The 144,179-nt window shown below is 40.5% G+C and overlaps 1 protein-coding gene across 1 annotated transcript; it reads right to left on the reverse strand.

Annotated features, from left to right (window-relative positions):
- Window positions 1–28,949: 28,949 nt before the first annotated feature.
- Window positions 28,950–109,745, reverse strand: LOC138851240 (tripartite motif-containing protein 59-like). The gene is made up of 4 exons (XM_070080133.1): window positions 109,613–109,745; window positions 99,342–99,726; window positions 39,514–40,218; window positions 28,950–29,105 (listed from the first exon to the last, which is right to left on the reverse strand). Exons 2-4 carry the CDS (start codon window positions 99,342–99,344, stop codon window positions 28,950–28,952), a joined length of 864 nt encoding a protein of 287 aa, XP_069936234.1. The 5' UTR covers window positions 99,345–99,726; window positions 109,613–109,745.
- Between the last annotated feature and the right edge of the window lie 34,434 nt (window positions 109,746–144,179).

Below are 144,179 nucleotides of genomic sequence, written 5' to 3' on the forward strand. Positions count from 1 at the left end.
AGAAGTGTAGGGGGAAGTTAGCGTAGGCCTAAGTGAAGTGTGGAGTGTGGGCAAGTCTGGCTCACACCCACCCTGCACCCACCACCCACCCTACACCACCACCCACCCTACACCCACCACCCACCCTGCACCACCACCCACCCTGCACCACCACCCACCCTACACCCACCACCCACCCTACACCCACCCTACACCACCACCCACATACTGCAAACTTGGTTCGTATAAATACATCTTGCATATTACTGGCACCAGCAAGAGAAAGGTAAAGTGGAAATCAGTTTTCTTCCGTGGCATACAGTGTAGTAGGATACAGACAGGATGTCAGCACAGCATATCTGTGGGACATGTAAAAAAATCCTTGGAAGGAAATCCAGAATCACATGCAACCTATGCTCTTCCAAACACCATATCTCTTGTACTAGACTAAATACAGCCTCAAAAAATGACCTCGAACTAGCAAGGTGCTTCTGGTTGTGCAATAAAGATGTAGAACTTTGGGCAGGTATCAGAAAGGTACTAAGGAGAGTAATAAATGATAAAAATAATCAAGAAAACAAGGATGACCTCTTGGATAGTCTACCAAAAATATATAAAACATGGGAGAAAGAGATAGTGTATCAAAAAATGCAGAATGTCCATACCACAACAGATGACTCGAAACTACCTAGTCACCCACATGGTGCTAAGCCAGACCCATCCCCCAGTCATAGCACTAATACCCACAGTGCTGGTGCTGGCCCAGGCTCCCCCAGGCATAGCACCAATACCCTCAGTGCTGGTGCTGGCCCAGACCCAGCCCCACCCCCCAGCCCCAGTGCTGACCCAGACCCAGCCCCCAGCCTTACTGCCAGCCCAGACTCTCCTAGGGACACTACCCAAACCACCACAAAAACAGTAAATATACAACCATCATTGCACAAGACCGTGGCCCACAGTACAGATGTTGGAGAGGAGTCTCCTCCTTCCTCTACTGGGGAAAGTAGATGGAATCCAGGACGGGGTGGCCCTGGCTTGGATACTGAGGATTATAGTGCAGTCCCAGAACCTGCAGAAATTGACAACACACCTCCCAACAATTCTCAACCAAAGGTGAATTTGTGCAAATATTATGCTTGGGGCATCTGTAAGCATGGAATAACAGGGGAAAAAAATGGGACATGCAACTTTGACCATCCCAAAAAATGTAGCGACCTCCTGTCTAAAGGAGTGTGTCGTTCTTCTTCCTGTACTTTCTTTCACCCAAAAATGTGCCACTCCTCGGTCCTCCAGAAGCAGTGTTACAACATCGAATGCCCTGCATACCATCTAAAAGGGACCAGGAGGCACAGACCCCACAAGACAAACAATAGTAGCTACGACAACCCAACTCCAGGTGATTTTTTAGTGGCAGGAAACGAAAAAAGAAAATGGAAGGAAATAACAAAAATAGTCCACCACCTTGGAGCCTTGTTGGACTGGAGGCGCAGCCAGTGGCCACCCATGGCCCTCCAGAATTATTACAACTACTGATGCCAATAACAAAATCCCCCCAACAAACACAGAATACAACCTCGTTCATATTTGCTAATATACAGGGCCTTAAGCCATCCACCAACAACAAAATACCTTTTATCAGTGGACTTCTAGTGGAGTCTAATGCAATGTTTGCAGCCTTCACAGAGACTCACACAAAAGATCACTTTGACAGTGAAATATGGATAAGTGGTTACAACCTTTTTAGATGCGACAGAAAAAACAGGCAACAAGGGGGGGTTGGCCTGTATGTCAAAGAGTCCCTTATCTGCACGGAGTTGCTGAACACCACAAATGAGGTAGTTGAAGTTCTATCAATAAAGATCGAGAACCAAAACCTAGTCATTGTGGTTGTATACAAGCCACCAGATGCAACCTCCCAACAGTTCAAGGAACAGCTACTGAAAATCGATTACTGTTTGGAAAACCTTCCAGCTCCATCCCCAAACATCTTACTGCTTGGTGATTTCAACCTAAGGCATACAAAATGGAAGAATGTAGCAAATAATGTTATAGCTGAAACAATCCCCGGAGGTAGCGCAGATGAAAGGTCACACACACATGAGCTACTAAGTCTCTGCGAAAAACACACCTTAAGCCAGCAGATAGTGGAGCCAACAAGACTAGAAAACACACTTGACCTTATCTTCACAAATAATGAGGACCTGATAAGAGACATAAGAATATCAAAAACAACTAATTCCGATCACAATCTAATCGAAGTCCAGACGTACATGCATAGGGGTCCTGAACAACAGAATGCATGTACCTGTGAAGGTGTCTTCACAAAATACAATTTCAACAACAAGAACATCAACTGGGACCAGGTAAACCATGTCCTAAACGAAACATGTTGGGAAGATGTCTTAAATGACATGGACCCAAACCAGTGCCTTGAAAGGATCAACTTCCTGGTAGCCGAAGCATGTTCTAGGCATATTCCCCTAAGAAAGAAGAAGAGCAGGAGTAAACTGGAGAGAAAAAGACGCTCCCTCTACAGAAGACGACGAAGAGTCACTGAGCTCCTCAGGAGTGCTAGAATATCTGATACACGAAGGGAGGCGCTGACCAGGGAAGTGGAAACTATCGAACTTAAGCTAAATGACTCTTACAGGAACCAGGAGAGGCAGGAGGAGCTTAAAGCTATTAGTGAAATTGAAAGAAATTCAAAATATTTCTTTTCATATGCCAAAAACAAGGCAAATACCACATCTAGTATCGGGCCCTTACTCAGACAGGATGGGACTTACACAGACGACAACAAGGAAATGAGTGAAATATTGAAATCCCAGTACGACTCTGTGTTTAGTGAACCACTAATCGGTCTGAGGATCGACGACCCAAATGATTTCTTCATGAATGAGCCTCAAAACTCCATAAATGTATGCCAGATTTCCGACATTACCCTAACTCCGATAGATTTCGAAAAAGCCATTGACAACATGCCTATGCACTCAGCCCCGGGCCCAGACTCGTGGAACTCTGTTTTCATTAAGAACTGCAAGAAACCCCTCTCGCGTGCCCTAAGTACACTATGGAGGAGGAGCTTGGACATGGGTGAAATTCCACAGTCACTTAAAACAACGGATATAGCCCCACTCCATAAAGGTGGCAGCAAAGCATTAGCTAAGAACTATAGACCAATAGCTCTGACATCCCACATCATAAAAATCTTTGAAAGAGTGCTAAGAAGCAGGATTGCAAATCACCTGGATTCCCAAAATCTGCACAATCCAGGGCAACATGGGTTCAGGGCAGGTCGCTCCTGCCTCTCACAACTACTGGATCACTATGACATGGCCTTGGATGCACTGGAAGAAAATCAGAATGCAGATGTAATATACACAGACTTTGCAAAAGCATTTGACAAATGCGATCATGGCGTAATAGCCCATAAAATACGTGCTAAAGGAATAACTGGGAAAGTGGGGAGATGGATCTTCAACTTCCTAACAAATCGAACACAAAGAGTAGTGGTCAACAGAGTTAAATCGGAGGCTGCCATAGTGAAGAGCTCTGTTCCACAAGGCACAGTACTCGCCCCCATCTTATTCCTTATCCTCATATCAGACATAAACAGAGATATACACCACAGCACCGTATCATCCTTTGCGGATGATACTAGGATCTGCATGAGGCTGTCATCTGCTGAGGACGCGGTTAACCTCCAAGAAGATATAAACAAAGTTTTCCAGTGGGCAACGGTAAACAATATGATGTTCAATGAGGACAAATTCCAACTACTCCGTTATGGAAAACTGGAGGAGATAATAACTAGAACAGAGTATACTACTGACTCCGGCCATACAATAGAGCGGAAAAATAATGTAAGGGACCTGGGAGTAGTAATGTCTGAGGATCTCACTTTCAAGGATCACAACAGTGCCACGATCGCACGTGCAAAGAAAATGATAGGATGGATAATGAGAACTTTCAAAACGAGAGATGCCAAGCCCATGATGATCCTTTTCAAATCACTTGTTCTCTCTAGGCTGGAATACTGCTGTACATTAACATCTCCATACAAAGCAGGTGAAATCGCAGATCTAGAGAGTGTACAGAGATCCTTTACTGCACGTATAAGTTCTGTCAAGCACCTTAACTACTGGGAACGCTTGGAAGCACTTGACTTGTACTCGTTGGAACGCAGGAGGGAGAGATATATCATAATCTACACTTGGAAAATCTTGGAAGGAATGGTCCCAAATCTGCACACAGAAATCACTCCCTACGAAAGTAAAAGACTGGGCAGGCGATGCAAAATGCCGCCAATAAAAAGTAGGGGCGCCATTGGTACACTAAGAGAAAACACCATAAGTGTCCGGGGCCCAAAACTGTTCAACAGCCTCCCATCAAGCATTAGGGGAATTGCCAATAAACCCCTGGCTGCCTTCAAGAGAGAGCTGGACAGATACCTAAAGTCAGTGCCGGATCAGCCGGGCTGTGGCTCGTACGTCGGACTGCGTGCGGCCAGCAGTAACAGCCTAGTTGATCAGGCCCTGATCCATCGGGAGGCCTGGTCATGGACCGGGCCGCGGGGGCGTTGATCCCCGGAATAACCTCCAGGTAACCATATAATTGTACTGGTAACAGCAACAGGCAACACAGTATAATTTTACTGGTAACAGCACCAGGCAGTAGCAGAATAGTTGAACTGGTAACATCACCAGGCAACACAGTATAACTGTACCGGTAACAGCACCAGGCAGCAGCAGTATAACTGTACTGGTAACAGCACCAAACAGCAGAAGCATAATTGTACTGGCAACAACACTAGACAGTAGTAGTATAATTGTACTGGTAACAGCACCGGGTAGTATAGTATAACTGCACTGGTAACACACAGACAGCAGCAGTATAATTGTACTGGTAACAGCACCAGGAAACACAGTATAATTGTAGTGGTAACAGCACCAGGCAACACAGAATAATTGTAATGGTAACAGCACCAAGCAACACAGGATAATTGTACTGGTAACAGCACCAGGCAGCAGATATATAATTGTACTGGTAACAGCACCATGTAACACAATATAACTGTACTGGTAACAGCACCAGGCAGCAGCAGCAGTATAATTGTAGTGGTAACAGCACCAGGTAACACAGTATAATTGTACTGGTAACAGCACCAGGCAACAGCAGTATAATTGTACTGATAACAGCACCAGGCAACACAGAATAATTGTACTAGTAACAGCACCAGGCAGCAGCAGTACAACTGCACTGCTAACAGCACTAGTATAATTGTACTGGTAAGAACACTAGACAGTAGTAGTATAATTGTACTGGTAAAAGCACCAGGCAACACAGGATGATTCTACTGGTAACAGCACCAGGCAGTATAGTATAATTGTACTAGTAACAGCACCAGGCAGCAGTTGCATGATTGTACTGGTAACAGTGCCAGGTGGCAGTAGTATAATTGTACTAGTAACAGCACCAGGCAGCAGTTGCATGATTGTACTGGTAACAGTGCCAGGTGGCAGTAATATATTTGTACTGGTAACAGCCCCAGGCAACAAGTTATAATTGTACTTGTAACAGCACCAGGCAGCAGATGTACAATTGTACTGGTAACAGCACCATGTAACACAATATAACTGTACTGGTAACAGCACCAGGCAGCAGCAGTATAATTGTAGTGGTAACAGCACCAGGTAACACAGTATAAGTGTACTGGTAGCAGCACCAGGCAGCAGTTGCATGATTGTACTGGTAACAGTGCCAGGTGGCAGTAGTATAATTGTAATGGTAACAGCACCAGGCAGCAGTTGGATGATTGTACTGGTAACAGCACCAGGCAGCAGCAGTATAACTGTACTGGTAACAGCGTCAGGCAACATAGTATAATTGTACTGGTAACAGCACCAGGCAGCAGCAGCATAACTGTACTGGTAACAGCACCAGGAAACATAATATAATTGCACCAGTAACAGCACCTGGCAGCAAAGTATATCTGTACTGGTAATAGCACTAGGCAACACAGAATAAATATACTGGTAACAGCACCAGGCAGCAGCAGTATAATTGTACTGGTAACAGCACCAGGCAGCAGCAGTATAATTGTACTGGTAGCAGCACCAGGCAGCAGCAGTATAATTGTACTGGTAACAGCACCAGGTAACACAGTATAATTGTACTGGTAGCAGCACCAGGCAGCAGCAGTATAATTGTACTGGTAACAGCACCAGGTAACACAGTATAATTGTACTGGTAACAGCACCAGGCAGCAGCAGTATAATTGTACTGGTAACAGCACCAGGCAGCAGCAGTATAATTGTACTGGTAACAACACCAGGCAGCACAGTATAATTGTACTGGTAACAACACCAGGTAACACAGTATAATTGTACTGGTAACAGCACCAGGCAGCAGCAGTATAATTGTACTGGTAACAACACCAGGCAGCACAGTATAATTGTACTGGTAACAGCGTAAGGCAACATAGTATAATTGTACTGGTAACAGCACCAGGCAGCAGCAGCATAACTGTACTGGTAACAGCACCAGGAAACATAATATAATTGTACCAGTAACAGCACCTGGCAGCAAAGTATATCTGTACTGGTAATAGCACTAGGCAACACAGAATAAATATACTGGTAACAGCATTAGGCAGCAGCAGCATAATTGTACTGGTAATGGCACCAGGCACCAGCAGTATAGTACTGGTAACAGCACCAGTCAGCAGCAGTATAATTGTATGGGTAACAGTACCAGTCAGCAGCAGTATAATTGTACTGGTAACAGCACCATGCAACGCAACATAATTATACTTGTAACACCACAAGGCTGCAGCAGTATATTTGTACTCGTAACAGCCCCAGGCAACAAGTTATAATTGTACTTGTAACAGCACCAGGCAGCAGATGTATAATTGTACTGGTAACAGCACCATGTAACACAGTATAATTGATATTCTAACAGCACCAGGCAACACAGTACAACTGTAAAGGTAACAGCACCAGGCAACACAGTATAATTCTACTGGTAACAGCACAATGCAGCAGCACTAAAATTGTACAGGTAACAGCATCAGGCAACACAGTATAATTGTATTGGTAACAGCACCAGGCACCAGCAGTATGCTTGTACTGGTAACAGCATCAAGCAGATGCAGTATAATTGTACTGGTAACAGCAGCATTATAAGTGTACTGGTAACAGCAGCAGTATAATTGTACTGCTAACAGTAACAGGCAGCAGCAGTATAATTGCACTGGTAATAGCACCAGGCAGCAGCAGTATAATTGCACTGGTAATAGCACCAGACAGCACCAGTAAAATTGTACTGGTAACAGTACCAGGCAGCACCAGTATAATTGTACTGGTAACAGCACCAGGCAGCAGCAGTATAATTGTACTGGTAACAGCACCAGGCAGCAGCAGTATAATTGTACTGGTAACAGCACCAGGCAGCAGCAGTATAATTGTACTGGTAACAGCACCAGGCAGCAGCAGTATAATTGTACTGGTAACAGCACCAGGTAACACAGTATAATTGTACTGGTAACAGCACCAGGCAGCAGCAGTATAATTGTACTGGTAACAGCACCAGGCAGCAGCAGTATAATTGTACTGGTAACAGCACCAGGCAGCAGCAGTATAATTGTACTGGTAACAGCACCAGGCAGCAGCAGTATAATTGTACTGGTAACAGCACCAGGCAGCAGCAGTATAATTGTACTGGTAACAGCACCAGGCAGCAGCAGTATAAATGTACTGGTAACAGCACCAGGCAACAGCAGTATAAATGTACTGGTAACAGCACCAGGCAACAGCAGTATAAATGTACTGGTAACAGCACCAGGCAACAGCAGTATAAATGTACTGGTAACAGCACCAGGCAACAGCAGTATAAATGTACTGGTAACAGCACCAGGCAACACAGTATAATTGTACTGGTAACAGCACCAGGCAGCAGCAGTAAAATTGTACTGGTAACAGCACCAGGCAGCAGCAGTATAATTGTACTGGTAACAGCACCAGGCAGCAGCAGTCTAATTCTACTGGTAACAGCAGCAGGCAACACAGTATAATTGAACTGGTAACAGCACCAGGCAGCAGCAGTCTAATTTTACTGGTAACAGCAGCAGGCAGCAACAGCATAATTTTACTGATAACAGCAACAGGCAGCAGCAGTATACTTGTGCTGGTAAAAGCAGCAGGCAACACAGTATAATTGTACTGGTAACAGCACCAGGTAAAACAGTATAATTGTACTGGTAACAGCACCAGGCAACAGCAGTATAAATGTACTGGTAACAGCACCAGACAACAGCAGTATAAATGTACTGGTAACAGCACCAGGCAGCAGCAGTATAAATGTACTGGTAACAGCACCAGGCAACAGCAGTATAAATGTACTGGTAACAGCACCAGGCAACAGCAGTATAAATGTACTGGTAACAGCACCAGGCAACAGCAGTATAAATGTACTGGTAACAGCACCAGGCAGCAGCAGTATAAATGTACTGGTAACAGCACCAGGCAGCAGCAGTATAAATGTACTGGTAACAGCACCAGGCAGCAGCAGTATAAATGTACTGGTAACAGCACCAGACAACAGCAGTATAAATGTACTGGTAACAGCACCAGGCAGCAGCAGTATAAATGTACTGGTAACAGCACCAGACAACAGCAGTATAAATGTACTGGTAACAGCACCAGGCAACAGCAGTATAATTATACTAATAACAGCACCAGGCAGCAGCAGCAAAATTGTACTGGTAACAGTGCCAGGCAGCAACAGTATAACTGTACTGGTAACAGCACCAGGTAGCAGCTGCATAATTGTACTGGTAACAGCACCAGGCAACACAGTATAATTGTACTGGTAACAGAACCAGGCAACAGAGCATAATTGTACGGGTAACAACACCAGGCAGCAGCAGCAAACTGCACTGCGAACAGCACCTGGCAACAGAGTATAATTGAAATTCTAACAGCACCAGGCAACACAGTACAACTGTAAAGGTAACAGCACCAGGCAACAGCAGTATAAATGTACTGGTAACAGCACCAGGCAACAGCAGTATAAATGTACTGGTAACAGCACCAGGCAGCAGCAGTATAAATGTACTGGTAACAGCACCAGGCAACAGCAGTATAAATGTACTGGTAACAGCACCAGGCAACAGCAGTATAAATGTACTGGTAACAGCACCAGGCAACAGCAGTATAAATGTACTGGTAACAGCACCAGGCAGCAGCAGTCTAATTTTACTGGTAACAGCACCAGGCACCAACGGCATAATTGTACTGGTAACAGCAACAGGCAGCAGCAGTATACTTGTACTGGTAACAGCACCAGGCAACACAGTATATTTGTACTGGTAAAAGCACCAGGCAGCAAGAGCATAATTGTACTGGTAACAGCACCTGCCAGCAGCAGTATAATTGTACTGGTAACAGCACCAGGCAACACAGTACAACTGTACTGGTAACAGCACCAGGCAACACAGTATAATTGTACTGGTAACAGCACCAGGCAACACAGTATAATTGTACTGGTAACAGCACCAGGCAACACAGTATATTTCTACTGGTAACAGTGCCAGGCAGCAGCAGTATAACTGTACTGCTAACAGCACCAGGCAACAGCAGTATAAATGTACTGGTAACAGCACCAGGCAACAGCAGTATAAATGTACTGGTAACAGCACCAGGCAACAGCAGTATAAATGTACTGGTAACAGCACCAGGCAGCAGCAGTATATATGTACTGGTAACAGCACCAGGCAGCAGCAGTATAAATGTACTGGTAACAGCACCAGGCAACAGCAGTATAAATGTACTGGTAACAGCACCAGGCAACAGCAGTATAAATGTACTGGTAACAGCACCAGGCAGCAGCAGTATAATTGTACTGGTAACAGCACCAGGCAGCAGCAGTATAATTGTACTGGTAACAGCACCAGGCAGCAGCAGTATAATTGTACTGGTAACAACACCAGGCAGCAGCAGTATAATTGTACTGGTAACAGCACCAGGCAGCAGCAGTATAATTGTACTGGTAACAGCACCAGGTAACACAGTATAATTGTACTGGTAGCAGCACCAGGCAGCAGCAGTATAATTGTACTGGTAACAACACCAGGCAGCAGCAGTATAATTGTACTGGTAACAGCACAGGCAGCAGCAGCATAATTTTACTGATAACAGCAACAGGCAACAGTATGATTGTACTGGTAACAGCACCAGGCAGCAGGAGTACAATTGTACTGCTAACAGCACCAGGCAGCAAAAGTATAATTGTACTAGTAACAGCACTAGGCAGCAGCAGTATGGCTGTACTGGTAACAGCACCAGGCAGCAGCAGTATAATTGTACTGGTAACAGCACCAGGCAGCAGCAGTATAATTGTACTGGTAACAGCACCAGGCAGCAGCAGTATAATTGTACTGGTAACAGCACCAGGCAGCAGCAGTATAATTGTACTGGTAACACTGGTAACACCAGGCAGCAGCAGTATAATTGTACTGGTAACACCAGGCAGCACCACTGGTAACAACACCAGGCAGCACAATATAACTGTACTGGTAACAGCACCAGGCAGCAGCAGTATAATTGTAGTGGTAACAGCACCAGGTAACACAGTATAATTGTACTGGTAACAGCACCAGGTAACACAGTATAATTGTACTGGTAACAGCACCAGGCAGCAGCAGTATAATTGTAGTGGTAACAGCACCAGGTAACACAGTATAATTGTACTGGTAACAGCACCAGGTAACACAGTATAATTGTACTGGTAACAACACCAGGCAGCAGCAGTATAATTGTACTGGTAACAGCACCAGGCAGCAGCAGTATAATTGTACTGGTAACAGCACCAGGCAGCAGCAGTATAATTGTACTGGTAACAGCACCAGGCAGCAGCAGTATAACTGTACTGGTAACAGCACCAGGCAACAGCAGTATAAATGTACAGGTAACAGCACCAGGCAGCAGCAGTATAATTGTACTGGTAACAGCACCAGGCAGCACAGTATAATTGTACTGGTAACAGCACCAGGCAGCAGCAGTATAATTGTACTGGTAACAGCACCAGGCAGCAGCAGTATAATTGTACTGGTAACAACACCAGGCAGCACAGTATAATTGTACTGGTAACAGCACCAGGTAACACAGTATAATTGTACTGGTAACAGCAGCAGGCAGCAGCTGTATAATTGTACTGGCAACAGAACTAGGCAGCAGCAGTCTAATTGTACTGGTAACAGCACCATGCACCAGCAGTCTAATTGTACTGGTAACAACACCAGGCAGCAGCAGTATAATTGTACTGGTAACAACACCAGGTAACACAGTATAATTGTACTGGTAACAACACCAGGCAGCACAGTATAATTGTACTGGTAACAGCACCAGGTAACACAGTATAATTGTACTGGTAACAGCACCAGGCAGCAGCAGTATAATTGTACTGGTAACAGCACCAGGCAGCAGCAGTATAATTGTACTGGTAACAGCACCAGGCAGCAGCAGTATAACTGTACTGGTAACAGCACCAGGCAGCAGCAGTATAATTGTACTGGTAACAACACCAGGTAACACAGTATAATTGTACTGGTAACAGCACCAGGCAGCAGCAGTATAATTGTACTGGTAACAACACCAGGCAGCACAGTATAATTGTACTGGTAACAACACCAGGTAACACAGTATAATTGTACTGGTAACAACACCAGGCAGCAGCAGTATAATTGTACTGGTAACAGCACCAGGTAACACAGTATAATTGTACTGGTAACAACACCAGGCAGCACAGTATAATTGTACTGGTAACAACACCAGGCAGCACAGTATAATTGTACTGGTAACAACACCAGGCAGCACAGTATAATTGTACTGGTAACAACACCAGGCAGCAGCAGTATAATTGTACTGGTAACAGCACCAGGTAACACAGTATAATTGTACTGGTAACAGCACCAGGCAGCAGCAGTATAATTGTACTGGTAACAGCACCAGGCAGCAGCAGTATAATTGTACTGGTAACAACACCAGTATAATTGTACTGGCAACAGAACTAGGCAGCAGCAGTATAATTGTACTGGTAACAGCACCAGGCAGCAGCAGTATAATTGTACTGGTAACAACACCAGGCAGCAGCAGTATAATTGTACTGGTAACAACACCAGGCAGCAGCAGTATAATTGTACTGGTAACAACACCAGGCAGCAGCAGTATAATTGTACTGGTAACAGCACCAGGCAGCAGCAGTATAATTGTACTGGTAACAGCACCAGGCAGCAGCAGTATAATTGTACTGGTAACAGCACCAGGCAGCAGCAGTATAATTGTACTGGTAACAGCACCAGGCAGCACAGTATAATTGTACTGGTAACAACACCAGGCAGCACAGTATAATTGTACTGGTAACAGCACCAGGCAGCAGCAGTATAATTGTACTGGTAACAACACCAGGCAGCACAGTATAATTGTACTGGTAACAGCACCAGGCAGCAGCAGTATAATTGTACTGGTAACAGCACCAGGCAGCAGCAGTATAATTGTACTGGTAACAGCACCAGGCAGCAGCAGTATAATTGTACTGGTAACAGCACCAGGCAGCACAGTACAGTAGGGTCGCGCTTCATGGCATTTAGGTTTACGATGTTCCACTAATACAGGTTCCTTCATCACAAATCTGACATCATTGGGACCTGTAGTGTGCTGGATTACTGAGTTTGTCGGATTACAGAGTGGTTAGGTTAGAATGCACTTAATAAAATTAACCAACTTGATTTATACAAAGTTCATTGAACATCGGCAAAAATCGAACATTTCTGCTACTTTGAGCTCAATTTCAAGGTACTTTTCTTCATGAAAACAATCAAAATCATGCCTATTTCTGTAATATATCTTCCATTCTATCAAATGAGACCAAAAAAACTGAGAATACAACCATAAAAACCATACGAAAATATACCGCAAAAAGGCCGCTAATGGCTGAGAAGTGAACTCCCTTATTTATCATCCATCTTTTTTTATTTTTGGTGTACATTAAGAAGCATCTTTCCATCATACATTGCCCAAGTTTCAATGAGATAGCCCAAAAAACAACTGAAAATTTTTTTTTACCAAAAATCACATACGGCATGCCCAAGCCAGGTACTGGAAGTAAGTCACTGACTTTTTTGGGTTATCCCAGGTTCTCTATACATATGATGCTATGTATGATACTCTATATAACTGTATTTGTGTATAGTACCTGAATAAATTTACTTTACTTCTAGTCTGTCGAATGAGTACAAGAAACCGCCCATTCACCTATTTCAATTACCCAAAAAAGTGGTCAGAAATTGGCAATTTGGCCAATTTCACACAAATTTCATCAGATGCCAATTTCAAAATAGGGTCCAGAATAGACAATGCAGACATTCCTGGCACTAAAATAACATTTATTCTGTTCATTAGTCACGGCTCCAGGCTCCTCTCCCCTAAAGGGAGGTTCCTTGATCCTGGTGAGGGGCTCTTGATTTAGGGAATTGGATCTGTGCTCCATTATCCTGAATTAAGCCTGAATACCTTCCACATCCCCCCATAGGTGCTGTATAATCCTACAGGTTTAGCGCTTCCCTTATGATTATAATAATAATAATCCAGGCCCCTCTTATATTACTCTTGCTTACCATTTGGAATTTTTATTCACACAAAAAATAGAAGCGTTACTGTTATGCAGACTACTGCATTATTGTAATAATTGTATAAATAATGTCAACCCATTCTTGACTGAGTATTGGAATTTGGACTGGCAGGCGGACAGGTATTGGACGGTGACATCATCTGTTTACTTTTGAGCATCGCTAAAGAATAGAACTTTTCCTCTACTTTGAGTGCAATTTCAAGGTACTTTTCATCATGAAAGCAATCAAAATTATATCTAGTTCTGTAATATATCTTCCATTCTATCAAATGAGACCGAGAAGACGAGAATATAACCATAAAAACCATACAAAAATATACCTGAAGATTGAGACACTTATGCAGCATATGGGAATCTTTATTCAGGAAACGTTTCGCCACACAGTGGCTTCATCAGTCCAATACAAAGAGGAAGGCGTAAGGAGAGGAGGAGAATGAGGTAATCAGTCCCTCAACCTGGAGTCGATGTGTTCAGTCCATCAATCTTGTAGAATGTACAGCATAGGGCCGTAGACGTGGCTTATATACTGTAGTGAGGTGACGTGAAGCAGGTGGAGGCGGGGTCATAGTGGTACCATCCACTAGTCGAAGTAGGTTACAAAGAATTCTTCAACACTTGTTCAACCTTTGGACGAAGACCTACTTCGACTAGTGGATGGTACCACTATGACCCCGCCTCCATCTGCTTCACGTCACCTCACTACAGTATATAAGCCACGTCTACGGCCCTATGCTGTACATTCTACAAGATTGATGGACTGAACACATCGACTCCAGGTTGAGGGACTGATTACCTCATTCTCCTCCTCTCCTTACGCCTTCCTCTTTGTATTGGACTGATGAAGCCACTGTGTGGCGAAACGTTTCCTGAATAAAGATTCCCATATGCTGCACAAGTGTCTCAATCTTCAACTTGTCGGTTTTTCAAACCATTCATCACAAAAATATACCTCTAAGCGGCCACTAATGGCTGAGAAGTGAACTCCACTATTTATGGTCTGATTTCTTTCATTTTTGGTGCAAGTAAGTAAGTAAGTTTATTCAGGTATACACAAATACAGTTTCATAGATTATCATACATAGCAGCATATGTGTAGAGAACCTGGGATAACCCAAGTTTCAGTAAGATAACCCAACAAACAATTGAGAAAATAACAACAACAACAACAATAATAATAATAATAATAATAATAATAATAATAATAATAATAATAATAATAATAATAATAATAATATCTTTATTTACTACATGTACATGGGATACAGACAAAGCTGACATCAGCGACATACTACTATAGAAAGCAGGTTGTTATGCAGAGTATTTCATGCAAATTAGGTCAGTGTCCCAGGATAACACCCACACCAGTCCACTAACACCCAGGTATCCATTTACTGATGGGATTATTTCCCAGTAAAAGTAGGCCTTAGACATGGATGTGTGATGTCACCGTGGTTGTTCAATATATTTATAGAAGGGTTGTAAGAGAAGTAAATGCGAGGGTCTTGGCAAGAGGTGTGGAGTTAAAAGATAAAGAATCACACACAAAGTGGGAGTTGTCACAGCTGCTCTTTGCTGATGACACTGTGCTCTTGGGTGATTCTGAAGAGAAGTTGTAGAGGTTGGTGGATGAATTTGACAGGGTATGTAAAAGAAGAAAATTGAAAGAGAATACAGCAAAGAGTAAGGTTATGAGGATAACAAAAAGATTAGGTGATGAAAGATTGGATATCAGATTGGAGGGAGAGAGTATGGAGGAGGTGAATGTATTCAGATATTTGGGAGTGGACGTGTCAGCGGATGGGTCTATGAAAGATGAGGTGAACCATAGAATTGATGAGGGGAAAAGGGTGAGTGGTGCACTTAGGAGTCTGTGGAGACAAAGAACTTTGTTCTTGGAAGCAAAAAGGGGAATGCATGAGTGTGTAGTTTTGCAAACACTCTTAAATGGGTGTGAAGCATGGGTGATGAATGTTACAGCGAGGAGAAGGCTGGAGGCAGTGGAGATGTCATGTCTGAGGGCTATGTGTGGTGTGAATATAATGCAGAGAATTCGTAGTTTGGAAGTTAGGATGAGGTGCGGGATTGCCGAAACTGTTGTCCAGAGGGCTGAGGAAGGGTTGTTGAGGTGGTTCGGACATGTAGAGAGAATGGAACAAAACAGAATTACTTCAAGAGTGTATCAATCTGTGGTGGAACGAAGGCAGGGTAGGGGTCGGCCTAGGAAAGGTTGAAGGAAGGGGGTAAAGGAGGTTTTGTGTGCGAGGGGCTTGGATTTCCAGCAAGCATGCGTGAGCGTGTTTGATAGGAGTGAATGGAGACAAATGGTTTTTAATACTTGACGTGCTGTTGGAGTGTGAGCAAAGTAACATTTATGAAGGGATTCATGGAAACCGGCAGGCCGGACTTGAGTCCTGGAGATGGGAAGTACAGTGCCTGCACTCTGAAGGAAGGAGGGGTGTTAATGTTGCAGTTTTATAAACTGTAGTGTAAAGCACCCCTCTGGGAAGACAGTAATGGAGTGAATGATGGTGAAAGTTTTTCTTTTTCGGGCCACCCTGCCTTGGTGGGAATCGGCCAGTGTGTTAATAAAATAAAAAAATATTATTTATTATGTTATATTAGATCAATTGTGGTAGGCAATAAGCTGTAGTGTTGATATTAGTGTAATAGCCCCAGCCAGAGTAGAAACATTGGGCGTGTTTCTTTCCACCTGTTGTCTATGTTCCCCATCAGTAAAATGGGTACCTGGATGTTAGTTGACTGGTGTGGGTCATATCCCTGGACACTGACCTAATTTGCCCAACATGTGGAGCATAAAAAGGGGCTTTCCATATAGAAGTATGTCATTATTGTCAGCTAGGCCTGTATACCATGTACATGTACTTGTAGTAAATGAAGATATTATTATTATTATTATTATTATTATTATTATTATTATTATTATTATTATTATTATTATTATAATAAAGCATATTCCCCTGCATCACGAGACTGAGCTCATAGCAACCAACAGTGGCTTCAAAGCCACCTTATCTTTAATGGATAATGTACTGTGTAGGTTCTTTACACAATGTAAAGCATTTCTTTTATTCATTGGAACCATGGCTAAGGCTAAAAGCAAGCAGGTTATAACAATAAATGGAGAAGAAGAAATTAGAATGACTTATGCAGCAAGTAGCACCACCAAACAGTACCAGCAGGTTGGTGTGGCGACCCTGGAAATTTGAAATTATGCTAGCCGAAATTAGTGCTGAATAACTATTTGTGATGGCAGACCTGTACGGACATTTCAAATTATGACCAAAATTTGCTATACGGCTCCCCCCCCCACCTGACTTTCTAATACAGTCACTTCCCCCCACCCAGTTTGTTTACATTCTCCATAAGCTCCGTGAGCCCTGGGTCTCTCCATTATGTCTGGAAACTTTCGAAAATTTCAAGTGTTTTTGAAAGTTATTTCATATTTTATACTCTGACAATTATACTTATGTATACCTGTACCTAAATATGCTTACACACTGTGCTGGCATGCAGGTACACATTAAAAGTCAGTAGGGGAGTCTTATGTCTCGACTCTCGAGATGCCATATTAGTAATGATAATAATAATACTAAATAATAATCACTGAGTCTCATTAAATATTTTATATTACGTTAACCCTTTCAGGGTTTTTGACGTACTAGCACGTCTTACACACCAGGGTTGGTGACATACTATTATTATTAACTATTATTAACACACTGGCCGATTCCCACCAAGGCAGTGTGGCCCGAAAAAGAAAAACTTTCACCATCATTCACTCCATCACTGTCTTGCCAGAAGGGTGCTTTACACTACAGTTTTTAAACTGCAACATTAACACCCCTAGTATGGTAACATACTAGTAAGCATAAATTCTAGCACCTTCAAATCGAGCAGGAAAGAGCTGGTAGGCCTACATTTGATAGAATGGGTCTGCATGGTAAGTGTGCACAGTAAGAAAAAAAATCTAGGCACCCACACTGCATTGTGGGAGAGATAATTCAGTGCACCTTCATCACCAAGGAAAGCAGTAAGGAATACCTCACTCTCTGGTGAATTGAGACTATTCCCTTCCCAAGTGATAGTACTAACACAGATTGATGTGTCATTGAAGATGAATCTAATGATGTTGAGGAGTTTGTGACAGAAAGTAATGACTAGTACACCAGTAATACTGATGAATACCCAGACCATTATCAACCTTCCACCACAAACAAATCAAAGTGACTTATTTGCATGTGAGGGTGGGGTCACATTCTGGGACAAAACTAACCTAATTTGCCAAGAATACTCTGCATAGCAAGCGGCTTTCTATGTAGTAGTGAATCACTGAAGTCAGCTAGGCCTGTGTGCCTTTTACACGTTCTTGTAGAAATAAAGGAAAGGTAGGGGCTGTGTGGACCAGGTGTTTACAGTGAAACATATAAGTGAACAGTATTTAGATAAGGCTAAAGAGGTTTTAGTGGCATTTATGGATTTGGAAAAGGCATATGACATGGTGGATAGGGGCGCAATGTGGCAGATGTTGGAGATGTATGGTATAGGAGGTAGGTTACTGAAAGCAGTGAAGAGTTTTTACGAGGATAGTGAGGCTCAAGTTAGAGTATGTAGGAAAGAGGGAGATTATTTCCCAGTAAAAGTAGGCCTTAGACAGGGATGTGTGATGTCACCGTGGTTGTTCAATATATTTATAGATGGGGTTGTAAGAGAAGTAAATGCAAGGGTCTTGGCAAGAGGTGTGGAGTTAAAAGATAAAGAATCACACATGAAGTGGGAGTCGTCACAGTTGCTCTTTGCTGATGACACTTTGCTCTTGGGTGATTCTGCAGAGAAGTTGCAGAGGTTGGTGGATGAATTTGACAGGGTATGTAAAAGAAGAAAATTGAAAGTGAATACAGGAAAGAGTAAGGTTATGAGGATAACAAAAAATTAGGTGATGAAAGATTGGATATCAGATTGGAGGGAGAGAGTATGGAGGAGGTAAATGTATTCAGATATTTGGGAGTGGACGTGTCGGCGGATGGGTCTATGAAAAATGAGGTGAATCATAGAATTGATGAGGGGAAAAGGGTGAGCAGTGCTCTTAGGAGTCTTTGGAGACAAAGAACTTTGTCCTTGGAAGCAAAGAGGGGAATGTATGAGAATATAGTTTTACCAACGCTCTTATATGGGTGTGAAGCATGGGTGATGAATGTTGCAGTGAGGAGAAGGCTGGAGGCAGTGGAGATGTCATGTCTGAGGGCAATATGTTGTGTGAATATAATGCAGAGAATTCGTAGTTTGGAAGTTAGGAGGAGGTGCGGGATTGCCAAAACTGTTGTCCAGAGGGCTGAGGAAGGGTTGTTGAGGTGGTTCGGACATGTAGAGAGAATGGAGCGAAACAGAATGACCTCAAGAGTGTATTAGTCTATAGTGGAAGGAAGGCGGGGTATGGGTAGGCCTAGGAAAGGTTGGAGGGAAGGGGTAAAGGAGGTTTTGTGTACGAGGGGCTTGGACTTCCAGCAAGCACGCGTGAGCATATTTGATAGGAGTGAATGGAGACAAATGGTTTTTAATACTTGACGTGCTGTTGGAGTGTGAGCAAAGTAACATTTATGAAGGGGTTCAGGGAAACCGGCAGGCCGGACTTGAGTCCTGGAGATGGGAAGTACAGTGCCTGCACTCTGAAGGAGGGGTGTTAATGTTGCAGTTTAAAAACTGTAGTGTAAAGCACCCTTCTGGCAAGACAGTGATGGAGTGAATGATGGTGAAAGTTTTTCTTTTTCGGGCCACCCTGCCTTGGTGGGAATTGGCCAGTGTGTTAATAAAAAAGAATATATTATTATTATTATTATTGTTATTATTATATGTAGGTCTGAGAAAACTATGAATATTACATTTCAATCTGAAAGCATTCCAAGGATGAAAGGTATTTTGTTGTTTGTTGCTGGCTATATACCTTGTATATTTGCTCTTTAATGATGAATGTTGTCATACTGATGGTATGTGAGGGGGGGTATTTTTTCCTGGCACTAATATCTGTTATTTTGGAGTGAAGGCCACTGAATATGATTCTACTCCAGAAGTGATTTGAGTTGGTGTACAATTTCTGTCATTACCTGCCATTTTTTTTCCTTCCTGGAGAAAAAAACCTCTGGAGTGGTTGTGGCTACACAGGTTTTGCTATGGTCTGGTTGTTGTGTATCTTCTTGTAGCCTTTAGGTGGTGTGCCTGGCAATATAAGTTATAGCACTGTCTTTCCTGAAAGGAAGAGTGACACATTTCATGGTGGAAAAGCTTACAGGAAGGAAGGTTGCATTCTCCTGTTGCCATATGGGCACGGCACTTTCTGGGGTGGTCAAAGTTGCACATCCCATCTGTTTTTTTGTTTTTCAAATATTCCATGCCTGCAGATACCTAAGGCATAGAATTTGCATTGGTTTGATTTCTGATTGCCTTGGTTTCTCATGGCTGCATTATTTTTCTGTCTCCTTACTATTTTCAGCACTTGTACTAACAATGGTGCCTTCACCAGTATTTTCTGGTATTTTATCTTCACTATTCCTTGTGGCAGCCCCTTGTTTACTATCTCCAATAGTATTTCTAGTTTGTAACTTTGGGGTTTGCATGTTCTTGTCTACACCTGTTTCCACAGCACCAGAGCTCCTGTCTCCCTCTGGGCCACCAACTTTCATTCTGCATTCTTACAGGTACTGTCTACTAGGACAGCATCTACAACAAGGGTGATAACACCATCTTGCCCAGGCCTTTTATTTTCCCATCTGTTATAGAATGCTGTCAGGTTTTCTATGAAGGCCGTTTTGATATTTCCATCTTTTAATACCGATGTGATTTTTTTCCAGTTTGTTCTCATTTGGGCATACCCAAAAACACTTCCCTGGTTTAATATCTCTTGTGCATGATTCCTGAATGTCTGCACAAGTTGCTGCTACATCTACCAACTACCTACATCTACCAACTACCTACATCTACCAACTACCTACATCTACCAACTACCTACACTTACTGGCTACCTACATCTACCAACTACCTACATCTACCAACTACCTACACTTACCAGCTACCTACATCTACCAACTACCTGCATCTACCAACTACCTACATGTACCATCTACCTACATCTACCAGCTACCTACATCTACCAACTACCTACATCTACCAACTACCTACACTTACTGGCTACCTACATCTACCAACTACCTACACTTACCAGCTACCTACATCTACCAACTACCTACATCTACCAAACTACCTACATCTACCAACTACCTACATCTACCAGCTACCTACATCTACCAACTACCTACATCTACCAACTACCTACATCTACCAACTACCTACATTTACCAACTACCTACATCTACCAACTACCTACATCTACCAACTACCTACACTTACCGGCTACCTACATCTACCAACTACCTACATCTACCAACTACCTACATCTACCAACTACCCTACCATCTACCAACTTACCTACCTACACTTACCGGCTACCTACCAACTACCTACATCTACCAACTACCTACATCTACCAACTACCTACATCTACCAACTACCTACATCTACCAACTACCTACATCTACCAACTACCTACATCTACCAACTACCTACATCTACCAGCTACCTACATCTACCAACTACCTACATCTACCAACTACCTACACTTACCAGCTACCTACATCTACCAACTACCTACATCTACCAACTACCTACTCCTACCAACTACCTACATCTACCAACTACCTACTCCTACCAACATCTACCAACTACCTACATCTACCAACTACCTACATCTACCAACTACCTACACTTACCAACTACTTAAACTTACTGGCTACCTACATCTACCAATTACCTACATCTACCAACTACTTACATCTACCAACTACCTACATCTACCAACTACCTACACTTACCGGCTACCTACATCTACCAACTACCTACACTTGCCACCTACCTACATCTACCAACTACCTACATCTACCAACTACCTACATCTACCAACTACCTACATCTACCAACTACCTACATCTACCAACTACCTACACTTACCAACTACCTACATCTGCCAACTACTTACACTTACTGGCTTCCTACACCTACCAACTACCTACACCAGAGTAGAAACATTGGACGTGTTTCTTTCCACCTGTTGTCTATGTTCCCCATCAGTAAAATGGGTACCTGGGTGTTAGTCGACTGGTGTGGGTCGCATCCTGGGACACTGACCTAAAGACTACCTACTACGTTGACCCCTGGAACTCTCTCCAGGTAAACTCCAGGTAAACACCTGACTTCCTACATATAAATACTACTCACCTCTCCCCCTACATTAAGACTACACATATTATAAGATAAATAATGAGTGTACTGAAAGTGTACTTTATTGCTCTGGGCCGCTTTAACCCATTAACTGTCCAAACGTACATTGTCACTGCTAGCGCTCCGAACATTTTGAAAAAAAAAATGAATAAAGAGGGCAGTTTTCTGTGTGTAATGAGACAAAAAAAAATGTGGGGGTCAGTACTTAGCGAGATATAAAGCAGTGAATTTGGCCCTGGATGCTAACCTGATGGCAACATGGAGTCCTGCCACTTGCAGAAATGTTGCCAATATACCTTTTTTTCTATTTTTTTTTCATTTTGTAACTTTGATGTTCTAATAATCATAATTTGTAATAGTTCTTGTGATTTCATAATAATAATAATAATAATAATAATAATAATAATAATAATAATAATAATAATAATAATCATAATAATGACAATAATAACCATTTTTATTTAACCCTTCGGGGGTCAGCAGGTCCTCTCGGAGATTTGTTCTCAGGGTCGGCCAAATTTAAAAAAAAAAGTGTTTTTTTTTCCTCATGAAAAGATAGAGAATCTTTTCCCGATCATAATGACACCAAAAGTATGAAATTTAATGGAAAACTTACGGAAATATGCTCTCGCAAAGTTAGCGGTCTCGACGATGTTTATGCATTGGTGATTTTGCCCACTTTGAGCCATATTTTCAGCCAATTCCAGTGTACTAATTGACAAAAATCATAACTATTTCTCTAGAACTCCATTTTTTCTATCGAATGAGTACAAGAAACCACCCATTTACCGATTTCAACTATCCAATACAGTGGTCAGTATTTAGCAATTTTGCTAATTTCACACAAATTTCAAGAGATGCCAATTCCCGAATAGAGTCCAGAATAAACAAGAAAGACATTCCTGGGACTAAAATAACATTTCCTCTGTTCATTAGTCATGTCCCCAGGCCTCTCTTATTTTTCTTTTTTGCTTTCAACTTTGAATTTTTATTCTCAAAAATAAATAGAAGATTTACTGTTATGCAGACTACTGCATTAGTGTAGAAATGGTATAAATAATATCATTGCACTTGTGAAAGAATATTAGACACACCAGTTGACGTGTATTGGGCGTGTGGCATGATTTGTTTACTTCTGAACTTTGGCAAAAATCGAACATTTCTGCTACTTTGAGCTCAATTTCAAGGTACTTTTCATTGTGAAACTAATCAAAATCATCTCTATTCCTGTGATATATCTTCCCTTCTATCAAGTGAGACCATGAAAACAAGAATACAACAATAAATACCATATGAAAATGCAGTGCAAAGTCTCTGTTTTAAACCAAAAACACAGTCAAAGTTTTTTTCTCATTACGCACTGTGAGCTGCAGGATTTTTTTTATACTATGCACACTGACCACATAGACCCATTCTTTCATGTGTAGGCCTGCCAGCTTTCTCTCACCAGATTTGAAGGCGCTAGAATTTATGTGTACTAGTATGGCACCGACCTTGGCATGCAAGCAGTTCTAGTACAGCACCAACCCTGAAAGGGTTAATGTGCCCAAGAGAGATTATTATTATGTAGTACATAATAATAGTGTATGCACCTGGAGAAGAGAGGAATGCAGAGGAGAGAGAGAGATTTTGGGAGATGTTAAGTGAATGTATAGGAGCCTCTGAACCAAGTGAGAGAGTAATTGTGGTAGGGGACCTGAATGCTAAAGTAGGAGAAACTTTTAGAGAGGGTGTGGTAGGTAAGTTTGGGGTGCCAGGTGCAAATGATAATGGGAGCCCTTTGATTGAACTTTGTATAGAAAGGGGTTTAGTTATAGGTAATAAATATTTTAAGAAAAGGAGGATAAATAAGTATACAAGATATGATGTTTGGCGAAATGACAGTAGTTTGTTGGATTATGTATTGGTAGATAAAAGACTGTTGAGTAGACTTCAGGATGTACATGTTTATAGAGGGGCCACAGATATATCAGATCACTTTCTAGTTGTAGCTACACTGAGAGTAAAAGGTAGATGGGATACAAGGAGAATAGAAGCATCAGGGAAGAGAGAGGTGAAGGTTTATAAACTAAAAGAGGAGGCAGTTAGGGTAAGATATAAACAGCTATTGGAGGATAGATGGGCTAATGAGAGCATAGGCAATGGGGTCGAAGAGGTATGGGGTAGGTTTAAAAATGTAGTGTTAGAGTGTTCAGCAGAAGTTTGTGGTTACAGGAAAGTGGGTGTGGGAGGGAAGAGGAGTGATTGGTGGAATGATGATGTGAAGAGAGTAGTAAGGGAGAAAAAGTTAGCATATGAGAAGTTTTTACAAAGTAGAAGTGATGCAAGGAGGGAAGAGTATATGGAGAAAAAGAGAGAGGCTAAGAGAGTGGTGAAGCAATGTAAAAAGAGAGCAAATGAGAGAGTGGGTGAGATGTTATCAACAAATTTTGTTGAAAATAAGAAAAAGTTTTGGAGTGAGATTAACAAGTTAAGAAAGCCTAGAGAACAAATGGATTTGTCAGTTAAAAATAGGAGAGGAGAGTTATTAAATGGAGAGTTAGAGGTATTGGGAAGATGGAGGGAATATTTTGAGGAATTGTTAAATGTTGATGAAGATAGGGAAGCTGTGATGTCGTGTATAGGGCAAGGAGGAACAACATCTTGTAGGAGTGAGGAAGAGCCAGTTGTGAGTGTGGGGGAAGTTCGTGAGGCAGTAGGTAAAATGAAAGGGGATAAGGCAGCCGGGATTGATGGGATAAAGATAGAAATGTTAAAAGCAGGTGGGGATATAGTTTTGGAGTGGTTGGTGCAATTATTTAATAAATGTATGGAAGAGGGTAAGGTACCTAGGGATTGGCAGAGAGCATGCATAGTTCCTTTGTATAAAGGCAAAGGGGATAAAAGAGAGTGCAAAAATTATAGGGGGATAAGTCTGTTGAGTATACCTGGCAAAGTGTATGGTAGAGTTATTATTGAAAGAATTAAGAGTAAGACGGAGAATAGGATAGCAGATGAACAAGGAGGCTTTAGGAAAGGTAGGGGGTGTGTGGACCAGGTGTTTACAGTGAAACATATAAGTGAACAGTATCTAGATAAGGCTAAAGAGGTCTTTGTGGCATTTATGGATTTGGAAAAGGCGTATGACAGGGTGGATAGGGGGGCAATGTGGCAGATGTTGCAGGTGTATGGTGTAGGAGGTAGGTTACTGAAAGCAGTGAAGAGTTTTTACGAGGATAGTGAGGCTCAAGTTAGAGTATGTAGGAAAGAGGGAAATTATTTCCCAGTAAAAGTAGGCCTTAGACAAGGATGTGTGATGTCACCGTGGTTGTTTAATATATTTATAGATGGGGTTGTAAGAGAAGTAAATGCGAGGGTCTTGACAAGAGGCGTGGAGTTAAAAGATAAAGAATCACACATAAAGTGGGAGTTGTCACAGTTGCTCTTTGCTGATGACACTGTGCTCTTGGGAGATTCTGAAGAGAAGTTGCAGAGATTGGTGGATGAATTTGGTAGGGTGTGCAAAAGAAGAAAATTGAAAGTGAATACAGGAAAGAGTAAGGTTATGAGGATAACAAAAAGATTAGGTGATGAAAGATTGGAACATATTAATATGGCATCATGAGAGATTCTTAGTAATTTTAATATGTACCTGCACACCAGCACAGTGTGTAAGTATATTTAGGTACAGGTACACATAAGCATAATTATCAGAGTACATATAAAATACGCAATAACTTTAAAACACTTGAAATTTTGGAGTTTCCAGACATAACAGATGTGCTCACGGTGAATGTAAACAAACCGGGTAGATTGTGCCATGTTTGAAAGACTTATTGCCATTTAGCAAATTTTGGTAATATGAAATTGCTGTATTAGCAGAACGCCGTAAGGCTAAATGCCGTAAAGCAGGGCCCTACTGCATTGATTATAATGATTTACCTATAGCCAATCTTTGTTCTGACACTAATATTTGGTGCTGAAATAGTAATCAAATAGCCACAAACACACTGACAGGTGAACATTTTCACCTTCCATGGTCACCTACTATTGTCTAGAAGTATATACAAAGTATTTATAGGTCCCAGCAATGTTTTAGACATGCTGGAGTATATATGAAACTCCTAGAAGTATGGTAAAAGACGAGTGTCACTCCACTGCTGGCGGTGCAGCAGTGGAGTGACACTTGACGGTCGTGCACTGCTCTAGAGAACCTTGGCTTTATTTGTTTTCACTGTTACACATAAACATGTAATATGCCAATCTGTCTGTCTGCCTGTCTATCTGTCTTTCTAGCTCTGTCTTTGTTTATCTCTGTCTCTACTTATCTCTCTGTCTGTCTGCCTGTGTGTCTTCCTGTCTCTGTGCTTGTATTTCTTTCTGTCTCAGAGAGAGCCGCTCATGAGCCAACAGGTATCAAACACAATGCAGAGTCATCACGTCTGATTTCTGAAAATGTGTATTACTTGCCAGTCATGCTTATTATGCTTTATATCTACAAGCATAGTATAGCACTTTGTCTGGATTTTTTGTGGGGTTATCCTGGAGATGTCACGTCTGAGGGCAATGTGTTGTGTGAATATAATGCAGAGAATTCATAGTTTGGAAGTCAGGAGGAGGTGCGGGATTACCAAAACTGTTGTCCAGAGGGCTGAGGAAGGGTTGTTGAGGTGGTTCAGACATGTAGAGAGAATGGAACGAAACAGAATGACTGTGAGAGTGTATAAATCTGTAGTGGAGGGAAGGCGGGGTAGGGGTCGGCCTAGGAAAGGTTGGAGGGAGGGGGTAAAGGAGGTTTTGTGTATGAGGGGCTTGGACTTCCAGCAAGCATGCGTGAGCATATTTGATTGGAGTGAATGGAGACAAATGGTTTTTAATACTTGATGTGATGTTGGAATGTGAGCAAAGTAACATTTATGAAGGGGTTCAGGGAAACCGGCAGACCGGACTTGGGCCTTGAAGATGGGAAATACAGTGCCTGCACTCTGAAGGAGGGGTGTTAATGTTGCAGTTTTATAAACTGTAGTGTAAAGTACCCCTCTGGCAAGACAGTGATGGAGTGAATGATGATGAAAGTTTTTCTTTGTCGGGCCACCCTGCCTTGGTGGGAATCGGCTGATGTGTTAATAAAAAATAATAATAAAAAATAACCGTCCTGGCAGTGACCCTCTTCAAAGACACCGCGAGACTCCAAGCAGACATCAACCAAATCTTTGAAAATGAAGTTCAATGAGGAGAAATTTCAACTGCTCTGATATGGGAAACTTGAAGAAATTAAAAATGCATCAGGGTATATGAAAAATTCTAACCATACAATAGAATGGAAAAGTAATGTGAAGGACCCAGGAATGATAATGTCAGAGGATCTTGCCTTCAAAGACCACAACAATGTATCTACCTCATCTGCTAGGAAAATGATAGGATGGATAATTAGAATCTTCAAAACTAGGGATGCCAAGCCAATGATGATTCTCTTCAAATTGCTTGTGCTCTCTAGGCTGGAATACTGCTGTACATTAACGGCACCTTTCAAGGCTGACGACATGGCAGACCTGGAGAGTGTACAAAGAATTTTCACAGCACACATAAGTATGATAAGGCACCTAAATTACTGGGAATGGTTGAAGGTCCTTTATCTGTATTCCCTGGAATGCAGGTGAGAGAGATACATGATAATATACTCTTGGAAGGCACTGGAGGGATTGGTACCAAACCTGCACATGAAAACCACTCCCTATAAAGCAAAAAAATCGGCAGGAGATGCAACATTCCCCCGATGAAAAGCAGGGGTGCCACGAATACATTGAGAGACAGCACAATAAGTATACCTCCCAGCATACATAAGGGGGATTACCAATAGACCATTGGCTGTCTTTAAAAAGGCACTGGACAGGCATCTAAAGTCAGTACCTGATCAACCGGGCTGAGGTTTGTATGTCAGCTTGTGTGCAGCCAGCAGTAACAGCCTGGTTGATCAGTCCCTGATTCACCATGGGGCCTGGTCTTAAACCAAGCTGTGGGGGCGTTGACCCCCAAAAACCTCTCCAGGTAAACTCCAGGTAAGTGTACCTGTGAGATAGAGACAGAGATACACAGAGACAGATACAGACAGGGATAGATACAGACAAATGGAGATAGAGACAATGAAAGTCAATCAACCACCCACCCACCCGGCCAGCCAGGCAGCCAAACACGTATTACACATGTTCCAGCATTGTTTCTCTTTACTTAGGGCAAAGGTTATGGACATTCTGGCAGGCTGACACTACCAGTGGTATCAAAATTGAAAGGATGTTGCACAGATGTTCTACATGGGTCATTAATGAGTTTTTTAATATTTCCTTGGCCACTTGTGGCCACATCCATTTCAAAGCCATTAAATTGAGGGACAGCTCCTCTTAAAAGGGAAGTGCTAATACGATATGACACGTTGTGCAAGAATGGTATATAATACCAACAAAATGAAATTAAGACACATGTGCAACATCTGGGTATCAGAATCTCCACGACTACGGTGCTCTTCGCACCTATTCCTTGGTTGAGGGACTGATTACCTCATCTTCTGTATATAGTCCTACTATCTTCAAACTATGTCCTAGAATTTGTATTGATAAAGCCACTGAATGGTGAAACGTCTACAATAAAGATACCCAGATGTTGCACATGTGTCTTAATTTCATCACGATATGACATCATTGAATCCCTGGTGTTTGTCATGCTCTTTGTTCTAGCTGGTGCTCAAATGAACTGGAGTTGCAGTTTTAAACCAAAAACACGGAGTTTTTTCCTCATTATGCACTGCATGCTGCAGGATTTTTTTTATACTACACACACTGACCACTCATACCCATTCTCTCATATGTAGGAATAAGAAAGTAGGTAATTTTAATAATGAAAATCTTGATGATCATGTTATCATGATTAATATTGTTTTACTTGACAAAGTAACAAAGACTTCAACTTACAGTTAATGTTCTCAAAGTGATTTCATGAGAAATTGTCTTAACTTTCTCCATGATGGTGGCAGTTGAGTCTCCCTGGAGAACGGTGGCAGCTGTGGCACCTGTCTCTGTGATGATGGTGTCCAGGGCCTTCTTAATGGTCTCCTGTACCTGTCATTGCCAACACAAATATTAATGCTGGATGTCAGCAACAAATTGTCTCCACTCTGACACTTACACAACTGTTGATTACTTAAGACTTATGTCTTAAAATATCACTCATACCCTCCCTTCAAACCTTCCTAATATTTCCTCTGTACCTCCTTTCAACCCTTCCCAAGATATCCCATGGTACCTTCCTTCAACCCTTCCTAATATTTCCCGTGTACCTCCCTTCAATCCTTCCCAAGATATCCCATGTACCTTCCTTCAACCCTTCGTAGGATATCACTTGCACCTTCTTTCAACCATCCTAGGATATCCTCTGTACCTTCCTTTAACCATCCTAGGATATCACCTGTACCTTCTTCCAGCCATCCTAGGATATCCCTTGTACTTTCCTTCAACCATCCTAGGATATCACCTGTACCTTCCTTCAACCATCCTAGGATATCCCCTGTACCTTCCTTCAACACTTCCAAGGATATCACCTGTACATTCCTTCAACCATCCTAGGATATCACATGTACCTTCCTTCAACCATCCTAGGATATCACCTGTACCTTCCTTCAACCATCCAAGGATATCACCTGTACATTCCTTCAACCATCCTAGGATTTCACCTGTACCTTCCTTCAACCATCCTAGGATATCCCCTCTACCTTCCTTCAACAATCCTAGGATACCACCTGTACTTTCCTTCAACCATCCTAGGATATCACCTGTACCTTCCTTCAACCATCCTAGGATATCACCTGTACCTTCCTTCAACTATCCTAGGATACCACCTGTACCTTCCTTCAGCCATCCTAGGATACCACCTGTACCTTCCTTCAACCATCCAAGGATATCACCTGTACCTTCCTTCAACCATCCTAGGATATCACCTGTGCCTTCCTTCAACCATCCTAGGATATCACCTGTACCTTCCTTCAACCATCCTAGGATATCACATGTACCTTCCTTCAACCATCCTAGGATATCACATGTACCTTCCTTCAACCATCCTAGGATATCACCTGTACCTTCCTTCAAGCATCCTAGGATATCACCTGTACCTTCCTTCAACCATCCTAGGATATCACCTGTACCTTCCTTCAACCATCCTAGGATACCACCTGTACCTTCCTTCAACCATCCTAGGATACCACCTGTACCTTCCTTCAACCATCCTAGGATATCACCTGTACCTTCCTTCAACCATCCTAGGATATCACCTGTACCTTCCTTCAACCATCCTAGGATATCACCTGTACCTTCCTTCAACCATCCTAGGATATCACCTGTACCTTCCTTCAACCATCCTAGGATATCACCTGTACCTTCCTTCAACCATCCTAGGATATCACCTGTACCTTCCTTCAACCATCCTAGGATATCACCTGTACCTTCCTTCAACCATCCTAGGATATCACCTGTACCTTCCTTCAACCATCCTAGGATATCACCTGTACCTTCCTTCAACCATCCTAGGATATCACCTGTACCTTCCTTCAACCATCCTAGGATATCACCTGTACCTTCCTTCAACCATCCTAGGATATCACCTGTACCTTCCTTCAACCATCCTAGGATATCACCTGTACCTTCCTTCAACCATCCTAGGATATCACCTGTACCTTCCTTCAACCATCCTAGGATATCACCTGTACCTTCCTTCAACCATCCTAGGATATCACCTGTACCTTCCTTCAACCATCCTAGGATACCACCTGTACCTTCCTTCAACCATCCTAGGATATCACCTGTACCTTCCTTCAACCATCCTAGGATATCACCTGTACCTTCCTTCAACCATCCTAGGATATCACCTGTACCTTCCTTCAACCATCCTAGGATATCACCTGTACCTTCCTTCAACCATCCTAGGATATCACCTGTACCTTCCTTCAACCATCCTAGGATATCACCTGTACCTTCCTTCAACCATCCTAGGATATCACCTGTACCTTCCTTCAACCATCCTAGGATATCACCTGTACCTTCCTTCAACCATCCTAGGATATCACCTGTACCTTCCTTCATCCATCCTAGGATATCACCTGAACCTTCCTTCAACATAGGATATCAACTGTACCTTCCTTGAACCATAATAGGATATCACTTGCACCTTCCTTCAACCATCCTAGGATTTCCCTTCTACCTTCCTTCAACAATCCTAGGATATCACCTGTACCTTCCTTCAACCATCCTAGGATATCACCTGTACCTTCCTTCAAAAATCCTAGGACCTGTACCTTCCTTCAACCATCCTGTACCTTCCTTCAACCATCCTAGGATATCACCTGTACCTTCCTTCAACCATCCTAGGATATCACCTGTACCTTCCTTCAACCATCCTAGGATATCACCTGTACCTTCCTTCAACCATCCTAGGATATCACCTGTACCTTCCTTCAACCATCCTAGGATATCACCTGTACCTTCCTTCAACCATCCTAGGATATCACCTGTACCTTCCTTCAACCATCCTAGGATATCACCTGTACCTTCCTTCAACCATCCTAGGATATCACCTGTACCTTCCTTCAACCATCCTAGGATATCACCTGTACCTTCCTTCAACCATCCTAGGATATCACATGTACCTTCCTTCAACCATCCTAGGATATCACCTGTACCTTCCTTCAACCATCCTAGGATATCACCTGTACCTTCCTTCAACCATCCTAGGATATCACCTGTACCTTCCTTCAACCATCCTAGGATATCACCTGTACCTTCCTTCAACCATCCTAGGATATCACCTGTACCTTCCTTCAACCATCCTAGGATATCACCTGTACCTTCCTTCAACCATCCTAGGATATCACCTGTACCTTCCTTCAACCATCCTAGGATATCACCTGTACCTTCCTTCAACCATCCTAGGATATCACCTGTACCTTCCTTCAACCATCCTAGGATATCACCTGTACCTTCCTTCAACCATCCTAGGATATCACCTGTACCTTCCTTCAACCATCCTAGGATATCACCTGTACCTTCCTTCAACCATCCTAGGATATCACCTGTACCTTCCTTCAACCATCCTAGGATATCACCTGTACCTTCCTTCAACCATCCTAGGATATCACCAGTACCTTCCTTCAACCATCCTAGGATATCACCTGTACCTTCCTTCAACCATCCTAGGATATCACCTGTACCTTCCTTCAACCATCCTAGGATATCACCTGTACCTTCCTTCAACCATCCTAGGATATCACCTGTACCTTCCTTCAACCATCCTAGGATATCACCTGTACCTTCCTTCAACCATCCTAGGATATCACCTGTACCTTCCTTCAACCATCCTAGGATATCACCTGTACCTTCCTTCAACCATCCTAGGATATCACCTGTACCTTCCTTCAACCATCCTAGGATATCACCTGTACCTTCCTTCAACCATCCTAGGATATCACCTGTACCTTCCTTCAACCATCCTAGGATATCACCTGTACCTTCCTTCAACCATCCTAGGATATCACCTGTACCTTCCTTCAACCATCCTAGGATATCACCTGTACCTTCCTTCAACCATCCCAGGATATCACCTGTACCTTCCTTCAACCATCCTAGGATATCACCTGTACCTTCCACTATACATTTTACTATCTTGCTCCATATTTTCTGAAATAACTAAACCTCAACAATTTTTTTCTTCACCCAAAATTATATTTTTTATATTACAAAATCTAATTATTATTCCAAAATTAAAATCAAGTTAAAATTTTGTATTTTACTAGCCATAATTCGTTAAGAACAGTCAACAGACCTGTATTTGCTGACCATAAATCATTCAAAAGGAATATAACCTAAATCCATAAATACAAAGCACCTATATGAAAAACAGTACAGAATGGGTTACATAACCAGAGACCAAACAAAACGTTACTCGTCAATCCTAAACCAGCCTGATAAGAAGGGCAAAAAAATTGTATTATGAGAACAGATTATACAACTTACGTGGTGATATAAAAATGACCTGGAAAACCCTATCAGAAATTCTAGGAACAAAAAAGATATCACGAAATAGCGAAATTAAATAAACAAAATCAGATGAACCCCAATTCCCACCAACTGAAACAGCAAACAGACTCAATGATTTCTTCTCCACTATAGGAAAAACCTTGCCAATAAAATCCCAAGCTCAGATACCCCACTCAGTGACTACCTTACTGGCAACTACTATAACACACTGTTCCTAGCTCCGACTAACCCAAATGAAGTCTCCCTTATTATCAACACACTAAAAAACAAGACAGGAGATTTAAATACCTTACCACCCTTTATATACAAAATAGCGTCAAAAGTGCTATCACCAGCCATTGCAACACTCTTTAACAAATCCATCGAAACCTCTACCTTCCCTCTAGTTCTCAAAATAGCAAGGGTCACCCTGATCCATAAAGGAGGAGACCAAACAGACTTGAATAACTATAGGCCAATATCCAACTTACACCCTCTCTCTAAAATCTTTGAAAAATTTATTCATAAGCGAATCTATTCCTACCTCATCTCCCATAACATACTCATCCCCTGTCAGTTTCGGTTCAGGGCTAATAAAAATACTAATGATGCTATTATACACATGCTAGAACGAATATACACTGCAATAGAGAAAAAATAAGTCCCACTGGGAATATTCATTGACTTACATAAAGCTTTTGATACAGTTGACCATGACTTGCTCCACATAAAATTGTCACACTATGGTGTTGCATCCCCTGAATGGGTTACAATGTATATGATGTATATTATGTATATCTATATAATGTATATTACCTTTTCATATAATTTTATATTGCTTATATTTGCGATAATAGCTAAATCGTAAATATATTGCTTTATATTATTGTTTGACTTAGTTACTATTGTTAGGTAGGATGTAACAGTCATATATTATGTGCTCAGTTCAAGTCTTGATTGTCTAACTACTGTAATTATCATTTGCGGCTCGTTTCCCTGCCGGCTTCTCAGAGTTGATGGGCAGCAACTGTCCACAGAGCTATCACGTGATAGAGGGTGGGGGAGGTGCTCACACCTCGCCTGAAGTATTCAGTCTGGTCTAGACTCGCTTGGTGGTTAGACGTATTCCTGACAAGTGCCTAAATCTCCCTTATTGGCCCTTGTTGGAAGATTGTCTCTGTCTCAATATTGTTGTAGGTTCTGTGGGACTCTGTTCACAGAACTTTGTATAGACTTAGTGATTTTCAATGTTGTACTGAGGTTGTGTGTCGCTTAGACACTCTGAGCAACTCAGGTCCTGACCTGTAGCTTCTGACCTAATTTGTACTGGCATCCGTGTACTGTCACAGTTGGGGATTTACTTATGCTGAACTTAGATTCAGTAGTATGTGAGTTTTGTGACTTTTGTGGAGGATCTGCAGATGGTCCCTACTAGCTGTCGTTATATTATCTCCTTGATCCTGATTGTGTCGCAGTTGCTTGTTATATTGCTATTGGGCTTAGCACTCTTTTTATTGTTCAAGCAGACTGTTCTGACTGCCAGTTGGTCAAGAAGTTAGTTTATGAGAGGAATTTTTCAGTCACTTGTTTAAGTCTAGTCGAGTCGTGAGACATAGCGAACTACTTTGAGCACTTACACACATACACACAAACTTATTTGTATATTGTATTATTAAATGTTAATGCACCAGACGGTACTTAAGGCATAAATATGTGATATGTGATTTCAGCACAATAATACTGTACACGAGAGAAGTGATTAATATTATTTTGATTACTCTGATTAATTTAATTTAATTTAATTTGATATACGCCTAGACAACTTAATTATTAATAAATTTATTAAATTTTAATTTCTCTAGTTTGTAGCCTACCAGTTGTAATCCTGAAGCACTACTGAATCATACTGAATTCTAATGGATAATTGGACAAGGATACTAATGCTACCAAAACCCAGTAACAGGCTGGATGCTAGAAGGGTAGTCCTTTCTAGTATTCACTGGAGATCTCTAAGCTTTTTAGAATCATGGTTTTTTAACATATGGTATAAGAGGGCACTCACTCAACTACCTCAAGTTATACCTCAGCAACAGAAGCCAATATGTGTACACAAATGGGGCAAACTCTTCTGCACAGCCAATTACAGTTGGTGTCCCACAGGGAAGTGTCCTTGGCCCTCTTCTCTTTCTCATATACATAAATGACCTACCGAATGCTTCACAACTACTCAAACCCACACTATTTGCAGATGACACTACATACGTCTTCTCTCACCCGAGCCCAGTCATGCTAGCCAATACTGTAAATACAGTATTACAGAAAATATCTACATGGATGAGGACTAACAAACTTACACTAAACATTGACAAAACCTACTTCATTCAGTTTGGTAACAGAGCTACAGATGTCCCTCTTAACATGATGATAAACGGATCACCTATCACAAAGCTCATAGAGGGAAAATTCTTAGGAATCCACCTTGATAATAGACTCAAATTTCAAACACATACAAAAATTTCCAAGACCGTAGGCATACTATCGAAGATACGGTACTATGTTCCACAGTCAGCCCTCCTGGCCCTATATCACTCACTTATTTACCCCTATCTCACCTATGGAATTTGTGCATGGGGCTCAACAACAATAAACCATCTCAGACCACTAATTACCCAACAAAAGGCTGCAGTCAGAATGATAACAAATTCCCACTAGAGGCAGCACACTCCACCAATATTCAAAACTCTTAACCTACTCACCATACAAAACATCCATACTTATTACTGCACCTACTACATACATAAAACACTTAACTCTGATATAAACCCTTCCCTCAAATGTCTCCTTACCAACCTCAACAGAACACATGACCATAACACAAGGCACAGATCACTATTTGATGTTCCTCGTGTCCATCTCACGCTATGCAAAAACTCAATGCACATAAAAGGCCCTAAAATCTGGAATTCATTACCTGTAAATATAAAAGAAATACTGTCTGTTTATAAATTTAAGTCTGTTCTCAAAAATCATTTACTCACCCACAACCAAATAAATATTGAATAATTGTATCTTATAAATTGTATATCTTAAATGTTTCTCATAATTGTATCACATAAATGTTTAACCTGTGACCTAATCAAACTTTGTTATTTTTTAATTACATTACCTAACAGAATACTCCATTCTACTGAATGCTCAGCAACACAGTAAATGACCATATGACCTGTCTTGGTAATACTCATTTGTGCTTAACTGTTACCTGTTTACAATGATGTTTTACCACTGAATACATCATTGCTTAGTTAATCTTAAGTTAATTTTAAGCCAGCCCATAATGCTCTGCATACAAGGGGCTTTGGCATGCTGCACTTAACTGTATTCTTTTGTACTTCTCTGTACCATGTTCAAAGTAATAAATAAATAAAATAAATAAATAAATGATTTCTGAGTGGTGTCCCTCACAACACATAAAAGGAGAGGGAGACTCTCATCCAAAGATCAATAAATTTTTGGTTTGTAATGACATAGTAATGGTTGTAAGCAGCTTCTTGTTGCCAGTATTTTAGTCTTCTTCTATGTGGAAACATTTATAATCTGCTGACCAAAGACAAAAACAAATACAAGTACACAAGGTGTTTACTGAATATATTAATATATTTCCTAGGTAGTAGGTTGGTAGACAGCAACCATCCAGGGAGGTACTACCATCCTGTGGTAGTAGGTTGGTAGACAGCAACCATCCAGGGAGGTACTACCATCCTGTGGTAGTAGGTTGGTAGACAGCAACCATCCAGGGAGGTACTACCATCCTGTGGTAGTAGGTTGGTAGACAGCAACCATCCAGGGAGGTACTACCATCCTGTGGTAGTAGGTTGGTAGACAGCAACCATCCAGGGAGGTACTACCATCCTGTGGTAGTAGGTTGGTAGACAGCAACCATCCAGGGAGGTACTACCATCCTGTGGTAGTAGGTTGGTAGACAGCAACCATCCAGGGAGGTACTACCATCCTGTGGTAGTAGGTTGGTAGACAGCAACCATCCAGGGAGGTACTACCATCCTGTGGTAGTAGGTTGGTAGACAGCAACCATCCAGGGAGGTACTACCATCCTGTGGTAGTAGGTTGGTAGACAGCAACCATCCAGGGAGGTACTACCATCCTGTGGTAGTAGGTTGGTAGACAGCAACCATCCAGGGAGGTACTACCATCCTGTGGTAGTAGGTTGGTAGACAGCAACCATCCAGGGAGGTACTACCATCCTGTGGTAGTAGGTTGGTAGACAGCAACCATCCAGGGAGGTACTACCATCCTGTGGTAGTAGGTTGGTAGACAGCAACCATCCAGGGAGGTACTACCATCCTGTGGTAGTAGGTTGGTAGACAGCAACCATCCAGGGAGGTACTACCATCCTGTGGTAGTAGGTTGGTAGACAGCAACCATCCAGGGAGGTACTACCATCCTGTGGTAGTAGGTTGGTAGACAGCAACAGCAACCATCCAGGGAGGTACTACCATCCAGGGAGGTACTACCATCCAAGTAGAGTGTAAAGTGGAAGCCTGTAGTATTGTTTACTACCACATGATGGTAGGTATTGCTTGTGACTTTTTACCATCCTGTCTCATAAACATGCATCCTGTGGTAGATTTCAGGTACATCTTACTACTTCTACTTACACTTAGGTCACACTAAACCATGCATGTTCAAGCATACTAGGGAGGTAAATACACACACTTGTGACTCTGGCAAGATTTTCTCTTCTCTTCTACTTACACTTACTAGTTCTTGTTCTCTTCTCTATTCTTACTCTTGCTCTTTTATTTCCACTTATCTCCATGGGGAAATGGAACAGAATTCTTCCTCCATAAACCATGTGTGTCGTAAGAGGTGACTAAAATACTGGGAGCATGGAGCTAGTAACCCCTTCTCCTGTATACATTACTAAATGTATAAAGAAACTTTTGTTTTTCTTTTTGGGTCACCCTCCTTCAGTGGGATATGGCTGGTGCATTTAACCCCTAAATGATCCAAACATATATACATATATATGTTCTCTCGCCCAGTGCCCCGAATATTTTGAAAAATAATTTTTTTTTTTACTGAAATAGAGAGAAATTTTTTCTAAGTGTCATAGGATTGAAATAAAAAAATTGGGTCAGTACATACTGAAATATGAGGCTGCAAATTTGGCACTTAATGCTCATCTGACACCGCGCCCCACCCAACATCGAGTCCATTTTGTCTGGAAACTCCAAAATTTCAAATGTTTGTATGTAAGTTTATTCAGGTATTTTTTTTCATACATCATTTTTATATTATTTTATATAATTTTTATGTTCTGATAATTACAATTTATAGTAGTTCTTGCCATTTCATAACCAATCTTTGTTCTGACACTAATATTAGGTACTGAAATTGTACTCAAATTGCCACAAACACATTGACAGGTGGACATTTACACCTGCCTTGGTCATTTACTATTGTCTAGGAATATATACAAAGTATTTATTGGCCCAAACAATGTTTTGGATACACTGGAGTATAGAAGATGAAGGAAGAAGAAAGGAGGAGGAGAAAGAGGAGGAAGAAAGAAGAAGAAGAAGAAGAAAGAAAAAGTTCCCTTGAACCATGTCAATGACAAGCATCTGGAGGGCAGTGATAAAATAAGGGAAGACATTTGATGGGCGCCTGTGAGGGTGCAGAGATAAGATGACATAAAGGATGACATTGGATGAGCATCAGCATCTCTGTCTCTGCTTATCTGTCTCAAAGTCTTGTCTCTCTGTCTGCTTGTCTCTCTTTCTGTCTCTCTGCTTGTCTCTCTGTCTCAGAGAGAGCCATTGTGAACCAACAGGTATTCTTATGCATTATATCTACAAGCACAGTATAGAACTCTGGATTGTTTTTAAGTTTTCCTAGGTAATTTACACTATGTATAATTGTATTTATGTGTACCTCTGAGACAGAGATAAGAGATAGGCAAAGACAGACAGAAACAGATAGACAGATCCTAAACTTAGGGTCAACATCACTTTCCTCTTAAAAGGGGAGTGTTAACATGACATTTCATCAGTGAATCCTTGGTGTTTGCCACTCTTTGCTCTAGCTGGCGCTTATTTTAACTGATGCTCACACGAGGTACTAAGTGGTCCCAGATTTTTTTAATATGGTGCACACCGAGTGTTAAGACCCATTCTATGCTGACCAGGCATCTCAGGCTAATTGCGCCAAATTTGGAGGCAGGAAAAATAAAACATATATATATATATATATATACGTTTGGGGCGCTAGCGGTAAGAACATATATATACGTTTGGACATTTACGGTTAAAGAAAAAAGGTTAATATATTTAATAATAGATAACTGAATATTGCTCTTGAAGTTGTATATATTTACAGAACAGAATCAGTATATAGAAATGAATTAAGAAATTGTTTAGAAAGCTCAATAATATTTGTGGCATCATACCTTTACTGAGGTGTAGACAGTGTTAACATCTGGGAAGAGTTCCTGACGCTTCTGGATCCAATCTTCAACCTCCACATTGTAGTGATCAGCTTCATCAATGGTTGTGACAACATTCTGTGCAGTGTTGACTGTGTTGAGGTTCTCCAGCATGGTCTGCAGCTGCTTCTTTCCTGCCCCTCCTTCTGTTGTCATAGTCAGCACACTGGTATCCTCCTGTTCCAGGAGCTCTATTGCTGCCTTGTTCTGCTCCAGCAGATCATAGAGTCTGTCCTGCAGTTGGTGATGCTGGGTCTTCCAGTCCCTCACCTGCCCCTGGTACTTGCCCAGCTGGGACAGTGCTTCTTCACACTCTCTTATAAGGTTACTTATACTGCTCTTGTGTTCCTGTACCAAAGACCGTAACTTCTTGCTGATGCCTCTTGTGCGGTCTTGACCACATTTTGTTGACACTGTTTCTACTGATGTAACCTGGATATTTCTGAGTTTCTTTATAAAAGCCTCCACAGTGTAGTTGATCGGGAACTGAGTAGCATCTTTGGCACTGTGCTCAGCACGACAGCTGGGGCAGGTGAGCTCAGCATTCTTAATTGTATCTTCAATACACTGTGAGCAGAATGTGTGACCACACGGCAGAGTGCGTGGTCGTCGTAGTTCTTCATCATAATTGTTAAAGGACACTTTACACTCCTCTGGTTTGTCGTTATCCTGTAGAAAATAAATACTAAGTTGGATTTTACACTAATAGGATTGAATTTAAACAGGTTAGAACTGAATTCTATTAAGTTACTCATCAATTAAGTGTTCATGTTGAATTTTATAAACAATCTTGAAAGGTAAAAGAATTCCCAAACTTCTTCATATTACTGCCATATACAACATACAGTGGAACCTCAAATTTTGAACTTAATCCATTCCAGGAGCTAGTTCTAAATTTGAAAAGTCTGAAATTCTAATATTTCCCATAAGAAATAATGGAAATACTATTAATTCGTTCCAGAAACCCAAAAATATTCACAAAAAAAAAAAAATTTTTAGAGATTAATTACAGTTTTACATACACACTACAAATGCTATAGTCTTTAATTATGTATAGTAATATAAAATAACATTTTTACTTACCTTTATTGAAGATTGGTGATGGCATCTGGAAGATAGGGAGGAGGAGAGAGGGAGTTGGGGTTATTGTTTGGAAGGAGAATCCCCCTCCATGAGGACTTCCGGTATCAAAGCTCTCTCTGGGGTTGCTTCCCTTCTCTGTATTTTAATGCCATTAGGACCAGCTTGAGAGTCATTGGAGCCCAGTCTCACAAAATAACTGTCTACAGTCCTCTGTTTCTGTCTCACAAAATAACTATCCACAGTCGCCTGTTTCTGTCTCACAAAATAACTGTCCACAATCGTCTGTTTGTCTCACAAAATAACTCCATAGTCGTCTGTTTCTGTCTTACAAAATAACTGTCCACAGTTGTCTGTTTCTGTATCACAAAATAACTGTCCACAATCGTCTGTTTGTCTCACAAAATAACTCCACAGCTGTCTGTTTTTGTCTCACAAAATAACTGTCCACAGTCGTCTGTTTCTGTCTCACAAAATAACTGTCCACAGTCCTCTGTACATCCTGGCAAGCTCAAAATGTCTCACTCAAATCTCATACTTCTGTATAATTTCCTTCTTCACATCTATGGTGTTTCTCACTTTCTTTACCACAGGGGTACCGCTAGCAAGTTTCTTTGGGCCCATGGCAGCTTATTTCACAGCCCCACAAGCACTAAACACAATTAAATAATCGTAAAATGTGTGAATGAGATCGCAGGTTAGTGTTCAGTCAAGCATAAACAAAGCTAGACTGCTCACGGCGCCTGCGCGGGGACGCAACAGACCGGGCCAGCGGACAGGTCCCATACCTGGTGGTCCGAAAATAGGGGCGATAATAGGGACACAGTTTGTCCGAAAAAATTGTCATATTTTCAAAACATTCGATATGTGATACGTTTGATTTTTGAGGTTCCACTGTACATACATTGAAGGTACATATTGTCAAACTTCTTCATATTAACCATCATATACAACATACTGGATGTATATATTGCTAAAACTTCATATTAACTACTACATTTAACATAAACACAACATAAAACCAGACTTGATGTGCTGTATTGGTTACATGACCAGACATAGAAAGGAGAAACTAATACAATCATGCTTTGAGATCTCTTTTCTTTTAACTTTAGAGAGTTTTACAAGGTTAGGTTAAGAGTTCCTAACTTTATTTACAAGTTAGGAGCTGTTACCTATATCAACTCATTTTAAACCCTTTTTATTGTTATGAAACACATACAGAACAGGATACAGTTGTAGTTAACTGTGGGTCAGTGATTTTATTTGGCCAACTGATTATTCTGTTGATGTCATAATGCTATACAAACATATTCTAGACTCAAGTAATCCTATGAATAAATTATCTCAGATGAAGTTATGTTCTGGAGAAAGCTACAGCATAATTACTCTTTGCTGACCATCTTGTTACGTAGAAGCTCATTTCCTGCTGTCTGCAGGTGTGGTATTTTGACAATATTAGCCTTGTACATAAGAGTAAGGCCACCTACATCTCTCTGGTATTGAAGACTCTACTGAAATGACAGATCTGTCCAAGAGAGAGATGAGTTCTTTTGCTCTGTTCTCCATTCTATTAAGATTTCTCAGATATGATGGGGAGCAGGAAATCCAAGAAAGTGGAGCATACTCAACATGTGAATATACTTATGCAACCTCTACTGTTGAGTAGATAAAAGATGCATCTAAGTAAGGTTCCCAACCACTTTGCAAGATCTACAATGTGGTTTCTTTCATAGTTTGGAGTCAAATTTCGCCCCAAGGATATCAAGTTCATCCCCAGGTACCAACACTCTCCCATTCATTCTTACCACAGCTTCAGCATTACCCTCATGGTGTTCTTTCTTTCTTTGTTGGGTTTATCAGGGCCACTGACAGCATATGCAGTATCGAGCCCGGTTTCTCGATGGTACGAGAAAAAATCGTTGCCAAAGGCTGGGCGATGAGAGAAAAAGGAACAAAAGTTCCTTTGTAAACAGTGATAGAAACTTAAAGTTTCCAATTAGATCCAGTGGACACCCTTGCCAAGCCCCAGCAGAGAGGGATGCCAACACTCCCACCTGAGTAGAGTAACCAGCTTCCCACCAAAGACCATTAAAGAATTTCCCACAGAGCGGAAAAAATGGAGCTGGCTAAAGTAAGCCAATGAACAGGTGCCCCTCCTGTAGAGTGCCTGGCGGGCTAAATAGATGAGGACAAGCATCCAAGTTAGAACAGGGGAAATTTGTCAATGATACTCAGGCGATAGAGATGATGTCCACACCCGATGAAGGCTGGCGCCGAAGTCTACCCTCATGGTGCCTAGAGAACATAATAATTTGTGATATCTCAGGAGCAAATGTGACGTGTCATCATTTTTCCTAGGTTGATGGTGTTCCATATCTTTATTGCTAGTGCACTCACCTCATATACTGAGGTCTGGAGGTCGTGTCAGAACAAAAATTGGCTATAAAATCACAAGAACTACTATAAATTGTAATTATCAGAACATGAAATTTACATAAATTAAAAAAAAGAGAAAAAAGGTATATCGGCAACATTTTTGCAAGTTGCTGTACTCCACATTGCCGTCAGGTGAGCATCCACTGCCAACTTCACTGCCTTATATCTTGGTAAGTCTTTCTTTCTTTCAACGCACCAGCCGTATCCCACTGAGGCGGGGTGGCCCAAAAAGAAAAACAAAAGTTTCGCCTCTTATGACACGCATAGCTTACGGAGGAAGAATTCTGTTCCACTTCCCCATGGAGAATCTTGGTAAGTATTGGCACTAATTTTTTTTTCTTATTACACACAGAAAATTGTCCTCATTGTTTCTAAAAAAAAAAATATTCAGAGAACTAGTAGTGAAAATGTAGATCTATGCTTAGACAGTTTAAGGGTTAAATATGGATGGAAAAGTTGAGGATTCTAGTGATTTGTTAATTAAACAAAGTTGCAATTGAGGGTAATGGCACATGAGCTGCTTTTTTGTGCATTAATGGTGGAAAGTTACTTAGGTTTCCTGTCTTTTTTTCAGATGACTTATTCCAAATTTATTACAATTTCATGATACTAACAGTGAAATTCACTCACAAATCACACTAAGTATATTTAACCCAGGAAAACTTAACCTCGGACTTACGATGGGCTCCCTGACCAGTATTTATACCTAAATAATGTATATTAGAGCTGATCTCCTCTATTCTGCTTATTTCAATGTACAATGATACCTCAGCATGTGAACATCTCCCAACTTGAACAAATATGTAAGTGTGTTTTTGTAAGTGCTTTTGAAACTATTTTTGGGGGTCTGAAACAGACTAATCTAATTTACTTTATTCCTTTCGGGAACAAATTATTTCGCTATCGGCGCTCAAACAGCCTTCTAGAATTAATTAATTTTGTAACCCGAGGTTCCACTGTAGAGTACACTACTGAATAAACATTTAAAAATATACCAGAAATGTTATAAATGGTGCAAAGGTGACATTAAAACAATATCAAAGACGGTTGACACAAACTCACTACCATTACAGTATGATCCTCACTAAGTCAGGAATTCATTTAATGACGCGGTCCTAGAAACGGAACTTCGTTGCTAAGTGGGGATGGGCTGTATACAGTAAATTTAGAGTTGATCATTGTTGCACTAAGTGTATCCTCATGTCTGAAGTGTTAAAACATCATTATACACATCTAATGTCATAAGTGTTAACATTAAAATTAATTAAAAAACTGAAAAACAATTACATCTTGACGTCAATAAATTCTAAAACATAAATATCACTGGTGCATTTATGCCACTGTTGCATATGAGTGGTCATTTTTTTTGAGCTAAATTCAATACACCATGCAATAATAAGGTCATATCAGATAGCATTCATTTTAGTCTTTTTTTTTTTTTTCAAAATCATACTACATACACTCAAACAAGATTTTCTTTTCTGCCCATCCTACAGTTTGATTGTTAAAAGAAAAGTTGTTTGGCTTTGTTTTTCTGTAATATAATTCACACAAAAGACAGTTGCCATTGTACATTTACAGTTGACCCTCGGTAATTGGCCGTAATCTGTTCCAGAATGTAGCCTAAATCTGAGAAGGCCAAAAACCGAAATATTTCTCATAAGAATTAATGTAAAGATGGGCTAGTGCAATTATGAGTAGTGGGGGGGTTGAAGAGGGTTGGAATAATTAAAAAAAAGCACTATTAGAATGTAGGGCAGAAGTTTGTGGCTATAGAAAGGTGGGTGCAGGAGGAAAGAGGAGTGATACAGATTTTTCCTTTCCCGTGTACTGCGAGCCTATGCACAGTGGCATGTACATTCACTACTTTTCATATCATGCTTCCCCTGTCAAGAAAAGTGTTCTTATCTCCCACTTTCTCTGTGCCCTCTGCATCTGTGATCCTCAGTTCCTTCCAGCAGAAATTTCCACTCTTCATAATTTGTTTTCCCGTATTATCTACCCTTCCCATTTCATAGACTCTGCCCTCTCAAGTGCTAAGCGTAATTTCTTCTCTCCCAAACTCTCTACTCCTGGGAACTCTTCTGTAGCTGAAGTCCTTATGGAATCCCCTTCCATAAGGACTTTAGCTACCAATTCCTTTTCTGGGGTTACTTCCCTACTTGTTTTAATGCCGCTGGGACCAACTTGAGAGTCACTGGACCTCTGTCACACCAAAACTCTATCCATAGAGCTGTGTACCTTGCATGCCTTTAAGATTTTCCTAAAATGGGCCACAACATTGTCATTGTAAAAGTCACCAGCACGGCTTGCAACAGCTGTGTCAGGGTGATTTTCATCCATAAAGGTTTGGATGTCAACCCACTTTGCACATATTTCCTTAATCTTTGTAGACGGCAACTTCCTCCATTTCTCTCTCCCCTCCACTGAAGCAATTTCCTCAATTGTGGCCTCTTGCTGTTGCAGATACTCTTGCAGCTCATCAGTGGTTAGTTCTTCATCATCGTCCTCCACCAACTCTTCCACATCTTCCCCACTAACCTCCAACCCCATGGACTTCCCCAATGCCACAGTAGATAACAAAAATGGCACAATACCGTGACTGGAACGATACACAAATAACCCGCACATAGAAGAGAGGAGCTTACAACGACGTTTCGTTCCGACTTGGACCATTTACAAAGTCACACTAACCAGAAGTGGAGCAGGATGGCTATATATAGGCAGGAAGAGGTAGTGGTGGTGGTGGTGGTAGTGGTAGTAGTAGTAGTAGTAGTAGTAGTAGTAGTAGTAGTAGTAGTAGTAGTAGTAGTAGTAGTAGTGGTGGTGGTGGTGGGGAATAAGGAGGAGGAGCCAGTCAAATACAAAGAAAGGGGAGCACTGCAAGGGAGCTAGGTGCCCACAGAGGGGGAGCAAGAACACAGAGGTGGGGGAAAGGGGAAGTGGTGAAATAAATAATGAAGGAACAGAAACACGAGACAGAAGAAACAGAAGAAAGACAACCCAGAGGAGAAAAAGGAAAGAGGAAAGGGGAAGAAGGAAAAGAAAAAGAAAAAATGAGGAATCAGGTTAAGTCACGGGTGTTCTGAAGTTTGGAGCATTTTACAATATAGTGGGAGAGGAAGGCATCTACAGAGATGAAGCCAGGACTAAGATTCATACAAGGAAAGTTGTGTATCAGAGACGATTCAACTAGATGGTGATTGTTAGAGTTAGAAGTAGGGAAGACAGTATTAGCCGATGACCAGTCAATAGGATGGCTATGATCTCTGACATGACAGAACAGAGCATTGTTAGTGTCGGCAAGCCTAACACTATTTTTGTGCTCCCTAAGTCTGTCAGAAAGAGAACGACCAGTTTCTCCAAAGTATTGAAGAGGAAAGGAGGAGCAAGAAATAGGCACATCTGTAGAGGGAGGAGAGGTATGAACGAGATTAGTGCAAAGAGTGTTAGTCTGGTGGAAAGTAAGCTTGATGTCTAAGGGACGGAGAGAATTGTTGAGATTAGAAAGACCGGAAATGTAGGGAAGGCAGAGGAAAGAAGAGTTCCCAGGAGTAGAGAGTTTGGGAGAGAAGAAATTACGTTTAGCACGTGAGAGGGCAGTCTATGAAATGGGAAGGGTAGCCAGGCTCATATTTTGTAGTAATGCTAGTAGGGATTGCAAAGTGAAGCCTTTATTCGTGTATCACTCTGAAACTCCCAGAGTGTTCAAGAAAAATAATGTCGTCAAGACTAAATTTTGTGTGATGTGGAGAGCGAACAGTAAGGCATGGGTCAATAGGGACATTTTTTTTGAATGGTTCTATGAAATGTTTTTTCCCGACTGTGAAAAGTACCTCCTGGAAAATAAATTGTCACTCAAGTGCCTCCTGGAAATGAACAATGCTCCTGCTCATCCTCACGACTTGCAAGAGCAAACTGCGGGAGAGTTGACCTTTATCAAAGAGAAGTTTTTGTCTCCTAGTACCACTCCTCTCCTCCAGCCCATGGACCAGCAGGTCATTTCAAACTTCAGAAAACTGTACAACAAAGCAGTGTTTCAAAGGTGCTTTGAAGTGACCTCAGACACTCAATTGACCCTAAGAGAGTCTGGAAAGTTCACTTCAGTATCCTCAGTTGCATAAACCTTACAGGTAAGGCTTGAGAGGGAGTGACTTGCATGACTTTGAACTATGCTTGGAGAAAACTGTGGCCAGAATGTGTACAAGAGAGGGATTTTGAAGGGTTTAGGGCTAACTCTGAGGAGCCTATGCCAGTTGTGGAATCTATTGTGGCATTGGGGAAGTCTATTGGGTTGGAGGTTAGTGGCGAGGATGTGGAAGAGTTTGTGGAGGACGACGATGAAGAGCCAACCCCTATAGAGTTGCAAGAGCTTCAGGTTCAACAGCAACAGATCAAGCTCAGGAATTTGCTTCAGAGGAGGAGGAAGAGAGATGGAGGAAGTTGCCTTCGTCAAAGATTAAGGAAATGTGGACAAAGTTGCAAGCATTTATGGAAGAATATTATCCTGACACAGCTGTTGCAAGCCGTATTGGCAACATGTACAATGACACTCTTATGTCCCATTTTAGGGAAATCTTAAAGGGATGCAAGAAACGCAGCTCTATGTACAAATATTTTGTGTGACAGGAGTCAAGTGACTCTCAAATTGTTCCCAGTGGCATTAAAAAACCAAGAAGAGAGGTAACCCCAGAAAAGGACTTTTTACCTAAAGTCTTTATGGAAGGGGATTCCCCTTCCAAACACTAGTACACCTCCATCAAATCCCCTCTTCCCATCTCATCACTCATCAACAAGTCCACAATAAAGGTAAGTGTCATTTAAGTATTGTTTATTGTGTATGTATCATTTTTTCTGTGTAGGAAAATGTATATTTCATGTAAAAATAAAATTATTTTGTTTAATACTTTTGGGTGTCTGGAACAGATTATGTAATTGGATCTCCATTATTTCTTATGGGGATAACTAATTTGGCTAAAGGCTAAATTGGCTAAAGGCTAGCTCTCTGGAATGGATTAAAGGCATTACCCAAGGGTCCACTGTATTGGGTAGATGGCGGGAATATTTTGAGGAACTTTTAAATGTCAATGAAGAAAGAGAGGCAGTAATTTCATGCACTGGTCAGGGAGGTATAACATCTTTTAGGAGTGAAGAAGAGCAGGATGTGAGTGTGGTGGAGGTGTGTGAGGCATTATGTAGAATGAAAGGGGGGTAAAGTAGCTGGAACTGATGGGATCATGACAAATGTTAAAATCAAGGGGGATATAGTGTTGGAGTTGTTGGTATTTTTGTTTAATAAATGTTGAAAAAATCTAGGGATTGGGAGAGAGGGGGATATACAAAAGTGTTAGAGGAGTTTACTGTATACCAGGAAAATTTTTGTTTAATAAATGTATGAAAGAGGGGAAGGTACCTAGGGATTGGGAGAGAGCTTGTATAGCTCCTTTGTATAAAGGGAAGGGATACAAAAGAGATTGTAAAAATTATAGAGGAATAAGTTTACTGAGTATACCAGGAAAAGTGTAGGGTAGGGTTATTATTGAAAGAATTAGAGGTAAGACAGAGAGTAGGATTTTGGACGAGCAAAGAGGTTTTAGAGTGGGTAGGGGATGTGTAAATCAAGTGTTTACAGTGAAGCATATATGTGAACAGTATTTAGATGAAGGTAAGGGAATTTTCATTGCATTTCTAGATTTAGAAAAGGCATATGATAGAGTGGATGGGGAAGCAATGTGGCAGATATTGCAAGTACATGGAATAGGTAGTAAGTTACTATATGCCATAAAGAGTTTTTATGAGGATAGTGAGGCTTAGGTTAAGGTGTGGAGAAGAGAGGGAGATTACTTCCCTGTAAAACTATGTCTTAGACAGGGATTTGTAATGTCACCATGGTTGCTTAACTCTCTTTGTCGAAAAAAAAAAATTCTTATTAAATGATAGAAAATCTTTCCATGATGGTAATGGCACTAAAAGTACAAAATTTGATGGAAAACTTACAGAATTACGCTCTCACAAAGTTAGCGATCTTTACGCATTGGCGATTTTGCCTAATTAGAAACCTATTTGCAGCCAGTTCCATTTCCATTTGACTGAAATCATAGCTATTTTGCTAGAATAACATTTGTTGTATAAATTGAGTACAAGAAACCGTCAATTTACCAATTTCAACTACCCAATAAAGTGGTCAGAAATTGGCAATTTTGCCAATTTCACACAAATTTAAAAAATGTCAATTTCAAAATAGGGTCCAGAATAAACAAGACAGATATTCTTTGCACTAAAATAACATTTTCTCGGTTTATTAGTCATGTCTCCAGGCCCCTCTTATATTACTTTTGCTTTCCATTTTGAATTTTTATTCTCACAAAAAATAGAAGACTTACTGTTATGCAGACTACTGCATTATTGTAAAAATGGCATAAATAATATCAGCACACTTGTGAAAGAATATTAGACTCACCAGTCGATGTGTATTGGACGTGTGGCATGATTTGTTCATGTTCACTCTTGAACATTGGCAAAAAATTTAACATTTCTGCTACTTTGGGCTCAATTTCAAGGTATTTTTTATTGTCAAACCAATCAAATCATCTCTATTTCTGCAATATATCTTCAGTTCTATCTAATCACACCAGAAAACGAGAATACAACCATAAATACAATACAAAAATACACTGCAAAGTCGCTGTTTTAAAACAAAAACACGGTCGGAGTTTTTTTTTATCATTATGCACTGCCTGTTGTTGGATTTTTTTTATACTGTGCACACTGACCATGCAGACCCATTCTTTTATATGTAGGCCTACCAGTTTTCTTCCACCAGATTTGTAGGCGCTAGAATTTTTACATATAAATTTTAGATGGGACAGACACTGGGTATCAAACCATACATATACAGGACTGACCCTGAAAGAGTTAAGGTGTTGTTGAAGATAGCTTTGGTATGGTTAATAGTATGATGTTTGCAATCCTGGCCAGCAGTTAATAGATTATTGTAAATGTCATAGATGTGGATCAACTCTGGATCAAAGCTAATATTCATAAGTTTACAATGATGTTCAATGATGTAATGACCTGGTAAGCAATTAGTAATAATACTTGGAGTATAATATTGAACACAACAAATCTACAATGTGAACTTGGAAAACTATTTTCAGTGAACTATATCTAACTATACTCATGACTTAATTCCATTTGTTTCTCTCCACTGAAACTTGCCTACCCCCTTCAGCTTTGTTTCACTTAGAGCTAGGGCATCCAACTTTTTTTCATTCATAACAGCAATCATCTTTCTTATCATCTGCACTACATTCACACACATTCAAGCATCCCAGTTTTACAGAGATTTTCTTCTGTTTTTTAGTATTATTTAAAGGAGAAGGGGTTACTAGCCCATTGCTCCCGGCATTTTAGTCACCTCATACGACACGCATGGCTTATGGAGGAGAGATTCTTTTCCACTTCCCCATGGAGAATAAATAGAGAATAGATAATTTTATCACTCTAGGGCTCGGGCAAGTGATCGGCCATGCTCTAGAGCAGACGGGTGGTGGGTGAGCGACTGCCCGCCACCTGTTCAGTTTGTGTTTTTACAGTGTCTGAACTCCATGTATCTCATTCTCTCTCATTTACTATTTACTATTTTGCGGCCTGGTCACAGACCGGGCCGTGGGGGCATTGACCCCCAGAACTCTCTCCAGGTAAACTCCAGGTAGATGACTCTCGTTGATGATGGTGTCTAAGCTTAGTTGTGATCAAATGAAAAGTCATAAGCCTCTTACTTTAAGTGACCTGTTAAAAATTATTAAACTTAGTGAACTGATTTTTTTGGGTTATCCTAGGTTCTCTACACATACGCTGCTATGTATTATAATCTATATAACTGTATTTGTGTTTACCTGAATAAACTTACTGAAAAGGTATGTTGATAGCTGAGAGAGCCATTAAATACAGTTACATATATCAGCATATGTGTAAAGAACTTAGGATAACCCATAAAAAGTCAGACAAAGTGACATATTGCTGACATGGAAAAACATTTACACTGCCACTCACCTTTCACACATTCATATTAATATTCTGAGGTAAGTAACAAGTGTAGTGCATGTGTATTTTACTTTTTAATGTGTTTTTTAATGCCTAGTTCTATTGCTAGTGTAAGCCTGTTATCTAGCATTTATATGCATTTATAAGTGGAAAAACAGGGTGCTCCACTTTACGGTGATTTCTGCTTTATGGCAGTAGCCTGGAACCTAACCTGCTGTATAAGTGGGGCCCTCCAGTAGCCTGGAACCTAACCTGCTGTATAAGTGGGGCCCTATTGTACATACGTGACACACCTTGATTTTTCTTATTTTTCTTAATAGTTCTTGTTCTGCTTTATTTCCTCTCTTCTCCATGGGGAAGTGGAAAAGAATCTTTCCTCCATAAGCCATGCGTGTCGTATGAGGTGACTAAAATGCCGGGAGCAATGGGCTAGTAACCCCTTCTCCTGCAGAAAATACTAAAAAACTGAAGAAGAAAATCTCTATAAAATTGGGATGCTTGAATGTGCATAGATGTAGTGCAGATGATAAGAAAGAGATGATGGCTGTTATGAATGAAAAGAAGATGGATGTCCTAGCTCTAAGTGAAACACAGCTGAAGGAGGTAGGCGAGTTTCAGTGGAGAGAAACATATGGGATTAAGTCAGGAGTCTGAGAGAGTTTGAGCTAAAGATGGAGTAATAATAATGTTGAAGGATCAGTTATGTAAGGAGAAGAGGAAACATAAATGTATAAATTCAAGGATTATGTGGATTAAAATAAAGGTTGGATGTGTCAAGTGGGTCATATTAAGTGTGTTTGCACCTGGAGAAGAGAGGAGTGTAGAGGAGAGAGAAAGATTTTGGGAGATGTTAAGCAAATGTGTCGGAACTTTTGAACCAAATGAGAGAGTAATTGTGGTAGGTGACCTAAATACAAAAGTAAGAGAAAAAAGGGAAGAGGGAGAGGGAAGAAAAGGATTCAGGTTAAGCCACAGGTGTTCTGAAGTTTGGAGCATTTTATAATGTAATGGGAGAGGAAGGCATCTACAGAGACAAAGCCAGGACTTAGATTCATACAAGGAAAGTTATGTATAACGGAGGATTCAACCAGACGGCGACTGTGAAAGTTAGAAGTAGGGAAGTCCGTTTTAACAGAAGACCAGGCATTAAGATGATTGTGATCTATGACATGACAGAAAAGAACATTGTTCGTGTCGGCAAGCCTAACACTATTTTTGTGATCCCTGAGTCTGTCAGAAAGAGATCAGCCAGTTTCTCCAAAGTACTGAAGAGGACAGGAAGAACAAGAAATTGAGTAGACACCATGAACATCTATAGAGGGAGGAGAGGTATGAACTAGGTTGATGCAAAGAGAGGTGAGTAGTTGAGATTAGAAAGGCTGGAAATATAAAGAAGGCAGAGGACAGGAGAGTTACTAGGAATAGAGAGTTTGAGAGAGAAGAAAGTCCATTTAGCATGTGAGAAGGCAGCATCCATGACATGGGAAGGGTAGCCAAGATGGGAAAATTAATTACGAAGAGAGGAAATTTCTGATTCAAGGAACTGAGGATAAGAAATGTGGAGAGCATGGAGAAAGAGGGAAATAAGAACACTTTTCTTGATGGAGAAAGCATGATAAGAAAAGTAGTGAATGTACATGCCACTGTGCATATGCTTGCAGTACAAAGAAAAAGCAAAACCTGTATTTGAGAAGTGCATATTAACATGAAGGACAGAAAGCAAGTAATTAGATTCCAACTCAGCTTTAAACCTAATGGAAGGGGCAAGATTAAATGTAAGAACTTATATTAGACCTTAGTACAATTACAATTGAGTCTGGTGCTATTTTTAATTTGTTGTAATTATATCTTATTAATTCTTTATCTTTTAACTCCACGCCTCTTGTCAAGACCCTCGCATTTACTTCTCTTACAACCCCATCAAATTTATTATGTTTATTAATTACTACACTCAATATGACCAATGTACATTAGCTATATACTTGTCCAAACATACCACTAATACAGATATCAGTATTAGAACTCACCACACTATACAGGATATATACTTGTCCAAACATCCCACTAGACCCCTGGCAGTCTTCAAGCTGGCACTGGACAAGCACCTAAAATCAGTTCCTGATCAGCCGGGCTGTGGCTCGTACGTTGGTTTGCGTGCAGCCAGCAGCAACAGCCTGGTTGATCAGGCTCTGATCCACCAGGAGGCCTGGTCACAGACTGGGCTGCGGGGGCGTTGACCCCCGGAACTCTCTCCAGGTAAACTACAAATATCAGTATTAGAACTCACCACACTATACAGGATATATACTTGTCCAAACATCCCACTACTACAGATATCAGTATTAGAACTCACCACACTATACAGGATATATACTTGTCCAAACATACCACTAATACAGATATCAGTATTAGAACTCACCACACTATACAGGATATATACTTGTCCAAACATCCCACTATTACAGATATCAGTATTAGAACTCACCACACTATACAGGATATATACTTGTCCAAACATCCCACTATTACAGATATCAGTACTAGAACTCACCACACTACACAGAATATAAAGAATCACTATTTAAACCAAAAAGATGAATGATCATGTCGACCCTGATCTAAACCTACATAATCTAACACCCAGTCAAAACTTATTGGAAAGTAACTGCCATTATAACACAGCATCACAAGCCAGCACTATCTTAACACTGCTAAAACTCTAACAGTTCTTAACTATAACATCAGGTCCTTAACCCTTTCAGGGTCCGTCCCGTAGATCTACGGCTTTGCGTTCAGGGTCCAAACCGTAGATCTACGTCATGAGCTCAGCTCACTCTGATAAACTGTGAGTGGTACACTTGGGCCTAGATATGAGAGAATACATCTATGTGGTATGTGTGCACCACATAAAACAAATCCTGTAGCACACTGTGTATAATGAGAGAAAAAAAACTGAAACCAAGATTTTAGATTAAAACAGCAACTTTGCAGTGTTTTTTCGTATGTTTTTTATAGTTGTATTTGCAATTTCTTGGTCTCATTTGATAGAATGGAAGACATATTACAGAAATAGAGATGATTTTGATTGGTTTTAGCACCGGAAATGGCTTGAAACTGAGCTCAAAGTAGCGGAAATGTTAAATTTTTGTCGATGTTCAAGAGTAAACAAACGACCTCACACGTCTAATACACGTCAGCTGGTGGGTCTAATATACATTCACAAATATGGTGATGATATTTATACAATTATTACAATATTGCATAACAGTAAATCTTCTATTTTTTGGTGTGAATAAAAATTCATTATGTAAATAAAAAATAAAAATGGGATTTATTTGTAAAGCCTCAAAACGTAACTAATGAACCGAGGAAATGTTAGTTTAGTGCCAGGAATTCCAACATTGTTTATTCTGGATGCTATTTTGAAATTGGAATATTTTGAACTTTGTGTTAAATTGGCCAAATTACCAATTTCCGATCACTTTATTTTGTAGTTGAAACAGTTGACTTGGCGATTTCTTGTGCTCAATCGATAGAATAGAAGTAATACTAGTAAAATAGCTAAGAATTTGGTCGACTGGAATGATGTAATTGGCCTAAAATGGAAGTCAAAGTCGGCAAAATCGCCGATTCGTAAATATCGCTGACACATCAAAATTCGCGAGAGCATAATTTCGTCAATTTTCCATCAAATTTCGTACTTTTTGTTTTATTACCTTCACAAAAAGATTCTCTACCATTTCATAAGAAAAAATAACAAATTTTTTTTTGGAAAATTCTTGGACACTGGTGCGTGACTTCAGATTTTGGCCTTGGACCCTGAAAGGGTCAAGCAAACACTATGATGATCTCCTGGCACTCCTTGATTCGCTAAAGACACCCTTCTCCTGCATTATTCTCACTGAGACCTGGCTTAAGCCGGACACGTTTGATATCTACCCACTCCTTGATTCGCAAAAGACACCCTTCTCCTGCATTATTCTCACTGAGACCTGGCTTAAGCAGGACACGTTTAATATCTACCCACTACAGGGATACACAGCAATCCAGAACTGCAGACCATACCAAGTTGGTGGTGGTACTGCAATCTATTTCTCTAACAAACTATCATGTATTAGCACCACTTGCTTTAGTGATGAATATGGAGAATATATTTTTGCTAATTTTACTGTAGAAAACCTTAAGCCTCCAATAACAGTTGGTGCCATTTACCAGATGCCCCACACAAACATCCCAAATTTCAGTGAGAAATTAAAGGCACTAATAACAAACAGACAAATGAACAAGTACCACTTTCTCTTAGCTGGAGACTTCAATATCAACCTTGGCCTACCAGATGATCAGCCTGTAACTGATTTCATCAACAATATGAACAACACACTTCTCATACCAACAATAACTAAACCAACCAGGCTGACTGAGACAAGTGCAACCATAATTGACCATATATGGACCAATATACTAGCCCCCTTAAGTCAGAGAAAATCACAGACAGCACTACTGACCACTACCCCACCATACTCTTAACAAACATTAGTAAACCATTACTGGAAAACAACAGATTCATTTAGACTCCATGATGAGGCCTCAATAAGTAATTTCACAGCAGAGCTAGAGATGGTTGACTGGCCTACAGAATTCTCCAAGACCAATGGTATTGACGACTGGACAGATATATTTCTGAATAAATTACTTAGACTATACAGCAAACATTGTCCTATAGAAATGAAACAGATCATGAATAAATGTGATCTGTTTCATTTTTATAGGATAAGAAACACCAATATGAAAAGCAATACAGATAGGGCTTAATACACAATGATATTCTTAAACATTGTGAGGGAAAAGTTCAATAGATAGGAGTAGCGAGGGAGTATATAGTAACAATAGTTTCATTGCCGGCTACTTGTTAAGGAAGGGCAAGTCAAGCTCCCGCTATTCCCGCCTTTCCCCCCCCCTTCCCGAAAGTGATAGTTTGCTTGCCGGCTACTTGTTATGGTAGGGCAAGTCCAGCTCCCGCTATTCCCGCCTTTTCTCCCCCACCCCTAAAGTGATAGTTTGATTGCCGGCTGCTTGTTAACGTAGGGTCAGTCTAGCTCCCACTATCCCTTCCCCTCCCTCTTCCCCCCCCAAAGGTGACGTGTGGGGTTCTGGTCAAACAGTAAATCACTCGACTCACAGCTCCCAACACTAATGTAAGTACATGCCTGCCTTGTATTCTAGTGGATTTATTGGTTAAAAGCTTCACTTTTGACCAATAATAAACTTAGTCCTTTCAGTCTTGCTCTAGGTTGACTGTTGTAATAATCACCACGTCTTTTGAGTATTGTGCTTATCATGGAGAGTGATTATTTAAGCAGTGGGTAACCTGTCTATCTTTTCAGCTTGGATGACAGAGAGGGTCACCTGTCAGTCAACGAGAACAGATGGAGAAGGACTAACGTCCTGGAGACGTCCCATTTTGGATTTAATTACCTGTGCACCTGTATGAAATTGCAGGACGTAACCCCTCACCATTGTAGCGGTAAAGAACCTGCTTTCCTGTCATCGGGATAGAATACTCAAGGCTCTATCTACTGTGAAGAACTAGCCAGTGGGTCGTAACCAACACCTGCGACCCCCATCCCCCATCATCAGCAACAGCTACGATTTCAACAACACAGTGTCACCAACACCAGACACCCCTATATATATTAGCGTTGAATTAAGTTATCATTTATATTTTTCATTTTTCATTTTCTTTAATGTAGGATTAATATTTCATATTTAAGTGTTTTATATTTTAAATTTCTATATAATAAAGTGTTTATGTTTGTCTGTTATTATTTCTTTTTCTATTCATTAATTTTCCTGAGGAGGAGCCAGTCTTGGTAATACTGTCTGAAGTTGTTACAGGGCTGAGTAAGCCTTCACAAGTGGCGACCTTGCCAGGATCAACTCTACTGAATCAAGATTCAACTCCATCTCGAATCTACCATTGGAACTTCAACGCCGCATACCACAGACGGTTACCACCAGCCATGAGTAATCATTCTCTATGGTAGGACTACAGTACAGGTATTTAAAAAATTTGGTGATTGTTATGGTCTCAATTTATTGTAAGTCAAGTCAGGCAGGATATAATATTTAATTCTGCCACCTTGAGCTTGAAACACTTTTGAGGATTAGACTCTAGGGACCCGAGATTTTCCAGTGACAATTTGTTTCATTGAGCTCTTTATTATATCAAGGGAACTGTCATAGGACACTCTGTTTGCTCGGAGCCGGCATAGAACCCTTTGTTTTCATTAATACATGCTGTTTAATTGAAGCAGGGATCGAGCCCTCTGGTTTATTTACAGTTTGAGCGGGAATTGAACCCTCCGTTTTCTTTAATACCCGTTTCATTTCCCCTGATAGTTTAAGTTATTCTTGCAAGCATGGAGGAATACCAGTTTTGGATGAATGCTGGAAGTAAGTTAAGAATAACAGGGAAAAATTTAGAATCTTTCATTAGTGCTAAGATCCAGGAAAGACTTGAAAGAGAGAGAATTGAGAGAGAAGAGAGACAGAAAGGGAAAGAGAAGAAGTAAAGGAGAGAGAGAGAATCGAAAGAGAAGAGAAAAAGGAGAGAGAGAAAATCGAAAGAGAAGAGAAAAAGGAGAAAGAGAACCTTGAAAGACAGGAGAAAAGAGAGAGAGAGAGAATTGAAAGAGAAAGCCAAGAAAGACAGTTAGAAAGAGAGCGCGAAGACAAAAAAGAGCATGATAGACTTGATAGTGAGGAAAGAGCTAGAGAACATGAGGAAAGAGCTAGAGAGCATGAGTTAATAGAGAGAGAAAAGGATCGCGAGCTCAAAAAATCTCGCCTTGAATTAGAGAATAAAAAGTTAACTTTTACACAACAACAATTAGAGGAAGGAGTAATGGAACAACGGGCAGTCAGTGCACATATTCCAACACCTAATTTACCTCCCTTCACAGAGGGGGAAGACATAACTTCATACATTATCAGGTTTGAAAATACCACTACCCTCTGTGAATGGCCTGCTGACACCTGGGCTACCAGGTTAGGAATGTTATTTTCTGGTACAGCCTTGAATATCTATGCAACTTTGTTGCAGGATATCATATGTAATTATAACCTACTGAAGAAGGCAATCCTTAAAGCATATCAAAAAACCACTAATTCTTACAGGAAAGATTTCAGGTATGCCACCTTACAGCCTGGCCAGAACTTCCAGCAGTTACAGCTAACACTCTTTCGTTTGTTTGACTTTTGGATAGAGAGTTCAGGAATTGATCACAGTTATGAATCTCTTAGAGACTTCATGGTTGCCGACCAGTTCCTGACAGCTCTTCCCCATCAGTTACGAACATTCATCAGAGAACGCAATCTGATTAAGGCTGAGGAAGTTGCTGAGGCTGCTGACCTGTATGCTGAGGATCACAATTCCTATAAAGACCTAAAGGGATCGAACCCTAAGGGCAAGGGTTCATCAGACCTTAAGAAATCAAAGCCTCTAGTAGAAAGTAAAATGACTTCTTTTATTCCTGTTTGTCATTTGTGTGGTGTTAAGGGACATAAACGTCCAGATTGTCCTTCTAAGAAGGTCCAAAAAGTTGGAAGATGTTTTAAAGACTGTAATGACCAAGCACCCTTCTGTTCAGGAACAGTTAATGGACTTAATGTATCTACCATTTTACGAGACACTGGATGCACATGTATAGTCATTTCTGATAAGCTGTTCCTTAACCTTAAAAAAACTCATTTCAGACTACTTGGGCTGTATGGACCCTTTTCCTACCATCCGTTGTTACATTAGGTCTAAATGGTTCACAGGTTGGTCTGAAGCCATACTAGCTCCCATCACTTCTTGCTCCGTACTAATAGGTAATGTAAAAGGTGCCATTCTTCCTTCTGAGGTTGACCTTTCATCACCAAAGATGGATATAAGTGTTTCAGATCCTCTTCCTGTAGAGTCAGAGAAGCCCCTCGAAAGTTCAAATGGGACAATGTCTCGCGATATTCATGTGGGATTAAAAACCAGTGATGCTACTCTCGAAAGCGAGGAAGTAGGATCACAGGTTCACTTGTTAGATGAAAGTGAAGATATCACCTCCGATACAATAAATGTCTTGACTAGGGCTCAGACCAAAGCCCAGGCTTCTACTGTCCATCCTTGGATTTTCCCTGACTTTAAGCCTTTAGATATATCGAAGGACTCCTTTGTCAAGTTACAACGTAATTGCCCTTCTCTTCAGAATTGCCATAATGCCGCTAAACAAAATCAAGTTATCCAAAGGAAAAACTTTTCATATAAATTTGAATATATGAAAGGTATCTTGTACAAGTCAGTATTCAAATTAAATTCAGATGAGATAGACTATTCCATCTTAGTTGTTACAAGTCAATGCAGAGACTGTGCTTAAAATGGCTCATGACCTGCCAGTGGCCGGACATTTCTCGCATCGTAAAACCTTAAATAAAATTAGGGAAACCTATTTTTGGCCAAAAATGTCCTCAGATATCACTACCTATTGTAGATCGTGTGAAGTTTGCCAACTGTCATCCTCCCGAGGTATCAGGCGAGTACCTATGGTCAAAATGCCTATATTTACGGTACCGTTTGAAAGAGTAGCTATTGACATCGTTGGTCCTTTATCTCCACTTTCATCTGGGGGACATAGATATATATTAACATTAGTTGATTATGCTTCGAGTTTCCCTGAAGCCATATCCTTAAAGACCATAACTACTACAGAGGTGGCTGAAGCCCTTTTGTCCATCTTCTCCAGAGTGGGCATCCCTAGAGAAATTTTGTCTGACCATGGGACACAATTCACATCTGACTTAATGCAACATCTATACCAACTTCTGGGAGTGAAGCCTCTCTTCACCACACCCTATCATCCCAGCTGTAATGGGAGGATTGAGCGCCAGCATTCGATTTTAAGGAAACTTTGCTCCCTTAAACCTAAGGAGTGGCATCGTTACCTACCCTGTGCTTTCTTTGCCATGAGGGAAGTTCCCAGTGACTCTTTGGGGTTTTCACCTTTTGAACTTCTCTATGGCAGACAGGCCAGAGGCCCATTGTCCATCCTTCATGACTTATGGACTAATGAGGAGGTAAATGCTGAGGTTCAGTCTTCTTACCAGTTTCTCCTTGACCTTAGATCCAAACTTGAGGAGACCTCTGACATAGTTTCGAAAAACCTAAGCTTGTCAATGGACCAGTACAAAACATATTTTGATTCCAAAAGTCAGAGGAGAAGTTTTAAAGTAGGAGATGAAGTTCTCGTACTTTTGCCTATCAAGTCAAATAAATTATTAGTAGCATGGAAAGGTCCATATAAAGTATTAAAAATTTGTGGGAAAGTTGACTACCTCATAGAAGTCAAGTGGAAACCTAAGCTTTATCATATCAACATCCTTAAGAAATATTACCGAAGAAATTCGGTTAACTGCCTTAATAACTTTGACTTAGTTTTTCCACACGAACTTGATAAGACAACTGAAGAATGTAAAGTGTGTGTAATTGACACCTCTAACTTAGACTACATGACTTGGTGACTCTTGACCACTCGGGCACAATCAACATTAATATTAATGAATCTTTGGATGACCATAAGAGACATGAACTACTTCAAGGTGTGAGTAACTTTTCAGACGTCTTTACTGATATTCCAGGTGTTACCTCCACGGTAGTCCATAAGATTGACTTAGTGACTGACAGTCCTATCAAACGGAAATTATACCCAGTTCCAGTTCACCTTAGGGATGCATTTGACCAAGAGGGAGACAAATTATTAAAACTAAAGATCACTGAACCTTCAGTATCTTCATATTGTTCACCAGTAGTCATGGTTAAGAAGGAGGATAATTCATATAGACTTGCTATTGACTTCAGAGGCCTTAATGCTATAACTCGGTGGGATGCTGAGCCTATGCCCTTAATAGATAGTGATCTACACAAATTTTATGATGCTTCCTTCTTTTCAGAGATTGATATTGCACAGGCATATCATCAAGTAATGTTAGATCCTTCTTCTAAGCAGTACACCGCTTTTCCTACACACCAAGGACTGATGCAATATAGAACTATGCCCTTCGGTTTGGTAACTGCCTGTGCTACCTACGTGAGACTAATGAGAAAGGTCTTGGGTAATATGCCAAATGTTTCAGTTTATTTTGATAACATTTACGTAATGACATCCATGTGGGGCGAACATATCCAAACATTAACATCAGTTTTGCGTAGGTTACGCTCACATGGCCTCACTGCCAAGCCGAAGGAATGCTTCCTTGGGAATAACAGGATTAGATATCTTGGACAGATACTTTCTAATAACTCTCTGCAGCCTCTCCCCAGTAAGATCAAAGCTTTACTAGAATTTAAATTCCCCAAAACCAAGAAGCTCATGCATAGCTTTCTTGGTTCTGTAAATTTTTATGCACGGTTTATCCCAAACCTTACTGATCTTACAGGCATCTTATCCGACTTCCTTAAAAAGTCTGTGAAGGAACCTCTTGAACTTTCCGACGTAGCTCGGGAAAAGTTTAATGAGATTAAAAGTATCTTTTCGAAAGACCCTATACTTAAGATTCCAGATATTAATAAAACATTTTGTTTAAGAACTGATGCCTCCAATACTGGCTTAGGTGTGGTGTTACTACAATACCATGATGGTACTCCCTTCCCTGTATGCTTCCTAAGCCGGAAACTCCTTCCCGCAGAAACGAGATACTCCACCATAGAAAAGGAATGTTTGGCCCTTGTGTGGGGAATCTCCAAACTTAAATTTTATTTGCTGGGAAAAGAATTCATTTTAGAAACGGATCACAAACCTTTGATATACCTAGAAACTTTTAAGGGAACCAACAGTCGCCTCTTGAGGTGGACATTGGCACTCCAGGCTTTCAAGTTCCATATTGTGTATATCAATGGTTCATCCAATTATTTCTCTGACTGGTTAAGTCGTGACAGTCAGTAGAAGATTTCTTGCCTTACGCGACTTCCACATGTTAGAACTTTTTCCTCGCCTATTCTTCTTATACTCCTTGACTATAAGTCTTGGTATGGGGGAGTGTGAGGAAAAAGTTCAATAGATAGGAGTAGCGAGGGAGTATATAGTAACAATAGTTTCATTGCCGGCTACTTGTTAAGGTAGGGCAAGTCAAGCTCCCACTATTCCCGCCTTTTCCCCCCCCCCATTCCTGAAAGTGATAGTTTGCTTGCCGGCTACTTGTTAAGGTAGGGCAAGTCCAGCTCCTGCTATTCCCACCTTTCCTCCCCCACCCCTAAAATGATAGTTTGATTGCCAGCTGCTTGTTAACGTAGGGTCAGTCTAGCTCCCACTATCCCTTCCCCTCCCTCTTCCCCCCCCCCGAAAGGTGACGTGTGGGGCTCTGGTCAAACAGTAAATCACTCGACTCACAGCTCCCAACACTACTGTAAGTACATGCCTGCCTTGTATTCTAGTGGATTTATTGGTTAAAAGCTTTACTTTTGACCAATAATAAACTTAGTCCTTTCAGTCTTGCTCTAGGTTGACTGTTGTAATAATCACCACGTCTTTTGAGTATTGTGCTCATCATGGAGAGTGATTATTTAACCCTTTGAGGGTCAACAGGCCCTCTCCGAAACTCGTTCTCAGGGTCGGCCAAATTTCAAAAAAAAAAAATTATTTTTTCTAATGAAAAAATAGAGTTTTTTTTCTAAACATTATAGGATAAACAAAAAAATTTTACCATCAATACTTACGGAGATATGGAGGCGTAAAGTTTGCAGAAAATGAGCCCCGTATGGCAACAGCGGCGACTGCTGCTCACCCGGTAAACTTTGGTTTACTTGTATTTGAAGGTTTGTTGTTTTTTTCACTATTTTATTTTTTCACATAACTTATGTGGCCTGTGAGACCAAAGTAAGGTGCAATGTACATATATACACTCGTTGTATACAACACAATAAGCACACAAACATAATTATCAATATATTGTTTACAAAACTTGTTTACAAAAACAAACAATACAAAACATTGTTTATTATTATTGTTCTATAATATATATACCAATATACAGTCACTGAACATATTCCTATTAGTTCTGCAGCTTGTGGAACTCTTTGAAACATGGTGTCATACACAATGGTGTTTTATCTTTCTCCCTCATTCTATCTCTTTCAATCTGTCTCTCTCTTTCTGTCTGTCTATCTCTGTCTCACAGGTACACATAAATACAAGTATACATAGTATAAATTACCTAGGACAACCCAAGAAATCCAGACAAAGTGCTGTACTCCGCTTGAAGATGTGAGTAAAAGTGATGACCAGTCTTGTGGCTCTCTGAGACAGAGAGCTAGACAGATAGACAGATAGACAGGGAGCTTGACAGACAAATAGACAGACAGAAATGTTAGTGTACCAGCAGAAACAAAGGGAGGGAGATGTTCCTCTAATCTTTTATTATCAGTTCCACCCTTGTTTACACTCATCAAAAGTCATCTCTTATCAGATGTTATCTCCCCTTATCTTGTCACTGTCATGGGGTGGATTTTTTTTTTCTTGCTTCAAGGGAAAAATATTATTACATCTTCTTCCTCTTCTTCCTCCTCCTCCTCTTCCTCATCCTTCTCCTCTTCTTCCTCTTCCCCCTACTCTTCCTCCTCCTCCTCCTCTTCCTCTTCCTCCTACTCTTCCTCTTCCTCTTCTTACTCCTCTTCCTCCTCCTCTTCTTCCTCTTCCTCCTCTTCCCCCTACTCTTCCTCCTACTCTTCCTCTTCCTCCTCTTCCCCCTAATCTTCCTCCTACTATTCCTCTTCCTCTTCCTCCTCCTCCTCCTCTTCCTCTTCTTCCTCTTCCTCCTACTCTTCCTCCTCATCCTCCTCTTCTTCCTCTTCCTCCTTTTCCCCCTAATCTTCCTCCTACTATTCCTCTTCCTCTTCCTCCTCTTCTTCCTCTTCCCCCTACTCTTCCTCCTACTCTTCCTCTTCCTCCTTCTCCTTCTCCTCCTCCTCCATAGTGTAAATTACCAGGAGTCGGCAGCTGTCAAAGTGACATATTGTCTCATTACTCACTCCCCCTCCCGCCTGTCAAAACAATGGGGTCAGATGCTGCTTCCCCTCCATTCTATCTAATTATCTTTCTCCCTCATTCTATATCTTTTAATCTGTCTCTTTTTCTATCTGTCTGTCTATCTCTGTCTCACAGGTACACATAAATGCAAGTATACATAGTATAAATTACCTAGGATAACCCAAGAAATCCAGACAAAGTGCTGTACTCCGCTTGAAGATGTGAGTAAAAGTGATGACGCAGTCTTGTGGCTCTCTGACAGAGAGCTATACGAATAGACAGATAGACAGGGAGCTTGACAGACAGACAAATAGATATGTTAGTATACCAGCAAAAATAAAGGGAGAGCGATGTTCATCTAATCTTTTGGTATCAGCTCCACCCTCATTTACCCTCATCAAACGTCAGCACTTATCAGATGTTTTCTCCCCTTATCTTGTTACTGTCATGGGTGAACATTTATTATTACATATTATTATTATTATTACATATTATTATTATTATTATGTATTATTATTATGTATTATTATTATTATGTATTATTGTTATTATTACGTATTCTTCTTCTTCCTCCTCCTCTTCTTCCTCCTCCTCCTCCTCTTCTTCTTCCTCCTCCTCCTCCCCCTCCTCTTCTTCCTCCTCCTCCTCCTCTGCCTCCTCCTCCTCTGCCTCCTCCTCCTCCTCCATTCTTGGAACAAGTTTGAAGAGCTTGTAGTTCATAATCACTATCACTATCATCACCAATGCTCACATCTGAGTCTGGGATTTGGGAAAATAGGAGTTTCCTCTTTGATTCTGGTACAATTGAACGTGAACAAGACGGCCCAGCACCAGATGTGGAAGGCTGTGGGTTGTCTGGGTTTTCCTCACTATTACCCATATTATGGTCCATTAGTTTTAGTCGAAACCTCACCAGAACTTTGAAACTCATCTTCACTGTCACTTCCATCTGTATTAGAACTGTCACTGGGGAACAAAATGTCCCAATTCGCCGAGGAGTGGGGAACTTCTTACCGCCAGGCATGGTGGACATTGCGTACTATGATGGCATTCCCACAATGCACCACTGGGTCCCAGATTTTTTTCCTACTGCGCACACCCACCACACAGACCCATTCTCTCACATCTAGGCCTATCAGCCTTTTCCTGCGAGATTTGACAGTGCTAGAATTTATGCGTACTAGTACGTCAAAAAACCCTACGCGTAAGACGTACTAGTACGACCAAAACCCTCAAAGGGTTAAGCAGTGGGTAACCTGTCTATCTTTTCAGCTTGGATGACAGAGAGGGTCACCTGTCAGTCAACGAGAACAGATGGAGATGGACTAACATCCTGGAGACGTCCCATTTTGGATTTAATTACCTGTGCACCTGTATGAAATTGCAGGACGTAACCCCTCACCATTGTAGCGGTAAAGAACCTGCTTTCCTGTCATTGGGATAGAATACTCAAGGCTCTATCTACTGTGAAGAACTAGCCAGTGGGTCGTAACCAACACCTGCAACCCCCATCCCCCATCATCAGCAACGGCTACGATTTCAACAACACAGTGTCACCAACACCAGACACCCCTATATATATTAGCGTTGAATTAAGTTATCATTTATATTTTTCATTTTTCATTTTCTTTAATGTAGGATTAACATTTCATATTTAAGTGTTTTATATTTTAAATTTCTATATAATAAAGTGTTTATGTTTGTCTGTTATTTATTTTTCTATTCACTAATTTTCCTGAGGAGGAGCCAGCCTTGGTAATACTGTCTGAAGTTGTTACAGGGCTGAGTAAGCCTTCACAAACATTATTCATTAGTTCTCACCAAACTAATAAAAAAAGCCAAACAATTGTATTACTCCAGCAGTTTCACTGAAACAAAGATGATATAAAAAAAACTGGAAAACACTCTTCCAGGTTATGGGCACCCACAAACTGGAAAAAAAAGGATATGGTCATAAACAAACTGAATGAAACACCACTGCATCCAATTGATACAGTTAACAAGATAAACAACTTCTCAACAATAGTATCTAATCTCACCAGTAATATCCCATGTACCACTGCCTGTGCAAGTGATTACTTAGATGGGAATTTCCCAAACTCCTTCTATATTGCACCTACTGAGCCCTCTAAAGTCACCACTATTATTAAGTCACTTAAAAATAGCTCACAGAATCTGTCTCACATCCCACAATTATTGTACAAGCGAGTGGCCCATGTCCTTTCACATGCTATTCCATTACTTTTTAACAAGTCACTAGAAACTAGCACTTTCCTGGCACTACTCAAGACAGCAAGGGTTACACCAATACATAAAGGTGGTGACCCCACAGATGTAAGCAACTATAAGCCAATATCAAACTTACCATTGCCATCCAAAATCTTCAAGAAACTCATGCACAAGAGATTATATTTGTTTACAACAGCACAAAACATACTCAACCCCTGCCAATTTGGCTTCAGAAAAAATAAAAGCACTAATGATGCAATTGTAAAAATGCTAGATCTGCTTTACACAGCACTGGAAAATAAGGAATATCCATTAGGACTTTTTATTGACATAAAAAAAGCTTTTGACACAGTAAATCATGGCATCCTACTCCACAAACTTGACCATTATTGTATAAGAGGCCATGTGCTTGCATATTTCAAATCCTACCTTACTAATAGGTATCAGTATATCACCATTAAAGACACAGCCTCATCAACACAGCCACTTGATACTTGAGTACCACAGGGAAGTGTCCTTGGTCCCCTGCTCTTCCTCATTTACATCAATGATCTTCCAAACGTATCCCAACACCTGAAACCCATTCTCTTTGCTGACGACATGACTTATGTCATCTCCCACCCAAATCTTGCCAGCCTCAACACCATTGTTAATGAGGAGCTACTCAAAATATCTACATGGATGACAGCCAATAAACTTACACTTAACACTGACAAAATCTACTATATTATGTTTGGTAGCAGAGCAGGTGCTGCTCAACTTAACATTAAGATGAACAACACTCTTATTGCCAGACATAATGAAGGCAAATTCCTAGACCTGCACCTCAACAGTAACCTGAATTTCAGCACCCATATCAAACACATAACAAAAATAGTATCCAAAATGGTTAGGATCCTCTCCAAGATACAATACTATATGCCACAATCAGCCCTTCTCACACTATACCATTCACTCATTTATCCCTACCTCACCTATGCCATTTTTGCTTGGGGATCAACTGCAGCAACACACCTAAAGCCAATAAAACCCAACATAAAGCTGCAGTAAGAATAATCATGCAATCCAATCTGAGGCAACACCCCCCTCCCCCCACTCTTCCTAGATCTAAACTTACTGTTCAGAACAACCACATTTACTACTGTGCAACCTACATTTACAGAACCTTAAATTCCAATATTAACCCTGACCTAAAATGCTTTCTCGATAGTTGTGACAGGCCCCACAGGCATAACACCAGACAGAAACATCGTTGTGACATTTCCCACGTCCGACTAAACCTTTACAAAAATTTAATGTACATAAAAGGCCTAAAATCTGGAACATCCTACCTGAAAACTCTAGAACTGCAGACACATTCATCGCATTCAAAACTACCGTTAGAAAACATCTTATCTCCCTGACACACCCCACCATCAGCTAATTACACGAAAACTGCCTATTCTCATGTATCACACACACATAAAAAACAAACTAGACCTCCCCTTGATATCTGTGATTTCCCACAATTCGCACTTACACTCACCCAATTGACTATAAACACAGAAATATGTAATACAGTGGACCCTCAACCAACGCTGGCATCGTCTAACGATAAAATCGCCTAACGATACGTTTCTGCATGAAAATATTGGCTCGACCAATGGTGAAAACTTGGGAAGCAACATCCATCCCGAAAGTGTCCACCTGTCCATCCAGGCTGAGCGTGCCTCAGCTGCCCTGCCTTCAGCTAGTGTGCCATTGTTTACAAGGCCAGGGTGGATGGTTTCATGCATACTTGCGATATATTTTGTATTATTCCATTGTTTTTAGTGCTTGTAATTGCTAAATAAGCCACCATGGGCCCAAAGAAAGCTGTCATAAAATGGGTGAGAAATACTATCAAAATACAATTGTACCATGGTTAGCTGTTGCTGCACCACCATCAGCTGCTGCTGCACCACCATCAGCTACTGCTGCACCACTGTCAGCTGTACTACTCGATGATGTGGAATGTTGTTGGTGTGGCTTAACGAGAAACAATTACCGAGAAACAATTAACCCCAGAGGGTTAGCCACCCAGGATAACCCAAGAAAGTCAGTGCATCATCGAGGACTGTCTAACTTATTTCCATTGGAGTCCTTAACCCTTTCAGGGTCTGTCCCGTAGATCTACGGCTTTACGTTCAGGGTCCAAACCGTAGATCTACGCCATGAGCTCAGCTCACTCTGATAAACTGTGAGTGGTACATTAGGGCCTAGATATGAGAGAATACATCTATGTGGTATGTGTGCACCACATAAAACAGATCCTGCAGCACACTGTGTATAATGAGAGAAAAAAAATTAAATCATGATTTTTCGATTAAAACAGCAACTTTGCAGTGTTTTTTCGTATGTTTTTTATAGTTGTATTTGCGATTTCTTGGTCTCATTTGATAGAATGGAAGACATATTACAGAAATAGAGATGATTTTGATTGGTTTTAGCACTGGAAATGGCTTGAAACTGAGCTCAAAGTAGCAGAAATGTTAAATTTTTGCCGATATTCAAGAGTAAACAAACGACCTCACACGTCTAATACACGTCAGCTGGTGGGTCTAATATACATTCACAAATATGGTGATGATATTTATACAATTATTACAGTATTGCATAACAGTAAATCTTCTATTTTTTGGTGTGAATAAAAATTCATTATGTGAATAAAAAATCAAAATGGAATTTATTTGTAAAGCCTCAAAACATAACTAATGAACAGAGGAAATGTTAGTTTAGTGCCAGGAATGCCTACATTGTTCATTCTGGACCCTATTTTGAAATTGAAATATTTTGAACTTTGTGTTAAATTGGCCAAATTAACAATTTCCGATCACTTTATTTTGTAGTTGAAACAGTTGACTTGGCGATTTCTTGTGCTCAATCGATAGAATAGAAGTAATACTAGTGAAATAGCTAAGAATTTGGTTGATTGGAATAATGTAATTGGCCTAAAATGGGAGTCGAAGTCGGCAAAATCGCCGATTCGTAAATATCGCTGACACATCAAAATTCGCGAGAGCATAATTTCGTCAATTTTCCACCAAATTTCGTACTTTTTGTTTTATTACCTTCACAAAAGGATTCTCTACGATTTCATAAGAAAAAATAACAAATTTTTTTTTTTAAAATTCTTGGACACTGGTGCGTGACTCCAGATTTGGGCCTTGGACCCTGAAAGGGTTAATCTTGTCACCCAGGATGCGACCCACACCAGTCAACTAACACCCAGGTGAACAGGAAAAAATGCCTCGAATTAGTGCTCATATTGTTGAATTTAAGGTCAGCAAAGGTTGGTTTGATAGATTTAAGAATCATACTGGCATACACAGTGTGATAAGGCAGAACAAAGCTGAAAAATTCCAACCCCCAACAAGTGTTCAATTATGATGAAACAGGCCTGTTCTGGAAGAAAATGCCAAACAGAACCTACGTTACTCAAGAGGAAAAGGCACTCCTAGGACACAAACCTATGAAAGACAGGCTAACTCTCATGTTTTGTTGTAATGTTAGTGGGGATTGCAAAGTGAAGCCTTTACTCATGTAACACTCTGAAAATCCCAGTGTTCAAGAAAATCAGTGTCTCATCACTCATCAATACTCTTCAATAAAGGTGTCATTTTAGCATTTATTTATGTCTCATTGTTTTCTTTGTAGAGAAATGTGTATTTCGTGAAAATGTTTTATTTTTTTTAACACTTTCGGCTGTCTGGAATGGATTAATTGGATTTCCATTATTTCTTACGGGGAAAATTAATTCAGCTAACGATAAATTTGGCTAAGGACAAGCTCTCTGGAACAGATTAATATTGTTGGTCGAGGGTCCACTGTACAACTGTTACCTAATGAATCTTAACTAGTCATAAGTTTGCCTGTGATACTCCAAAATAGAAACTATGTATTGTACCAAAACAAAACCATTCACATTGCTAACTTTACGAACTGTAATATAGTTACAGTGAACGCCCGGTTAACGCCTGGATCGGATAGCTCCAAAATTGGATAACACCTTGTTTTGGCATAAAAAAATTGGCTCAGATAACACTTAAAACACGGTTAGGAGCTTTCATCCCCAACGCTTCTGCTCGCCGCCATGAGCAGGCCCAGCCAGTCACCCAGTCTACCAGCCAGTGTGCCACTGTTTACAAGCCACTGCTGTTGATTCCACATGTACCTGTGATATATTTTGTATTATTCCACTGTTTTAACCCGTAAACGGTCCAAACGTATATATACGTTTTTTCAACATTTGAAAGTATGTAAAAAAGTAGATCTTCTTTTTGTTTTTTTACATTTGAAAATGTGTAAAAAAACTTTCATCTACTTTTTTTTTGTTATATGTATTTGAAAATATGTAAAAAAAAATGTAGATCTACTTTTGTAGCACTACACATGTGAACGTAGATCTGCTTGAACCGTTTAAGGACTAAGTGCTTGTAACCACTAAATAAGCCACCATGGGGCCCAAGAAAGCTTCTAGTGCCAAACCTGTGGTAAAAAGGGTGAAGTGTACAAATGAACTGAAAAAGGAGATACAGTGGAACCTCAAAAATCAAACTTAATCCATTCCAGGAGCTAGTTCTAAATTTGAAAAGTCTGAAATTCGAAGCAATATTTCCCATAAGAAATAATGGAAATACAATTAATCCATTCCAGAAACTCAAAAATATTCATACAAAAAATACATTTTATAGAGATTTAATTACAGATTTACATACAACAAATACTATAGTTTTTAATTATGTATAGTAATACATATAAAGTAACATTTTTACTTACCTTTATTGAAGATTGGTGATGGCATCTGGAAGATAGGGAGGAGGAGAGAGGGAGTTGGGGTTATTGTTTGGAAGGGGAATCCCCCTCCATGAGGGCTTCAGGTAAAGCCCTCTCTGGGGTTACTTCCCTTCTCTGTCTTTTAATGACACTAGGACCAGCTTGAGAGTCACTGGACCCCTGTCTCACAAAATAACTGTCCACAGTCCTCTGTTTCTGGTGCCACTTTAACATTTCCCTAAAATGGGACATGGTTCTGTCACTGAACTTGTTGCAAAGATGGCTTGTTTCAGCTTGCTCAGGGTGGTACTTCTGCACAAACATTTGGACATCATTCCACTTGGCACAAATCTCCTTAATCTTTGAAGAAGGCACCTCATCCACTCCCTTTTCCTCCTCCTCTGAAGCAAGTTCCTCAGCTGTGGTCTGATACTGCTCCAGATGAAGCTCTTGCAGCTCTTCAGTGGTCAGCTCTTCCCTGTGGCTCTCCACCAACTGGCTGCCTCACCATGTCTTACAACACTGTGTATGCCACTACGCTTCTTAAATCTGTCAAACTAGCCTCTGCTGGCCTTAAATTCACTATCAGCACTGGTTCCAGGAGTTTTCTGTACCAGATCGGCATGCAACTTCCTTGCCTTTTCGCAAATAATCATCTCTGAAACACTATCACCTGCAATCTCTTTATCCTAGATCCACACCAGCAACAACTTCTCAACCTCTTCAACTATTTGTGGTCTTTTTTTGGTTAGCATATTAACACCTTTTGCAACATCAGCTTCCTTGATTTGTTCTTTCTTTGACAGGATAGAACCAATGGTCGACTTGATTTTCCCATACATCCTGGCAAGCTCAACAAGTCTCACACCACTCTCATACTTCTGTATTATTTCCTTCTTCACATCTATGGTGTTTCTCACTTTCTTTACCAAAGGGGTACCGCTAGCAAGTTTCTTTGGGCCCATGACAGCTTATTTCACAGTACCACAAGCACTAAACATAACGAAATAATCGTAAAATGCGTGAATGAGAGTGCAGGTTAGTGTTCGCGCAAGCATAAACAAAGCTAGACTGCTCATGGTGCCTGCGTGGGGATGCGGGCAGAGTGGGCGGCAGACACGTCCTGTACCCTGCGGTCTTAAAACAGGGGCGCATTCGATAATAGGGACACAGTTTGTCCGAAAAAATGGTCCTATTTTCGAAAAGTTCGATATGTAATACGTTCAATTTTTGAGGTTCCACTGTAATAGAAAAGTACAAAAGTGGAGTGTGTATCTCGGAGTTGGAAAAGTTATACAACAAACCCCATTCAACCATCACTATTATCTAGCACAACAAAATGGTGCAAGTGTGATTACAAAACAGATATTGCAAATGCTCGAAGATGTGGAGAGAGTGTCACTGTTGTCGATAAATGAGAAACAATTATCAGGGGATGTTATATCTCAGTCAATAATATGTGTAAAGGCAAGGAAGTTGCATGATGATCTCATTAAGAAAATGCCTCCAAATAGTGCTGCTGCTGATGAATTTAAAGCTAGCAAAGGTTGGTTTGAGAGATTTAAGAATCGTAGTGGCATACACAGTGTGATAAGGCATGGTGAGGCTGCCAGGTCAGCTGAAAAATATGTGCAGGGCTTAAGGATTGCATAGAGACTGAAAACTTAAAACCCAAGCAAGTATTTAATTGTGACGAAACAGGCCTGTTTTGGAAGAAAATGCCAAACAGGACCTACATTACTCAGGAGGAAAAGGCACTGCCAGGACATAAGCCTATGAAAGACAGGCTGACATTAATGTTGTGTAGTATTGCTAGTGGTGATTGCAAAGTGAAGCTTTTAGTGGTGTATCACTCTGAAACTCCCAGTGTTTTCAAGAAAAACAAATCATTAAGGGTAATTTGTGTGTGATGTGGAGATCAAACACTAAGGCATGGGTCACTAGGAAAATTTTCATGGACTGGTTTTATGGTGAGTTTGGCCCCACTGTGAAAAATTACCTCCTGGAAAGAAATTGTCACTCAAGTGCCTCCTGGTAATGGACAATGCTCCTGCTCATCTTCACGACTTGCAAGAGCAAATTGCAGGGGAGTTTAGCTTTGTTAAAGTGAAGTTTTTGCCTCCTAATACAACTCCTCTCCTCCAGCCAATGGACCAGCAGGTCACTGCAAACTTCAAAAAACTCTACACAAAAGCAGTGAAGTTTTTGCCTCCTAATACAACTCCTCTCCTCCAGCCCATGGACCAGCAGGTCACTGCAAACTTCAAAAAACACTACACAAAAGCAGTGATTCAAAAGTGCTTTAAAGTGACCTCAGACACTGAATTGACTCTAAAAGAGTTTTGGAAAGATCACTTCAATATTCTCAGTTGCATAAACCTTGTAGGTAAGGCTTGGGAGGGAGTGACTTGCAGGACTTTGAACTCTGCTTGGAGGAAACTGTGGCCACAATGTGTACAAGAGAGGGATTTTGAAAGGCATGGGGCTAACCCTTAGGAACCTATGCCAGTAGTGGAAGCTATTGTGTCATTGGGGAAGTCCATGGGGTTGGAGATTTGTAGCGAGGATGTGGAAGAGTTGGTGAAGAATGATGAGGAAGAACTAACCACTGCAGACATGCAACAGCTTGAGGTGCTTCAGCAACAGATCACAGCTCAGGAATGTGCTTCAGAGCAGAAGGAAGAGAGATGGAGGAAGCTGTCTTCATCAAGGATTAAGGAAATGTGTAAAATGTTCACCAAGGTGCAAGCATTTATGGATGAATTTTATCCTCTCACAGGTGTTGCAAGCCATATTGGCAACATGTACAATAACACTCTTGTGTCCCATTTTAGGGAAATCCTAAGGGGACGTGAAAAAGAGAGCACTCTGGAAAGATATTTTGTGCAACAAGAGTGCAGTGACTCTCAAGCTGGTCCTAGTGGCATAAAAAAACAAAGAAGGGAGGTAACCCCACCAAAGGACTTGGTACCTGAAGTCTTTTTGGAAGGGAATTCCCCTTCCAAACAATAGCAAACTTGAATCTCCCTTGCTGCCGGCACATCACTCATCAACAACTCCACAATAATAGTAAGTGATATTTAATTATTGTTTACTTTGCATGTACCATTCATTTCTGTGTAGGGAAATGTATGTTTAATGTAAAAGAAAATTATTTTGTTTAATCCTTTTGGGTGCCTGGAATGGATTAATTGGATTTTCATTATTTCTTATGGGTAAAATTAATTCAGTTAAAAGCTAAATTGATTAAAGGCTAGTCCACTATACTTAGCCTTAATACCAATATGCTCCATACTCTGTAACAATATAGAGTTTTGAATTCATCTTAGTCTACCCAAAATGCCTAGTCATGCTAGGTGTGATAGTGGCTTTCTCTTTAATTAGTATTTTATGTAAACCACACAATATCCTATATGTAAACCATGCATTGTAATCTTTATAGAGAATAAACTTGATTGTTTGATTGCTTGATTTGAACTGTAGTATCCTGGCAAAACAAGTGATGGATTGAGTGATGGTGAAATTATTTCTTCTTTTTCGGTCAGCCGACCTGGGTGGGAGATGGCTGTTATGTCTTAAAAAAAAGTAAATGGGCTGGGTGAGCTGGGTCAGTGGCAGCAGCAACAGCAAAATCCTTGTTCCTCTAATTTACTTCCACCAGAGGTTCCTAACAACACTGTGAAGGCCTAGTAAAGACTCACATAACACTGACATGTGTAGAGACCCAGAATGATATAAATTAACTGCAGAAATTACCCAAAAATATGCAATATTACCAATTAAGAAGACGTGTTTTACCACCACCTACCCCACTGCCAGGTGAAGTGTAACTTCATAACATCTACCCATTACCATCACCTACAATTTATCTGAAACCGCTGTCAATGGCCAGGGGTCAGGGTAACAATAGAAGATCCAGTAACAACTGCAGACTCTTAACACCACAGGTGAGAGAAACATTACTACAAGCCAGAAGGACTCAACCCTCACCACCCACCACCATAACACTTGCCAAACAACAACAAACATGGCCACAACCACAAACATCCAAGATAATTCCTTCCATGGATTTGATATGAACATTACTGACCCAGAAATAGGTAAACTCGTTAGGATCCAGAATAAAAAAAGCATCATTTTAACCCAGGAAATGCAGGAACTTAAAAACCTCCAATTACATGTTAACCCAGGAAATTAAGGAATTACAAGCATCCAATACACAATACCTCGACGAGATCACAAATCTTGAACAAAAACTAAATACACTGAAACAACTAAGCAACACCCACACCCAGTCTGAGGACACCATCAACCATCTAAAAGATAAAGTTTCCCAACTAAACACCAACATCAAGAATGAAAGAGCAAGAGTGGACTTACAACTTACCAATGTTATGAACAACTTCCAAGACCACTTCCACCAACAGCAACTGTCCGATTCAGTTGTAGTAAATAGCAACCTTCTACCACTAACTATAACTTATGAAACATGTAAACAAACCACCCTACAACTTACCCAAGATCATCTCAACGTACCTACTGATGACATAAAGGAGTGTAAAGTGATAGGTTATCAAACTGGGAAGAAATCAGTGATACTAAAGTTCAACTCTAGCTCACAAATTAATGAACTATTAAGGATATCTGTTAATATGAAAACAGATGTTGATGTCAATGAGTGCCTGACCAAAATAAGTCAAAATTTCCTCTACAGACTAATAAAGCTACAATACAACTGAAAAAATCCACCAGTGCTTTGCAAGGGATGGAAAAACTTGCAGTCAAGAAGGAATCAACAGGAAGGAGATATTTCAGTTCTACTGAACTCAGTAGAAATTAAATAAAGAAAATTCTAAGTGATGCTGGTTTAACTGAGTCAGAATAAAATTCAGTTTGTACCCACTTTCCACAAGTAGTGTTATGAAACTCCTATTTTTTTCCATCCAATTATTTTCTATAAAACCTAATCCTTATTACCATATTGTCAATCTGACAGCAGTAAATTGCCTAAGCTGTCTAATCACTGCCTTATAGTTTACACTCTTGTTAGACACCAAGGTCACCATTTTGTTTGCCTACAAAGGTATACAATTAATTTTTTTTATATTTGAATGAAATTCTATTTTTTTATATTTGTAACTGTCTTTTACCATCCTCCATTAGTATAGAACTATATTTTTATGCTGTCTAGTGTATGCAGTCTATAATATAGTTATTGCAATACAAAACAAAGTTAAGTACTACTGTTTTAAAATCTATTTTTGTTCTTACTGTCTACTGCATAAAGTTAATTATAGCATTAGTGCAATAACTGTTAGGTGCTATTGATATACTTAGTCTTAACCCTTTGAGGGTCGACAGGCCCTCTCCAAAACTCGTTCTCAGGGTCAGCCAAATTTCAAAAAAAAAAAAAATTATTTTTTCTTATGAAAAAATAGAGAATTTTTTTCTAAACATTATAGGCTAAACAAAAAAATTTTAACGTCAATACTTACCGAGATATGGAGGTGTGAAATTTGCCAAAATTGAACAACATATGGTAACATCGCCAACTGCCGTCACCCGGTATTTTTCTATTTACTTTTTTATGTACTATTTTCAATTATTTTTCAATTTTTCTTTTTCTGAGTAACTTTTATGGCCTCTGAGGCCAACATGATCAGTATTTTGTAAGTTATTTCTTTTTCAATACTACACAATAAGGGCGTAAACACTGTTGTCATTATTTAGTTTACAGAACATATTTACACAAACAAACAATATGAAATGTTGTTTATTACTATTTTTCTATATTTTATATACACATATACAGTCACAGGGAATGTTTCTAGAAGTTCTGCAGCCTGTGGAACTCTTTGAAACATGGTGTCATGCACAGTGGAGTTTTACACTCCTCACACATAAAACGAGTGTCTCTGCGTTGTTGTGTGCGTTTTTTTGTATGTGCACAGACGTAACACCTCTTCTGAGCCTTTTTCTTCAAAGCAGTAGCAGGCAGTTTTACCAGGAAGTGATCACCATGCTTCAGACGAGCAGGTAGTTGTTGATAATTTGGTGGGCGGTCAATTGCAGGTGCATTTCCTTGGTACTTGAATACTATTTGTCTGATGACAGACAAACAGAATTTGCCGTACTGTGGTTTGTTTCTGGTGCTCATCTTATACATATTATAAGCATTGAGCATGGAAATGTCCAGAAGATGGAAAAACAGTTTGATGTACCACTTATAACTCTTGCGAACACAATCAGCAAACCCAATCTGCATGTCACATTTGTCCACTGAACGCATGCTGAAGGTGTAATCAATCACAGCTGCAGGTTTTAGAATGGGTTCATTTCTCTCTCTATACTGCCTGCCACTGTCTGCCATTTCATTAGGGTGAATTGATGACAACAGTGTGACATCTCGTTTGTCATGCCACCGAAATGCCATGATGTCATTGGCAGCAAACGCCTGCACCTCACCTCTACAAGTGCCAGCGTCAAACCTGGGCATATGTTTTCGATTTGCACGCACTGTGCCACACACATCTGTCATGTTCACTCGCAAAAAATCACTGAGTGAGGGGCTTGTGTACCAGTTATCTGTATATAATATATGCCCCTTACCAAGGTATGGTTCTATCATTGTTCAAACCACATCACCTGAGATGCCCAATAACTTCCTGGTATTTTGCAATGTATAACTTCCAGTGTACACAATAATATCCAATACCAGACCACTGTAACAATCACAAAGCACAAACAACTTTATACCAAAGCGTTTCCTCTTGCTTGGTATGTACTGCTTGAAAGAGAGTCTTCCTTTGAACAGAATCAAAGACTCGTCAATTACAAGCTTCCTGAAGGGATCAAAATGCGTACTGAATTTCTGTTTCAGATACACAAACACATTCCTAATCTTATATAACCTGTCAGTTCTGTCAGGCCTGGTTTTATCTGAGAAGTGAAGCATACGTAACATTAGCACAAATCGATTCACTGGCATTATATCACTGAAACCTGGTGTTGCAATCAGGGGGTCTGTTGACCAGTATGATTTCACTTTGTGCTTATACACATGTGGCATAAGCATTATTGTGGCAAAGAAAAGATACATCTCAGCCACAGTTGCCTCCTTCCATTGGTGTAGACGTGATTTTGGTGAAAGTGATGTGTTTGCCATGGTGTACTCGTAGTATGTGTTGCTTTCCATGACAATACTTTTCATCAGTGGTTCGTCAAAGAATAACTCGAAACATTCCAGCTCAGTGGCATTGTTCCCAAGTGCACAAGATGGCCGTATTCCACTTTGGCTGCCATCAAACTGGTGGGGATTTGGAACAAAATTGACAGCTTCCTGCCAATCCCAGGTGCGGTCTGCTGGTGGGTACTGGACAATGACAGGTGGTTGTGGTTGTGGAGGTTGTGGTTGTGGAGGCTGGTGTGGTGGGGGAGTGGGGGATGGTGGCCTTTGTTCTAGATCAGCTGAGGCAGCGGCGTGGGTGGCAGCGTGGGTGGCAGCATGGCCCACTGCTGGTGCCTCACCGCCGGCACCACTACCACCACGCACATTTTCCATCCCAATTGCAACAGTATCTTCGTCATTTTCACTGTCTGTTCCTGTTGTACAGCCACGGGATGTACTCCGAGATACACTCCTTCCCCTTGGAATAGCATATGGCACACTTCCAGAGCGCATATATCGTCGTATATACTGACGCTTCACTGGGGAATATTGCACTTCACTATCACTACTGGAACTAGTTTGAAGAGCTTGTAGTTCATATTCACTATCACTATCATCACCCATGCTCTCATCTGAGTCTGGGATTTGGGAAAATAGAAGTTTCCTCTTGGGTTCTGGAACAACTGAACGTGAACACGAGGGCCCAGCACCAGAGGTGGAAGGCTGAGGGTCGTCTGGGTTTTCTTCACTATTACCGATATTATGGTCATTAGTTTCGGTCAAAACCTCACTAAAACCATGAAACTCATCTTCACTGGCACTTCCATCACTATTAGAACTGTCACTGGGGAACAAAAGTGTCCCAATTCGTCGAGGAGTGAGGAGCTTCTTACCGCGAGGCATGGTGGACATTGTTTACTAAGAGGGCATTCCCACAATGCACCACTGGGTCCCAGATTTTTTTTCTACCATGCACACCGACCACGCAGACCAATTCTCTCACACCTAGGCCTACCAGCCTTTTCGCGCGAGATTTGAGGCCGCTAGAATTTATGCGTACTAGTACGTCGAAAACCCCTACGCGTAAGACGTACTAGTACGACGAAAACCCTCAAAGGGTTAATAGCACATTATATTTTACTATTATTATTTCACTATATGTCTATTTTATAATCTACTGAAACAATATACACTTACACCATTATTGTTCAATCAACCCATTTTTACAGGCATTAATATTACCCTTTATTACCTTTCTGCAATTCATTATTATTTAAATATTTATTAGTTAACCCCGAGTGCTCAATGCTGACATCAACCCTGAACTGAACCTATATAATCTAAATCCCAGCCACAATTCAACTGAAAGCAATTGCCTTTACTACAAAGCAACAGAAGCCAGTACAGTGGATCTCCGGTTAACGATTTTAATCCGTGCAAGAGGGGTAATTGTTATGCGAAATAATCGTTATGTGAATGAATTTTCCCCATAAGAAATACAGTGGACCCCCGCGTAACGATGGCATCACATAGCGATTATTTCGCATACCGCTTACTTTAATTGCAAAAATTTTGCCTCACATACCGCTTAAAAACCCGCTTACCGATTTTCGTCCGAGACGCGTCCAATGTGCGGCCTGAGCCACGCTCACATGTTCCGCCGGTGGCATTGTTTACCAGCCAGCCTCCGCGGTAACATCCAAGCATACAATCGGAATATTTCGTATTATTACAGTGTTTTCGGTGCTTTTTCTGGAAAATAAGTGACCATCGGCCCCAAGAAAGCTTCTAGTGCCAACCCTACAGCAATAAGGGTGAGAATTACAATAGAGATGAAGAAAAAGATCATTGATAAGTATGAAAGTGGAGTGCATGTCTCCGAGCTGGCCAGGTTGTATAATAAACCCCAATCAACCATCGCTACTATTGGTGGTACAGCTGCTGCTGCTGCTGCACTGTCAGCTGCTGCTGCACTGTCAGCTGCTGCTGCTACTGCACTGTCAGCTGCTGCTGCTGCTGTAGCACCGTTGTTGGTGTGGCTTATTGAGAATACCAAGAAACAATTAACCCCAGAGGATTTGCCACCCAGGATAACCCAAAAAAGTCAGTGTCATCGAAGACTGTCTAACTTATTTCCATTGGGGTCCTTAATCTTGTCTCCCAGGATGCAACCCACACAAGTCGACTAACACCCAGGTGAACAGGGAAAAATGCCTGGAACTAGTGCTCATATTGGTGAATTTAAAGCCAGCAAAGGTTGGTTTGAGAGATTTAAGAATCGTAGTGGCATACACAGTGTGATAAGGCCTGTTCTGGAAGAAAATGCCAAACAGGACCTACAGTACTCAGGAGGAAAAGGCACTCCCAGGACACAGTGTCTCATCAGTCATTGCTGCATCTTCAATAAAGGTAAGTGTCATTTATTCTTCATTTAGTAGACTAGTACATGCACAATATATACTGTGCATGTACTACTCTACTATTGTGCATGTATCCTTCTCTTTGTGTGTGGGAAAATGTATATTTCATGTGGTAAAATTTTTTTTTTCATACTTTTGGGTGTCTTGCACGGATTAATTTGATTTCCATTATTTCTTATGGGGAAAATTCATTCGCATAACGATTATTTCGCATAACAATTACCCCTCTTGCACGGATTAAAATCGTTAACCGGGGGTCCACTGTAATGGAAATAAAATTAATCCGTGCAAGACACCCAAAAGTATGAAAAAAAAAATTTTACCACATGAAATATACATTTTCCCACACACAAAGAGAAGGATACATGCACAATAGTAGAGTAGTACATGCACAGTATATATTGTGCATGTACTAGTCTACTAAATGAAGAATAAATGACACTTACCTTTATTGAAGATGCAGCAATGACTGATGAGACACTGTGTCCTGGGAGTGCCTTTTCCTCCTGAGTACTGTAGGTCCTGTTTGGCATTTTCTTCCAGAACAGGCCTTATCACACTGTGTATGCCACTACGATTCTTAAATCTCTCAAACCAACCTTTGCTGGCTTTAAATTCACCAATATGAGCACTAGTTCCAGGCATTTTTCCCTGTTCACCTGGGTGTTAGTCGACTTGTGTGGGTTGCATCCTGGGAGACAAGATTAAGGACCCCAATGGAAATAAGTTAGACAGTCTTCGATGACACTGACTTTTTTGGGTTATCCTGGGTGGCAAATCCTCTGGGGTTAATTGTTTCTTGGTATTCTCAATAAGCCACACCAACAACGGTGCTACAGCAGCAGCAGCAGCTGACAGTGCAGCAGCAGCAGCAGCTGACAGTGCAGCAGCAGCAGCAGCTGTACCACCAATAGTAGCGATGGTTGATTGGGGTTTATTATACAACCTGGCCAGCTCGGAGACATGCACTCCACTTTCATACTTATCAATGATCTTTTTCTTCATCTCTATTGTAATTCTCACCCTTATTGCTGTAGGGTTGGCACTAGAAGCTTTCTTGGGGCCGATGGTCACTTATTTTCCAGAAAAAGCACCGAAAACACTGTAATAATACGAAATATTCCGATTGTATGCTTGGATGTTACCGCGGAGGCTGGCTGGTAAACAATGCCACCGGCGGAACATGTGAGCGTGGCTCAGGCCGCACATTGGACGCGTCTCGGACTAAAATCGGTTAGCGGGTTTTTAAGCGGTATGTGAGGCAAAATTTTTGCAATTAAAGTAAGCGGTATGCGAAATAATCGCTATGTGATGCCATCGTTATGCGGGGGTCCACTGTATTGTCCTAAGCAATGCCAGATATATTACAATTTTGAATTACAATACAGTGGACCCCCGCTTAACGATCACCTCCCAATGCAACCAGTTATGTAAGTGTATTTATGTAAGTGCATTTGTACGTGTACATTTGGGGGTCTGAAATGGACTAATCTACTTCACAATATTCCTTATGGGAACAAATTCGGTCAGTACTGGCACCTGAACATACTTCTGGAATGAAAAAATATCGTTATCCGGGGGTCCACTGTATTAGATCCCTAAGTAAACACTATGATGACCTCCTGGCACTCTTAGATTCATTAAAGACAACCTTCTCCTGTATTATTCTTTTCTTACTGAAACCTGGCTTAAGCAAGACAAAATAGACATCTACACACTAGCAGGATACACAGCAATCCATAACTGCAGACCAGAACAAATTGTGGGACATATTGCCATCTGTTATTCTAATGCACTATCATGTAGCATCACCATATCTTTCAATGATGAGTATGGCGAATTTATATTCACAAACTTCTCTGTAAAAAAAATTAAAAACCTATAGCAATTTGGGCCATATACAGGATGCCTCATATTAATATCCCAGCCTTTAGTGATAAACTAAAAACATTGATTACAGATAACTGCTGCCAGCGGCAGCAGCGTCTTCCAAGCTCCGTACTTTTCTCCAACTACCAGAGCTACCAATGCTCCTATGATGACCTAGTTACAAGCAAAACTGCACTACCCAACGTAGCACCCAGAATGACCAAAGATTACCAACAGTGAAACCTACAAATCGAAAAAATAGAGATTAAAGGAAGACTGCAAACAAACCGAAAGCAACACCCCGCTGCCAGCCGAACAACGTAACCCTAAGCTTTGTACACTACAACTTCTTCTTAACTTCAACAATTCCTGTAGTATTATGAGGCGCAATCTAAGAGGAAACAGCACCAAGGCCAGCAAGAAAACACCGAAAAATCAACTATTCAACAAGTGTAGCCAGGAGGACGCCGGCCCAGCAACCACCCCTCTCACCACCACTCAAGGCCACACCACAACAATAACAACAAACATGGCTGCCACTAGCCCATCCTCCCCTCTCTTCCCCGGATTCAACCTACCAAGTAGTCTCTCAGGTATGACCAACGATCCAGATACCCTAAAGTCATGCATCTCCAACTTAGTTATTGAAAATATGAATCTTCGAGAGACACTAACAAAACAAGACACCAGGATGACACAACTCGAAAACAAAATCCTCAGTCTTGAACAAAAGTTATCGACACCAGGAATGACTAACTGTGACAAGACCATCCAAGCAGTCATTGATAGCCATACCCAACAAATAATATCTCTTAATACAAAGGTTGAAGAAGCAGTAAAAGAATGGAAGAACAACTTAGATAACCAGTTCAGTGACTACTTTGCTCTCCAAGAAGATAAAACGGAACAAGATAAACTATCTGACGCAGTAATAGTTAACAGTCCACTTTTTCCCAGTGATATGAACGAAACAAACAGTAAAGAAATTACTCTGCAGATCATAAAGGACCAAACAAGTGTTATTGTACCAGAGTCAGAAATAAAAGAAGCCAGGTTACTAGGATCCCATGGTAGAAAAAGTGTTATGCTTAGATTCCACTCACATGACAGGAAAAAAGACTTAATTATTGCATCTATTAAAGTAAAGAAAGAGGTATACATAAACGAGTGTCTTACCAAAAAACGTCAGAACCTCCTGTATAGAGTCAGAAAACTTAAGCGAGAGAATAATGACACAATACACCAATGCTTCACACGGGATGGGAAAATTCTAGTTAGGAAAACAAATGTAGGTCAACTGTACACAATCACGAACGAGAATGATCTATCACGATTTCTCAGGGATACTAATCTTACAGAGAACAACTAAACAATGTCCAACCTAAAAGCCTACGTAGTGTAGTGTACGTTTTGCTCCATTATTGTTCAAATTTCATTGTACAATCTCTTAGTAATTAAATAATCAACTACCTCATTTTGTGATTTTACTAGTAAGCATAAGTCACCTTATGTGATTTTCTTATTTACTATTGTTCGCTTAAACATTAGCTGAATTGATACTTTCTCTGTCCATATTACTACCTCATATTTTTTTAAATACTATCAATTGATATTACTTACTAAAATTAATATCATTTTTACTATAATTTCAATTTACTCTTAACATTTTTGACATTTAATAACCATTACTTGTCTAATTACCTTAACCTGTTTTAATACCACATTTACTATCCTAGATTACTCTTAATTACCTTGTACTGCCATATAACCTCAAGTATAACTACCAGTGCAATATTGAATGAAATAAACATTACTTTTTCACTTTTTTGTAATCATTATTACTTACTAAAATTTTATTAAACACCATATTTACTACCAGTCAATTTTACTTTTGTACATTAAACATTATTTTATACTTCCCATAACATTTTGTAGCCAAATTTCAAGTTTTTATATTCAACCCCAACCTTTATATTATCCCTTGTACCTGTGTACCTGTCTACCCTCTTACTATCATATTATAACCAAGACATTACCGTTGTTTTTTTTTTTTATTTTTTTTACTATTATTCTTTTGGTACTTTAATTGTGAATTTTATTTTGTCAACTTAAATCTAGTTATAATCTTGATCTTGTCAACAACCTATACCAGACTCTAGTGCAATTGCAAGTACCATTTCAATTTGTATTTTTATATTATAAGTTTATATTATAATTCCTACCATCTGTCCATTTAACTTTGCTTACCAGTACTTAATTTTAGTCCCTTATATATTTTCTCCTTTATTTTAGCTTTATATAACTATCCTAGTTTATATATTCACAATTGTTAAAATAATCAAGGTGCTATTCTTAGGTGCTAAAGTAGAATAAGTTCACAATTTTGCCATTATATTCCAAAGCTCATTTATTTGATTACCACTTTATTGTTCACCACAACCTATATTAGTCCCTTTTATAATATAATTTTATACTATAATTCTAACTTTAAAAAATTACCTTTATAGTACTTCCTACTACCATATTCCCAAGCTCCACTATTTGATCATCACTTTATTTGTATTAGTCCCTTAGCTCATTATTTTACATTTGTTAAATAATCTAGGTGCTATTTTTTAGCTTAAGACTATTTACTTTGTTTTATACTTAATTCAAACTATAGATTCACTACAAATCTTATGATTACAAGCATTGATCCTGATACCAACCTCTTATCTAATGACTTAAATGAATCAAACAGTTACTGTAATTACTACACTGCAGAGCAATCAAAGGCACTTCTCAGTGCCAACAACAACATAACTATCTTTAACTACAATATCAGATCTTTAAGCAAGCATTACGATGACCTCATAGCATTACTAAATTCCTTACATGCCAATATGTCCATCATTACACTAACTGAAACCTGGCTAAAGCCTGATAGTACAGATGTCTATTCCATTCCTGGATACACAGCCATACACAACTGTAGGCCAGACCAACAAGGGGGTGGCACAGCCATATACTACTCAGACCAACTACAATGTATCACTAATACTTGCACAAGGGATGAACATGGGGAATATATAATAGCTAAATTCAAATCCAAGTACCTACAAAAACCTCTCACATTGATAAACATCTACAGAGTTCCACAGTCAAACATTAGCCAATTTAGTCAAAATCTAGGAAGTATGATAACAGATGCACGCATGAACAAAGATCACTTACTACTCTCAGGTGACTTCAATATAAATCTCCTGCAAGACCAGGACCCACACGTTACTGAATTCACAAACACAATGAATAACTGTATGTTACTACCAACAGTAACAAAACCTACAAGAGTTACAGAGACTAGTGTTTCCCTACTTGACCACATCTGGACCAACACCATATCCCCTTTAAAATCAGGCATAATTACAGATAATACCACAGACCACTACCCTACTTTCCTCATAACAACTCTTGGTAAACTACCCCAAGACACTACTAAAGTCACCTTCAGACTTCACAATGAGGCAGCCATTAATAACTTCTCAACAGCAATAGCAAACATCGATTGGCACACTGAGCTAGAAACCTATACAGATATTGACGAATGTATTAATAATTTTCTAAAAAAGACCCAATACCTCTATAACAAGCACTGCCCTAAAAAAACTAAACAGATGACAGCAAAGAGACTGAACAGTCCCTGGCTAACACCCAGCATTCTCAAATCCATAAATACAAAACACCAATATGAAAAACAGTACAGAATGGGTCACATAACCAGAGACCAAACAAAACGTTACTCGTCAATCCTAACCAGCCTGATAAGAAGGGCAAAAAAATTGTATTATGAGAACAGATTATCCAACTTACGAGGTGATATAAAAAAGACCTGGAAAACCCTATCAGAAATTCTGGGAACAAAAAAGATATCACGAAATAGCGAAATAAAATTAGCAAAATCAGATGAACCCCAACTCCCACCAACAGAAACAGCAAACAGACTCAATGATTTCTTCTCCACTATAGGACAAAACCTTGCCAATAAAATCCCAAGCTCAGATACCCCACCAAATGACTACCTCACCGGCAACTACCCGAACACTCTGTTCCTAGCTCCGACTAACCCATATGAAGTCTCCCTTATTATCAACGCACTAAAAAACAAGGTAGGAGATTTAAATACCTTACCACCCTTTATATACAAAAAAGTGTCACAAGTGCTATCACCAATCATTGCAACACTCTTTAACAAATCCATTGAATCCTCCACCTTCCCTACAGTACTCAAAATAGCAAGGGTCACCCCGATCCACAAAGGAGGAGACCAAACAGAGTTGAATAACTATAGGCCAATATCCAACTTACACCCTCTCTCAAAAATCTTTGAAAAATTAATTCATAAACGAATCTACTCCTACCTTATCTCCCAAAACATACTCAACCCCTGCCAATTTGGATTCAGGCCTAATAAAAATACTAATGATGCTATTATACACATGCTAGAACATATATACACTGCAATAGAGAAAAAAGAAGTCCCACTGGGGATCTTCATTGACTTACGTAAAGCTTTTGATACAGTTGACCATGACTTGCTCCACGTAAAATTGTCACACTATGGTATAAGAGGGCACTCCCTCAACTACCTCAAGTCATACCTCAGCAACAGAAGCCAATATGTGTACGCAAATGGGGCAAACTCTTCTGCGCAACCAATTACAGTTGGTGTCCCACAGGGAAGTGTCCTTGGCCCTCTTCTCTTTCTCCTATACATAAATGACCTTCCAAATGCTTCGCAATTACTCAAACCCACACTATTTGCAGATGACACTACATACGTCTTCTCTCACCCGAGCCCAGTCACGCTAGCCAATACTGTAAATACCGAATTACAGAAAATATCTACCTGGATGAGGACTAACAAACTTACACTAAACATTGACAAAACCTACTTCATTCAGTTTGGTAACAGAGCTACAGATGTCCCTCTTAACATAATGATAAACGGATCACCTATCACAAAACTAACAGAGGGAAAATTCTTAGGAATTCACCTTGATAATAGACTCAAATTTCATACACATATACAACAAATTTCTAAGAAAATTTCCAAGACTGTAGGCATACTATCGAAGATACGGTACTATGTTCCACAGTCAGCCCTCCTGGCCCTATATCACTCTCTTATTTACCCCTATCTCACCTATGGAATTTGTGCATGGGGCTCAACAACAATTAACCATCTCAGACCACTAATTACTCAGCAAAAGGCTGCAGTTAGAATGATAACAAATTCTCACTACAGGCAGCACACTCCACCAATATTCAATACACTAAACCTACTCACCATACAAAACATCCATACTTATTACTGCACCTATTACATACATAGAACACTTAACTCTGATATTAACCCTCCCCTCAAACATCTCCTTGCCAACCTCAACAGAACACATGACCATAACACAAGGCACAGATCACTCTTTGATGTTCCTCGTGTCCATCTCACACTATGCAAAAACTCAATGCACATAAAAGGCCCTAAAATCTGGAATTCATTACCTGTAAATATAAAAGAAACACTACCTGATTATAAATTCAAGTCTCTTCTCAAAGATCACTTGCTCACCCAAAACCAAATAAATACTGAATAACTGAACCTTATAAATTGTATATCTTAAATGTTTCTCACAATTATATCACATAAATGTTAAACCTAAAACCGAATCTAACTTTATTATTTTTTAAATACACTACCTAACAGAATCACTACCTAACTGAATGCAACCATATGACCTGTCTTTGTAATACTCACTTGTGCTTTATAGTAATCTGTTTACATTAATGTTTTATCACTGATTTCATCATTGCTTAGTTAATCTTAAGTTAATTTTAAGCCAGCCCGTAATGCTATGCATAGTATAAGTGGCTTTGGCATACTGCTCTTATCTGTATTTTTTTGTACCTCTGTATGTGTGCACAAATTGAAAATAAATAAATAAATAAATAAATAAATACCTACTACTAGCAGGATTATATAATTTTCCAGTGTTGTTGGTATCAATGAATGGGTAGAGATATTTCTAAAAAAAATTCAAACAATATAACAAACATTGTCCCATAAAAACTAAACAGATCACGAATACAATACTAAGTTGTCCATGACTTACTAACAGCATCCTAAGATCCATCAATATGAAACATCAATATGAGAAACAATATAGAAGGGGCTTAATAACTAAACATTTTATCAAACACTATACATCAGTCCTCACCAACTTAATCAGAAAGTTCAAGCAACTATAGTATTCTAATAGATTTACTGAAATGAAAGGAGACATAAAAAAGACCTGGAAAACACTCTCAGACCCTGGACACCACAAACTGAACAGAGCTAGTAATATTGCACTAAATGAAACAAACCAAAACTCCAGCCTACTAATACAGCTAACAAGTTAAATGGTTTTTTCTCAATCACAGGATCAATTCTCACCAGTAAAATTCCAACTGCCAATGACTGAGTTAATGATTATCTAGGTGGAAACTTCCCAACATCCCTCTATCTTACACCAACACAGCCCACTGAGGTTACCATAATTATTAACTCTTTAAAAAACAAATCAGAAAATGTAATCCAAGTACCACTACTACTGTATAAATGAGCGGCTCGAATCCTTTCACCCACCACTGCATTACTCTTCAACAAATTACTAGAAACCAACACTTTCTTGGCATCACTCAAGCTAGCAAGGATTACACCAGTACACGAAGGTGGTGACCCAGCAGATGTAAACAATTATACACCAATATCAAACTTGCCTTTACTTTCCAAAATATTTGAGAAAATCATATACTAAAGCTTATTTATACTCCTTCATAACATCACAAAGCATCCTTAACCCATTCCAGTTTGGCTTCAGGAGAAACAAAAGCACAAATAACACAATAATAAAAATGCTAGACCTACTTTACACAGCACTGGACTCTTTATTGACCTCAAGAAAGCTTTTGATACAGTAGATCAGAGCATCCTACTCCTCATGCTTGATCATTATGGTATAAGAGGCCATGGAACTGCATTTATCAAGTCCTACCTAACTAATAGAAAGCAATACGTCTCTGTCAATGACACAACCTCCTCAACAAGACCCCTGGACACTGGTGTACCACAAGGTAGCATTCTTGGCCCCCTTCTTTTTCTTTCATACATAAATGATATTCCAAGCATATCACAACAACTTATTTTCTTTGCTGACGACAAGACTTTTGTCATCTTCCACCCAAATCTAGCCTCACTCAACACTGTTGTTAATGAGGAACTTGCAAAAATAGCAACCAGGCTGAGCATCAGTAAACTCACACTTAATATGGACAAAACTTTTAACATTATGTTTGGGAGTAGAGCAAGTGAGGCCCAACTAAACATTATGCTGAACAACACCCTTATTGCTCAACATAATGATGGAAAATTCCTGGGTCTGCACCTTGATAGTAATCTGAAATTCAACACATAACAAAGTTTCTAAAACAGTTGGCATCCTCTCAAAGATACATTACTATGTACCACAAACAGCACTACTTATACTAAACTAATCACTGATCTATCCATACCTCACCTATGCTATTTGTGCCCGGGGCTCCACAATGAAAAACCACCTAAAATCAATAACACAACATAAAGCCGCAGTGCAAACGATCACACAATCCACTGCTAGACAACACAACCCCCGACTCTTCAAAGACCTATACTTACTCAATATACAAAATACAGTGGACCCCCGCATAGCGAACGCCTTGCATAGCGAACATTCCGCATAGCGAACGCTTTGATCGCTAAAATTTTGCCCCGCATAGTAGACAAAAACCCGCTCAGCGAACTTCGTCCGAGACGCGTCCAATGTGCGGCCTCAGCCAGCCTCACATGTGCCGCCTGTCCCATTGTTTACCAGCTAGCCTCCGCGGTAACATTCAAGCATACACTCGGAATATTTCGTATTATTACAGTGTTTTCGGTTCTGTTTGTTGAAAATAAGTGACCATGGGCCCCAAGAAAGCTTCTAGTGCCAACCCTGTGGTAAAAAGGGTGAGAATTAGTATGGAAATTAAGAAAGATTTTGAAGGATTTGGGGCTAACCCTGAGAAGCCTATGCCAGTTGTGGAATCCATTGTGCCTACTTCAAAAATTAAGGAAATGTGTGCACAGTGGGTTGAACTGCAAACCTTTATGGATGAAAATCACCCTGACACAGCTGTTGCAAGGCGTGCTGGTGACTATTTCAATGACAATGTTACGGCCCATTTTAGACAAATCGTAAAGGAACGGGAGGTACAGAGCTCTATGGACAGAAAGAAGTCCAGTGACTCTGAAGCTGGTCCTAGTGGCATTAAAAGAAGAAGGGAAGTAACCCCGGAAAAGGACTTGCCTCCTCAAGTGTTAATGGAAGGGGATTCCCCTTCTAAACACTAACACTCTCTCTCCCCTCCTCCCATCCCATCAATCATCACCAGATCTTCAATAAAAGTAAGTGTCATGTAATTGTGCATGCCTTTTTCAGTTTGTGTGTACTAAAATTAACATTTTTTTGTGGTAAAAAAATTTTTTTTTCATACTTTTGGGTGTATTGCACGGATTAATTTTATTTCCATTATTTCTTATGGGGAAAATTAATTCGCATAGCGAACATTTCGCATAACGACCAGCCCTCTTGCACAGATTAAGTTCGCTATGCGGGGGTCCACTGTATTCACTCGATCTATTGTGCAACCCACATTTACAGAACAATCAATTCTAATATAAATCCCAACCTGAAATGCTTTCTTGACGGTTGCAATAGGGCTCAGACACAACACTAGGCACAAAAACCTCTATGACACTTTGTGTGTCAGGCTGAATCTTTTAAAAAAAAAAACTTTGTACATTGAAGGGCCCAAAATCTAGAACTCCCTGCCAGAAATCTCCAGAATCACTGGCTCAGCTAGCATTTTTATAACTACAGTTTGGAGTGATTAACATCTGAGATTAATACAGATATTGACACTCAGTTATCAACCGTAATTCATTCCAGAAGGGTGGCATAAGATTGAAATGGCCAAAAACCAAAATAATATTTCCCATAAGAATAAATGGAAATACAATTAATCCGTTCCAGACAAAAATAGTCACAAAAAATATTTTTTTTAGCAATTATATAAGTATTACATACCTTTATTGAAGACTAATGCTGGCTTCTTGAAGATAAGGAGGAGGAAAGAGGGAGGAGTTAGTGTTTGTAATGGGAATTCCCCTCCATAAAGACTTCAGGAAGCAAAGTCATCTCTGTGGTTACATCCCTTCTTTGTCTTTTAATGCCACTAAGACCAGCTTGAGAATCACTGGACCTTTGCCACAACAAATCTGTCCATAGAGGTCTGTTCCTGGCATCTCTAAGAGTTCCATGAAGTGGTACAAGGTTTTGTCACTGAACATGTTGCAGATATGACTTGTTTCAGCTTGATCAGGGTGGTATTTTTCTACAAAAGCTTGCACCCTAGTCCACACTGCACACATCTCTTTAACCTCTGAAGAAGGCACCTCCTTCACTCCCTCTTCCTCATCCTCTGAAGCAAGTTCCTCAGCTGCAGTCTGTTGCTGTTGAGTTGAAGCTCTTACAACTCTTCAATGGTTAGCTCTTCCCTGTGGTCCTCCACCAACTCTTCCACATCCTTGCCACTCACCTCCAACCCCAGGGACTTCCCCAGTGCTACAATAGAGTCCATAGGGTTGGCAGGGTCAGGATCAGCCTCAAACCCTTCAAAATCCCTCTCTAGGACACAACCTGGCCACAATTTTCTCCAAGCAGAGTTTAAAGTCTTGGAGGTCACTCCCTCCCAAGCCTTACCTATAAAGCTTATGCAATTGAGGATACTGAAGTGATTCCTCCAGGACCCTCTTAGGGTCAACTGAGTGTCTGAGATCACTTCAAAACACTTTTGAAACATTGCTTTTGTATAGATTTTTTGAAGTTAGAAATGACCTGCTGGTCCATGGGCTGGAGGAGAGGAGAGGTGTTAGGAGGCAAGAACTTCACTTTTATTAACCTGAAGTCCCTAAACACTTGGTGTACCAAGTCTGGAGGATGTGCAGGAGCATTGTCCAGTATCAGGAGGCACTTGAGTGGCAATTTCTTTTCCAGGAGATATTTTTTCAAACTTGGGCCAAACACATCATTAACCTACTCTTTGAAAATTTACCTTGTGACCCATGCCTTATGTTTACCTTTCTACATCACACACAATCTATTCTTGACAACATTGCTTTTCTTGAACACACTGGGATTTTCTGAGTGATACACCAGTAAAGGCTTCACTTTGAAATCCCCACTAGCATCACCACACAACAAAAGAGTAACCCTGTCTTTTACAGGCTTGTGTCCTGGCAGTGCCTCTTTCTCCTGTATGATGAAGGCCCTCTCTGGCATTTCCTTCCAAAACAGGCCTATTTTGTCACAATTGAACACTTGTTGGGGTTTGAATCCTTCAACCTTTACAAAGTCCTTGAATTCCTGTACATTCTTTTCAGCTGCACATTTATCAGAACTTGTAGCCTCTCTATGCCTTACAACACTGTGCATGCCACTACACTTCTTAAATCTCTCAAACCAGCCTTTGCTGGCCCTAAAAAATTCACTACCAGCAGCACTTGTTCCAGGAGTTTTCCGTAGAAGTTCCTCATGTAACAGCCTTGCCTTCTCACAAATAGTAGATTCCATAACACTGTCTCCCACTAATTGTTTTTCCCTTAATCCATAATAACAACAACTTTTCCATCTGTTCCATTATTGGTGACCATTGTTTCGTTAGAAAAGTTACTCCTTTTGCAACATTATTGTCCTAGATTTCTTTCTTTGCCAGGATAGATGTAATTGTTGTTTTGTTTTTCCTATACATCCTGGCAAGTTCCAGCACCCACATACCACTCTCATATTTTTCAGTCACTTCATGGTTAAAAAAGATGGTGTTTCTCACTTTTTTTACCACAGGAACTTTCTTTGGAGCCATGGTTACCCACAAAAACAATGGAAAACAAGCGAAATGTTTGGATGTATGAACAGAAGCTTCCTAATGCACCGAGAGACACAGCCAAACTGATGCACAAGTGGCCCCAGCTGGCGGATGGATGCGTCCCAAACAGTCAATCACAGAAATAATGGCCGATTACTGGGAGCCAAAAAGCCGGCCGATCACCAAGTTGGCCGATAACAGGAATGGCCGTTAACCAAGGGTTCACTGTAATTAAAATTGTACGTCTTCTCTACTAGAATTATTAAAGCCACATAGCATAACCCAACAGGATACTCAATTCTTTTGTATTCATTGTAACTCATCTAATGACTATATGAACTGTTATTGTCTTATTAATCTTAAGTTAATTTTAAGTTTGCCTGAAATGCTCTGCATATGAAGGGACTTTTGGCATGTACACCCAACTATTATTTTCCTTTGTACAAACATGTACAGTGGTCCCTCGACCAACGATATTAATCTGTTCCAGAGAGCTTATCTTTAGGTGAATTTATCATTAGTCAAATTAATTTTCTCCATAAGAAATAATGGAAATCCAATTAATCCGTTCCAGACAACCAAAAATATTAAAAAAAATATTTTTTTTTCATGAAATATACATTTCCCTACAAAGAAAACAATGAGACATGAAAAATTACTGCATAAATAAATGCTAAAATGACACTTACCTTTATTAAAGAGTACTGATGAGTGATGAGACACTGTTTTTCTTGAACATTTTGGGATTTTCAGAGTGATACATGAGTAAAGGCTTCACTTTGCAATCACCACTAACATTACAACAAAACATGAGAGTTAGCCTGTCTTTTATAGGCTTGTGTCCTAGGTTTGCCTTTTCCTCCTGAGAAATGTAGGTCCTGTTTGGCATTTTCTTCCAGAACAGGCCTGTTTTGTCACAACTGAACACTTTTTGGGGTTGGAATTTTTCAGCTTTACCATGCCTTATCACATTGTGTATGCCAGTATGATTCTTAAATCTCTCAAACCAACCTTTGCTGGCCTTAAATTCAACAATATGAGCAATAGTTTGAGACATTTTTCCTGTTCACTTGGGTGTTAGTTGAATAGTGTGGGTCACATCTTGGGTGACAAGATTAAGGACCCCAATGGAAATAAGTTAGACAGTCCTCGATGATGCACTGACTTTCTTGGGTTATCCAGGGTGGCTAACCATCTGGGGTTAATTGTTTCTCAGTGATTGTTTCTTGTTAAGCCACATCAAGAGCATTCTCTCCACATCTTTGAGTAGTACAGTTGATGGTGGTGTTGCATCAGCAGCAGCTGATGGTGGTGCAGCAGCAGCTGACAGTCGTGCAGCAACAGATGACCATGGTGCGATCGTATTTCTCACCCTTTTTACCACAGGGTTGGCACTAGAAGCTTTCTTTGGGCCCGTGGTAGTTTATTTAGCAGTTACAAGCACTAAAAACAATGGAATAATACAAAATATATCGCATGTATGCGTGAAACAGTCTGCCCTGGCTTGTAAACATTGGCACACTAGCTGAAGGCAGGGCAGCTGAGGTGCTCTCAGCTGGACAGACAGACGGACACATTTGGGACAAATGCTGTTAGTTGAGTTTTTCATCGTTGGTCAGGCCAAAACTTTTACGCCAATACGCTTTGTAAGGCGATTTTTCCGTTAGACAATGCCTTCATTGGTCAGGGATCCACTGTATCATGTCAAATTAAAATATCATTATTATAAGAAATATTATATAGGTAGTAGGTTGGTAGACAGCAACCACCCAGGGAAGTACTACCGTCCTGCCAGATGACTGGGAAACAGAAACCTGTAACTGTTTTGCATGATGGTAGGATTGCTGGTTTCTTTTTCTGTCTCATAAACACGCTAGATAACAGGGATATCTTGCTACTCCTACTTACACTTTGGTGAATTTATCATTAGTCAAATTAATTTTCTCCATAAGAAATAATGGAAATCCAATTAATCCGTTCCAGACAACCAAAAATATTAAAAAAAATATTTTTTTTTCATGAAATATGCATTTCCCTACAAAGAAAACAATGAGACATGAAAAATTACTGCATAAATAAATGCTAAAATGACACTTACCTTTATTAAAGAGTACTGATGAGTGATGAGACACTGTTTTTCTTGAACATTCTGGGATTTTCAGAGTGATACATGAGTAAAGGCTTCACTTTGCAATCACCACTAGCATTAAATGTGCGTGGATGTAGTGCGGATGACAAGAAACAGATGATTGCTGATGTTATGAATGAAAAGAAGTTGGATGTCCTGGCCCTAAGTGAAACAAAGCTGAAGGGGGTAGGAGAGTTTCAGAGGGGGGAAATAAATGGGATTAAATCTGGAGTATCTGAGAGAGTTAGAGCAAAGGAAGGGGTAGCAGTAATGTTAAATGATCAATTATGGAAGGAGAAAAGAGAATATGAATGTGTAAATTCAAGAATTATGTGGATTAAAGTAAAGGTTGGATGCGAGAAGTGGGTCATAATAAGCGTGTATGCACCTGGAGAAGAGAGGAATGCAGAGGAGAGAGAGAGATTTTGGGAGATGTTAAGTGAATGTATAGGTGCCTTTGAACCAAGTGAGAGAGTAATTGTGGTAGGGGACCTGAATGCTAAAGTAGGAGAAACTTTTAGAGAGGGTGTGGTAGGTAAGTTTGGGGTGCCAGGTGTAAATGATAATGGGAGCCCTTTGATTGAACTTTGTATAGAAAGGGGTTTAGTTATAGGTAATACATATTTTAAGAAAAAGAGGATAAATAAGTATACAAGATATGATGTAGGGCGAAATGACAGTACAGTGGACCCCCGCTTAACGATCACCTCCAAATGCGACCAATTATGTAAGTGTATTTATGTAAGTGCGTTTGTACGTGTATGTTTGGGGGTCTGAAATGGACTAATCTACTTCACAATATTCCTTATGGGAAAAAATTCGGTCAGTACTGGCACCTGAACATACTACTGGAATGAAAAAAGTTCGTTAACCGGGGGTCCACTGTAGTTTGTTGGATTATGTATTGGTAGATAAAAGACTGTTGAGTAGACTTCAGGATGTACATGTTTATAGAGGGGCCACAGATATATCAGATCACTTTCTAGTTGTAGCTACACTGAGAGTAAAAGGTAGATGGGATACAAGGAGAATAGAAGCATCAGGGAAGAGAGACAAGTGAAGGTTTATAAACTAAAAGAGGAGGCAGTTAGGGTAAGATATAAACAGCTATTGGAGGATAGATGGGCTAATGAGAGCACAGGCAATGGGGTCAAAGAGGTATGGGGTAGGTTTAAAAATGTAGTGTTAGAGTGTTCAGCAGAAGTTTGTGGTTACAGGAAAGTGGGTGCAGGAGGGAAGAGGAGCGATTGGTGGAATGATAATGTAAAGAGAGTAGTAAGGGAGAAAAAGTTAGCATATGAGAAGTTTTTACAAAGTAGAAGTGATGCAAGGAGGGAAGAGTATATGGAGAAAAAGAGAGAGGTTAAGAGAGTGGTGAAGCAATGTAAAAAGAGAGCAAATGAGAGAGTGGGTGAGATGTTATCAACAAATTTTGTTGAAAATAAGAAAAAGTTTAGGAGTGAGATTAACAAGTTAAGGAAGCCTAGAGAACAAATGGATTTGTCAGTTAAAAATAGGAGAGGAGAGTTATTAAATGGAGAGTTAGAGGTAATGGGAAGATGGAGGGAATATTTTGAGGAATTGTTAAATGTTGATGAAGATAGGGAAGCTGTGATTTCGTGTATAGGGCAAGGAGGAATAACATCTTGTAGGAGTGAGGAAGAGCCAGTTGTGAGTGTGGGGGAAGTTCGTGAGGCAGTAGGTAAAATGAAAGGGGGTAAGGCAGCCGGGATTGATGGGATAAAGATAGAAATGTTAAAAGCAGGTGGGGATATAGTTTTGGAGTGGTTGGTGCAATTATTTAATAAATGTATGGAAGAGGGTAAGGTACCTAGGGATTGGCAGAGAGCATGCATAGTTCCTTTGTATAAAGGCAAAGGGGATAAAAGAGAGTGCAAAAGTTATAGGGGGATAAGTCTGTTGAGTATACCTGGTAAAGTGTATGGTAGAGTTATAATTGATAGAATTAAGAGTAAGACGGAGAATAGGATAGCAGATGAACAAGGAGGCTTTAGGAAAGGTAGGGGGTGTGTGGACCAGGTGTTTACAGTGAAACATATAAGTGAACAGTATTTAGATAAGGCTAAAGAGGTCTTTGTGGCATTTATGGATTTGGAAAAGGCGTATGACAGGGTGGATAGGGGGGCAATGTGGCAGATGTTGCAAGTGTATGGTGTAGGAGGTAGGTTACTGAAAGCAGTGAAGAGTTTTTACGAGGATAGTGAGGCTCAAGTTAGAGTATGTAGGAAAGAGGGAAATTTTTTCCCAGTAAAAGTAGGCCTTAGACAAGGATGTGTGATGTCACCGTGGTTGTTTAATATATTTATAGATGGGGTTGTAAGAGAAGTAAATGCGAGGGTCTTGGCAAGAGGCGTGGAGTTAAAAGATAAAGAATCACACACAAAGTGGGAGTTGTCACAGCTGCTCTTTGCTGATGACACTGTGCTCTTGGGAGATTCTGAAGAGAAGTTGCAGAGATTGGTGGATGAATTTGGTAGGGTGTGCAAAAGAAGAAAATTAAAGGTGAATACACGAAAGAGTAAGGTTATGAGGATATCAAAAAGATTAGGTAATGAAAGATTGAATATCAGATTGGAGGGAGAGAGTATGGAGGAGGTGAACGTATTCAGATATTTGGGAGTGGACGTGTCAGCGGATGGGTCTATGAAAGATGAGGTGAATCATAGAACTGATGAGGGAAAAAGAGTGAGTGGTGCACTTAGGAGTCTGTGGAGACAAAGAACTTTGTCCTTGGAGGCAAAGAGGGGAATGTATGAGAGTAGAGTTTTACCAACGCTCTTATATGGGTGTGAAGCGTGGGTGATGAATGTTGCAGCGAGGAGAAGGCTGGAGGCAGTGGAGATGTCATGTCTGAGGGCAATGTGTGGTGTGAATATAATGCAGAGAATTCGTAGTTTGGAAGTTAGGAAGAGGTGCGGGATTACCAAAACTGTTGTCCAGAGGGCTGAGGAAGGGTTGTTGAGGTGGTTCGGACATGTAGAGAGAATGGAGCGAAACAGAGTGACTTCAAGAGTGTATCAGTCTGTAGTGGAAGGAAGGCGGGGTAGGGGTCGGCCTAGGAAAGGTTGGAGGGAGGGGGTAAAGGAGGTTTTGTGTGCGAGGGGCTTGGACTTCCAGCAGGCATGCGTGAGCGTGTTTGATAGGAGTGAATGGAGACAAATGGTTTTTAATACTTGACGTGCTGTTGGAGTGTGAGGGAAACCGGCAGGCCGGACTTGAGTCCTGGAGATGGGAAGTACAGTGCCTGCACTCTGAAGGAGGGGTGTTAATGTTGCAGTTTAAAAACTGTAGTGTAAAGCACCCTTCTGGCAAGACAGTGATGGAGTGAATGATGGTGAAAGTTTTTCTTTTTTGGGCCACCCTGCCTTGGTGGGAATCGGCCAGTGTGATAATAAAAAAAAAAGAAATATTTATATCTAATGATTACCTTACAAATAAATGATGAGCAAAGGTAGGTATCAAGAGCTGGAGCTCAACCTTTTCAAACATAAATGAGTGTAAATATCCAAATATAAAAATTAGCTTACCATCCTCAATGGTCCGTGAGTGAAACTTTGCTGTCGGTGGAACTGAGTGCGATGTGGTCAGTGGTCCAGCAGTGGGACTGGCCAAGATGTTGCCTGTGGTCAGTGGTCCAGCAGTGGGACTGGCCAAGAAGTAGCCTGTGGTCAGTGACTCCAGCAGCGGGACTGGCCAAGAAGTTGCCTGTAGTCAGTGGTCCAGCAGTAGGACTGGCCAAGATGTTGCCTGTGGTCAGTGGTCCAGCAGTGGGACTGGCCAAGAAGTTGCCTGTGGTCAGTGGACCAGCAGTAGGACTGGCCAAGATGTTGCCTGTAGTCAGTGGTCCAGCAGTGGGACCGGGCAGCAAGTTGCTTGTGGTTGGTAATCAATGGGTACTGGATGTAATGTTCCCTGTGTTGGGATAAACATCTTTAATTGTACTTAATACAGACAATTATTTTTTATAAATAAAGAAAGGTTAACCCTTAAACTGTCCAAATATAGATCTACACTCGCTCGCGTGGCGCTCCGAACATGGATCTATGTTCGATTTTACATGCTTTTTTGTGTAAAAAAAAGGTAGATCTATGTTCGGAGTGCTACACGAGTGAGCGTAGATCTACATTTGAACAGTTTAAGGGTTAATTTGCAGGTTTATGTTCCATGGGCATCATGAATTATGAATACCAAATTTTTCTTGTTGCTACAACTGAAATTTTTCAGTTTCTAAATATGCTTCTCTTATTTACTGATTCTGCAGCTGTTGAATATAAATAAAGATTGCACCACATACAGTGAGATATGTTGTAACAAACAATTTATACAAATATTTACATAAACATTAATTCTTTCCTCTGCCTCCTGTCCTGCAAGCTCAGCAACATGAAACTAGGATAAAATACAGTATTTTTCATTATTTTTGTACTAATTTGTTTGTTTTATTACAAGTGTTAATAGTATTCTTTATTTCTAGAGTTTAGATGCACATTTATGCATTTTTTACAATATTATATTATATTTTTCATGTTATGTGGTTGTATTAGGGGGCTTGGAATGGATTACCTGTATAACGAATGAGGTTCTAGAACCTATTATGTTAGATTCATTATAGCATACCTCACTGTACATAGAATACAAGTATAAACAGAATTGTATATCAAGTACTATATACAGTAGGGCCCCGCTTTACAGCATTTCATCTTACAGCGTACCGTTAATACAGCAATGTCAAATTAAGACCAAAATTTGCTATATGGCAAGCAGTCTTTCAAATATAGCATGCCCCATCTGGTTTGTTTACATTCTCCGTGACTACATCTATTATGTCTGGAAACTTTCCAAAATTTCAAGTATTGTAAACCTTTCAGAGTTTCCGGTGTACTAGTACAGCTTACGCACCTGGGTTATTGATGTGCTAGAATGCCTAAACTCTAGCACCTTCAAATCTAGTAAGAGAAAGCTGGTAGGCCTACAGATGAAAGAATGAGTCTATGTGGTCAGCGTGCACAGTATAAAAAAATTCCTGCAGCACACAGTGTGTAATGAGAAAAAAAAAACTCCGACCATGTTTTTGGTTTAAAATGGTGACTTTGCAGTGTATTTTTATATGGTATTTATGGTGGTATTCTAGTTTTCCTGGTCTCATTTTATAGAATGTAAGACATATTACAGAAATTCAGATGATTTTGATTGGTTTCTTAATGAAAAGTACCTTGAAATTGAGCTCAAAGTAGCAGAAATGTTCGATTTTTACCAAATTTCAAAAGTAAACAAATTATGCCAAGCGTCCAATACACGTCAACTGGTGAGTCTAATATTCTTTCACAAGTTCACTGATATTATTTATACCATTTCTACACCATTTCTACACTAATGCAGTAGTCTGCATAACAGTAAATCTTCTATTTTTTGTGAGAATAAAAGTTCAAAGTGGAAAGCAAAAGAGATGTAAGAGGGGCCTGGGGACATAACTAATGAACAGAGAAAATATTATTTTAGTGCCAGAAATGTCTGTCTTGCTTATTCTGAACCCTATTTTGAAATTGGCATCTTCTGAAATTTGTGTGAAATTGGCAAAATTGCCAATTTCTGACCACTTTATTGGATACTTGAAATCAGTAAATGGGTGGTTTCTTGTACTCATTCGATAGAAAAGATGGAGTTCTAGCAAAATAGATATGATTTTTGTTGACTAGTACACTGAAATTGGCTGAAAACAGGGCTCAAAGTGGATGAAATTGCTGATGCGTCAACATCGTCGAGACTGCTAACTTCGCGAGAGCATAATTCCATAAGTTTTCCATCAAATTTCATACTTTTGGTGTCATTATGATCGGAAAAAGATTCTCTATCATTTCAAAAGAAAAAATAATTTTTTTTCCAAATAATTTTCGTTCCTGAGAATGAGTTTAGGAGAGGGCCTCTTGACCCTGAAAGGGTTAAAGTTATTGCATATTTTATATGTACTCTGATAATTATACTTATGTGTACCTGTACAGGTACCATCCGACTTATAATCAAGTTCAGTTCCGACAAACTGGTCATAAGTCGAAATGGACGTAAATCGAACCTTACTACTGAATATCAACATCACATTTTTGTAATGACTTTATTTTATTGTTTTATTTTGGTATTTAATTTTTTTACTTTACTTTTTATTCTGTTAGTACTGTATTTTAAACTCTAAGGTTTAGGATAAACAATGTGACAACACAGACAGTTGTTTATTTCCCAGAATTTTGACATAGAAAACACGGTTGTAAGTCGAATGGTCGATATAGAGCAGGTTGTAAGTTGTGTTATCATCACATACACCAACCTCTCAGACAAAAGAAGTGTAGGCCTATTATCAGTGTGAGCCTATTATCAGTGTGAGCCTATTATCAGTGTAGGCCTATTATCAGTGTAGGCCTATTATCAGTGCAGACATGTTATCAGTACTTTGGCACATTTAGGGAAACTGTCATAAGGAAGCAGCATCAGTGTGCCAGACAAATTAAGCTGGATTCATTCTTCAAACATGTTTCCCTTTCTAAATCTCCCAAACCATCTATGTCTTCTCAGCCATCCACATCTGCTGAACCATGTATTACCTGTGTCTGCCACACCATCTACATCTGCTGAACCATGTATTACCTGTGTCTGCCACACCATCTACATCTGCTGAACCATCTACCTGTGTTTACCACACCATCTACATCTGATGAACCATCTATTACCTGTGTCTGCCATACCATCTACATCTGCTGAATCATCTACCTGTCTCTGCCACACCATCTACATCTCCTAAACCATCTACCTGTGTTTACCACACCATCTACATCTGATGAACCATCTATTACCTGTGTCTGCCATACCATCAACATCTGCTGAACCATCTACCTGTGTTTACCACACCATCTACATCTGCTGAACCATGTATTACCTGTGTCTGCCACACCATCTACATCTGCTGAACCATCTACCTGTGTTTACCACACCATCTACATCTGATGAACCATCTATTACCTGTCTCTGCCACACCATCTACATCTCCTAAACCATCTACCAGTGTCTGCCACACCATCTACATCTGAACCATCTACCCATGTCTGCCACATCATCAACATCTGCTGAACCATCTATAATCTGTGTCTGCCACACCATCTATAACTGATGAACCATCTACCTGTGTCTGCCACACAATCTACATCTTATGAACCATCTACCTGTGTCTGCCACATGATCTAAATCTGACAAACCATCTACCTGTGTCTGCCACAACTTGTACATCTGATGAACCATCTACCTGTCTGCCACACCATCTACATCTGATGAATCATTTACCTGTCTCTGTCACATAATCTAAATCTGATGAACCATCTACCTGTGTCTGCCACACCATGTACATCAGATGAACCATCTACCTGTTTGTGCCATACCAACTACATCTTATGAACCATCTGCCTGTGTCTTCCACACCATCTACATCTGATGAACCATCTACCTGTATCTGCCATACCATCTACATCTGATAAACCATCTACCTGTGTCTGCCATACCATCTACATCTGATGAACCATCTGCCTGTGTCTGCAACACCATGTACATCTGATGAACCATCCACCTGTCTGCCAAACCATCTACACCTGATGAACCATCTACCTGTGTCTGCCACACCATATACATCTGATGAACCATCTACCTGTGTCTGCCACACCATCTACATCTTATGAACCATCTACCTATCTGCCACACCATCTACATCTCCTGAACCATCTGCCTGTGTCTGCCACACCATCTACATCTGATGAACCATCTACCTGTGTCTGCCTCACCATCTACAACTGATGAACCATCTACGTGTCTACCACACTATCTACAACTGATGAACCATCTACCTGTGTCTACCACACCATCTACAACTGATGAACAATCTACCTGTGTCTGCCACAACATCTACATTGTTACTGTAAAGTTCCTCTGAGTCACATTAAGTTATTCTACATCACCACTAAACCACACACCAATACTTTACTTTACTGTACATCTGTAACTTCATTTATCCACCGGAAAAGATAATAAAATTATCGTACTGTACTCTGCTGCATTGTACTGTGCTATACTTTTAGACTTATCACTGTCCACACCCCATAATTAATAATGCTCTCAGTGCCCACTTTTTTTCTTTAAAGGAAAAAAAATCTTCCAAAATGGAAGAGAATTTTTACTGGAGGTAATGATGTGAAAAGTATGAAATTTGATGGAAAACTTACAGAGTTATGCAGATGCAAAGTTTGTGATCCAAGTACAATTTGCACATTAGCAATTCACCCAATTTGAGTTCTAGTTTAAAGCAATTCCACTCTTCCATTCAACCAAATTCAATATTACTAGTAAGTTTACTCAGGTATACACAAATAGTTACATAGATTATCATACATAGCAGTATATGTGTAGGGAACCTGGGATGACCCAAAAAAGTCAGTGTTTGAGCACAAAGAACTGCCATTCAACTATTACAACTACACTATAAAGTCCACAGAAATCGGTAATCTGGCCAAGTTTACACAAAAATAAAAAATGAAAATTTTTAAACACAGTCCAAAATATTCAATGTAGATATTCTTGGCACTAAAACAAAATTTTCCCCTGTTCATTATTCACATTCCCAGCACCATTCTTTATTAAACTTGCTTTCCATGTTAAATTCATAATCACACAAAAAATAAAGATTTACTCTATTTCTTGGATAACAGAATATAACCAGGAATTATTGGTTACAGTTTATGGCATCCCAATAATTGAATCAGAACTATTAAAAGCCCATAAAACAGAGCAGGGGGTTAGGGGGACCTTACCAGTCCTCAGAATATTTTTGTCAATTTCAAGCTACTTCCAGTCCTGAAAACAACCTAGAAAGCTAGCATGGACATGATGAGCTCTAGCTTAAGTCCCCTCAAAACCGTCAACATGACTCACGAAATCATAATGACATGACTGCAAACATACCATACCAGAGGCGGGTTTAGAACCTGCACCATACTAGCTGGAGATTTGTCTGTAAAAACTTGCATTTGTAGACACAATGGTGCCTATGCTAACCTTCCTATGGTGTATAAATATACCTAGTTGGATGACTCTTATTGTCACTTGCTGGTCCAGTGGCTAATGCATTGGTGTGGAGTTTTATGACTCTCTGATCACGGGTTCTTAACCCGCCCATGGTATGGTTTCTTTGCAATTGTGTCATTGCAATTTCATGAGTCTCACCTTGTACTCTGTTGCCAACTTCCCTCTAATTCTCACCTTGTACTCTGTTGCCAACTTCCCTCTAATTCTCACCTTGTACTCTGTTGCCAACTTCCCTCTAATTCTCACCTTGTACTCTGTTGCCAACTTCCCTCTAATTCTCACCTTGTAATCTGTTGCCAACTTCCCTCTAATTCTCACCTTGTACTCTGTTGCCAACTTCCCTCTAATTCTCACCTTGTAATCTGTTGCCAACTTCCCTCTAATTCTCACCTTGTACTCTGTTGCCAACTTCCCTCTAATTCTCACCTTGTACTCTGTTGCCAACTTCCCTCTAATTCTCACCTTGTAATCTGTTGCCAACTTCCCTCTAATTCTCACCTTGTACTCTGTTGCCAACTTCCCTCTAATTCTCACCTTGTAATCTGTTGCCAACTTCCCTCTAATCCTCACCTTGTACTCATTTAAGATCTTCCTACAATAATAAAAGTGAATCATTCTTCTCTATCCCATAACATCTACAATAGGAAGTGCATCATAGAAACTAGCAGGGAAAACTTACTGGATACTTAACGAAACTATTAAAAACTGTAAGAATTTAACACCTCAAGAACCCAAGGAAACTGTTGTCCAGACTTGTTTGTATCAGCATGAACAAGAAATAAGATCACTCTGATCACTCACATCCCCATAGAACAGACTGTGCAATTTCTCAAGACTAATATTTTGCCACACATGGACCATCCTCTTCTAACCCTGAACTTCACACAACTAGTAGTTATGTGAAAGGTTCAATTTCTTCTCTTTCAATTTAGTATTCTCTCAAAAACAGAGCATAGCATTGTGATCACCCCAATGTGATCAGTATTTCAACTTTAACCTTGTTCTAGCCAAGGACTCTCAAGTAACAGCTATAACTAATCAAACTATAACCAGCAATAACTAAACCAACTAGAAACAATAAGACAAGTGTTACCTCAACTGACCACATCTGGACTAACACAATAGCTCCTCTCAAAGCAGGGATAATCACAGACACTGCTACTAATCACTACCCCCACCTTCCCCATAACCAACATATATAAGCTACCACTTGAAACTAACATGATCTCATTTTGTTTCCATGATGAGACATCATTAATAACTTCACTACAGCAGTAAGTTACATTAACTGGCACACTCATACATTACTGGTCACAGGGGCACTGGTGATTCTTCTCCAAAAAAATACGAAGCCTTTTCAATAGACATTACCCTATTAAAATTAAGCAGATCGCAGTAAAGACTGGGTAACCATGAGTAATAAATAGTATCCTGAAGTCCATTCATAAAAATATAACTATGAAAAACAGTATGAATTGGGCTTAATAACTAAAGAACAAACCAAACACTATGCATCAGTATTACCAAACTAATAAGGAAGTCTAAACAGCTCTATTGTGCTAGAAGGTTAATGAAATGAGAAGTGATGTGAAGAACACCTAGAACACACTTTCCCAAATCCTGTGTTCTGGAAAAAACACCAAAACCAGAGATACTGGCCTAACCAAACCCAATGAACCATACATATATCTAACCTACCGAAACAGCCAATATATTAGATGATTTCTTCTCTACCAGTCTTCAAGCAAGTGACTACCTTGTTGGAAGTTTTCTGAACTCCCTCTACCTTATTCCAGCTGATCCCTCTGAGGTATCTTTGATAATAAACTCACTGAAAAAATAAAAAAGGAATCTTAGCACAAATACCACCACTACTGATCAAAATAACAGCTAATGTGCTTTCATCCACCATTGCAACAGCGGTCAACAAATCATCAGAAACTAACACAATCCAAGTAATACTTAAAACATGGGTTACTTCAATATACAAAGGAGGAGACCCACCCAACATAAATAATTACAAACCTACATCTAACCTGCTATTGTTATTCAAAATCTTCGAAAAATTAATCCACAAGTAATTATACTCTTTACTATCATCATGCAACATACTCAACCCCTGCCAATTGGGATTCAAGCCAAGTAAAAGCACAAACCATGCAATTATAAAAATGCTAGACAACATAATGCAGTGCTTGAGAACAATGAATATCCACTGGGCCTCTTTGATTGATTGGGGTCCTTTTACCTTATTATTATAATATAAAGGTTATAATATCTTATTATTATTCTATAATGGAGATAACATCTTATTATCATACTAAAAAGACTATCTACTGCACGAGGGTCATTAAAACTATCTACAATACGAGGGTCATTACTAGGATTAAGGTAAAATTTACACGTAGGTTAGATAAAAAATAGAAAATCATTCCCCTCCCTTTCTGTAGCTATATTTATCAGACACCTTTTGGCACTCTTCTTGAACTGGTTCATGCTATGACTGGCTTTGACATGTGCAGGCAGTCTGTTCCATTCCTTTATTGCTGTACAATAAAAGGTGTTTGAAGCCTGGCCAATGACTGTGGCTACTACAAAGTTGTGCTCTCTCCCCCTAGTACTATGATTGTTCTCTCCCCCTAGTACTATGATTGTTCTCTCCCCCTAGTACTATGATTGTTCTCTCCCCCTAGTACTATGATTGTTCTCTCCCCCTAGTACTATGATTGCTCTCTCCCCCTAGTACTATGATTGTTCTCTCCCCCTAGTACTATGATTGCTCTCTCCCCCTAGTACTATGATTGTTCTCTCCCCCTAGTACTATGATTGTTCTCTCCCCCTAGTACTATGATTGTTCTCTCCCCCTAGTACTATGATTGTTCTCTCCCCCTAGTACTATGATTGTTCTCTCCCCCTAGTACTATGATTGCTTTGGTTCCCAACCTTGACAAAACTGACAGCAAGATTTTCTGGACACTGTTTGTGAGCAATTTTATAAACATGATTTAGCTTCAGTAGTTTTACTCTGTCTTCAACATTCAACATATCCAACTGTTGTAATTCATTCTGGCCTACATGTTCTCTTGGTCCAAGGTCCAGGATGAATCTTACTATCTCTCTGAAGTGCTCCATCCCTCTGAAGTGCTCCATCCCTCTGAAGTGCTCCATCCCTCTAAAGAGCTCCATCCCTCTGAAGTGCTCCATCCCTCTGAAGTGCTCCATCCCTCTAAAGAGCTCCATCCCTCTGAAGTGCTCCATCCCTCTAAAGAGCTCCATCCCTCTGAAGTGCTCCATCCCTCTGAAGTGCTCCATCCCTCTGAAGTGCTCCATCCCTCTGAAGTGCTCCATCCCTCTGAAGTGCTCCATCCCTCTGAAGTGCTCCATCCCTCTGAAGTGCTCCATCCCTCTGAAGTGCTCCATCCCTCTGAAGTGCTCCATCCCTCTGAAGTGCTCCATCCCTCTGAAGTGCTCCATCCCTCTGAAGTGCTCCATCCCTCTGAAGTGCTCCATCCCTCTGAAGTGCTCCATCCCTATGAAGTGCTCCATCCCTCTGAAGTGCTCCATCCCTCTGAAGTGCTCCATCCCTCTGAAGTGCTCCATCCCTCTGAAGTGCTCCATCCCTCTGAAGTGCTCCATCCCTCTGAAGTGCTCCATCCCTCTGAAGTGCTCCATCCCTCTGAAGTGCTCCATCCCTATGAAGTGCTCCATCCCTCTGAAGTGCTCCATCCCTCTGAAGTGCTCCATCCCTATGAAGTGCTCCATCCCTCTGAAGTGCTCCAGCCCTCTGAAGTGCTCCATCCTGACTGACTTTGGTCAGTTACTGGGTTGTGAAGGACCTGCCTAGTATGGGCCAACAGACCTACTGCAGTGTTCCTTCTTTCTTATGTAAATAAGTCAGTGAGTGTTATGTGTTATCCTGGGTAATGTACACATATGTTGCTATGTATGATAATGTAAGTGTATATATGTGTACCTGAATAAAAACTTACTACTTAGTGTTAAGTGCTATTATAACACAAATTCAATAACACACTTATAAAATAGTAAATAAAACCAGACTTAAATCTTATAAATCTGAGAGAACAATAAACCTTACTTACACCTCAGTCACTCTCAAGTGTCCGTCTAATACCTGTCCAATACTCCGTCTAATACCTGTCCAACACTCCGTCTAATACCTGTCCAATACTCCGTCTAATACCTGTCCAACACTCTGTCTAATACCTGTCCAACACTCCGTCTAATACCTGTCCAACACTCCGTCTAATACCTGTCCAACACTCCGTCTAATACCTGTCCAACACTCCGTCTAATACCTGTCCAACATTCCGTCTAATACCTGTCCAACACTCCGTCTAATACCTGTCCAACACTCCGTCTAATACCTGTCCAATACTCCGTCTAATACCTGTCCAACACTCCGTCTAATACCTGTCCAACACTCCGTCTAATACCTGTCCAACACTCCGTCTAATACCTGTCCAATACTCCGTCTAATACCTGTCCAACACTCCGTCTAATATCTATCCAGCACTCCGTCTAATACCTGTCCAACACTCCGTCAAATACCTGTCCAACAGTCCGCCAAATGCCTGTCCAACACTCCGTCTAATACCTGTCCAACACTCCGTCAAATACCTGTCCAACAGTCCGCCAAATGCCTGTCCAACACTCCGTCTAATACCTGTGCAGTTCCAACTTGTTGTTGTTGTTGGGTTGTTAAGGGTGACTCTCAGTTACACTTTATCCAGCTCAACTTCCAGATGAAGATAAATAGTTTAAAATAGACACAAACTCATAATACTTCAGTGTTTTATTGACAATATTTCTGGCACACAGTGATTTTTTAGATTTTGCCACCGAAGTGGCTAGTTTATTGTGCACCCCATATCCATCCTGTGGACGGTAGCGCGAGAGCATATGGATACACAAAAGGCCTAGGAACTAGGCCCCAAAGGGTTAACAGGAATACATATGGATTTATATCTACATATCTATAGTTCACTTATCTGTTACAAGCAAATTTAGGAAATTTGCTTAGTATATCTGGTATCTTATTTTCATTAATAAGATATCTTGACATGTCACATAGGTTATTATACTGTCTGTCTCTGTATTCCTCAATAAGTGGACAATTAAGCACATAGTGTTCAAAAGAGTGACCATATGCCTGATCACATAATTTACATTTAGTTTGATCATCATCTGTGTGTCTCCCAAACTGCCAGAAGTACTTGTAACCAAGCCTAAGCCTGGCCACTACAACATCAGTCAGTCTGTTCACATTGCAAGTTGCTCCATAAACATACTTATCTACGTTCATATTATCATAGTGGGTTATAGATCTACTCAGGCTTCTAACTGCATTCCTATAACAATCATTTTCATTATTTACTTCTCTCCTAATATTATTCCTAATGCTACCTGGAGTTACCTGGAGAGAGTTTCGGGGGTCAACGCCCCCGCGGCCCGGTCTGTGACCAGGCCTCCTGGTGGATCAGCGCCTGATCAACCAGGCTGTTGCTGCTGGCTGCACGCAAACCAACGTACAAGCCACAGCCCGGCTGATCAGGAACTGATTTTAGGTGCTTGTCCAGTGCCAGCTTGAAGACTGCCAGGAGTCTGTTGGTAATCCCCCTTATGTGTGCTGGGAGGCAGTTGAACAGTCTCGGGCCCCTGACACTTATTGTATGGTCTCTTAACGTGCTAGTGACACCCCTGCTTTTCATTGTGGGGATGGTGCATCGTCTGCCAAGTCTTTTGCTTTCGTAGTGAGTGATTTTCGTGTGCAAGTTCGGTACTAGTCCCTCTAGGATTTTCCAGGTGTATATAATCATGTATCTCTCCCTCCTGCGTTCCAGGGAATACAGGTTTAGAAACCTCAAGTGCTCCCAGTAATTGAGGTGTTTTATCTCCGTTATGCGCGCCGTGAAAGTTCTCTGTACATTTTCTAGGTCGGCAATTTCACCTGCCTTGAAAGGTGCTGTCAGAGTGCAGCAATATTCCAGCCTAGATAGAACAAGTGACCTGAAGAGTGTCATCATGGGCTTGGCCTCCCTAGTTTTGAAGGTTCTCATTATCCATCCTGTCATTTTTCTAGCAGATGCGATTGATACAATGTTATGGTCCTTGAAGGTGAGATCCTCCGACATGATCACTCCCAGGTCTTTGACGTTGGTGTTTCGCTCTATTTTGTGGCCAGAATTTGTTTTGTACTCTGATGAAGATTTAATTTCCTCATGTTTACCATATCTGAGTAATTGAAATTTCTCATCGTTGAACTTCATATTGTTTTCTGCAGCCCACTGAAAGATTTGGTTGATGTCCGCCTGGAGCCTTGCAGTGTCTGCTATGGAAGACACTGTCATGCAGATTCGGGTGTCATCTGCAAAGGAAGACACGGTGCTGTGGCTGACATCCTTGTCTATGTCGGATATGAGGATGAGGAACAAGATGGGAGCTAGTACTGTGCCTTGTGGAACAGAGCTTTTCACCGTAGCTGCCTCGGACTTTACTCTGTTGACGACTACTCTCTGTGTTCTGTTAGTGAGGAAATTATAGATCCATCGACCGACTTTTCCTGTTATTCCTTTAGCGCGCATTTTGTGTGCTATTACGCCATGGTCACACTTGTCGAAGGCTTTTGCAAAGTCTGTATATATTACATCTGCATTCTTTTTGTCTTCTAGTGCATTTAGGACCTTGTCGTAGTGATCCAGTAGTTGAGACAGGCAGGAGCGACCTGTTCTAAACCCATGTTGCCCTGGGTTGTGTAACTGATGGGTTTCTAGATGGGTGTTGATCTTGCTTCTTAGGACCCTTTCATAGATTTTTATGATATGGGATGTTAGTGCTATTGGTCTGTAGTTCTTTGCTGTTGCTTTACTGCCCCCTTTGTGGAGTGGGGCTATGTCTGTTGTTTTTAGTAACTGAGGGACGACCCCCGTGTCCATGCTCCCTCTCCATAGGATGGAAAAGGCTCGTGATAGGGGCTTCTTGCAGTTCTTGATGAACACAGAGTTCCATGAGTCTGGCCCTGGGGCAGAGTGCATGAGCATGTCATTTATCGCCTGTTCGAAGTCATTTGGCGTCAGGATAACATCGGATAGGCTTGTGTTAATCAAATTTTGTGGCTCTCTCATAAAAAATTCATTTTGATCTTCGACTCTCAGTCTGGTTAGCGGCTTGCTAAAAACTGAGTCATATTGGGACTTGAGTAGCTCACTCATTTCCTTGCTGTCATCTGTGTAGGACCCATCTTGTTTAAGTAGGGGCCCAATACTGGACGTTGTTCTCGATTTTGATTTGGCATAGGAGAAGAAATACTTTGGGTTTCTTTCGATTTCATTTATGGCTTTTAGTTCTTCCCGCGATTCCTGACTCCTATAGGATTCTTTTAGCTTAAGTTCGATGCTTGCTATTTCTCTGACCAGTGTCTCCCTGCGCATTTCAGATATATTGACCTCTTTTAGCCTCTCTGTTATTCTTTTCCGTCGCCTGTAAAGGGAGCACCTGTCTCTTTCTATTTTACATCTACTCCTCCTTTTTCTTAGAGGAATAAGCCTTGTGCATACATCGAGTGCCACCGAGTTAATCTGTTCTAGGCATAAGTTTGGGTCTGTGTTGCTTAGTATATCTTCCAAGCTTATATCGGTTAGGACTTGGTTTACTTGGTCCCACTTTATGTTTTTGTTATTGAAGTTGAATTTGGTGAATGCTCCCTCGTGACTAGTCTCATTTTGTCGGTCTGGGGCTCCACGCATACATGTCTGAACCTCAATTATGTTGTGATCTGAGTATATTGTTTTTGATATGGTGACATTTCTTATCAGATCATCATTGTTAGTGAAGATGAGGTCTAGTGTATTCTCCAGTCTAGTAGGCTCTATTATTTGCTGGTTTAAATTGAATTTTGTGCAGAGATTTAAAAGCTCGTGTGAGTGTGAGTTTTCATCAGAGCTGCCTCCTGGTGTTATTACTGCAACAATATTATTTGCTATATTCCTCCATTTTAGGTGCCTTAAGTTGAAGTCCCCCAGGAGCAAGATGTTGGGTGCAGGAGCTGGAAGATTTTCCAGACAGTGGTCAATTTTTAACAGCTGTTCCTGGAATTGCTGGGATGTTGCATCCGGAGGCTTGTAGACTACCACAATGACTAGGTTTTGGTTCTCGACCTTTACTGCTAAAACTTCCACTACATCATTTGAGGCATTAAGCAGTTCTGTGCAAACAAGTGACTCTGCAATGTATAGGCCAACCCCCCCCTTTTGCCTGTTCACTCTGTCACATCTGTATAGGTTGTAACCTGGGATCCATATTTCGTTGTCCAAGTGATCCTTTATGTGGGTCTCAGTGAAAGCCGCGAACATTGCCTTTGCCTCTGCAAGCAGTCCACGGATGAAAGGTATTTTGTTGTTTGTTGCTGGCTTTAGACCCTGTATATTTGCAAAGAAGAATGTTATCGGACTGGTGGTATTGTTGGTACTGGGGGGGGATTTTTTTTCCGGCATTAGTATCTGTATCTGTTGGTTTGGAGTGGAGGCCATCGACTGTGGTTCCACTCCAGGAATGACTGGATTTGGTGTACGATTTCTGCCATTTCCTGCCAGTTTTTTTTCCTTCCTGGCACTAAAAAACCTCTCCCTCTTGCGTGGCTGTGGCTACCCAGGTTTTCCCATGGCCTGGAAGTTTTGTATCTTTTTGTCCCCTTTAGATGGTATGCCTGGCAATTTAAGTTATAGCACAGTCTTTCCTGTACTGAAGAGGTACACATTTCAGGGTGAAAAAGCTTACAGGAAGGGAGTTTGCATTTTCCTGTTGTCATATGGGCATGGCATTTTCTAGGGTGGTCGTAGTTGCATGTCCCATCTGTTTTTCCAGATTTCCCATGCCAGCAGATACCAAGTGCATAGTATGTGCACAGGCTTGGTTTCCGCTTGCCTTGGGTTTCTGTGACTGTATTCCCTGTTGGTGCATGTTTCCCTGTCTTACTTCTATCCTCCCTAGCACCAACAATGTAGCTCCCACCAGTTGTTTTTGGTAATTTATCCTCACTATTGCTATTGGAGTCCTCTTGTTTGCTATTTCCTGCGGTATTTCTAGTTTGCAATATTGGTTTTATCTTATCTTTGACTACACTTGTTTCCCTACTATGGCTCCTGTCCCCTATGAGGTCATTTATATGTATTCCTTCCTGCGTATAATTCCCGACTACCTGGACAAAATCTCCAGCTTCACCATTACTGTCTCCCAGGACAGTATCTCCAGCTTCACCATTTCTGTCTCCCAGTACAGCACCTCCAGCTTCACCATTACTGTCTCCCAGGACAGCACTATCAGCCCCACATTTACTGACTACCAGGACATCACCTCCAGCCTTACAGTTTGTGACTACATGGCCAGTATCAAGGGCAGTACCATTCAGCCCAGAATTTTTATGTTCCCATCTGTTGTAGAATGCTTCCAGGTTTTCTATGAAAGCAGCTTTGATGTTGTCCTCTTTTAATACCCTTGTGATTTTAGTCCACAGATTTTCCTCATTTGGGCATACCCAAAAACACTTCTCTGTTTTAATACTGCTTGTAGCTAGTTCTGGGATATCTGCACAAGGGGCGTGACACCAATTTCCACAAAAATGACAATTTATCCATGTGGAAGCCCGTTTGTTTGACTGACCACAGACTACACACAGCTTCATAATGATTTGAATGGTTGATTTACTGCAATTCTACTAGCAACCTCTTGAATATTATATTAATAACCTTAGATGAAGCTCTAGCTATTTGTATTTCTGTTTCTAACTCTTTTTGTATACTGGACAGCTTACCGTCACGTTCCTGATTTTTAATGTTTGTGTTTATAAGGGCGCCTACAACCCCATCCGTTTACAGTCTGCTTTATTGTCCAACGAAACTGTTTGAAACCAGTCCCGGGTTCGGACCAGTCAAGGGTTCGGACCAGTCGATCTGCTCTGATCAGTGGGTCACTTATTTAAAACATACTGATCGGTGATTTGAGCTAACACATGAAGGATCTACTGGAAATTATCTACCCGAGTAATATGTGATTTGACTGATACAAAAGTATAACTTGCGTGTTGAAGAGCCGGTGATATCTGGCAGCTCCTTCAATGACGAACGGTCGATCTCCACCCTTGTTTATCAATCGCTGTATCTGGCTTTTCTATTTTTTTTTCCGTCTCCACCACAATAAATGCTATATTATCACTATAGTTGACTGGTGCAAATTTTGGAGGAAGGACGCTTTTTCTGTAGTAATAATTGCTTCTCGTTGCGTATATTGCGACCGCTGGTAACTACAGGTTATATGAAATTCACAGTAACGTCTCGTATTTCAAGAAAAAGAAACTAATGAAAGTCACTCCACTCCACTAAGTACCATTATAATACTGGTTAGTTGCTAGACACAGTTATACCAAAGTTATATTCTACATTCTCCTTCTCGATACTCTTCTTGGCTAACATATCAACTTTATCATGAAGGAGTAATCCAATGTGTGATGGGATCCATAGCAATTGTACATTAATTCCTTTGTCCCTAATTTTTGAGTATCTATACCTGGCTTCCCCAATGAGCATGTTGTTGGAGTCATTATATGTGCCAAGAGCCTTCAATGATGACATAGAATCAGTAATGATGAAAGAGTCAAGCTCAGTGTCATAGGTTAGCTTTAGCGCCATTAGGATTGCAAACAATTCAGTTTGCAGTGTAGACGCCCAGTTGTTAATTCTTATGCCTAACTCAACAAATTTATTATCGTTCTTAACTAGGGAGGTGGCAACAAGAGCAGATGCAGCCCTGCCAGAAGACTCCTGTTTAGATCCATCAGTGTATATAACATGTGATAACTTGTTACTACCAGCTAGGTGAGAAATTTCTTCTTGAGCAGTTGCTCTAACAAGAGATTTAAGGAAGGGATTACTAGCAATGAGCTTCTTGGGAGGGACTTGCAGGTATGTGATATTAAATGAACACATCTTCCATGGAGGGGTGAAATGCTCTTGTTGCCTACAGTGATACAGTTCATGCAGGTTATAAAACTTAATGCAATTGCACGTTTTCACAATCCATTTAGATCTGTGTGTATTTACCTCTAGACACATGGTAAGATTCACTGTGACAGTGTCTGGTTCGTTTCTCAACATTCTAAATACCGAGTACATTGTTAATTTCAACAATCCTATCACTGAAACTAGAAATACCAAGCTCGTTCCTCATGTTAAGAACTTTTGTAGATCTGGGACAGCCAAGAATAATCCTGAGAGCTTCATTTTGCATTAACTCCAAGGGTCGGAGAGAACTTTCTCTAGCTAATATCAACATGGGAGCAGCATAATCAATTAAGGACCTAACATAGGCTATGTACATCATTCTCACGATTCTCACATTAGCACCATAGTTGGGATTGTAGCCAGCAATAGCTTTGAGAGCATTTAGCCTAGCTTTACATTTCTTGTTTAGTTGTGGTATAGTGGATTTGTTAAAGGGTACATCTACACCAAGATATCTGTAAGTTTTAACGTAGCTAATAATTTCACCCTGCAAATAGATGGGTGGGGGATGTCGTTTGCTTGTTAATATCTTAGTTTTAGAGGAAGATATTATGAGGCCTAGTCGATTACAAATCGCTTGAACTTCATTAAGAATGGTATTCATCTTCTTATGCCCTGTTGTATGGATCATGATATCATCAGCATAGCTTATAGCTATATGTTTAGGTGAGGCAGGTAGAGCATTTAGGAGAGCATTAATCAGAATATTAAATAGCATGGGACTAAAAACTCCTCCCTGCGGTGTACCTAAAGACATTTCTTTAGAATCACTTCTGAAGCCTTGGTAAAGGACAGAGGATACTCTATTTGACAGGTATCCTATTATCCAGCAGAGTAAGCTACCACCAATATTCATTTTGGCTAGTTCATGTAGTATAACGGTTCTGTTTGCAATATCAAATGCAGATTTTAGATCAAGAAAAGTGGTAAAACTAGTAGAGGTGTGTGCAGTGAGAAAGGTGGAAATACAGTTCTGCACACTTTTACCTTTCATGAACCCATAGAGGTAGGGGGAAAGTTGATGTCTGATTCTGTAGTACAGTCTGTTAAGCATCATTCTTTCAAAAGTTTTACAAAGACAACTAGTTAAGGAGATCGGCCTAAATGTATCAGGCTGTTGGGGCTTAGGGATAGGCACAATGAGACTTGGTCCAGGAAGTAGGAAGAACGCCCTCAATGTAACTGAGATTATACAGTGCCAACAAAGGGTTATCAGGCACGTGCCTTAGAGTTCTGAGAATATCATAGGTTATACCATCCTCTCCAGGAGCAGTTGATCGACCTTTGGTTAATGCATTATCTAATTCGTACTCGGTAAAGAGGCAATCACTCTCATCAATATTTTGGCTCATAAAATTAATCAGTTTCAACATTTCTTCAGAAGTACTCTCTAAATTTTTTCTAATATGAGATGGAAGGCTTTCATGCCTGGATGTTTTGGACCAGTCATTTATGAGGTCATTTGCTTTTTCAAGAGGAAAGGGATGAGCAACATTGCCAGTCTTTTTCCTGGTTGTTTTATTTATACCTTTCCAAGCCAAACTCAAAGGGGTGGACCTATTTAATCCACTAACAAACTGTTCCCATTCCTGTTGCCTAAGTTCTTCCTTTCTATTCCTTGCATTTGTTAGTGCAGCTTGGAACGTTCTGAGCAGGTCTGGGGTTCTACATTCACGGTATGCTTTACCAGTCCTCCTAGCTGCATGTGTTAGATTGTGCAGCTGTGGATCATTATAGTATTTACATTGGTTTTTATTGTTATTTATAGTGGAGGGTCTTTGTTTCCTATTCCTGCCCACTTGATCTGTGAGAACACTCTCAATAGTGGTAATTAAATCATCATTAAATTTTTGTGTGCCAATGGGCTGGTAATTCTTATACCATTGATCCAAGTGGTTAATAAAGTTGTCTCTGTGTTCTGGTTTGAGAATAAGTTTCCTCCTTCTGTATTTAGCTCCTTGATTGCTGGAGATGTGATCAAGATTGACAGTTGTTAGTCTTGGGAAGTGATCAGATAGAAGATCATCAACTATGACAGAGTCATGCATCGTATATGATGTATTAAATCCAAGACACAGATCTAGTATGCCACCATATATGTGAGTAGGCTCAGTAGTGCCCACAATTCGAACATTATCATGCTCATTTAGCAATCTCACTAGTTTAGTTCCATTGGTGTTTGTTAGAGACCCACCAATATTCTTATGTCTGGCATTAAAATCTCCAAGAATGATGGTAGGTTCACTATTGATGCGATCTGGTAAAGCATCAGGTCGAAGCTGGTTCGCTGGGGCATAGAGATTAAAAATGTTTATGGAAAAATCGCCTGCATATACTTTGACACCATGTGGCCCGGTGGCCTGGTGGCTAAAGCTCCTGCTTCACACATGGAGGGCCCGGGTTCGATTCCCGGCGGGTGGAAACATTTCGACACGTTTCCTTACACCTATTGTCCTGTTCACCTAACAGCAAATAGGTACCTGGGTGTTAGTCGACTGGTGTGGGTCGCATCCTGGGGGACAAGATTAAGGACCCCAATGGAAATAAGTTAGACAGTCCTCGATGACGCACTGACTTTCTTGGGTTATCCTGGGTGGCTAACCCTCCGGGGTTAAAAATCCGAACGAAATCTTATCTTATCTTATACTGCATGTTAACTCGACTCTGCAAGGAAAGGAGTGAATGTGGCAAGTTCTTTCTGACATACATCACACAACAGTTGGTTGACCTTAGGTTATAAGCTGCATATCCAGGCAAGTTTGGTGGAGGTGCTCCATCTTTCAATCTACATTCCTGCAAACAGATGACATCAATATTCTTGGTTGCACTAATATGATGTAAGTCAGGCAACCGCTTCCTGATGGAAGCAATGTTCCATGAAAAGATTTGTAATGTATCCATTGTAGTGAGTTATTACAATCTCTTGCTCATGAGATGGTAAAACTATTATGCTTTGGCTACAGGCAATGAATCTTGCGTCTTTGTAGTTGATTAGTGGTTGTTTAAATTTCGGTGTAAAGCACAGGCATTCTTCAAGTCTTCCTTTCTGCTGTGGTATTGCTGTTCTGAAATAATTAGTAAGTTAATTCAGGTATACACAAATAAAGTTACATAGATTATCATACATAGCAGCATATGTGTAAAGTACCTGGGATAACCTAAAAAAGTCAGAGTGACTTATTTCTATTTGGGTCCTTTTACCTTATTGTTATAATATAATGGTGATAATATTTTATTATTACACTTTAAAGGAGATATACTAGGAATAAGGGAAGACTACATGTGTGTTAGCTAAAAAAAAATAATTCTCCTCCCTTTCTGTAGCTATATTCATTAGACACCTTTTGGCTCTCTTCTTGAACTGGTTCATGCTATGACTGGCTTTGATATATGCAGGCAATCTGTTCCATTCACTTATTGATGTACAATAAAAGGTGTTTGAAGCCTGACCACTAACTGTGGGTACTACAAAATTGTGCTCTGTCCCTTAGGACTATGATTGCTTTGGTTCCCAGCCTTGACAAAATTGGCAGCAAGATATTCTGGACATTGTGAGCAATTTTATAAATTTGGCTTAACTTCAGTTTTTACTCTGTCTTCAACATTCAGTATATCCAGTTGTTGTAATTCATCCTGGCCTACATGTTCTCTTGGACCCAGGCCCAGGATGAATCTTACCATTTTGTTTTGGGTGATTTGCAGTCTATCTTTCAGTTTTATTGTCAAGGCAGAGTACCATGAAGAGCAAGCATAGCCCATATGACATTGTATAAGGACTAGCATAAGGTCCTGCGAGCCTCAGTAGGTAGACACTGTGCTTGTCTGTAAAGGAACTTCAGTCTGGTATTCACTTTCTTTACTACACTGTTCTCTATCAATTCTCCTGACATGCATGGATTCCAGATATCTTACTGAAGAAACTGAAGTGATGGGTTCCCCATTACACTGGTCATTAAAATTATTTATCCTTCTCAGTTTATGTGTCGTGCTAAAGAGTATGGCTTCAGTTTTCTCGAGGTATAACGATAATTTGTTGTCTACTAACCATTTGCTGCAGGGCACAAGTTCCTGTGTTAGCTATATCTTGTGGGTCTTTACCTGGTGTGGAAAATATTTTAATTTTCCGAAACTATAGTGCCTAATAGGTGTTTAATGTGTCTATATGGGTCAAAAATGTATTTAAAAATAGAGTAGAACCAAGAGTTCCCTTTGCGCATGCGCGGATGTGCGGGGGGTTTGGTGGACTCGGGCCATGGGGGAGGCGGGAGTGTTTTGAATGTGGTGAGGAGGCTGGGAAAGCATGGAACCACGAAATTGGCATTCACGGCGGCCTAAGGATTAATATAGGCCTCATTTCATAATAGGAAGTGTCATAACTGTTCCTGGTGGAGAGTGAGGGAACGTGATTTACGGGACCACGGTAATAGAGTGGTAAAATGAGTGAATAAGGGTAGGACCGATGGTGACTGGAGCGTCACCATGGACTGTGTCCCGGGGAAAATTACCCTTGGTTTAATCATCACTCATCGGTCTCAGATCTTAATGGAGTGATCTCTAATGGGTATAATAATTATGAGAGGTTAAATCGTCTTGTGAATGGTAATGTAATCAGTGATAATAACATTGAGTTAAGAGAATGCGGGATGTGAAATAGATCGCCCTGCTCCGAGAGAATGTGTGATTTGTACCGAGGATAATGAAGTTTTATGGAATCACGACTTCTAAACCGGGACAAACCGACGGATACCTCGTCCTGCTGGAATGAGAACCGTGTCAGTGTAGCAGAGCATCGAAATGAGATGGTGAATGGAGGAAATAAGGAGTATCAATCACCCACAGTTAAGTAACCCTTCTAGTTATAACAGACTGAGGCTGGCCAGTTAGGTTATGTTGTAATTGGATAGGTTATGAGTGATCCAGCTACATCAAGTGACCACCAGAGAACATCTGGTAAGTGGTGGGATTATGTACAAATGTTTTTCCTTGATGGATGTATCCAGGTGTATCCTACCCCCCCCCCTTCATTCAGCTAAACTAATATAATCTATACAGTCCACAATTAATTAGTAGCACCGTACTTGTGGGTGCTATCCAATCCATACTGGTCTCGGATAGATATGGATAAGATTGTGAGGTCGAAGGAACCACTTGCCGCGACCAGGGGTGGTTAAGTTTTCTCACATGTCTACACGGGGTGACTACGGTAAACAATATGGTTGTCTCCCAATGAGATTACTGGTATGTATATAATGTTGAGGTACATACAGGTAAGCACCCTAGAAAATTTTCCACATCTGCCCGTTGGTCCTTCCTGAACCGGAGGCAATCAGTGAAAAAATTAATTGTATTAATTACTTAATAATTAAGTGACTGATTGAAGGAAGTGGGTGTAGGGTGCACAAGTTTAATCGATCGTGTGATGGATGATAATTAGCCCAATTAATTGCTAGCACATGTGTTGCTAGGATTTATACAAGAGTAAAGTGCAAGAATTACTCTTATAAGGCGCCTACTTAAGTTGTATAATCAGTGATTAATAATTCTCTAACCATGACTGGATCTAATGGAGTTAATGTGGCTGACAAGTCCGTGAATTTTAGAGTAATGAAAGCATCATTACAGGCTATTAAAAGCCATGTGACGAAGGCATTTGATTTAGTGAATCAAAGAACCGTGAACCCTAATGAATTAAAGTTATATTTAGATGCTTTAGAGAGTAGATTTGATTGGTACAAATTGTGGTTTAAAGACTGTGAAAGAGATCTGCTAGAGAATTGTGCAGATGGAATGGAAATGAATGTTTTAATTAATCAACATTACGAATTGGAAGAAAAACTGTCTTGTAAAAGTAAGGCTTTGAATAAATTAAAGGGTGTAAGCCAGGCAGTTGATCAACCTATTAATGCAAAGGGTGGGTTTGCCAAAACCTCCATAGTACGGTCTGGAGGAAATCAGACTAGGTCGGCAGGAATTAATTGTTCAATTGCAGACCAGTCAGCCAAACAGTTCTAAGGATATAACACATAATGACTCTGAAGTATCTGTCAAGTCTCAAAAGGGAAAAATAATCCCAGAGGTAATAATCATAGTTAAGAGTTAAATAGGCACATATCAAGTCAGGAATCAGTAATAGTGGTTCCTCACATCAAGGTAAGAGGAGTAAGTACCTCAGTAAGTGTAACCCAGTTAATAAGAGGTCAGGCAAGGAAAAGAGAGACTGCCTCTTCTGCCAGGGTACTCATTTCACTAAAAATTGTAATGCCTGTAATTCATGGGATATTAAAGTGGAAAGAATGAAAGAACTTGACAGATTTATCAGATGTCTAGACAATCATAATGTAAAGGATTGTCATACTAAATTGAACAGTTGCTATCAATGCAACAAGGGAAAGCACCATACAGTTATGTGCAGGGTTGTATGTGATTCTTATAATAATGGTGACAATAATGATAATGTTAATAACCCTGACACTACAGTGACTGATGTAAAGGTTGCAGCTAATGGCAATAATGATGGCCTAGCTGAGGTAGCCTTGCCGGTACTGGATGTAATAATTCAGGATAAAGGGCATAAATCCAAAAGCATGCGGCGTCACTCTCCTCAACACTGGTACAGGCCATGTACTATATTGCAGACTACCGCCTAGTAATAATGACTAGAAGTAGTGAATACGTCACGGTGTCTTGCTCATAAAAGGTCAACCCAGTACAAGTATTCTTCTATCGAGAATGATGTTGAACCAGTCTAATTTGTGGGAGCTGGACAGCATGGGGATTAATATAAATGAGTTAAGTCCAAATGATTCCTTTACTCAGGAACAATACCTGAAGGATGTTAAATGTGAATCTGGACATTACTGGGTACGACTTCCGTGGAAGCTCGACCGTCCAGAATTACCTACTAATTATAGGATGGCGTATGGACAGTTAAAGGGCCCAGCTCTGCGAACTGAGCAAGACACCAAAATTGTTGACTGCTTATAATGATATAATTAATAAACAGTTAAATAATAAATTGTTCTTACTTCAGGCGACGATAAATGCACACCTTAAGTACACAGGTGGTCCACTGAGCGAAGTAATTGGGTAAATAATCTTATGTGGACAATTTCCGGGTGTGACGTCAACTGAAGAGGAACTAATGAGGATATGTGAAGGGGTTAATGAAATAATGCAGTAAGGTGCTGGGACTGACTTGGGATACTGAGAGAGACTTGTTATTGTTAAAGTCTCAAAATTCCAGTATGCCCAATAACTTAATCCAGGGAGCATAGGCTTATGCCCCTGAGAGAATGGAACAGTAATTAGTCCATTTTGAGGGATCAATAAATATGGATGGCCATGGAGTTGAAGTACCTATATGCAGTAATGTGCTGGGGCTGACTTGGGATACTGAGAGAGACTTGTTATTGTTAAAGTCTCATAATTCCAGTATGCCCAATAAATTAATCCAGGGAGCATAGGCTTATGCCCCTGAGAGAATGGAACACTAATTAGTCCATTTTGAGGGTTCAATAAATATGGATGGCCATGGAGTTGGTGCCTATATGCAGTAATGTGCTGGGGCTGACTTGGGAAACTGAGAGAGAGTTGTTATTGTAAAGTCTCATAATTCCAGTATGCCCAACAAATTAGCCCCGAGAGCATAGACTTAGTGTTGTACCTTACAATAAGAGGGAAATTGTTAATACCAGAAGCATGGAGGCTTGAGTGTGCTTTGGATGGAGCCCTACCTGAGGAGTTAACAGGTGGAAAGAATTAATGGGTGATTATGTAAATATCAATGTTGGAGTTCCCAAGCCAGGTGGCCAGTGAAGATGGGAAAATTGTACTCCACATTATGTAAGGCCACAAGGCACGATAATGTAGTAATTCTAGGAGACTTTAACTTTAGTCATATTGATTGGAATTTCTTGACTGGGAATTTAGAATCATACGACTTCTTAGAAGTATTTCAGGATTGTTTTTTGAAGCAGTTTGTGACAGAACCTACAAGGGGAAATAACCTACTTGACTTAGTTATGGCAAACAATGAATCCCTTGTTAATAACTTAGAAATTTCAGAGGAACTGGGTGCTAGCAACCACAAATCAATTACATTTAGCATTGAATGGAAGTACGATAGTAGCGATAACTCAGTAACAGTCCCAGATTTTCGCTTAGCAGATTACGATGGGCTTAGAGAACACTTATCATCTGTTGACTGGGGTAACGAAGAGAGCTATCAATATGACAGTTTTCTGAACACTATACATGCTGCTCAAAGAGCGTTTATCCCATATAAAGAAATTAGATCAAATAGAAATGACCCAAAATGGATGAATAATAGGCTCAAATATCTACTAGGGCATAAGAAAGGAATTTATAGGCGTATCAAAAGAGGTGAGGGTCATCTTATGAATCAGTATATTGACATTAAGAGGGACATTAAAAAGGGGATAAGAAAAGCTAAAAGGGACTATGAAATTAAAGTTGCTAGGGATTCTAAAACTAACCCAAAAAGTTTTTTCCAGGTCTATAGAACAAAAGTTAGAGATAAGATAGGTCCCCTTAAAAATAACTATGGGCACCTTACTGACAAAGAGAATGAAATGTGCTTGATTTTAAATAATTATTTTCTCTCAGTTTTTACACAGGAAGACACTAACAATATTCCAGTAATTAATTTTTACAGTGGGCTAGAAGAAGATAAATTATGTAACATCACAGTCACTAGTGAGATGGTTGTGAAGCAGATAGACAGACTGAAGCAAAATAAGTCGCCGGGTCCTGATGAGGTTTTTCAAGGGTTCTTAAGGAATGCAAAATGGAACTCTGTGAACCATTAACTAATATTTTTAATTTATCTCTTCAAACAGGTGTAGTGTCTGATATGTGGAAGATGGCTAATGTAACTCCTATTTTTAAAACAGGGGACAAGTCGTTACCGTCAAATTACCGCCCAATAAGCCTGACCTCAATTGTAGGCAAATTACTAGAGTCAATTATAGCTGAGATTATAAGAAGCCATCTCGATAAGCATAGCTTGATTAATGATACTCAGCATGGATTCACAAGAGGCCGGTCTTGTCTAACTAATTTATTAACTTTCTTCAGTAAAGCTTTTGAGGCTGTTGACCACAATAAAGAATTTGATATTATTTACTTAGATTTTAGTAAGGCTTTTGATAGAGTTCCGCACCATAGACTGTTAAAGAAAGTGGCAGCTCATGGCATTGGGGGAAAAGTGCTCTCGTGGATCGAGTCATGGCTCACTGACAGGAAGCAGAGAGTGTCCATAAATGGGGTTAAATCCGAGTGGGGATCTGTAACAAGTGGCGTTCCACAGGGATCAGTCTTGGGCCCGTTGTTGTTTATAATATATATCAATGATCTTGATGAGGGAATTACTAGTGATATGAGCAAATTCGCCGATGACACAAAGATAGGTAGGATAATTGATTCAAACGTAGATGTTATGGAACTTCAGGAGGATTTAAACAAACTCTATTCTTGGTCAGAAAAGTGGCAGATGCAGTTCAATGTAGATAAATGCAAGGTTCTGAAGCTTGGGAGTGCCCATAACCCTAGTACTTATAAGTTAAATGATGTAGAACTTAGCAATACAGATTGCGAAAAGGACTTGGGGGTTATGGTGAGCAGCAACCTTAAACCAAGACAGCAATGCCTAAGCGTACGTAATAAGGCAAATAGATTACTGGGATTTATATCAAGAAGTGTAAGCAACAGAAGTCCAGAGGTCATACTGCAGCTTTATACATCATTAGTAAGGCCTCACCTAGATTATGCAGCTCAGTTCTGGTCTCCGTATTACAAAATGGACATAAATTCGTTAGAAAACATTCAGCGTAGGATGACTAAATTAATACATAGCATTAGAAAACTTCCTTATGAAGAAAGATTGAAGACTCTTAAGTTACATTCACTTGTTAGACGAAGAATGAGGGGAGACCTGATCGAAGTGTATAAGTGGAAGATAGGTATTAATAAAGGGGATATTAATAGGGTCTTGAGGATGTCTCTCCAAGAGAGAACCCGCACTAATGGATTTAAATTAGGTAAGTTTAGATTTAGAAAGGACATAGGAAAGTATTGGTTTGGAAATAGGGTAGTTGATGAGTGGAACAGTGTACCTAGTTGGGTTATTGAGGCTGGGACTTTGGGTAGTTTCAAATCTAGGTTGGATAAGTACATGAGTGGGAGGGGTTGGATTTGAGTGGGACTTTCACATCAGAGCTTATTTCTTGGGTGGCATTGAAAATTGGGTTGGGGAAATGTTTTGTTAGTGGGATGAATTGTAAAGGACCTGCCTAGTATGGGCCAACAGGCCTCCTGCAGTGTTCCTCCTTTCTTATGTTCTTATGTTCTTATGACCTCCGCCCGGCCGCAGTGTGGAAAATATTTTAATTTTCCGAAACTATAGTGCCTAATAGGTGTTTAATGTGTCTATATGGGTCAAAAATGTATTTGAAAATAGAGTAGAACCAAGAGTTCCCTTTGCGCATGCGCGGATGTGCGGGGGGTTTGGTGGACTCGGGCCATGGGGGAGGCGGGAGTGTTTTGAATGTGGTGAGGAGGCTGGGAAAGCATGGAACCACGAAATTGGCATTCACGGCGGCCTAAGGATTAATATAGGCCTCATTTCATAATAGGAAGTGTCGTAACTGTTCCTGGTGGAGAGTGAGGGAACATGATTTACGGGACCACGGTAATAGAGTGGTAAAATGAGTGAATAAGGGTAGGACCGATGGTGACTGGCGCGTCACCATGGACTGTGTCCCGGGGAAAATTACCCTTGGTTTAATCATCACTCATCGGTCTCAGATCTTAATGGAGTGATCTCTAATGGGTATAATAATTATGAGAGGTTAAATCGTCTTGTGAATGGTAATGTAATCAGTGATAATAACATTGAGTTAAGAGAATGCGGGATGTGAAATAGATCGCCCTGCTCCGAGTGAATGTGTGATTTGTACCGAGGATAATGAAGTTTTATGGAATCACGACTTCTAAACCGGGACAAACCGACGGATACCTCGTCCTGCTGGAATGAGAACCGTGTCGGTGTAGCAGAGCATCGAAATGAGATGGTGAATGGAGGAAATAAGGAGTATCAATCACCCACAGTTAAGTAACCCTTTTAGTTATAACAGACTGAGGCTGGCCAGTTAGGTTATGTTGTAATTGGATAGGTTATGAGTGATCCAGCTACATCAAGTGACCACCAGAGAACATCTGGTAAGTGGTGGGATTATGTACAAATGTTTTTCCTTGATGGATGTATCCAGGTGTATCCTACCCCCCCCCTTCATTCAGCTAAACTAATATAATCTATACAGTCCACAATTAATTAGTAGCACTGTACTTGTGGGTGCTATCCAATCCATACTGGTCTCGGATAGATATGGATAAGATTGTTAGGTCGAAGGAACCACTTGCCGCAGCCAGGGGTGGTTAAGTTTTCTCACATGTCTAGACGGGGTGACTACGGTAAACAATATGGTTGTCTCCCAATGAGATTACTGGTATGTATATAATTTTGAGGTACATACAGGTAAGCACCCTAGAAAATTTTCCACACCTGGCACTAACAGAGCACTGTCATATGCATACAATTGAAGTTTGCATTAACACTGATGGATATGTCATAAACACAGCAAAGGAATAGTAAGGGACTCAGAATACTACTTTAGGGAGCTCCGCATGCTATCGGCAGAGGTTCTGATTCTGTTTTGTTGCTTTTGACAATTTGTCTCCTGTTGTTAAGGTAGGTGTGGAAAATTTTCTAGGGGTGATTACCTGTATGTACCTCAACATTATATACATACAAGTAATCTCATTGGGAGACCATATTGTTTACCGTAGTCACCCCGTGTAGACATGTGAGAAAACTTAACCACCCCTGGTCATGGCAGGTGGTCCCTTCGACCTCACAATCTTATCCATATCTATCCGAGACCAGTATGGATTGGATAGCACCCACAAGTACGGTGCTACTTATTAATGAATGAAGGGGGGGGGTAGGTTAAACATGGATATATCCGTCAAGGAAAAACACTTGTACATAATCTCTCCACTTACCAGATATTCTCTGGTGGTCACTTGATGTAGCTGGATCACTCATAACCTATCCAATTACAACACACCCAACTGGCCAGTATCAGTCTGCTATAACTAGAAGGGTCACTTAACTGTGGGTGATTGATACTCCCTACTTCCTCCATTCACCACCTCACCCCGATGTCCCGCCACACCGACATGGTTCCCACTCCAGCAGGACGAGGCATCCGTTGGCCTGTCCCGGTTTAGAAGTCGTGACTCAATGAACTTCATTTTCCTCGTCCCGGGAACGAGGTCTAACGTGCTCACTTGGAGCAAGGCGACCCATCTCACTTCACGCACTCTCCCAACTTAGCGTTATTATCATTAACCACATCACAATTCACCAGACGATCTAACGTCTCACAACTATTATACACACCAGAGATCACTCCACCAAGATCCGAGACCAATGAGTGAGGATCAACTCACGGGTACTTCCCCTGGACACACACCATGGCCGTGCACCAGTCACACCCGGTCGAACCATTATTCACTAATTTCACCACCCTTCCACGGTGGTCCCGTAAATCACGTTCCCTCACTCTCCACCAGGAACAGTTATGACACTTCCTATTATGAAATGAGGCCTATATTAATCCTTAGGCCGCCGTAAACGCCAATTTCCTGGTTCCATGCTTTCCCAGCCTCCTCACTACATTCAAAACACTCCCGCCTCCCCCATGCCCCGAGTCGACCTCTCCCCCCACACATCCGCGCATGCGCAAAGGGAACTCTTGGTTCTGTCCTATTGTCAAATACATTTTTGACTCATATCGACACATTAAACACCTATTAGGCGCTATAGCTTCGGAAAATCAAAAAAATTTCCACAGTAGGACTTAAACCAGTCTACAGAACCAATGCCAATAGCTTGAAGTTTCTTACATAATATGTTGTGGTTGACAATATTGAAGGCCTTCTGCAAGTCTAAGGTTACCATTCCTATGAGGTTCCCGATCGACATTTTAGTTCTCATGTAATCCATAAGATTAATTGGGGAAGTGTCGGTTGAGTAAGATCTTCTAAAGCCTGATTGGTAACTATGGAGAATGTTGTTGTCATTAAGGTACTTAACTACTTGACAGTACACTGCCCTCTCTAGAATTCTGGATATTACGCTGAGTATTCTAACAGGCCTATAGTTGCTTACATCCGATCTACTATTTTTCTTGAAGATAGAAATAACTCTGGCCTCCTTGAACCTTTCCAGTACGGTATTAGTGGTGATGGACAAATTTGTCAGGTGAGTAATGGGAGCTGGCAATTCAGAGGCACCATCTTTCAGGAACTTAGATGAGATATTATCTGGGCCGGTGCTCTTAGTTTTTTTTTTTTTATATTTTATTTAAAACCAATACAGTTTAACATAAAAATAAAGAAACAGTATGGATCTCAATCAAATTAACAGACAAACGGATTGCACCTATATGCTCGCAAGATATTACTGCTAAACATACAACAAGAACTTACGGCAAGAACATAGCTACAAAAAATGCTGTCACAGGGTCATGAATTGACATATATACACATTCATTTATGCAAAACCTTGCATATATATAAATTGTACATATAACATGACATCTGACAAAGGCTCAATACACTAGAACATAAAATATACAGAGAAGTTATATCAGTTAAATCCCATCCTTTGCATTAATCAAAAAAGCAAAACCTAACATCATAATCTTACTAGAACATCTACATACGTATCCCTAACAATACAGCTTTACATATACCAACATACGAATAAACAGAAAAAGAATACATCTTAGAACACAAAATCTGAAGCGCAATACTGTTACAATAAACCCATATATAAAATCTCTGACACAAAAGGACTATGTCACTAAACCGTCTAGATATGTCTGTATACCATACAGACTAAAACTTAACATCAAGAACTTAGCATTGACACCAAACCGGTATCAGGGTACAGACCATAATTATAAACTTTAATAAGAATCGAATCATACATATGTAAAGTATTACATAACGTCTGACCCATGACAAGGGCTCAATACAATAAAAAGGGATACACACACACACACACACACACACACAATTTCACAAAATTACATTAATCAGATGCACTGTATGCACAAAGCAAAACAGTATATAAGTATATCTCATCATGCAAAAACCCAGCACCTAACATAAATACAAACTAAAACACACTTTTCAAAGTTTATTCTCTATAAGGATTACAATGCTGAGTTTACAGAAATTTGGTTATTGTGATGTTTACATGTAGTAAAATAGTGATTACAGAGTGTACCACTAGAACGCTTAGCATGGCTAGGCATTTCGGGCAGACTTAGTTTTATTCTTAATTGTAAAATATTACAAATTATGAGGTAAGTTGGTATTATGGCTAAGTGACTAAATACTAGTTTGTGAGTTTAGCAATGTGAATGCTTTTGTTTTGGCACAGTACATAGTTTCAGTATTGGAGTATCACAGGATTCATTATTTTAAGATTGAGATTAATATTTCTGTTTATGGTCAAATGGGTGAGTGAGTGTAAGTGTGAACCACCAGGTGGTATTCGTGTAGTTAGTTGACGGGGTGTATCAGGGAGATAAGATGTTTTCTAATGGTAGTTTTGAAGGTGATGAATGTGTCTGCAGTTCTAGAGTTCTCAGGTAGGGTATTCCAGATTTTAGGGCCTTTGACATACATTGAATTTTTGTAAAGGTTTAGTCGGACACGGGGAATGTCGTAGAGATGTTTGTGTCTGGTGTTATGCCTGTGGGTTGTGTCACAACTATCAAGAAAGCGTTTTAGGTCAAGGTTGATATTAGAGTTTAAGGCCCTGTAGATGTAGATTGCACAGTAGTAAGTGTGAATGTACTGAACAGGGAGTAAGTTTAGGTCTATGAAGAGTGGGGGGGTGTGTTGCAAGGGATGGGATTTAGTGATTATTCTTACTGCAGCTTTTTGTTGGGTTATTATTGGCTTTAGGTGTGTTGCTGCAGTTGATCCCCAGGTACAAATAGCATAGGTGAGGTATGGATAAATAAGTGAGTGGTATAGTGTGAGAAGGGCGTTTTGCGGCACATAGTATCGTATCTTAGAGAGGATCCCAACCGTTTTGGATACTTTTTTGGTTATATGCTGGATATGGGTGCTGAAATTCAGGTTGTTGTCAAGGTATAAGCCTAGGAATTTGCCCCCATTATTTCTGGTAATTAGAGTGTTGTCAATCTTAATGTTAATTTGTGCATCTCCTGCTCTGCTACCAAACATAATATAGTAGGTTTTGTCAGTGTTAAGCATAAGTTTATTGGCTGTCATCCAAGTCGATATTTTGATCAGCTCCTCATTCACAATGGTGTTGAGGGTGGCAAGATTAGGGTGAGAGATGACATAAGTCGTGTCGTCAGCAAAGAGAATGGGTTTCAGGTGTTGGGATACATTTGGAAGGTCGTTGATGTATATGAGGAAGAGCAGGGGACCAAGGACACTTCACTGCGGAACTCCAGTAACAATTGGCCGTGTTGCTGATGCTGTGTCTTTAATGGTGACATACTCATACCTATTAAGATAAGATAAGATAAGATTTCGTTCGGATTTTTAACCCCGGAGGGTTAGCCACCCAGGATAACCCAAGAAAGTCAGTGCGTCTTCGAGGACTGTCTAACTTATTTTCATTGGGGTTCTTAATCTTGTCCCCCAGGATGTGACCCACACCAGTCGACTAACACCCAGGTACCTATTTGCTGCTAGGTGAACAGGACAATAGGTGTAAGGAAACGTGTCGGAATTTCCACCCGCTGGGAATCGAACCCGGGCCCTCCGTGTGTGAAGCGGGAGTTTTAGCCACCAGACCACCGGGCCACCGTATTAGTAATGCAAGATTTGAAATAAGCAAGCGCATGGCCTCTTATACCGTAATGATCAAGTTTGTGGAGTAGGATGTCGTGGTCTACTGTGTCAAAAGCTTTTCTTAGGTCAATAAAAATTCCTAGTGGATATTCCTTATTTTCCAATGCTGTGTACAGCAGATCTAGCATTTTTATGATTGCATCATTAGTGCTTTTATTTTTCCTGAATCCAAATTGGCAGGGGTTGAGTATGTTTTGAGCCATTATAAATGAATACAGTCTCCTGTGCACGAGTTTCTCAAAGATTTTGGATAGCAATGGTAAGTTAGATATTGGCCTATAGTTGTTTAAGTCTGTAGGGTCACCACCTTTATGTATTGGTGTAACCCTTGCCATCTTGAGTAGTTTCGGGAAGGTGCTAGTCTCTAGTGACTTGTTAAAAAGTAATGAAATAGCATGCGAAAGGACATGGGCCGCTCGCTTGTACAGTAATGGTGGGACACGAGACAGATTCCCCGAGTTATTTTTAAGTGACTTTATAATCTCGGTGACTTCTGTGGGCTCAGTTGGTGCAAGATAGAAGGAATTAGGGAAATTCCCATCTAGGTAGTCCCCGGCATGGGCATTGGTATGTGGGATTTTACTGGCGAGATTAGATCCTATGGTTGAGAAGAAGAAGTTTATCTTGTTAGCTGTGTCAGTGGGATGTAGTGGTGTTTCATTAGGTTTAGTTAGGACAATATTCTTGGTTTTTCTCAGTTTGTGGGTCCCTAGAATCTGAGAGAGTGTTTTCCAGGTCTTTTTTATATCTCTTCTAGTGTCTGTGAATCTACTGGAGTAGTATAGTTGTTTGGCTTTCTTTATTACTTTGGTGAGAGCTGATGAATAGTGTTTAAGAATATCTTTGTGTATTAAGCCCTGTCTATATTGCTTTTCATATTGGTGTTTCTTGTCAATGGATTTCAGAATGGTGCTGGTTAGCCATGGGCAACCAAGCCATTTGTTTGTGATCTGTTTTGTTTTTATAGGACAATGTTTGTTGTATAGTCTAAGTAATTTGTTAAAAAAATGTCTGTCCAGTCATCAATACCATTGGCCTTGGAGAATTCTGTAGGCCAGTCAACAGTCTCTAGGTCAGCTGTGAACTTCCTTACTGAGGCCTCGTCATGGAGTCTAAATGAGACTTTGTTGTATTCTAGAGGTGGTTTACTAATGTTTGTCAGGAGGAAGGTAGGGTAGTGGTCTGTAGTGCTATCTGTGATTATCCCTGATTTAAGGGGGGCTAGTATATTGGTCCATATGTGGTCTATTATGGTTGCACTTGTCTCAGTGAGCCTGGTTGGTTTAGCTATTGTTGGTATGAGGAGTGTGTTGTTCATATTGTTGATGAAGTCAGTTACAGGCTGAACATCTAGTAAGCCAAGGTTGATGTTGAAGTCTCCAGCTAAGAGAAGGTGGTGCTTATTCATTTGTCTGTTTGTTATTAGTGACTTTAATTTCTCACTGAAATTTTGGATGTTTGTGTGAGGTATCCAGTAAATGGCACCGATTGTTATAGGCGTCTTAAGGTTTTTTACAGTAAAATTAGCAATAATGTATTCCCCATATTCATCACTAAAGCAAGTGGTGCTAAGACAAGATAATTGGTTTGAGTAATAGATTGCAATACCACCCCCAACTTGGTTTGGTCTGCAGTTGTGGATTGCTGTGTATCCTGGTAGAGGGTAGATATCTATTGTGTCCAGCTTAAGCCAGGTCTCAGTAAGAATAATGCAGGAGAAAGGTGTCTTTAGTGATTCAAGGAGTGCTAGGAGGTCATCATAGTGTTTGCTTAGGGACCTGATGTTGTAGTTAAGTACTGATAGACTTATAGCATTGTTTAGGATAGTGCTGGCTTGTGATGCTGTGTAATAAAGGCAGTTACTTTCCAATAGGTTTTGATTGTGTGTCAGATTACGGAGGTTTAGATGAGGGTCAACGTGATCAATCATCTTCTAGGTTTAAATTATGGTTATTTATATCCTGAGCTGTGTGTTGAGTTCTAGTACTGATATCTGTAGTGGTAGGAAGTTTGGACAAGTATATAGCTAGAGTATTTTGGTCATGTTGAGTATAGTCACTACTACACATAATGAAGTTGATGTTGTCTATGTGTTGTGCTGGAATGAACTAAAGTACAACTAGGTATAAACTAGTAATATAAAAATACAATGTCGCAATGAACTTATTACTCAAGAATCGTGTCATACAAGACTGATGCACATCAAAATTATACATAAAAATCTACTATATTATAACTTCATTCTGAAAAGTCTTATATCTAACATAACGAGACCTTGAGCTCTACATCCACACTTGGATGCCATAAAGTCTCAATGAAAACCAGGAAACATTCCAAACCCATATTCAAAACACTCTCACGACCCCCCCCAAAGGAGGCGAGCCCACTGTGACCCCCTGACTCCCTCTCAACCTACGAAAACCCCTTCACTCACTCAATAACATTCACAGATTTACGAGAATCCCTAACGTTAGCATTCTATATCCCTCTGAGAAAGCCTGATCCCACCTCCTCCCATACAAATCTCTGTTACGACATATCGTACTATATGTAGTGATACTGCTCCTGTGGGGAGCAGCAACAGGATAATACTGCACCACCTCTCGGGGCCCTTAAGAACAACAACAGTTTGGTGTGTGTCATGGGCGCCAACACATGGTGTGTGATTCTCTTCTTTTATATCAATATATTAGTGATGCAGATTACATGGTGAGTTTAAATATGTGGCCTGTAGTTATAACTTTTCTCTTGACATATGCAAGACATCACCATCCCTGTAGAAGCAGTTATTAGATGTACTAGTCATTATATTTTGTTGTTGCAGAAGTACTATGAAGATTCTATGTTCAATAAAGCCTAGAGATAAGGCCTGTGTTTCTATCACAACAATTTATTGAACATAGAATCTTGGGCTACCTGGTGGTGATCCTGCGCTAGACTACATCACAACATGGAGCGTTTACTGAAACCTGAGAGGCTAGACTGTGACCCCAGCTTATCAACGGCTGCTCAGAAATGGAAGCACTGTTTTAAGACTTTCGAAAACTTCTTGGGAGCCCTTCCTAAAAAAAGATCTAGATAAACTAAGTCTGCTTATCAATTTTGTGTCACCTAAGATACCCAACAACAACACAACACAACACCTCTCGTGAATTTGTAAATGAAGTGATAAGCCTATAGAGGCAGGTGCCAGAAGTCTCCAGAAACTTACACAGGTCAGCTGTTTTTAATAATCTTCCTGGCTTGCTAGTGTACTCGCATATAATCTAGTGATACCAGTGAATAGCGGAATACAGTGTTGTAGTAGCAACTAACCAGTATTATAATGGTACTTAGTGGAGTGGAGTGACTTTCATTAGTTTCTTTTTTCTTGAAATAACAGACGTATACTGTGAATTTCATATAACCTGTAGTTACCAGCGGTCGCAATATACACAACGAGAAGCAATTATTACTACAGAAAAAGCGTCCTTCCTCCAAAATTTCCACCAGTCAACTATAGTGATAATATAGCATTTATTGTGGTGGAGACGGAAAAAAAAAAATAGAAAAGCTAGATACAGCGATTGATAAACAAGGGTTGAGGTCGACCGTTCGTCATTGTAGGAGTTGCCAGCAGTCACCGGTTTCTTCAACACGCAAGTTATACTTTTGTATCAGTCAAATCACATATTACTCGGGTAGATAATTTCAAGTAGATCCTTCATGTGTTAGCTCAAATCACCGACCAGTATGATTTAAATAAGTGACCCACTGATCAGATCAGATCGACTGGTCCGAACCCTTGACTGGTCTGAACCCTTGACTGGTCCGAACCCTTGACTGGTCCGAACCCTAGACTGGTCCGAACCCTTGACTGGTCCGAACCCTTAACTGGTTTCAAACGGTTTCGTTGGACAATAAAGCAGACTGTAAATGGATAGGGTTGTAGGCGCCCTTATAAACAAACATTAAATATATATCAGGAACGTGCACGATAAGCTGTCAAATATACAAAAACAGTTAGAAACAGAAATACAAATAGCTAGAGCTTCATTTAAGTAGGTTATTAATAGAATATTCAAGAGGTTGCTAGTAGAATTGCAGTAAATCAACCATTCAAATCATTATGAAGCTGTGCGTAGTCTGTGGTCAGTCAAACAAACGGGCTTCCACATGGATAAATTGTCATTTTTGTGGAAATTGGTGTCACAACCCTTGTGCAGATATCCAAGAACTAGCTACAAGCAGTAATAAAACAGGGAAGTGTCTTTGGGTATGCCCAAAGGGAGATAAATCTGTGGACTAAAATCACAAGGGTATTAAAAGAGGACAACATCAAAGCTGCTTTCATAGAAAACCTGGAAGCTTTCTACAACAGATGGGAATATAAAAAGTCTGGGCTGAATGGTACTGCCCTTGATACTGGCCATGTAGTCAGAAACTGTAAGGCTGGAGATGAAGTCCTGATAGTCAGTAAATGTGGGGCTAATAGTGCTGTCCTGGGAGACAGTAATGGTGAAGCTGGAGGTGCTGTCCTGGGAGACAGTAATGGTGAAGCTGGAGGTGCTGTCCTGGGAGACAGTAATGGTGAAGCTGGAGATGCTGTCCTGGGAGACAGTAATGGTGAAGCTGGAGATTTTGTCCAGGTAGTCGGGAATTATACGCAGGAAGGAATACATATAAATGACCTCATAGGGGACAGGAGCCAAAGTAGGGAAACAAGTGTAATCAAAGATAAGATAAAACCAATATTGCAAACTAGAAATACCGCAGGAAATAGCAAACAAGAGGACTCCACTAGCAATAGTGAGGATATATTACCAAAAACAACTGGTGGGAGCTCTATTGTTGGTGCTAGGGAGGATACAAGTAAGACAGGGAAACATGCACCAACAGGGAATACAGTCACAGAAACCCAAGGCAAACGGAAACCAAGCCTGTGCACATACTATGCACTTGGTATCTGCTGGCATGGGAAATCTCTGGAAAAACAGATGGGACGTGCAACTATGACCACCCTAGAAAATGCCATGCCCATATGACAACAGGAAAATGCAAACTCCCTTCCTGTAAGCTTTTTCGCCCTGAACTGTGTACCTCTTCAGTACAGGAAAGACTGTGCTATAACTTAAATTGCCAGGCATACCATCTAAAGGGGACAAAAAGATACAAAACATCCAGGCCATGGGAAAACTTGGGTAGCCACAGCCACTCAAGAGGGAGAGGTTTTTTAGTGCCAGGAAGGAAAAAAAACTGGCAGGAAATGGCAGAAATCGTACACCAAATCCAGTCATTCCTGGAGTGGAACCACAGTCGATGGCCTCAACTCCGAACCAACAGATACAGATACTAATGCCGGAAAAAAAATCCCCCCCCCAGTACCAACAATACCACCAGTCCGATAACATTCTTCTTTGCAAATATACAGGGTCTAAAGCCAGCAACAAACAACAAAATACCTTTCATCTGTGGACTGCTTGCAGAGGCAAAGGCAATGTTCCCGGCTTTCACTGAGACCCACATAAAGGATCACTTGGACAACGAAATATGGAACCTATACAGATGTGAGAGTGAACAGGCAAAAGGGGGGGGGGGGTTGGCCTGTACATTGCAGAGTCACTTGTTTGCACAGAACTGCTTAATGCCCCAAATGATGTAGTGGAAGTTTTAGCAGTAAAGGTCGAGAACCAAAACCTAGTCATTGTGGTAGTCTACAAGCCTCCGGATGCAACATCCCAGCAATTCCAGGAACAGCTGTTAAAAATTGACCACTGTCTGGAAAATCTTCCAGCTCCTGCACCCAACATCTTGCTCCTGGGGGATTTCAACTTAAGGCACCTAAAATGGAGGAATATAGCAAATAATATTGTTGCAGAAATAACACCAAGAGGCAGCACTGATGAAAACTCACACTCACACGAGCTTTTAAATCTCTGCACAAATTTCAATTTAAACCAGCAAATAATAGAGCCTACTAGACTGGAGAATACACTAGACCTCATCTTCACTAACAATGATGATCTGATAAGAAATGTCACCATATCAAAAACAATATACTCAGATCACAACATAATTGAGGTTCAGACATGTATGCAAGGAGCCCCAGACCGACATAATGAGACTAGTCACGAGGGAGCATTCACCAAATTCAACTTCAATAACAAAAACATAAAGTGGGACCAAGTAAACCAAGTCCGAACCGATATAAGCTGGGAAGATATACTAAGCAACACAGACCCCAACTTATGCCTAGAACAGATTAACTCGGTGGCACTCGATGTATGCACAAGGCTTATTCCTCTAAGAAAAAGGAGGAGTAGATGTAAAATAGAAAGAGACAGGCGCTCCCTTCACAGGCGACGGAAAAGAATAACAGAGCAGCTAAAAGGGGTCAATATATCTGAAATGCGTAGGGAGACACTGGTCAGAGAAATAGCAAGCATCGAACTTAAGCTAAAAGAATCCTTTAGGAGTCAGGAATCGCAGGAAGAACTAAAAGCCATAAATGAAATCGAAAGAAACCCAAATCAAAATCGAGAACAACGTCCATTATTAGGCCCCTACTTAAACAAGATGGGTCCTACACAGATGACAGCAAGGAAATGAGTGAGCTACTCAAGTCCCAATATGACTCAGTTTTTAGCAAGCCGCTAACCAGACTGAGAGTCGAAGATCAAAATGAATTTTTTATGAGAGAGCCACAAAATTTGATTAACACAAGCCTATCCGATGTTATCCTGACGCCAAATGACTTCGAACAGGCGATAAATGACATGCCCATGCACTCTGCCCCAGGGCCAGACTCATGGAACTCTGTGTTCATCAAGAACTGCAAGAAGCCCCTATCACGAGCCTTTTCCATCCTATGGAGAGGGAGCATGGACACGGGGGTCGTCCCTCAGTTACTAAAAACAACAGACATAGCCCCACTCCACAAAGGGGGCAGTAAAGCAACAGCAAAGAACTACAGACCAATAGCACTAACATCCCATATCATAAAAATCTTTGAAAGGGTCCTAAGAAGCAAGATCACCACCCATCTAGAAACCCATCAGTTACACAACCCAGGGCAACATGGGTTTAGAACAGGTCGCTCCTGTCTGTCTCAACAATTGGATCTCTAGGACAAGGTCCTAAATGCGTTGACCCCAGGAACTCTCTCCAGGTAAACTCCAGGTAAGATATATGAGGCTATTTCTGAGTGTAATACCTATGAAGATGCTATCAAAACCCTCAAGTCTCAGTATATTAAACCTACAAATGAAATCTTTGCACGCTATTGCCTTGCAACTCGCCGCCAGCAGACTGATGAATCCTTAGAGGAATACCTTCAAGCACTGAAAATTTTAGGTAAGGACTGCCACTTTCAAGCAGTGACAGCTGCTCAGTATGGTGAAGAGTCCATCAGGGATGCTTTTATCAGTGGCCTGCAATCACCAATAATAAGGCAGCGTTTATTGGAGAATAAAACTCTTCGACTAGGCAAGAGCTCTAGATTCAGCCCAGAAGAATTCTGAAGTATACAGTACCACTCAGCCTTCTCGAGTGGTAAGTGCTGCAACTCCTGACCAAGACTCTTGCAATGAAGTTACTGTGGAACCTGCCTCAGTGACAGCAGCAGCAGGTACAGTGTGTTTCTTTTGTGGTTTTTCAAGACATCCACGTCCAAAGTGTCCTGCTCGTGAAGCAATGTGCCATAAATGCCACAAGAAAGGTCACTTTGCTAAAGTATGTCGTGCTAATGCATTAACAAGAGCTAGTGCCTCCACACATTCCAGTGATCATGCGACTCTAGCAACAGTGACTTCTGCAGCTACTCCAAATTCACTGTCAAAGGCAGTTGTGAAAGTATTCATCAAAGGAACAGAAGTAGATGGTCTTATTGATAGTGGCAGTTCAGAGAGTTTCATCAACCTTGACTTAGTTAAACGCCACTCCTTGACTGTACATCACTCATCAGGTACCGTTTCCATGGCATCAACATCTCCCTCTATTCAGACCTTAGGGTTTTGTAAGGTAAATCTCAGAGTTAATGGAAAGGATTATCAAGATGTACATTTAGCTATTCTGCCACAACTGTGCTCTGATGTTATCCTTGGTCAGGACTTTCAGAAGCTGCATGATAGTGTCACCTTAACATATGGAGGTGAACTACCTCCTCTTGTTGTCTGTGGACTTAGCACTTTAAAGGTAGACCCACCAAAGCTGTTTGCAAATCTTACCGCGGATTGCCATCCTATATCAGCTAAGTCACGCCGCTATTCTTATGAGGATCAGATGTTCATTGAGAAAGAAACTCAGAGGCTGCTGAAGGAGGGTATTATAGAACCGAGTAATTCCCCTTGGCGTGCACAGGTTGTTGTTGTTAAAGATGATTATAGGAAACGGAGACTGGCTATCGATTACTCTGAGACAATCAACAAATTTACACTTCTTCATGGGTACCCTCTACCTCGAATTGATGATGCAGTGAACAAAATTGCTCAGTACTATGTGTTTAGCACAATTGATCTACAGAGTGCCTATCATCAAGTCCCTATAAGGAATGAAGATAAACCATACACAGCGTTTCAGGCTAGTGATGGCCTGTATCAGTTTACCAGAGTCCCTTTTGGAGTCACCAATGGGGTAGCTTGCTTCCAACGAATTATGGATTCACTCATTCAGGAAGAGCAACTCATGGGAACTTATGCGTATTTAGATAATGTTACCATTTGTGGCAAGACCCAGGAGGAACATGATACAAACCTTGATAAGTTTTTGGAAGCCGCCAAGAAGAAAAATATCAGTTACAATGAGGAAAAGTGTACTTTTTCAACTGAAAGGCTTAGCATCCTTGGTTATGTAGTGGAAGGAGGTTCAATATTCCCAGACCCTGAACGACTACGACCTCTACGGGAACTTCCAGTGCCTCAAGACAAAAAGTCACTCCGAAGAACTCTTGGTCTCTTTGCTTATTACTCACAATGGATCTACAACTATTCAAGTAAAGTCCGCCCATTGAGTGCTATCACATTTCCTGTGACAAGGAAGCAGAAGCCGCTTTCTATACTCTTAAACAGGACATTGAAAACTCAGTAGTTCAAGCCATTGATGAGTCCCTACCATTCGAAGTGGAAACGGATGCATCTGACATTGCCATTGCTGCAGTCTTATCTCAGGCAGGACGACCAGTAGCCTTCTTTTCGAGAACTTTTCAAGGATCAGAGAAGTGTTATGCTGCTGTAGAAAAGGAAGCCCAGGCCATAGTAGAAGCAGTTCTCCACTGGAGGCATTATTTAACTGGTAGACATTTCACCATAAGGACTGACCAACGGTCTGTGATGTATATGTTCGACAAGAAGCACAAAAGTAGGATAAAGAATGACAGGATATTATGCTGGAGGATGGAACTATCGTGTTATGACTTTGATATTCTGTACCGACCGGGTCAAGAGAACATCTCACCTGATGCATTCTCTAGGTCCTACTGTGGAGCAGCATGTCATGATTTGCAATCACTCTCAGCGCTCCACAAGGCTTTGTGTCACCCAGGAGTTACACGCCTGTACCATTTTGTCAAATCAAAGAACATGCCCTACTCAGTGGAAGATGTGCGACAAGTGATCAGAGCATGCAGAGTATGTGCAGAGTGCAAGCTAAACTTTCATCAGCCAGAGAAGACTCATCTCATAAAATCCACCCAGCCTTTCGAGAGACTGAATATAGATTTCAAAGGACCTCTACCAAGCATAAATCAGAATAGATATTTCCTTAATATAGTAGATGAATATTCAAGGTTTCCCTTTGTGTTCCCCTGTGCAAATGTGACTGCTTCAACTGTTATTAGTTGTCTTTCACAGTTGTTCTCTATTTTTGGTATGCCAGCTTATATCCATTCAGACAGGGGATCCTCGTTCATGAGTAACGAACTTCAGGAGTTTTTGGCTAGCAAAGGTATTGCCTGCAGCAGAACAACAAGCTACAACCCTCAAGGCAATGGTCAAGTGGAGCGATTCAATGGTACTGTATGGAAGGCAGTTACAATGACATTGAAGTCGTGCAATCTACCTGTTGAACACTGGCAAACTGTCCTACCTGATGCTCTTCACTCTATTAGATCATTGCTGTGCACAGCTACTAATGCAACCCCTCATGAAAGACTCCTCAACTATTCATGTCGTTCCTCTATGGGAGCCTCTGTGCCCACTTGGTTATGTCATCCTGGACCCGTTCTCCTGAAGAGTCACCGTAGGATGAGCAAGACGGATCCTTTAGTGGAAGAGGTAGAGCTCCTGCAAGCTAATCCACATTACGCCCATATTCGCTACCAAAATGGTGAAGAGACTTCAGTATCTACAAGGCATTTAGCCCCAGTTGAAATCCCCATTAGTGTGGAATCTCAAGATACACCAATAGACGTGAAAGATGCTTCGTTTTCTCCTGGAAAGCCCCTTGAGACTACCCCTACAGAAATAGAGGATTCTGCTCCAGCAGTTAGTCAAACCCCACTGGAAAATATTGAACCTGGTGAAGAGGCTCAAGGGCTACGAAGGTCGGGACGTATACGTCGCCCACCTAACAGTTTGGGAGATTACTGTCTCTGATATTTTAGAAGGGGGAGATTGTAGTGATACTGCTTCTGTGGGGAGCAGCAACAGGATAATACTGCACCACCTCTCGGGGCCCTTAACAACAACAACAGTTTGGTGTGTGTCATGGGCGCCAACACATGGTGTGCGATTCTCTTCTTTTATATCAATATATTAGTGATGCAGATTACATGGTGAGTTTAAATATGTGGCCTCTAGTTATAACTTTTCTCTTGTCATATGCAAGACATCACCATCCCTGTAGAAGCAGTTATTAGATGTACTAGTCATTATATTTTGTTGTTGCAGAAGTACTATGAAGATTCTATGTTCAATAAAGCCTAGAGATAAGGTCTGTGTTTCTATCACAACACGATAGAACGTAACCACAAGAACCTTCCTTCTCTCCTCACTATCCCCTCTCCCCCTCATCACCTACGACATATATATATATATAATCTACCATGATATAATCTAAAGTTCTTATGACACCCTCATCTAACCCACCCATATCTAGACTTAAAGCACGCAAAACCGACACCCCACGGCCCCCACCCTCTGTACTAACCTACTTAACCAGCACCTAATCTCCTCTAGCCCTTCACAAAAGTAAACTACATGGAACGCTGTCTCATCCCCTCCACAGATACAACACCCCCCACTCTCTACAACCTGTCTGTTTCGTAGTATCTCACCAGACGGAAGGATCCCATGCAGAAAACGAAACATTACCTCACGCGCCCGAGGGCTTAACTTCATTTTACTAAATCTAAACTAAATACTCTTCCACGCATACATGGGGAACAAACCCTCAACTGGGACAACGCACCTACCTACAAGTGACCTACACAAAACCCTTATACGAACCTTTCTCAGTTCCCTAACCAACATCACAGCCCTCAAAACGATTTCACATTCCCTCAACTCCATTCCTCGATACCACATACCCAGCCTGTCGTGTATCCTTCCCAACTGCCCCACGTTCACACCCTCATGCAACACTTCTCATTTAATAAACACACATTTAGCCCTCTGTCTCAAATCCATCAACCCCAACCCACCCTGACTTACAGGTAACATTACAACTTCCCTCCATAACCAATCACAACGTGAACCCCACAAAAATTTGTACACCCGTCTTAGAATCCCCGCAATCGCTGTCCCTGTAATTGGGAACACAGCTGCAACATGCCAAATCTTACTATACAATAAAATGTTTACGACTATCACTCTCTGTATAAGAGTTAGGTGCTGGGGTCTCAGAACACCTAGACGCCCCACGATCCTTTCCAATAATCTATCCGAGTTTTCCTCCCGCGCCGCAACCATGTCATCCTTATAAATAATACCACAAATCTTTAAAGACACTGCCCATTCTTTAACAACATTACATCTCCCCCCACACCCCCCACCCAAGAACCCAACCCCATGCACCTTGACTTTACACTATTTACCTGCATACCTTGGCACTTCCAAATAATTGCACAACCTCGTCCAACACTCCCATTGAAATGCCTTTACGAATGAGAACAGAGGTGTCGTCAACATATCCAATTAAACCCGGCCAGGCCCTCCCACCCTCCACACTTCCCTCACCTGGCGTATATAAGCTGCGGTCAACCATTCTATAAAAGGGGTC

The sequence above is a fragment of the Cherax quadricarinatus genome, unplaced genomic scaffold (assembly GCF_038502225.1).
Source record: "Cherax quadricarinatus isolate ZL_2023a unplaced genomic scaffold, ASM3850222v1 Contig166, whole genome shotgun sequence".
NCBI classification, from domain to species: domain Eukaryota; kingdom Metazoa; phylum Arthropoda; class Malacostraca; order Decapoda; family Parastacidae; genus Cherax; species Cherax quadricarinatus.

Excerpts from the sequence above, each read along its gene's own strand:
- LOC138851240 (XM_070080133.1), bottom strand. Across the intron at positions 29,106-39,513 it reads CTGTCTACACCTCAGTAAAG|GTACAGGAGACCATTAAGAA; the intron begins GTATGATGCCAC and ends TGGCAATGACAG.